Below are 140,642 nucleotides of genomic sequence, written 5' to 3'. Positions count from 1 at the left end.
ATCAAAAGTAAAATAGAAAACAAGGAACCTAACTATGAACTAAATCAGCAGGAAAAAGCACAAAGACAGCACCTATTTCAAGTAACTTTAAAACTCAGTATTTTGGTGGGGGCTGTGTGGCTCAGTCATTAAGCATCTGCCTTCGGCTCAAGTCATTATCCCAGGGTCCTGGGATCGAGCCCCACATCAGCCTCCCTGCTCAGCAGAGAGCCTGCTTCTCCCTCTCCCACTCCCCCTGCTTGTGTTCCCTCTCTCGCTGTGTCTTTCTCTGTCAAATAAATAAAAATCTTAAAAAAAAAAAAAACCATACACAATATTTTGTATACTGCATACACATCCTAAGGATAAAAAAAAATACAAATTTTAAATCGCCATCACTGGTGATCTTGGTGGTATTATTCTGAGGCTGTTGTGTGTGTATTTCAGGTTAAAGCTGATGAGTAGTTATGCTCAGGTGATGAGTTGAATTTTCCAGCACAGGAAAAGATGATAGATGTAAGATATAAAATACAAATTAAAAACTCTCCAGTCTGAAATATGAATTAAAAATATTAGCATGCACTTAGGATTTATCCTTAAAACAAATAAACAACATTTATTACTTAGTTCTAGCTTCAGGCCTAAAGACAATGAGCAAGCCAGTAGCTATGAGGACTCCTAGAAGCCAAATTCTGGTATTTATTTTTAAAGATTTGATTTTTTATTTTATTTTTTAAAATTTACTTATCTGAGAGAGAGAATCTCAAGTAGACTCCCTGCTGAGCACGGAGCCTGACGCCAGGCTAAATCTCACGACCCTGAGATCACGACCTGAGCCGAAATCAAGAGTCAGACACTTAACCAACTGAGCCACCCAGGCACCCCTAAAGATTTTTTTTTTAAAGATTTTTTACTTATTTATTTGAGAGAGAGAGAGAATGAGAGATAGAGAGCACGAGAGGGAAGAGGGTCAGAGGGAGAAGCAGACTCCCCGCTGAGCAGGGAGCCCGATGTGGGACTCGATCCCAGGACTCCAGGATCATGACCTGAGCTGAAGGCAGTTGCTTAACCGACTGAGCCACCTAGGTGCCCTAAAGATTTTATTTTTAAGTAATCTCTACACCCAACATGGCGCTTGAACTTACAACCCCAAGATCAAGAGTCACATGCTCCACCAAATCCTGGTTTAATTTAAATGACATCTTCTAAAAAGGAACCAGGGTTCCCTAAAGAAATGCTAATTTCCAGGTTTACAGCTAAAACCATACTACTACATGTATCCTAGGATGAACCTAGGATATCTTATAACACCAGAAAACAAGAGAGCCCCTGAGGTCAAGTCAAAAGAACAAGCCAGTTAAAAGGAGGCTCCTAATGGCCAATACTGGGGCAATTTGAGTCTCAGTAAGTGTAACTGTAATGGGGCGCCTGGGTGGCTCAGTTGCTTAAGCGACTGCCTTCAGCTCAGGTCATGATCCCAGGGAACTGGGATCAAGCCCCCCACATCGGGCTCCCTGCTCCTCCCTCTCCCACTCCCCCTGCTTGTGTTCCCTCTCTCGCTCTCTGTCAATTAAATAAATAAATATAATCTTAAAAAAAAAATAACTGTAATGGATTAGAACTAACCAAACATGTTAAAAACTGATATACCTATAGAAGTCTTCTACTGGTTCTTCTACAGCAAAGACTAATGCTACTTCTTCAAAACAAAAACAAAACTTAACCTTTGGAGGATCACTGGTTGAAAGAACCAATTCATTATTTTCAAACTCATAAATAAAAGAAAAAAAAAAATCAACCATTTCTCTTACTTCCCTTTCCTAAGTAAACTAAAGGAAAAGAACCGGTGAGAAAATTTTTCCTTAATGTACTTTAATAAGTGGAAATAAATGAATTACAGAATCAGCATTTTGTTATACCACTAATGAAATAATGGATCTGAGCAATAATAATTTCTAAATTCACAAAGAAAGAGACAATCAAACATCACCTGCCTTCCAATAAAGTGATCTTGCCCAAAACAACCAACCAACCTGAATCTGTTTAAGCCTTAGGTTTCATCAATAACTACCAATACCCAGGAAATACAGCAGGGACAGAAGAACATGTTAAATAACACTATGGATACTATGGGGACACACACAATCATCAAGATCCAGGACAAGAACCCTGCTTCTTCAACAAATACAATTGCAAAAAAAAAAAGAGGGAAAACTTACTGACTTCAAAAGACTCAAGAGATAGTATGAACAAATTTTAGTGTCTGGGTCATATTTGGATCCAGATTCTAATAAACCAACTCCAAAAAAATTTCATGGACAATTGGGAAAATTCAAACACTAACTAGCTTATTTGGTATTAGGGATTATTAGGACACTGAGGTTATGTTTTCAAAAATCTCTTCAAGATAAACACTTAGGTATCTATAGAAAACTTCTACAGCGAAGCTAGAAACTGCTTCAAAATAATCAGGACAGCAGGAAAAGGAACAAGAAAGGATACAGATAAAACAAGTACGGCCATGAATTGATGACTGTTGGAGCTGGGGATGGATACAGAAGGTTCATTATACTATTCTACTTCTTTACCTTTCATATATATTTCAAAATTTCCCTAATAAAAAGTTAAAAAAACACCATACCGTGGCTCAAGGATCCCATCTGGCAGTCCAAATGCTGCTGCCTGGTTTTCAAGTACTCTCTGTACATGGTCAATGTAATTAGTCACTCCTCGCTAATCTCAACCGTCCTTTCTAAGTGGTGAGTCTCTGAACATATTCACGGCTCATTCCTGTCTTGATCTTAGGTATATCATGTCCTCTACACTTCCTGTTGTCCTGTATCCATCCAGTCTGCCTTTTCATAAGAACCAACTCAAATCTTACCTTTTTCGTAAGAGCTTGCCACAAATATACCAAAAGAATTTTATAGATAACTCTTACTGTTCCCCCACCTCAGCTGAAAAATTATTTATTTTATCCCTACTTAGATGCAACACACTCTGCTAGGTGCGAAACGATGCTTCAGCTGCTTCATGGTCACAATTTCTAAAGGTAGCAATGCTGTAACTCAATTCAGTTTTTTCAATTGGAAATAAACGGACAAGGTCCAAATTTCAAAAGCAATATAAAGGAAAAAAGTGAGGCCTAAGTCTGCCTCCCACACTATCTCCAGCCGGACCTAGGCTCCACTTCCTAAAGGGGACTAGCCATGGACAGTAACCTTGCTTCTTTTCGATCTTCTAAAGTAAGGACTTTCAAACATTCTTAACTATGACACACTGTAAATAATACTTTTTACACTGCAACCAGTTCTCTCTCTCAGCCTCCTACACACACATTCATACATATTTATCTAACTAAACAAAAGTCTCATGAAATATGCTTACACTCGGATGATTTCTATCCTATGTATTATTCTCTTTTTTTAAGCTGGTCATAAAGCGCTAAAATAGTTTTGTCTTCCACTAATGGGGAGCAATTCGAGGTTTGAAAAACACTGCTCTAAAAATACTATACAAGTAAACATACAGATCTCCCAGTTGAGAGTCAAACACCACACTGACTGAAATGAACCACCATTTCTATCATATTTAAAGTCCCACTTCAGGCAGTATAAATAGAACAACTTGTTGAAAACAAAACCATACTAAAGTACACAGTTCATACACCATGAAAACAAAAGTAATGGGGAGAAAACAAAGCCTTTAGTTATAAAGTGAAATACAACTAAAAACAGCAACCAGTGGAATCAATATGTAAACTCAATAGCAATTTGGCTAAAAAAAATAAATAAAACACTCCCTAAGTTGAAGAAAAATATTCTTCTCAAAGAAAGGTCAACAGAATTTTAAAGACTGACAGGATTAGTCTAACCCTCTCATTTTACAGATAAGGAAACAAAAGTCCAGAAAAGTTTTAAGTGTTCTGCCCACTGTAGTGAAATTTTGATGGAAAAGGTGCTCCCTTCAGTTCCTAAAGAATGCTGCTAACCACAGGCCAGTTTTCTCCTGTCTCTCCCATGAATGGGAGTCAGTGGGTCGTTAGTACTCTGTCCTGGGGGATCTTCCAGGTATATCACCCTATAGCAGTGGTTCCCAAACCAGGAGCATCAGCCTTGGGCCATACCTAAGCACTGTATGTTAACAAGCTCCAGCAGACTCTGATGCATGCCAAGTTTGAGAACCACTGCCCTTCTCAGGTCACACAAAAGGCATTCCTTGAGAAAATCCCAAAGCCACTACACATCCTCTCTTGGACGATGTAAAACTCACCTCATCAAATGACTTGTGGGGACGGATAACCATCTGGGATTCATACGATCTGACCCTTACAAATTCTGGAGACTCTGGAACACTAGGGTGCTCCACAGCACTGGTAAGGAGAAAAGTTAAGGAAACTCTTAGTAATGTCTACAAATAAGAAAACAGCATGAGAACTACAGTTAAGAGGAAAATCTAAAAAGCTCGCTCTAATTTTTAAAATAAAACAGAAGAGTCACTAAAATGAATTAATACAAACTAAGTTCTAAAAACAAAGTGAGTTTCCTTGGTGATTCCTGGCTCATTAGGCTTCGTGTTGAAGAAAAGAGCACTTCTTTTTTTAATTATCAACACTAAGGAACTAAAGAAATGCTTTAATGAAAAGCGTACATAGATCCCTTCAATATTCCTAGACTGTGGTCACCAGTCACAGCCCACTCATGTTCTAGCTGGGATGGATGGGGTCCTAGCATCACTCATAACGGCGCTGAGAACATGCAAACTCCCACCACACATATATGAAGGACACAGTTAAAGGAACTCAGCAGGAGCCACAGGTAACCACACATACCGTGACACCAACACCATCACATTGTTTTCCTGATCCACGCTATACCGTCGAACATAAACATAATCCCGGGAGTACATCGGATACTAAAGAAGAGGATAGGCAGAATTAGTGTGATGCCCCACATGGGTGTGATCAAAGTAAAAACAGTAGTAAAAATACTCACAGGAAAATGGGTTACCCAGTGAAGAACCTCAGAACCACTAACCACATCCCTCTCAATCACTTCTAGCTTGATTACCAGGGCATCCCACTTTTTTCTATATTCTGTATCCAGCTGCAGAAAGAGAAAAGATATGAAGACCCAGGTAATCCAAAACAAAGTTGCAGAAGGTTTCTCCAGATGCTTGGACCTCTGACCCAAGGACCTTATTCTGAAACAGTAACCTGAGCTAAAAGCGGCAAAGTGTGAAAGACAGGGCTGTGTTTACTAGAGATAAGTCTTTTAAAATCCTTTCTTATAGACCAATAGCATTACCTTGAAAGTTAATATTAAAAAAAAAAGGGGGGGGGCACCTGGGTGGCTCAGTCATTAAATGTCTGCCTTCAGCTCAGGTCATGGTCCCAGGGTCCTGGGATCGAGCCCCCCATCAGACTCCCTGCTCAGCAGGAGGCCTGCTTCTCCCTCTCCCACTCCCCCTGCTTGTGTTCCCTCTCTCGCTGTCTCTCTCTGTCAAATAAATAAATAAAATCTTAAAATAAGACAAAGCAAAGGAAAACGTAGGAAAAAAAATACTGTAATAGACATGTCTCAGGAAAATGCAATAGGTATGATATAAATGTGTAAGGACAAAACAATTTTTTAAAGTTTCAAACAGACAAAAATACCCAAGTATGAGCAGACACCTCACACAAAGAAATGCAAATAACATATTTTTTAATTTCTAGCATGACTGGTAAGTAGGGAATTTCAGAATAAGACGTATCATATACATCCAAACCAACCAAATAAATTGGTAAAATTAAGTGCTTGGGGGGAAGTGTGCACCTGCGTATTGCTAGTGGGTGTTACAATTATCAATTAGTTCCAGAAAGCCTGACAGAACAGTGAAATATCCAGGAAGGAAAATAATTTTTTTTTATAGAACTCTGGGTGATCCCATCTCCCCTTTTCATACGTTTCCCAAGGAAGAAAGCAGTCTTCGAAGAGATACTCTTCATCTTTACTAAATAAATACCTTCACTATGGAAATGTTCCAGATTCCTAAATCCTGACTGGATCTGTACTGAAGAGGAAAATGCTACAAAGGACATCATTGGGTCAACAGATAAAAACCAGAATACAAGCAGAAGATTACTGAGAGCTGCATCCATGTTAAATTTATAGACTTTGATAATGACACCATGGTTAAGAGAATATGTCTAACTTTAGGAAATACACACTGAAGGATTTTGGAATAAAGGGCCACATATGTAACCTGCCCTTAAAATTATTTAGAAGAAAATAACTATAAAACCTTATAAAATATACTAAAAGCACTCAAATACATTCCTCTATTTAATCTTCCCAACAGCCCTGTGAGAGGACAGAATTGGTCTCATCCCCACTGGACAAAGAATGGTAAGCCCAATGTTTACCCAGATGTTATCTGACATGAGATGAAGGGTACAGAGATAGATGGATGTACTGAAACCATGTCTTCTGAGTCAAAGAAATTATTCATGTGGACAGTAGCTGAGTGGATTTCTAGGCTTAGAAGCTCCAAATCCGAGAAGAAAAATGTACTCACCTGAACATTGAAGAACTGCCGAGGTGTCACATCTGTGTAGGTTCCAAAAACTAGAATGACAAGAAAGAACAAGAGATGTCTGCCACACCCTCATCACTCACCTTATTCCTATCGCTTAACTGCATCTCAATTATAGAGTACTGACAGATCTTAAAGGCAGATTCAGAAACTAGACATCATACTGGGGCAGCAAAGTAAGACAAAGACAACCTACAGCAAAGTATAGTAATGAAGACACTGAGATGCTTGTCATCTGGGAGAAGAAAAACAAAAAACAGGAAACCATGGCAAATTTTCTGAGCAACAACCAGAACAGTTTAGAGAGTATGAAGAACAAAAGTCCTGCAAATCTGGGCAATCACAGAAAACACCTGCAAGGCAGCCAAGCTGGGCTCACCTCTGTACTGGTAAAGGTGGGTGCCTGTAATAGGGCGCCGCCAGAGCTTAAAGTGTTTCTTATCCATCACCATTTCCCATGGCTGTTCTTTGCCCCCTGAATCTTCATTTCCTTCTCTCTGTGATTTTGGTTCTGGAGGGTGGCATTCAACTCCAGAGCGCTGAAACATATGTGACATTTCCTCCAACCGTTTCATTTCATCAATGGATCTGCGAAAAGAAAAATAAAAGGAATGGTGCAGCTGGTTGTAGTCAATCCTTGTCCACACAATGACTTGTGTAAGAATGGTGTGAGTTGGGGTGCCTGTGTGGCTCAGTTAATTAAGCGTCTGCCTTCGGCTCAGGTCATGATCTCAGGGTTCTGGGATAAAGCCCTGCATCGGGCTCCCTGTTCAATGGGGAGCCTGCTTCTCCCTCTCCCTCTGCCACTCCCCCTGCTTGTGTGTGTGAGCTCTCTCTCAAATAAAGAAATAAAATCTTAAAAAAAAAAAAGAGTGGAACAGTATAAAGTGTAGTGAAAACTCAAGTTCCTGAGTTTGAATCCCAGTCCAACATTCATTAACCTAAAACACTACTTAGTCTCTATTCTTTTTTTTTTAATTTATTTTTGACAGAGAGAGAGCACAAGCAGAGGAAGCAGCCAGTAGAGGCAGAGGGAGAAGCAGGCTCCCCGCTGAGCAGGAAGCCCGATGCAGGACTTGATCCCAGGACCCCGAGATCATGACCTGAGCTGAAGGCAGACGCTTAACCGTCTGAGCCACCCAGGCGCCCCTTAGTCTCTATTCTTAACCTTTAAAATGAGGATAATAACAAGACCTACACCTCAAGGATTGATTATAAAACTTAAACAATTACATATTTTCCCTCTTTTAAAAATGTAATTCACATTCCATAAGAATCATCCTTTTATAGTTTACAAGTCAATGTTTTTTAGTATACTCACAAGGTTGTGTAACCATCACCACTAATTCCAGAACATTTTCACCATCCCCCCGCAAAAACCTATACCCATCAGCAGTCACTCCCTAGTCCTGCCTCCCCATAACCTCTGACAACCACTAATCTATTTTCTATCTCTATGAAGTTGCCTATTTTGGACAATTCATATAAAGAGAATCATACAATATATAGTCTCTAGTATCTGGCTTTTTTCACTCAGCATATTTTCAAGGCTGATTCATGGTATACCTTGTTCCCTCTTTTTTTGGCTGAATATTTCACTGAATGGATATATCACATTTTGTTTATCCATTCATCAGGTGATGGGCACTTAGGTTGTTTCTACTTTTTGGCTATTATGAATAATAATGCTATAAACATTTGCGTAGAAGTTTTCATGTAGACACAGGTTTTCATTTCTCTTGAGTAGGTTCCCAAGAGTGATTTGCTGGGTCATAGCAACTCTATGTTTAACCTTTTGAGGAAGTGCCAAATTATTTTCCAAAGCAGCTGCCCCATTTTATAGTCATAACAATATATTAGGGTTCCAACTGCTTCACATCCTTGCCAACACTTGTTATTAGACAATAACTATCTGATTCTAGCAATTCTAGTGGGTGTGAGAAGTATATCTCATTGTGGTCTTTGATTTATTTCCCCAGTGACTAATGATGCTGAGCATATTTTCAAGTGCTTATTGGCCATCTGTGTATCTTCTTTGGAGAAATAGCTATTGAAATCTTTGCCTATTCTTAAATTGGGTTGTCTTTTTATTGTTGAATCGTAAAGTGTTTTTATATACTCTGAATAATAGTCCCTTACCAGATATGATTTATAAATATTTTCTCCCATTCTGTGGGTTGTCTTTTCACTTTGATAGCGACCCTTGATGAACAAGTCTTTAATTTTGATGAAGTCCAATTCATCTACCTTTTTGATTGCTTATGTTTCTGTGTTACAGCTAAGAAACCCATCGCTTCCTAATCCAAAGTCATAAGGACTGACATCTGTTATTTTCTTCTAAGAATTTTAGTATTAGAAAAAAGAGTTTTAGTATTACACTTTGATCCATTTTGAATTAATTTTTGTGTATGGTGTGAGGTAGAGAGTCTAAACTCATTATTTTGCATGTGCATCTCCAGTTGTCCCAGTGCCATTTGAAGACTATTGTTTCCCCATTGAACTGTCTTGGCACTTTTATTGAAAATCAATTGGCCATAAGTTTAAGGGTTTATTTCTAAACTCTCAATTTTATTCCAACAATTTATAGATCTATCCTTATGCCAGTACCGTATCATCTGAACTACTATAGCTTACTATTAAGTTTTCATATCAGGAAGAGTGAGTCCTCCAACTTTGTCCTTTTTCAAGACTGATTTGACCATTCTGGGTCTTTTTCATCTCCATCTAAGTATCAGGATCAGCTTGTCAATTGGCACAAAATAGTGTGCTAAGATTCTGATAGGGACTGTGTTGAATTCACAGATCAGTTTCACTAGTATTGCTATCTTTACAATATTAAGTCTTCCAATCATGAACACAGATCTTCCATTTATGTGTTTTAAAATTTCCTGCAATGATCTTTTGTAGTTTTTAGCAAAAACGTGGAGTACAATGTTGAATAGAAGTGGTGAGAGCAGACATCTTTGTCTTATTCCTGATCTCAGGGGAAAAGCTTTTAGGTTTTCATCACTAAACTATGTTAGCTGTGTTTTTTGTAGATGCCCTTTATCAAATTGAGGAAGTTTCGTTCTATTCCCAGTTGTTGAATGCTTTTTATTTTCTTTTATCATGAAAGGAGGTTGGACTGTCAAATGCTTTTCTGCATATACTGAGATGACCGTGTGGTTTTTGTCCTCTTTTCTATTAAGGTATTGTATTAAACCGATTTTTATACGAACTAACCTTGCTCTCCTAAAATAAATCCCACTGTTCCTATTCCTTTTTATATATTACTGGATTCCACTTGTTAGTATTTTGTTCAGAACTGCCTAAAGCTTTAAAACATTCAAGATATTTATTATTATTAAACATTCCATATATTTTTGTGTTGTTTTATACCTTTTAGGGACGTATACGTATAAAGACAAAGGAATTCAATACAACTAACTGGGATAGATAATCTGGGGGACAGAGGAGATTTCAACTGGGCAAAGGTAGAGAGGAGGCTTTACCTATATTTTATTTCTTAAATATAACTATTTGGGGGTGCTTGGGTGGCTCAGTCACTTAAGCAACCAACTCTTGGTTTGACTGAGATCATTATCTCAGCATCCTGAGATGGAGCCTTACATAGGGCTCTGCACTGAGCAGGGAGTCTGCTTGGGCGTCTTTGTCCCGGCCTCTCCCTCCCCCTCTGCTGCATGTGCGCTCTCTCTCCTTTTAAAATCAATAAATAAACTCTTTAAAAAATATGTAAGTGCATTTGTAACATTCATGTTAAAGTCTTTTTATATATCTGAAACATTAAGTTGTTTTTTTTTTCTAAAGAGAGGGCACGAGGGGCGCCTGGGTGGCTCAGTTGGTTAAGCGACTGCCTTCGGCTCAGGTCATGATCCCAGGGTCCTGGGATCGAGCCCTGCATCCGGCTCCCTGCTCAGTGGGAAGCCTGCTTCTCCCTTTCCCACTTCCCCTGCTTGTTGTGTTCCCTCTCTCGCTTTCTCTCTCTGTGTCAAATAAATAAATAAAATCTTTAAAAAAAGAGAGAGAGAGAGGGCACGAGGGGGTGGGCAGAGGGAGAGGGAGAGAGAATCTTAACCTTACCCACATGGAGCCTAAAGATTCTCTCTCCCTCTGCCCACACCCTCACACTCACGAGTGCTCTCGTTCTCTCTTTCAAATAAATAAAATCTTAAAAACAAAAAAAACATGGCTTGTATTTTCCCCTTAACCTTTATTTTTTTAAGATTTTATTTATTTATTCATGAGAGACAGAGAGAGAGAGAGAGAGAGAAGCAGAGGGAGAAGCAGGCTCCCCGCTGAGCAGGGAGCCCGATGCGGGACTCGATCCCAGGACCCTGGGATCATGACCTGAGCCGAAGGCAGACGCTTAACCATCTGAGCCACCCAGGTGCCCTCCCCTTAACCTTTAAATAGCAGTTAGGAAACAAAGATTGCTGGCTATCACATACAACTCCTGCTATTCAAGACTGAAGAAGACACTAACTACTAATATACTGTGTCTGAAATGCCCACTCCTCTTCAACCTTCAAAAATACGTAAGGTTCAAGGTTAACTTCCAGGCAGAGTTGACCATATACATTTACTTTTATTCTGTACAGACACACATCACATTATAATTAATCCATCTTTGTATCTACCTCCTTTACTAAACTATGAATTCCCTAATGTCCCAGAATCAGTCTCTTTCATATCTGTATTTCCAGCTCCTAGCAAGTACCTGGTAAACATCAGGCACTCAAATGTTTACTGAATAAATTGAGTAAATATGAAAGTAGGCCCCAATAATTCAAGTCCTTATTGAAAGATTACATTAATACATTACTTTAAAAGCCAAAAATTCAAAGTCATACTGGTAACCCAAGATTAAAAGTTTAGAGCAACACAAAGTAATGGTGACTATAAAGATCTGTGTTCCAGTCCTGGCTCTGCCAATTGGCTGTGTGATCCTATCTATGTATCTATCTATCTATCTATCTATCTATCTATCTATCTATCTATCTATCTATCTATCATCTATCTGACAGAGAAAGAGAGGGAGAGAGAGAGACAGCAAGAGAGGGAACACAAGCGGGGGGAGCGGGAGAGGGAGAAGCAGGCTTCCCACGGAACAGGGAGCCCGACGTGGGGCTCAATCGCAGGACCCTGGGATCATGACCTGAGCCGAAGGCAGACGCTTAGCGACTGAGCCACCCAGGCGCCCCCTGGCTGTGTCATCTTATGCAAGTCATTCTACCTGTAAAGCCCTCACTTTTTCCACCTATAAAGTTAGGACATTATTTCTTGAAGGTTTTTATTAGCTCTAAAATTCCATTTCTCTGAATTTTAAACTTTGTGGACTTTGATGAAAATATTTATACAGGGGACATTTTGACTGCCCAAAATCTTGTCATATTCGGGAGAATCCCAAAATAGGTGGGATACAGCCCCCTCTCAAGCCCTAGCAGTTAGAGCACAGCACCTAATTTAAGTGAGGTTAATTAGACTCTTCTGGTAGAGGGTATGAATCTTGAGGAAATAATACAAGGCACAGGATCTTTTGGAGATTATTCTCAGTGATTTTGAAGGAGTTGAGTGTCCAGCAGTGCAACCAATCTAGGGAAAACAAAACCAGCAACACTGCCCTGAGGAGATTATCCCTATAGCAGGTCTTGGCTGTTCTCTTGGCCAACCTGTATTCTGGCCTTTTTGTCAATGCCCTGAGTGACCTAACACCTTTAATTAATCCCTTTGATTAATGCCTTTCGGCTTAAGTGAACCAGTATCAGCTTCATTTGCAATGAAGAACCCTAGCCAATACAATTTATACTGATGTTCTGATGAAAAAAGTTTAACCATTTTTTAAAAAATTTAATTTGAATTAAAAATTGCAAAACAGGATTCACTGCTACCACTGCAAACACATATAGAAATAGGGAAGGAACTTCATAATACACAATAGGATCTTTCATGAGAAAGCAAAAGCAAAACCACAGCGAGACTTGCTTAGAGAACAATTCAGGCATCACATGGCACCAATTTATGACACTTTTCTGGACTAGTAAGTCATTCTTCAATAAAAATTAAGCACCACCCTTGAATGTCATTCTTATCACATAATGAAGAAGGGCAGAAATGCCTTATTAAAACTACATCAGAGGGGTGCCTGGGTGGCTCAGTCGTTAAGTGCCTGCCTTCAGCTCAGGTCATGATCCCAGGACCCTTCCTGCTCAGCAGGAAGCCTGCTTCTCCCTCTCCCAGTCCCCCTGCTTGTGTTCCCTCGCTCGCTTTGTCTCTGTCAAATAAATAAATAAAATATTTAAAAAATAAATAAAATTATATCAGGGACTCATAAAATTGCATAGTAATAAGATTTTAAGAAAATTAAACTATATGACTATATGCAATATTTTTAATGGCCTTCTAAGGTGGTACAGAGCTTCAGACCCACTGCTTAATCAACCTCTCCTATATAATTAAAGGTCACTAGGTGGCCTTGATTAAAATTATGAGACTAAGTCCTCAGAGGGGGAGAAAAATGTTCTGTGAAGAATGACATTCATTCTTGAAATAACACAGTCTAAATGCTGGCCCAAGACTGCATCATGAAATACAAATGATTCTTGTCCCCAGATTCAACAACCTTTGAAGGGTCTCAACTTCTAAACGCTGACATAACAGACATAATTAGCACACAGGTGCCCAAAGTGGGCATGTATGTGGAAGAAGGAAAACTTCTCACCGTACATCTCTTTAGCCTGCTGTGCCAAATCCTGTTTGGACAGGGTGGGTGTCTAAACCTTGTTATCTGAGACTTAAATAATAAGAAAGGACAAAAGAGATTATTCCCAAATAGTAACAGCGGATTAGTAAGAGGATCAAGAAAAGACACCCAATGCTTCCCTTTCTCCAAAACTAGTCATCTCAATATGTGAGAAAGGCTGGACTTAAAGATATGGAAGCCGAAGGCATAAAACTATTAAAACAGAGTAATAAGTGTAACCAGTTTTGGCTCATGTAGGAAAGAGGTCCTGACATCAGTATAGAGAGTTTGATATAAAGGTCCAAAATGATTCAAATGAAGCCATCCCTCTAACTGGTAATTTCAGCAAGACAACTGCCTCATTTCACATAATCCCTTCCCTAAATTCCAAATTACTGTCAAAGTTAGGGACTTTCAATACTTAACTGTCATGAGACATAAGAAATACAAGACATCAGGGCGCCTGGGTGGCTCAGTCGTTAAGCGTCTGCCTTCGGCTCAGGTCATGGTCCCAGGGTCCTGGGGTCAAGCCCCGTATCGGGGTCCCTGCTTGGTGAGCCTGCTTCTCCCTCTCCCTCTGCTGCTCCCCCTGCTTGTGTGCGCTCTCGCTCTCTGTGTATCAAATAAATAAATAAAATCTTTAAAAAAAAAAAATACAAGACATCAGCTAGTTCACTGCAATTGTGGGCCAACTAGTTAATGGTAAAATAATGAAGACAATATAAAAAATTCACGTCAGGTTTTATGTAGTTCTGATGATAGAGGATATGTCAGTAAAAAAATCTTTAAGTGACAGTGGCAAAAAAGAAAAAGGATTTTTTGTTTATCATTTAATAACATACTGAAAAGTTAAAATTGTTCTAAATGCCGTGAAGAGACAAAAATGGGAAAGTTTTCTTTATGAAATTTACTGGCACTTATTTACTCAAATTTCTGGAGCAATGGACTGTAACTTTTTTAAAAAGAGGAGGGGTTAATGGAACATTTTCCCCTAGCCTTTCATATTTCTTAACTTCCTTCCTCTTTTTGTTCCTGTAACTTTTTTTTTTTTAAGATTTTATTTATTGGGGCACCTGCCTTCGGCTCAGGTCATGATCCCAGGGTCCTGGGATCAAACCCCGCATCGGGCTCCCTGCTCGGCGGGAAGCCTCCTTCTCCCTCTCCCCCTGCTTGTGTTCCCTCTTCACTGTGTCTCTCTGTCAAATTAGTAAATAAAATCTTTAAAAAATAAAAAATAAAAAAAGATTTTATTCATTTATTTGTCAGAGAGAGAACACACATACGAGCATGCACAAGCAGGGGGAGTGGAAGACAGAGGGAGAAGCAGACTCCCCTCTGAGCAAGGAGCCCCATGTGGGACTCAATTCCAGGACCGTGGGATCATGACCTGGGCCGAAGGCAGACGCTTAACCAACTGAGCCACCCAGGCGCCCCTCCTGTAATTTTTTTTTAATGTTCCAAAACAATAAAAAATTACTACTGTATTTTTCCATAAGATCTGCCTTGGGCTCACAGGACGAGTGATTCTGTACCAAAAATAGTGACTGAAAGTTACTCTATTTGACTTAAGTGAAACCAATTGGGTAAGAATCCTAGACCAACCATTAAAAGACCCGATTTCTACACCTGGCCCCCATCAATCAAAGTCACTTTGTACAAATTACTTCTTTTATCAAATTTTCTTGCTGTTGCTAGATAAATGAGATTCTATTTGTGAAGATGTTCTTAAGCACAAGAGAATTGAAAGTGATTATTCCTTTTCATTCTGAATAGTACTCAAGAAAAAACACATACCACATTAAAGCACACATTCAAAGAGAGTACCAGGACAAGACGGTACAGAAACAGCACAGAAAAACCAAATGCTGTGATTTAGTGGCCATGGTACAATCATGCTCTTCTTCTATTATACAATGGAAAAAAAAAATGCACTTGTCCTGAGGCACATTCAATTGTGCTCCATTATGGAAGCCACCCAAAATCCTTTCACTAGAACAAAATCTAAGATGTTCTAAACTAGGGGCCCCTGGGTGGCTTAGTCGGTTGAGTGTCTGCCTTTGGCTCAGGTCATGGTCCTGGGGTCTTGGGATGGAGCCCCGCGTTGGGCTCCCTGCTCAGCAGGAAGCCTGCTTCTCACTCTGCCCCTCCCCCTGCCCGCGCTCGCTCACTCTCAAATAAATAAAAATCTTAAAAAAAAAAAGATATATGACAACCTCAGCAATGGCTTTTTTTTTCTTAAAGATTTTATTTATTTATTTGACACAGAGAGAAAGACAGCGAGAGAGGGGAACACAAGGAGGGGTAGTGGGAGAGGGAGAAGAAGGCTCCTGGCTGAGCAGGGAGCCTGATATGGGGGCTCGATCATGACCTGAGCCAAAGGCAGACGCTTAATGACTGAGCTACCCAGGAGCCCCACCAATGGCTCCTTTAAACTAAACTGAATACTTAAGCAAAGAAAATTAACCTGAATCCAAAATATTTTATTCAATAAAAGACAAAATATTAGAAACATGAGAAACCCACAGAACCACTTTACAATCAAGATACAGTTAATAGCATATTTGTCGCCCTAGAAGGTAACAAGCATTTTTTTAAAATCCGCAAAATGGACACCATCCAATCTTAAGTATATGACTGAATTCAGGCTTGACCTGGAAAATGAAGTGTAAATGAAAGCCTTTGCTAAATAACTCTGGAGGATCAAAAAGGCACCTTATGTGTTGGGCCTGACCTTAATCTGTGTTTATGATATTCCCAAGTGGGTTAACAGAGCAATACCTTTTCGGGAGTTGGATTTGAATAAAAAATGTTTGAACTGCCCCTAAGTTTCAGAGACAGCCAAAAAAGGTAAGAGAGGGAAATAGAATGAACATGGGGCCTGGTGATCAACTGGTCTGTTTCTGCCACAGTGGGTAGTAACTACTGCCTCAAATGTTTACCACAATCATTTTTTATCTCGGTTTTTTTTTCTAGCTCCTGCTAATGGCAGACCTACTAAACGGAGGCTCCAGGATATACTGTCCATAAAAACACATGAAGTAAGCCAAAGAGTGTCATCTACCACCTAGGCCCCCAACACTATTCAATTCCCACCCAAAACCATCTTCCCTCTCTTTTGCACCAGGTAGAGCCCTTTTCTGGTCTTTCTCCTCTTCCTGGGAATTTTTCTCTCAAACTTGACTACTGTGGAACAAGGCTATTTCATCATCAAAAACAAAATGAAAATTCAAAGTTAATTGATAATTTAATCTAAAAGTTTTCCTCCCATAAATATTCTCACACCTAAGCCTGTTTCATTAGACCAATGGACAAGTTGCAAAATACTAACAGAAATTAGGCAAACTCCCTATCATGTTTTATTATATTAACATTTTTGTGAATAAGATTGTTATAATTTTAAATTTATATCCTCATGGTGGACATTTAGTGACTAGTAAATTTTCTATTTATTTATATACTAATAATATCTACTAATGCAAGAATCAGAAAACAAGTCTAGGACCAACCACCTATTTTTGTAAAGTTTTATTAGGAAACACAAATTTAGGAGGAGGGGAGAGCAGTTTAGGAATATCGGTTAAAAGGAAAGAGAGACACTGTAAAGTGAGAGCTAAATCAAATCAGAGCTAAATCATGAGATTACTTGAAAACTGTAAGGGCTCAGATTTAAAACCACAGATTAACAAATTCAATCAGTGGTACTGCATTTTTTCACACAAGTTTTGATGATGATGACAGCGTGATTTCAGAGGCTAATGAAACAGTATTTCCTAAGTTCTAGCTAAAGCAGCAAAAATCTGACCTAATTTTTGCAGGTTAAAATGTCTGAGGCCCCGGTTTATCTGAGGAAGACAAAAATCCCTTCCAGCCACAAGAGTCACGGTAACAAAGGAGCTCTCCCGGCATTTCTCACGAAATCCCACTAGGAATGAAGTAATTTCGTAATTGCGTAACCATACCCTTAGGTCAAATTTAAAACCTATTTTGAGTTTGCACCTTTCTGGATGAGTTAGAGATTACGTGAACAATGGGTTACCTTCAATATCTAATTTATTTTTTACAACGTTATTTCTTCAGTGTCACGCTCCCTATTCAAAGTCTTCCCTCCTACGCTAACCTATACTTCGTTATTTCTAGCCCGACAAGTGAAATTAACACAGAGAAGCAATAAAAACGTGATTTGCTAAAACAGGATCAAGTTACTGCAACGCCACTTCAAGTACCACCGGGTAAACGGGAGACACTGAGCCAAAAGGCAGGCCCCAGGGTTCGACGTGCCAACCTCCCAACCTGACCGGCCCCCACCCCAGCGAACACAAACGACATCGCCGCACGGCTCACCTCTGCAACTCCTCCTCCTGGATCCTCTCCTCGTCCCACACGAACACGCCAGCGAGCGCCGCCATCAAGGCAGAGGCATGGCCAGGGCGGCCTCGCAGCCGGCGCCAGAGGCGTCCGAGGAGGACGCGGCGCGAGCTCTCCGAGTAGAGGCGGCCGTACAGCTGCGCGATCTGCTGCGCGCGCCGCACACGCAGGCCCGTCACGAAGCGGCACTGATTGGCCAGCAGGGCGAGCAGGCCCCCGCCCTGCGCCCCACCGCGCCCCGCCGCCGCCGCCGCGCCCGCCAGCCAGGAGGCCAGGGCCGGCGGCCTCCGCAGGAACATGCCGTCTGCGCGCGCTCCGCCCAGAGCCCCCCCTTGCCACCCCCCCACCCCCGCCGCGCGCCCGGAGGCGAACTAGGCCTCCCTCCCTCACAGGGCAAAAGGAACGAGCCCGGGAAGGCGCGGCGGCCTGATGCCAAGTGCCCCTAACTGGCCGACCCCGAACTCGGCTCACGATCTAAGAGGCTTTTCATCTCTCTCTGCAGCAACCGCTGAGGAAGAGTCCCCTTTGCGGAGAGAGTCGGTCATGGCACAGCAGCGGGGGTGGCCCCGCAACCTCTGCCAAGAGGCGTTCGTAGGCTCGGCCCGCGAACCCGACGGACCGACGCCGGTCAGCCCCGTTGGCCCCCTGCCTCCTTGGCGTCCTCAAGCCGGCACCAGGGATCGTGGTGTAGAGCGCCTGGGAAGCAGCGAGGTGGGCGGCTCAGTCGCGGCAGCAGGTGAGGTCCCAAGCTTTCCGCGTCCGCCACATGCGCTGCTCGCCTACAACCTACCCTCTTCGCGGCCGCCCGGGTCCTGATTGGGCGCGGCCCGGGCTCCTCGGTGCTGATTGGCGCTGCCAAGCACTCGTCACCGCTCCTTCCAGCCCCTTCGCGCAGCGTGCCGGGCCCCTGGCTAGCAAGGTAGGTGGCGCACCAGCGAGCTAGTCAAGGGCGCCTGAGATTGACCCGCAGACCCGCCATATTCCCGCCACCCGGCCCCGCCCCGCGGAGGGGCGCGACCGAGTGCCAGTTAGGTTCCTAGGCGGTGCTCTATTGGTCTGAGAGACGGGGGAGCGTCGCCTCCTTTAGTAATTTGAGTGTAGGGTGGGATGGGGTCTCGGCATTTCCTCTGCGGGGTGCTGGGGGTGGCCAGGTTGGGGGGGAGGGTGGGGGCGGGGCGGTGTAGACGCCTTTGGTGAATGGACACCCTGCTGAGACCTAGAAGTAGCTGCCATCAACACCTTCTTCGATCTCTCCAGGTGGCTCTCCTGCAAGGTACCGAGACAGTCTCCGAGGATCGGAGTCTTAGCACTCATCTCTCCGCGAACCCCACGTCGCTAGAGTGGGCCGTTGTGGCATCCTTAGAGCTCAGGACACTTTCCAGAGAGTTACGTGGGCAGGTGGCCTGTCGTAGGCTGGAAATGCGTAAGCCTCTTGGTAAAAGGGCAGCAGAATGGAGTTACTTAGGGCAGATGCCCCTTTTCGGCTAGTAGCTGTCGGACTCCCTTGACTCAAAGGTGACAGCGTGAGAAGGTAAACAGGTCTCCTGAAACCTACTTCGCACCACCCATGAGCACCCTGGCTAAATGACCTCGAAGGACATTAAATTATTTTTCTGTAACCCAAAAATGAAACTGTTCGATGTCCAGTAGGAGAACCTTACACTAAATTGTTTCCTTAATTTTTTTAGTTATATTAATACCTTAGGGACAAGAAAAAAATATTGTAAAAGGACATCTTGATAAAAAAGGAATTGTGCTCATTCTGAGATAATGCATTTAGAAATTTTACTCTTACTGTAGCTATTTGAGCAGTTGTAGATGTTCTTAATAAAAAGTGTTTCTCCAAAAGAGAAAAAAATTAAGCTTTACTGGAAGCTGAAATTTAGATCTATCCTGTCCAGACTGTCTGATTTTACTCTGGGGATTCCTATTGATATTTATTTTCCCTTGAAAGCAAGCAAGGAGAAGGGGTATATAACAGAAAATAGTATTTGAAGCTTTGTTGAGTCAGGCTTTTCTCAATGGTGTGAGGAGGTATGGGGAAAGAGGTTGAACTTTCCTACTGTCTTCCTTCTGTTGATTAAAAGCTTAGCTCTTCTGCTGGTTTGGGGGTTTGGGTTTTTTTTTTTTCCCTGTTTTTGTTTTGTTTATCAAAATGTATTCTCAGGAACTCCAGCTGAGCCACTCTAATCCGGCCATTTTTCTCCATCTCTACTGCCTCTTTTCCTTCAGTACATAAACACAAGTCCATCTTCAAAAAAGCTTTGGAAAAAAAAAGAGACTTTTAACTCCTCCTCTTTCCAGATACCACCTTTCTCTTTCTTCCCACAGCTATGATTTTGTTTAAGAAAATGGCATAAATAAGCTTGCTGTCTCCATTTCTGTGCCCACTTATCAATTCTTCCTCTTTAGAATTTTATAAATCAGTTTGTTCTACACCATTCTCTCTTCCACTTTTTTGTTTAGGCCCTAACAGTATTCTGTAGCCTGACCTCCCTTCCAATCTATTATCAACAAACTGTTTTTGCTTGTGTATCTCCAGAACAAGTTGAAAAACTTTATTCCCTTTGTATATTTTTAAGTTGACCCAAAATTCTTCATCATGAGCGTGTCTTATGTAAGTTAGCTTCTGCCTTTCAGACCCACCAAACGTTGAGTAGGCCCAGCAATAGTTCATTAGTAAGACGGAAGTAGTACATTCAGAATTGGGTATGAACAGGATCAGAGGCACAAGTAAGCTATACCAGCAGGTGGCCTAGACATCCATATCATCTACCATTTTGGACCAAAGCCTCTCCATCAGCCCGTATGTATGACTGCATAGGAAGTGACAAAGGAGGAAAAAAAGCAAAACTTGATTTGCAGGTAGGTCAGAATGGTATGTGGGTACAAGCAGAAAATGAACTGTGGCTGTACTGTAGCCCTACCCTGAGGTGACCTTGAAAGACAGTGGCCAGGGAAATTCTCCCAATGAATAAATTCTCTCAGTGGTACACTTGGCCATTCACTTGGTGTGGAAAGAAATGTAACCATAGTTAGAATATATATGGACTGGCAGTTGGCCTGGCTGGTTGACTGGGGACCTGGCAGGAGAAAGATTAGAAAGATGAAGGATGAGAAGGTCTGGGAGAGAGGTATGTATTTAGATGGACTTTGTGAGTGGGCATGAAGTGCGCAGATACCCACCCAAGAGTATCTACCATAAAAGAGGCACTAAACAACCAAGTAGAAAGAATGACTCACCAATTGATGTCAGATGCTATCAGCCATCTTAGTACCAGCACAATGGGCATGTGAATGGAGTAGCCATGGTAGCAGGGATGGGAGTAATACATGGGCCCAAGAGCATGGGCTCCCACTCACAAAGGCTGATGCCACTGCTGAATGCCTAGCCTTGCAGCAATGAATCCAATGCTGAACCCCCCAAATGGCAGTATTCCTCAAGGAGAGCAACCAGGTGCTTGACAGCATTGGATACTTTCCACCCTGGAGATGGCATCAATTTATGTTGACTGGAATTACTACATTCTGGGTGTGGTTTGCCTCTTCTGTCTGTGGGGCTTCAGCCAGCACCAATATCTTCAGTGTTGACTGAGTGTCTGACCCATTGACATAGGATCCCACATAAAAATGCATTAAACCAAAGGATCCACTGCACAGCCTTGGAGGCTGGACAGTGGCACATGACCATGGGATCCACTGGCCTTACCACAGTCTGTACCATCCTGATACCAGCAAGAACAGAGAGAAGGAATGGCCTGTGAAGGCACAGGTGAGGTTCCAGCACAGAGATGGTACCAACTAAGGATGGGATACCACCTTCCACAACACAGTGTACATTCTGTCAATAGTCAATATGGCGCTATGTCCCAATAAGAATAGATAGGTCCAGGGAGCAAGGGGTGGAAGTAGGAGTGGCTTCACTTACCATTAAGCCCAGTGATCCTATTGGGTATTTCTGTCACTGCAAGTCTGAGCTTTGAGGGTTTTGAAGTCCTGGTTCCCGAAGTGGAAGTCTTTTCATCAGGGGCTATAGCAAAAATCCCACTGCACTTTAATTTACAAGTGCCACGAGGCACTTTGAGCTCTTCATGCCAAGGGACCAGCAGGCAAGAAGCAGGAGTCACCATCCTGGCAGCAGTAATTGACCCTGATTATCAGGAAGAGCCAAGGCTGCAGTTACACAGTGGGAGCAAAGAGGAAGATGTTTTGGGTACCCACACAGTCCAGCTGGCTGTCTCTTTGTTATACCCTTGCTCAATTTTGATAGTAAATAGAGAAGTGCAGCAGCCAAGGCCTGAAAAGGACATGGGTGACCAGGCGCTCAGAAGGGGTGCTTTCTGAGGGTGAGAAGCACCTAAAATGAATGGTAGAGGAGGAGGGTAACAGTTGGGGGCTCAAGACCAGCTGTAGTGGTGGGAAATGTGGCTCATCCCATTAACCATCAGCTTCCCCCGGAAAAATCAAGCTACTCCCAAAACATACAAAGAAGTGGATCTGAGTAGTAGGCATAAGGAACATTGGACACCATGATATGCCATCCCAGTCCACCTTCAGGACTGAAGGGCTTCTTGCCCCTTGCTACTTTGAGTATTGTTGGCGAACAGCCCTCAGTTATCAACCCTCTTCAGGAATTGCCCTCAGGTGATAGACTTCCTCACCCAAGGTAACACCTTCCTCTCTGGGGACAGCACGCATCCAGTGACTGGCTGAAGCTAGCATATAAAGGCCTGATTCCCCCACCCCAATTCAGGACAACTCGAAAGGCCATCCCAGCTTCAGAACTTCTCCCTCTAACCAAGACTACTTCCTTCCCTTCCTCCATACGTGTTGAACCTGAGAGCACCTCCAATACCACATGCTAATCTTCATCTCTCAGTCTGCTGCCCAGGGGACCCAACCTGAAAGAGCCTCTGTCATCACGCTTAGTAGAGTATGTCTGTCCAGAGAACTGGTACTGGAAGTCAGGTCATGGGCTCTCTCTGCCTGGAAAGTGCTATGGACACTGCATACTCCCCTCCAGATGATTTTCTCTTGTATCCCTTCGCAGATAACCTTGCCCTCTGATCTGCCCTTCCTCATGGCAGGTTCCTCATGCAGGCCCCAGGTCCTGCACTGGACATCATCTCTCCCGGTTTGGGGATCTGGCAGAAGTAGGAAGCACCAATTTATTGACTTAGCAGCATAGGTAAAAATCATTTCTCAGGCATTACACCTGAGGTTAGGCATTCCCCAGAGAATTAAATGGGCCTACTATAAGTTAATTAGGCTCTGATGCCATGCCTTGGTCCCTTTTCCCCAAGTACTTGGAAAGTAACTTGTCTGAGTCTGATGCAAACCCTGGACTCCCAACTGTCAAGCCAAGAGGCGGCAGTAATTGCCTTCTCTTCCCTTCAAAATGGTATGTAACCCAAAGCTCTGTTCATCTATTATTCAGAACGGAAAGCATTGACAATATTCATCCACTTACTCATCCGTATGTGCAATCTTTTCCTAACAGGCAGTTTCCCTTAATTCACAACTTAGAAACAATCCATGAAAGCATCTGTTTTTGTCATCAAGGATAGAGCTGTATATGAAACCACCAGGCTAAAGACACCTCAGGTCAGCTCTTCCAGAACCAGATCAAAATCCCCTGGATAAAAGAGATTCATCCCAGTCCTTAAACAAGAGATTAGTGTGAGCCTAGGGCTGCTGTTGGCCATCTTCACCCCCTTTGGGGAGAGACTGCCTGAGTCCATGAGCAGAACAGAGAGAGGGAGAGAGAAATAGTGTTGGGACGTCATCATTTGAACGCCTGGATCCAGCCAGGTCACCTTTTCACTTATGGGAAACAATAAATTCTATTAAGATAGTTCTGTGTTGAGTTCTGTATCCTACAGCTTTAAGTATTCTGACAATACCTTTGCATTCCAGGACCTCATGGGTTGGGTCCATCCACCTTATCACTCCCCTCTGGTGGATTATCACCAATGCTCAAAACACTCATTGTCCCCCAAAGCCTGTCCCTTTCTTTCCTGCTTTCACACCACTGATTACATTATTCTCTCATGAAAGCCTACCCATTCTTCAAGGCCCATACTAAGTCTCTCCCCCTTCATGAAGCCTTCCTGGACCATTACAGTCTCAAGGGGCATCAAGCGCCCTTGTCAGGTCTCTGCCTTAGAGATTTCCTCTTTCCTGACAGCTGGACTGGAAGGCCCCTGAGGGCAAGGACTGTATGCTGTTAATAAATTTGCATCCTTCACAAAGCACATTGTGTTCACTGTATTTGGTGAGTGAACACTGCATAAGGAAACAAGACCCCCTGGTCCTAAAGAACTTACAATGTGAAAAACAAGACCTAAAGCCTGTCAACATAATAGTGTATGTGTTCAAGTGGACATATAAATTTCTCTCACCACTCTACTAGAGCACAAAGAAGCAAACAGGTGGGAAAGAATGAAGAGGGACAGCCTTCCCCTTTTTAAAACAAAGCCCACCTAACCACCCCAAGGTTATTCCAGAGGAAACTTCCTGGCAATAGTGGTGGCACTAGAAATCTAGGTGAGAGAACCCCAAGAGGAAGGTAAAACCAAGGTGGAGGACTGAGCTACAGTGTCTAGTCAGACGACACCATGAAGGGAAGATCCTTTACAGGGCTAGCTGCCATTTTTGCTACGGAGGCAAAAAGAACAGGAAGCTTTCAAACACGGCTGCCTACAGGCCCTGTGCCTTCAGCCCCATTCTCAGAGCCATACAAACCCTTAAATAAGATGGAATCGCAGATGTCCCTTTTAAAGTTGTTTGGGTTTTTTTTAAGATTTTATTTATTTATTTGACAGCGAGAGAGGGAACACAAGCAGGGGGAGTGGGAGAGGGAGAAGCAGGCCTCCCGCCGAGCAAGGAGCCCGATGCGGGGCTCGATCCCAGGACCCTGGGACCACGACCCGAGCCGAAGGCAGACGCCCAACGACTGAGCCACCCAGGCGCCCTTTTTTAAAGTTTTTCGTTACCAAACTCTTTAGACCACATTTTCCCCAAAGTGAGGAACTGATATCTTCTCAAAGTGTGTCCCTGACAGTGCTTTCACTTTGGGCACCCCATTCAAAGAGGAGAAATTTTCTCCCCTCCATGCACCTCCCAACCCCCATTAAAAATGCCACTCCCGGGGCCCCTGGGTGGCTCAGTCAGTAAGCATCTGCCTTCAGCTCAGGTCATGATCCTGGGATCGAGCCCCGCATCGGGGTCCCTGCTCTGAGGGGAGCCTGCTTCTCCCTCTGCAGCTCCCCCTGCTTGTGCTCACTCGCACGCTCTCTCGAATAAATAAAATCTTAAAAAAATAAAATAAAATGCCACTCCCACAAAAAATGCAGGGGAGATGTTAAGCTATTTGAAACCAAGGGCCAAAAATTGTATGCGTTCCTTTGTCTCCCCGCAGAATCTTGAGACCTGTGAATTTAGTGGCTGATGGAGTGGACATCTGTGGGTGAGATGTCAGCTGAAGATTCTCTAGTTATTTTTATTTTAAGAAAACTGCTCTTCCCCAAGATGCAACCACCTCTTCCTCGGTTCCCCAAGGTTCTCTCCTTGCTGCCCTTCACATCCTGCATCTTCTCATCTGTGAGCCCCTCTAGGCCCGCCCTGCCGGCTCTGCCTCCCATGCCGTGAGACGCCAGGCCCTGGGGCCGAGACTGCTCCCTTCTTCCCCTTCTGCCAGCTCCCAGGCCCCACACCACTTCCCGTTTCCCATACCCTCAGACTCTTCCACTCAGTATGAGGCTGAGCTTCCTCCACGCTGTCACCTGGGTCCCTCCTTTCTCCTCAAAACCCGTCCAGGATTCCCCACTGCTTATGGTGCCTTACATGAGCCCCTCTCAGCTAACCACTTCTCTCACCACAGCCTGGCCTCCAGTTGTGCTTCTGCTCTTGCTCTTCCCTCAGTGGGAGTTCCCCACACCCTACCTCCAAACCCTCACTGCAAGCCTGGCTTAAGCTTCCTCCTCCACAAAGCCTTTCGTAATCGCTCAGGTCACAACCAGCCTCCCCTCTTGGTACAGCACTTTCCCCAACTGTCCATTAGACCACTTACTTCACTGCCTTTTTGTGAACAAGTCCATCTCCTGAACTAAGAATATAAAATCCTTGGAGACAGGGCCGCTGGTCATCACGTTTCTTCTCATGGGGCCTAACGGTGCCTTGTATACAACACAAGGCGCCATTTGTAAATGACTGAAATGAAATGAGAGAGAACACATTCCTAGCTCTCAAGAAAGATGTATACTCTTCCAAAAGAATAAAAAAAGAGCCCCTGAATGGGCTGCTCCTCAAAGGGAGCCTGAAACTCTTCTACCGTGATATCCACTCAGGGCCCAGTGTGTTGGCTAAAGGAAGGGAAAGTGGGTAACCATGAGAGGCACGGACACTAAAGAGCTCTTCCACAAGTTACATTCCTGGAACTGTCTCCACTCACATGCCTCTCCCTGTAAGTAATCATTCCCTGTGGTTTCAAAAGAAAATGCAGCTCCTTCTGCAAGTCCTAGCTCTGAAGAAGTCTGTTTCTTCCCACACAATGGCTGGAGTTCAGGAGCAGCTTTCTCTTCCGCAGCTAACTAGGAGCTCCAGAGAGGAGCTCAGGGTTTGAAGTCAGGGACTTGGGCTGGAGGCATCTACTGCTCCTGGAAGTAGTATAGAAGTTGTCGGGATTAGGAGGGTCTTAGAGATGAAAATGCCTTGCATGGAGTAACCACATGCAAGTCCCTCCCCTTTTTTTTTAAATTACACACTTTATCAATTTCTCCTGCTTCTCTAAGAGGAAGGGAACAAACCAAATCAGGGAGATTGTGACAGAAAAATGACAGGGAGCCATTGGCATTTACATTCTTATTTGTAATTTGTTTTTTTGTTTTGTTTTGCTTTTTTTTTTTTCTAGAAAAAAAAAAACAACCAGGGGAGTTTATATGACAAACTATCAGTGTCAGGATGGCAGGGAAAAAGAGAAAGGCCAGAGGTATGGGGAGCTAATAAAAAGTGGGTTCTGAATCACGTGGAACGTCTGGGTCCTCATGAGATGACTGGTCACTTTGGCATGCGTGTTTGGTGCCCGCTCTCTTGGTCTGTCTGCTTAGATACCCATGGTCAGAGAGAGCTGGCCACAGCCTGGAGATCTGCCAAAGGCAAACTCAGACATAAGACTTAATTTAGCTCCTTGGCTTTGTGCTCAGGTATCATACTGCAGTCTTTCTTGCCTAAGAGAAGAGTCTGGAAGAGTGTGAGAGTCACCCTGGGACACACTTTGGCATCACAGTGAACTCCAGGCAGCCGCTCACTCGTGCACAGACATGGTCTTCACCTCCCACACAGGCATCTGTCCAGACATCCCCAGGCAGACTAGCTGAAGAAGGACGAGGGACAAAACAGTCCCCTTCTAGCCACAATTCAACAGTGGTACCCATTCTCCAGTCTTGCTCTGCCTATTTTGGCCTGTGAAAGGAAACTGGGATCCAATCTGCTTTTCAGCTCAGCATTGGACACCGATTCCAAAGAAGCTTGGCCATCTGGATCCACACTGAAGGTCTCTCAAGTTTCTCCCACTTTGTGCCCCAGATCTCAGGGCTGAGTATTCAGCCAGACCCAGAGCCATGTGTGGCAAATGGGGTGGTCAGAGTGATGGCTGGGCGAAGAAGAGCCAGTAGCGCACTGCAAGACCAGAGTACACTGGAGGAGAGAAGAGGGGCATGCAGCAAGATGTTGCCCCAAGTCACAGTCTAGGGGACACACTGAGCCTGAGGGACATAGCCAGGTCTGCTGGTCTGACAGGGTGGTTCTGACATCTCACACAATGGGACCCCACTGGTTGCAGTTCCTGTGTGGAGAGTGGCGGGTTTCCTGCCCTGCTGTGGTTCCTGTTCCTGCACCGAGGCCAGGTTACATCTCAGTGCCACCGTCCTGAGGAGCACCACGCTGGCCAGCCAGCCAGGCCACCATCCTCGGCCCCTCGGGGCCGACCGACAGGGCTCTGGGTTCCACAGGAAGGGCCCAGGGAGCCGGGTCCCTGTTGGGGAGGGAGCAAGGGAAGAGGCTGCATTCTGCTGGGAGAGATTTGGGGAGGAGCTGCCTGGGGTGGGGGGAGCTATGGCCCAAAACACTGCTGAGCCAAAAGGAACGGGCTACATGTCTGAAAAAATGACAACAGTCTTGTCACTAGTTTAAAAAGAGTATTGTTGCTGTTGGTTGGTTTTGCTTTTTCCTTTTAAAACCACTCACATTTTAAGAGGTGAAGGGGCTAGGGAGACTTGCTCCCCGCCTCCATCTGATCCTTTATGGGCACCAGGGCGCCTCAGGCCCATACCAGCTGCTACTCTCCCTGCCTGGGCTCCAGCCACCCAAGCAAGGGCAGGGCGGGGAGAGCACCGCTCTGCTTCCCGACAGCAATTCCTTCTTCCCGTAAAACCAGAACACACATGATGGGAAGTCCAAAGACTAAAGTGCAGAGAATTCCATGGAGCGGGCGGCCCGGAGCTGCGGCACTCCAAGTAGGAATGGGGGGTGGGGATCAGTCCAGGGCTAGAGCAGTGGGACAACACTGACTGTTATGAAGTGAGCCTACAGGGTCCAGTCCCCTTTCCCTTTGGACCTGCTGACACTTCTACCTGGGAATGCCCATCGTCAGCAGCTCCCCAGGGAAAGTCCCAGTCTCAAAGCTATGGTCCATGAAGGGAGAAAATTTGTATGGCCATCCCTGGTTGGTAATGACTAGTGACCGCGAAGGGACAGGAAGGTGACAAGAGGGGGAAACAGTGCATTATATAAAATCAGTGAATCCCAGGTTTCGAGAGCAGGGATACATGAACAACCCTAAAGGCAGAGTCTCTCCTGGGAAGGTTTGGTGAAATGGTCAGGATCCTACCAGTGAGGCCTGCTGGGGAGAGGAGCTCCTCTGGGTGTGAGAGGCGCTGCAGAGTGGGGAGGGGCTGCTGCAGAAGAAAGCCCTGGGCTGCCATTAGGGTGTGTAGGCCGGGGGCGGCTGGAATTGGTTGATGACCTCATACTCCGCCGGGTAGGGCTCGTTCTCCTCCATCTCAGAGAGCAGCTCCAGGGCCTGCTCCTCCTCCTCCGTGGGGTAGTGGCGCAGGAGGTTGGCTGCTGTGGCCAGGATTGAGGCTCCACCAGCTCCTGCCACCAGGTAGAAACTAACAGCGAAGGTGACATAGACCTGGGAACCATGGTACTTCTTATGTTGCTGCTGCTGGGCCAGGATGAGTTCAGAAGCCCAGTAGGAAAAGCCGATGACGGTGGCACACTGCAGGACTGGGGGACAGAGAGAGAGCAGAGAAGGGGAGTTAGTAGGCACCTTGCAGCCAGGATGCTTAAAGAACCAACTGAGCCTCTCTCCCCAAACCCCATTCTCAGAGAATCTGCCTGGCCCCAGACATTGTGATGGGGAGCTCTCTTCTCCATGGGATTCTCGGGCAGGCGCAGGGGCTAGGGCCAGATGCCTGACTCCTTTTGGGCCAGAGTCTCTCTGTCTCAAGAATTTGGAATTGGGATGCCAAGCTGCTAGAAGTCCCTGGGTGCTTGAAAGGGACAGACCAGGTCATGCAGTTTGGGAGCTGGAGTTGGCACCACCACAAGTCAAATCAACACACCAGCCCAGTCATGAGTGAGAGGAGAAGCTGCATCTAAGCAGAGAAAGGTGGTGTGCAGACAAGCAGGAAGGAGAGAATCCAATGAGACCATGTATTCCAGGGGGAGGCACAGTGAGACACCGTGGTTCCTTCCCTGCTCGTTCTGGGCCCCATAAGCCCAGCTGAGCTTCAGCTGCAGTTCTTAGAGAGCACTGAGATTTCTTGTGGAATACTAACAATATTCCCCCTCTACAGCTGGGTTGAGTGGGTTTGTGGTCCTGGCAGGCATACGTGCAAATGAAAGAAGCAAGCTGCTATCACAGTCCATTGCTTTGTGAAAGGCTAGAGCTGAAATGAGCATTTGGAATGGTGTCCGCTCACAGAAGCCCCTTCGTCCCCACCTGCAACTGCAGACAGGATGCCTCCGCCCTGTGGCAGTTCCTTCCCCAAGGCGAGCAGGCCCACACTTACCGGTAAGGATGTGGGCAAAGGCATAGCGACGGGTGATCTTCAGAGCTGGATGCTTAGGCCCAAAGACATCTAGGAGGAACGCAGAGAGACTACACAGGATGCCCAGGAAGCAGAAGGCAGCGATGACCCGCAGGAGCAGTACTGTCTGGGGATTCATACAGAAATCTGTAGGGGGAGAACCAAATCTTCAGGGCCCCAAGTGACACCCTGGTGCAGGAAGTCCTCCCGCCGGGCCCACCGGGAAGAGCTGGTCCCCCTCCACCACAGTCCTGGGGAACCAGGAGAGTACTGGGGGGCGCAGTCTCAGCTCCTGCTCCCAGCTGGCCTGCAGAGGAGACAAACCGCAGACAGGTTCCCATGTGCTTTGAGTCCTTCTTCCCTTTCCAACAAAATCACCCTAAGTGCAGGGCTCCACTTCCTTATACTCTCCACCCTCTGCTAACCATATGTAAAGACCCTGACCATTAGCCTGGCATGTTAGCCCACTCTGCTAAAGCGTGCTTTAGGCTGGCAGGAAAAGCCCATGGACTTCTGATCTGAGATAGCCACAGAGGCTGATTAATGCTGATTATCTATCCAGTCACTCATTCAGTCCCTTGTTCAGAAAGAAGCTGAAGCAGTTTAGAGGAACACATAATTAAAAGTGCTGAATAAATTCTGAAAGATGGTAGACTAGACTTTCACATTTATTTCTGCTCTCCCTCCCTGCACCCTACTAAAACAAAAGGAAAAAGAAATTAAGGCATAAACCCACACAAAGAGAAAAGGGTCAAAATAAAATTCTGGAAATTAGAAATTAAAAGGAGTTGGACCTACTTAGAACGGACTCAATGGACTAGATAAGTCCAAGTATAAGCCAAAAGTGGGAAAAGCTAAGTGACTAGATTACACCACAAAAGCCTGACAGACCAGAAACTGACAGCCCCCAATACCTTCTAAAGTGAGGGTGACGCCATTGAGGGGTGCATGCTCTACCACAATGAGGGAGTGAACCAAGAAAAAGGAAGATGTTCAAACAGGTGACCCAACATTCAGTATCCCCAGAGTCAAGAAGAAGGGAGGTCCCAGGATGATAACCGTCCTCCAGACACATAGAGTGAACTTCTAAGACTTTTAACACCTTCTTCTTTTTTTTAAAGATTTTATTGATTTGACAGAGACAGACACAGCGAGAGAGGGAACACAAGCCGGGGGAGTGGGAGAGGGAGAAGCAGGCCTCCCGTTGAGCAGGGAGCCTGATGCGGGGCTCAATCCCAGGACCCCAGGATCATGACCCAAGCTGAAGGCAGATGCCCAACAACTGAGCCACCCAGGTATCCCCACCTTCTTCTTTTTTAAAAGAAAATTCACCTAGACAATACTATCGGTCCCGTTTTATATCTATGTAAACTACTAGCACTCCCAGAAACACACAGGATAAAGGCTGATTCAAAAAGAAACCATTTTAAGCTTTGATAATGAGAAATGGGACTTAACTTCCACTCTTCTCTAGTCCAGCCATGGGCAAGTTCTTCTTTCATTTAGGCCATGGGTTGTCAACTGATTTAGGAAAATTTGGAAAGGGCTGGCAATACTTAGACTATAGGCTCCTTTCCTGAGTCCTGATCTCAGGTTGAGAGGCTCTGGGATCATGGTCATCACTCTAGTGGGCATGAAAATCACAGGGGTGCTGGCTGAGAGCATGTTTCCAGGCCCCGCAGATTCTGAGCTCTTGGCCTGAAGCAGGGCCTAGGAATCTAGATTTTAGCAAGCAGTCCATGGTAATTCCCATGCAGGTGGGCCAAGCCCTGCGTTCCAAGAAACACTGATCCTGGACCTAGAAGAAAGTAGACTTGTTGAAGAAAAGTCCAAGAACCTAGAGACAGGACCTGAACCCCACAAAGCAGACTCAAACCAACGGACACTGACATCACTGGGTCTTGGACAGAGTCTGGCCTCCCATACTGAAGAACCAGACCAGGTATCAAGAGACTCTGGGGCTTTGTGACGGCATGCATTCCTGCCTCAGGCTCATAATTCACCAGGCAGATGTTGGCTGAGCCCACACAGGACTCATATGCCTTGATCTGGCTGCAGGTCATCCATGAAGCTGCCCCAGAACGATCTGTCACTCTCTTGTCAGCTAACCATCTGTTTTGGGCCCAGTCATCCAGCCTGGGAAATCGTCCGTGGCCAAGAGGCTCGCCTGCGCGTTAGCTCTGCCAGCAACCAGGGCCAGCCTTCACTTAACCCAGCCCTGCAGAGCCTAAGACAGCTGGCCTGAAGGAGTCTAGAAACCCACGTGCCTCACTGAAAGAAAAGCCCCTGGAGGCAGACATGGTTTTGTGCCTTTATCTGTATATTGTTAAAGGTCTCCGAGATAGTTCATCTTGGGCTCCACATGGCATGTAGCAGGGACGGGGCAGGACGAGTGTTGTAGCGCATCCAAGAATAACTTGGGAGCGGTGTAAGGGCTTACATCACTCTGCGTTGCAGCAGGTTGTGTTCTGATTCCAGCAGTGTTACTTAATGTGGCCAGCTACTCTGGTGCTTTAATTGTGGTTCTTAAAAATCAACTAAATTTTAACAATTACCTTTTTCCCCCCAAAGATTTATTTATTTATGAGAGAGAGAGTGCGCATGCATCGGGGGGAGGGGCAGAGGGAGAGAGTCCCAAGCAGACTCTGTACTGAGCGTGGAGCCCGATGTGGGGCCAATCTCAGGACCCTGAGATCACAACCTGAGCCAAAACCAAGAATAGGAGGCAAACCCACTGCACCTCCCAGGCACCCCAACAATTAGTTTTAATGGACAAAAGTAATACAGTAGGGCTTCAGACACTTTCTTCAGCTGCAGAGGGAGTACAGGATGTTCATTACCATCCTTAAAAATGTACATTAATTATATATACTCCTGTGTCTTATGTTTCATAATACACTTATTTCAATAAGGAAAACTTGCACATGATAAAAAGCTTCAGGGAGGATATTCCTCCCTTTCCAAATGTCCAACTGCCCCTCCCAGGAGACAAACATTGTTGGTCCTTTCTGGTGTACCCCTCCAGGAATAGCCTGTGCACACAGATAGGTCAAATGTTATTTCAGTTGGGGCGCCTGGCTGGCTTAGTCAGTACAGTGTGTGATTCTTGATTTCAGGGTCGTGAGGTCAAGCCCCACACTGGGCGTGGAGCCTACTTAAAAAAAAAAAATGTTATTTTAGTTAAGTCTCACTCCACTCTGGGGGATTCATCACACAGCTCAGATGAGGACTCAGAGGGTCCAGGAGGTTAAGTGACTTCCGCCAGGTCACAAAGCAGAGTTAAGACGCCAAACCCGCATCAGGCTCCCTTGCATCATGATGCTCGGAATCACCAAGCACCAGAGTTCGCTGTTTCATTTTTCCCTGATGGATATAATCAATCAAATCCTAAACAGCTGTATTTGAATGAAGGGTCAAAAGTTAATATGAATGCTGTCAGAGTCATCCTCAGAGCCAGCAGCTGCTGAGCTCACTAAGGGGCTGGAAGCATGAAACCTCTTCTAGGCAAGAAAGGTTTGGATCATTAAGCCATGAAAAGTGCTTACACTGGGAATTACTGGGCAAAACCTGTGTGGCATGGTCTAGGCTTCTGCAGCCATCAGAATCTGGCTCTTAGAAGCAGTGGGGACACCAGAAAGGCACCGGACTTGGCAACAAATCCTAGACGGACCACAAACTATGTTACCTTGAGCAAGTCACTTAACTGCCCTGCTCTCTCATCCAGCAAATGAAAGCTGTTAACACCTGCTCCCCGTACACAGGGGGCTGTGCTGATAGTCAACTCACACCACGCCAGGAATGAGCCCATACTGCCTGCCACTAGCCCACTCCCTTGGCACGGGGCTGGTACAGCTGGACCACAGCTGCATCATCCCTGGTGTGCCTGTCCTCCTGCCGCCGGTACTTCGTCTGCACACATCAGCCAGTGTGGGCCAGGGAAAGAGCCCATTAAAGCCAGACTAAGAGTGTGCCCCACCAGAGTGATGATGTGGTACAGAGATGGAGCTTTTGACCCAAAATTCAAATGGGTTTTGTTTCAACATGACTGCCTTTCTCCACTCCAAAGCTGTGAGTGAACCCTCAGGCTTGGTGGGGAAGCCAAATATAAACTTCCCTTGGAGTGATGCTTGTAGATACCCCAGGGGTCTGCCTCACATCCCAGGCAGCCTCTCATCAGAGGGTCTCAGAGCACACAGAGAAGCCAGGCAGAGTTATCCCAGACACGCTCAGAACCCAGCTCTGACTCTCCTAGGGTCAGGATCTCAATGTCTATTTCTCTCTTCCCCCTGCCAGACATCAGTATCGCAGGGAGAGCAACGAATATCCCCCACCTCGAGGGCTGCTAAAGGGAAACAAAATCCCCAACTGTTATGTATGTATTATTTTATTTGTGGAAAGAAATGGCACACAGGGCACGGTCCTAATTTTAAGTGCAGACAAGTGGTGCAGTGTACTACACTCTGGTAAGACAGAGCACACATCCTATTCTCCAGTTGTGCTGTTTATTTTGGTAATTATTGCTGACTATCCCCTCCAGTCACCAGGGAAGACGGCAGCTGCTGTGTAATAGGATCCCAAGGAACTGACTTTGCCCAAGGTCACTGGTGAGTCACTGGGCTGGATTTGTTTTGAAGGCCCTGGCTGGCTCTTCCTGTCTACTGGCCCACTGCTCTCACCCCCCGCTGACCCAAACAGGCTGCAGGCAGGAAGAGTAAAGTGGCTTCTGGGCAGTTCCCCTCTTCTGTCTCATCTTCCCTCCCTTTGCTCCTCACTGGAGTCCCTGTGAGTTAGAGACCCTTCCCCATGGCCCAAATCCTTCTCAGCGCTCATCCATCCCACCTGCCTAGCCCACTGTGACTTTTTGCCTTCCAGACAGGTTTCTGACACAGGACTCCAACAGGGCCCTCTAGTGCCTGGCTGGGTATCAGCCCAGATACCAGCCCCTAGGAGAGCTGCCTCTGGGGACAGGCCGGGCCGGGCAGGCGTTTGAAGCGTCAGCGGCAATAGTCACCACCCAGCAGGCACACTGGCCCTTCCTGAAAGGGCCTTGCATTTCCAGTGGCTTGTTGTCAACTGTGATTCATTGACTTCAAAACCAAAACTTCCTCATTCTCCAAAGATGCTTCCCTTTGCTGGCCACACTTGACAGAGAGGGACTGGGGCTCAGAAGGAACGATTATCTGCCCCCCCCCCCTTGCTTGGGGCCACTAGCAGTCTGAGCATATCTCTGGACCTGGGCCTGGGGTGAGGAGCTGTGTGAGAAGCAGGCACCCCCTGGAGAGCGGAAGAATTCAGGACCAAATCTTGTGAGCCAGAATTTGCTAAAGCCTCCTGGGGCTCAGCATATGACAGCAGGAGGGTGAGCGGCTTTGCCTGAGGCTCACCAACTTGAGCCAGAATATTGAGGCAATGAGGGCTAAGAAGCACAGCTTTGGCTGGGCTTGTGAGAAAAACTCCACTAGGATGGGGAAATACTAAGCCTTGGACAGCTCTGACAGAAGGAAAAAGAAACCTAGAGTGCGCTAAGGTGCGATGGTAAGAGTGGGGTCCCCACCCCGCACACCAGCTGTGCCTCCAAGCCCGTGGTACCTGACCTCCCTGAGCCTGTGACCTTTGTGAAGCAGAGGTGGGGACAGCACCTACCAAGTAAAGATATTCAGGAGAAACTAAAGCCAGACATGGAGTGTGCTTATTAGCACAATGCCTGGCACTCAATGCCTGGCCCACAATGGAAGGCACTGCTCCAAGGCCTGCCAGCCCTGCCCACCCCCTTCACCTGCAGAGACTTCATAAGGTCTGTTTTCCCTCTGGTAGCATCTATTGCCATCAGATCTGTCCCCCGAAGCTCTGCTCCCTCCCGAGATAGAGAATATCCCAGGCTTCCATGTTAGGACGTGGGTGAGGCCCTAAGGATCAACAGAGTCACACAGAACAGCCTGTGTCTAAAGGCCCACTGGGTAGCAAAAACCCAACAGGTACAGAGTAAAGGAAGAAGAGAAGCGATCGGAGACCTCCTAATTCCTTGCCTTCTTCTGTGACAGTTTGTGATAGTTTTGTGATAGTCTGTCACCTCTCTTATTAATGGACACCAGTGTGTTCCCAGCTTGCCATAGCCAAGAAGATGGCCACAGAAAAGCAGGTTGACACTACCCATGAACTGGGGCGCCTGGGTGGCTTAGTCAGTTGAGCGTCTGACTCTTGGCTTTGGATCAGGTCATGACCTCAGGCCGTGGGCCCGAGCACCGTGTCAGTGCGAAGTCTGCTTGTCCCTCTCCCTCTGCCCCTCCCCCCTTCAAATAAATAAAATCTTTAAAAAAAACACACACAAAAAAACCTATCCATGGGTTAAGATCCCTAAACACATGAGTAAATGTAATGTAAAGATTAAGGCAACATGCTTTATAAAAAACAAAATCTGGCTTAAAAAAGTTCTTAAAAAGGGCAAATATATACATAAACAAAGGAGAACCTGCATGAAGAATTTATTTTTATTTTTCAAATGCCTTTGACAAGGATGCACTCCAAAGTGGAATACTCATGAAATCATTCTCTATGACACTGAAGTAAAGCAAAGGTTAAAAGCAGATGAGACAGCATCATTTTACATTGGAGTCAACAGATGTGGGTAGCCTCAGCTATGCCCCCAGCTCTGTGGCCCTGGAGAGATCACTTCGCTTCTCCGAGCCACAGCTTCCTGGACCTCCGAAATAAGAACATGGGATCAGAGTGCCTGTCCCTCCAACACACGAATTTTGTGAGCCTCCCAGGAATGATTTGAAAGGGAGAAGCACCATAAACTCTCTCCCGGTTTGTAGGTGATACCACGTTCTTGAAACACTGTAACAGCAGGGGATCCAGGGCAAAGACCCGGATGGGGTGGTGGAAAGGCAGCAGCTATGCTCCAAACAAGGCAACGTGCTGAGGGAAAACCATCCAGACTCCACACAAGCTTGATGGCCTTTCTGCCACCAGCCACAGGCAGACAAAAGCTGCATGTCACAAGGCCTCCATCATCGCGTGTATAACTTGGATCTTAATGAGCCAAACCAGCAAAGGCCATCATCATGGTGAAATCTGGAAATAAACTAGACACTCCCATCCTGTTCTCTACAAAACTATCCTAGAGCCTTAAAAACTCAAAGAGAGATGCAAAACAGCAAGAGAACTCTTAGAGAAAGACAACATTAGGCTACAAGCTTAGGGTTTTTCAGACCAGGCATGCAGAAGTGGTATATAATCCAAAGCACAGAAAGGACTTTGACCTTTTCCCCAAATCCCAGTGCCTGAATCCTTAAAGAGGCAATGTGAAGATACCTAACGCTTCTGATACATTCGGCAGTAAACATCTGGAATGCATCACAGCCCAGAGGTGGTCCAGGGAGAAAATATAAAGACCTTCATAAATGTCTCAAAAGACCTTGGGGGTGACAAACTGTGCTGTTACTAAAGGCTCCTTGGGGTCCTCTGACCATTTTTGGGGTAGAAGCCAGGCACGTGCAGTCCTGCCCTCACACCACACAGCCTTTCCTCTCATTACTGGAGACAGGGCTGGGCAGGATGACCAATGGGGCTCCCTGGAACAGCCCCACACTCCCACTCCCACCTCCATACTGGCCCCCTCTGCCCAGTAAAGAGAACAGTCCCTTTCTCCTTTGCTCTGCCTGCCTGGCTAGGAAGCAGGATGACGAACAAAGCAACCTTACCACAGTCAAGACCACTTGTAAAGGTTCCAAGAGTCAAATTCCAATTGTTTTACTGAGTGGCAATGAAACTGGCTTCTGGTTATCGAAAATGCCATAGACTCCCTTTTTCTCTAGCAAAAACCCAATTATAGCAGAACTCCAAAATATAAAATCTAGCCACATGAAAAGTTCCTATTCCTCCCTTCAACAGGCTGCCCTAAAGAAACCTTCCTATATCCCATGGGTTCCGTGGAAGGGGGCAGCTAATTGTGATGCCTAGCAGCACCCTTATCTGTTCTCCATATACAGCGCCCTTCCTCCGGCAGAATCCGAAAATAGCAGCAGTCCAGATTACCATGGCGTGAGAAGTAGGTGCCTGGCTGAATAACATCAGAATTAATGAGAGGCCAGACCCCAAACAGAGCCACCTGGTGGGCATGAACACCAGGCAGGAATGGGGTTGTTTCCTTCAAGCCAAGGGCCTGCCCCTGGCTATCTCTGTCCAGCCCGCACCACATTCCGCTCTCAGCCAAGGAGGCTCTATCGCTCAGAAAGAGGAGGGCCGGCGCGCAGCGCCCTCACCTTTCAGCAGGTCCGGGTGCACGTAGCCCAGCACGTCGGAGACCCCCAACTCCTGGCGGGAACAGGTGCCACCGTGGATGTGCAGCCAGGCAGGCTCCGCGAGGGCAGTGCACAGCGCCGTGATGGACAGGGCACCCGGCAGAGCCGAGGCCAGGCTACGCTCTGGCTGCTTGGGCAGAGCGCTGCCTCCCGGGCTCCTCCGCCGGCGCCCGCCGGGCAGCCCTGCGCCTCCGGGGGCGTACATGCCCGGGGCCGCCCGCCGTCGCTCCGAGGTCGCTGCTGGTCGCCGCGGACCTCCGCAGGGCGCGCTGAGCCTGCCTGTCCCGGGGAGGAGAGCAAGGCGCTGGGTTCACAGAAGGGAAGGCCGACACAGCGCTGTCAGGGCCCACACCGGAGAATAGGGGGTGGGACCTGGGGCCAAGCACAGACAGGAGGGCTGCAGGGAGTCGGGGGGGGAGGGGGCGGGGACGGGGGTCCCTGGAAGGGCTCTGCGGAGGTGCGGAACAGGGACCCAGAGAGGGCTGCGAGCCGGCCAGGATCTGGGCAGACCGGAGTGGGAGCGCCAGTATCGGCTACCGATGCGAGAGACACCCGGCTCCAGAGTCTCGGCGAGAGAGTGCGGAGGGGTCCAGGACCAGACTGGGCCGCGGGGATCGGGAATTCGGGACTGGGAACAGTGTTCTGGGGTGCGATCTGTAACTAGAAAGGACCCTCCCCCACACCGACCCCTGTTCCTCACCGGTCAGCAGGCCTCAGGGCCGGTATGGCGCCGCTCCGTTCCGTCACGGGCTCCGCAGCTGCCTGGGGCAGAGCGATCCCAGGCCCTAAACCCGCAACGCCCGGACCGACCCGGGCCCTATCCACTTCCGGCTTCCTCCACCTCTGCCTCCGCCTCCTCCGGCACCCCGCCCCGTCCCCCTCGCGCGTCACAGCCTGGGCGCGCCGCCGGCTCCCTGCGCAGGGCCTCACGGGACTGGTAGTCCGAGGCCGCCCCACAGTGCTTGCTGCCAGGGAGGGTAAACTGACTACAACTCCCAGAGGGCAGCACGGCCGCAGCAGCGGGCACTTCAGTTCCCAGGGCGACCCGGGCCCTCGGGCGGAAGCGGCGGGATCCGACGGCCTTCGGAGGCCAGAGTGGGCTTCGTCGGGGTTTGCACGGTGGACTCGCGGTCGGCGCTGCCGCCTCTGTCCACCTCCTCCACAACCCTGCTCTGGGCCGCCATGAAGGACTCGCTGGTGCTGCTGGGTCGCGTCCCGGCACACCCTGACTCCCGTTGCTGGTTCTTGGCCTGGAACCCCGCGGGAACCCTGCTGGCGTCGTGCGGTGGTGACCGTAGAGTCCGCATCTGGGGCACGGAAGGTCAGGCCCAGCCGCGCTGCACGACCCTTGCTGCCGAGGGTTCAGCGTGCGCGTAGCGTGGGTGCCGGGCTCAAGGGAGTGCGCAGCCTTTGGGGCAAGCCGCCCGGGAATGAGGTTACAGGCCAGGGGGAAGGAGGGAGAAGCCACCTTCAAGTTAGACGTTATCCACTCTGGGAACGACTTTTTGGGCGAAGGATTCGGCAAGTATTGGAAGCAAAAACGTCAATAGGCTGGAGGAGACCGGAAAAGGAGAGAAGGGTGGTAGGAATGTAGCCTGCAGAGTAATTTGCGACCCAATGTGAAGTTTAAATTTTATCCTGAGGGCATTTGGGAGCCATTGACAGTTTTAAATCAGGAAGGTGACTCCTCAGATTTGTTTTAGAAGGATGTCTTTAGAGGAAGTAGAGCTTTCCGAAAGCATGTTGATAAATACACCGATTAAGCCCAGCTTGGCTCCAGCTTGGCTCCGGTACTAATCCCCATTATCCAACGGCATTGATAGTGCTTCTGCACCTTGTGCACCCAGCTCCAGAGCTTGGCCTGTCCTTTGCTTTTAGGTGACAGCTGGATCTGCAAATCTGTCCTTTCTGAAGGCCACCAGCGCACTGTGCGGAAGGTGGCCTGGTCTCCCTGTGGCAATTACCTGGCCTCTGCCAGTTTCGATGCTACCACTTGCATTTGGAAAAAGAACCAGGATGACTTTGAGGTAACCAGGCTGGATGGGAGCAGGATTGTTGCCTTTTTGCTCCCCAGGGCTGGTTCAGGAACTTGAGCCAACCTGGGCTAGGTCAGCTGTACCTATGAAAAGAACACCAGGGATCTTAGTTGCTTAATTCTTGTTCCTCTTCCCTTTTCACAGTGTGTAACTACTCTGGAGGGCCATGAAAATGAGGTCAAGTCAGTGGCCTGGGCCCCTTCTGGCAACCTCCTTGCCACCTGCAGCCGAGATAAGAGTGTGTGGGTCTGGGAAGGTGAGTCTGGATCCTTCCAGATGCAGTGGGGAGCCGGAGAACAGACATCCCCCTCTGTGTCCCTGACATAGCTCGTGGGCTCCTTTCTTTTTCCTTCCCACAGTTGATGAAGAAGATGAGTATGAATGTGTCAGTGTCCTCAACTCTCATACACAGGATGTCAAGCATGTGGTTTGGCACCCAAGCCAGGAGGTAAGAGTGAGGTGAAATTTCTTGGTGGGAAGGAATTTTGGTGTGGAGGGTTGTACCCAGTCTTCCTCTGCTCTTCAGCCTCAGCCTGACTTTTATGGGGATCTCTATCTGTGACCAAAAGACATTATTTTTTTTTTAAAGATTTTATTTATTTATTTGAGAGAGAGAATGAGATAGAGAGAGCATGAGACGGGGGAGGGTCTGAGGGAGAAGCAGACCCCCTGCTGAGCAGGGAGCCCGATGCGGGACTCAATCCTGGGACTCCAGGATCATGACCTGAGCCGAAGGCAGTTGCTTAACCAACTGAGCCACCCAGGCGCCCACCAAAAGACATTATTAATCCCTTTATAGAGACAGATCGCTGGGACTGTCCTAGCTGGGAGAGGTATTGGAACTATTGGCACATCCTGAGCCATACAGACAAGGGCTGTGTTTCGCCCCCCTCCCCCCCAGCTGTTAGCCTCTGCAAGCTATGATGACACAGTGAAGCTCTACCGGGAGGAGGAGGATGACTGGGTGTGCTGTGCCACCCTCGAAGGCCATGAATCCACTGTGTGGAGCTTAGCCTTTGACCCCAGTGGCCAGCGCTTGGCATCTTGCAGTGATGACCGTACTGTGCGTATCTGGCGACAGTATCCACCGGACAACGAGCAAGGTGAGGGGCCAATCAGCTAAAGGAGACTCCTCTCATGAGGTTTGCAGTCTACTAAGGGCCTAAGACACATAGATGAATCACAGCAGATTGGAGTAGAAAGGGAGATGTGCCATGAGAGGGCTCCCCAGCGAGTGCTGGAGAATCAGGGAAGGCTGTGTGGAAGAAGAGCCATTTCATCCGAACTTGAAAGTGTGTGTAGGGTTTTAACACAAGAAGAATTTAACAGAAGAGACTTCTGGGTGAAAAGAGAACAGCATGAGCAAAGGCACTGAAGGTGCAAAAGCCTAGATTTACGCCAGGAACCATGATTCCTTTAGATGGCGCATAGGGTGTAAAGGATTTGGGGAGTAATAAGGTGGGTCGGGTGGCTGGTTGGGTTGGTTGGTGGCCTTAAAAGGCAAGCTAACTAGTCAGACATAGTCTGCAGCAAAAAGTTTTTAAAGAACAGGACCTTTCCTTCTCAATTCTGTTGTAAAAATCCCTGTGTAGCCACAGTATGTAAGGCAGATCACTGTGGATGGGGACAGAGGAACAAAATGAGGCCTCATGATTGAAGGTGGGGGTGAGGGAGGGCAGTTGAGGAGCTCCTCCCCTGAGGTGCCCAGGACACAGACATGTCTGAGGCTCAAGAGAAGTCTGTTGTGCAGGGGTGGCATGCAGCGGCTCTGACCCCAGCTGGAAATGTATCTGCACTTTGTCAGGCTTCCACTCCAGGACCATTTACGACGTTGCTTGGTAAGACCTCCATCCCCACACCCACCCATTTGGAGAGATTTTAGAGAAGACAAAACCCCGTGATTCTCTCTACCACCTTTGGGAGTACATGGACATAGAGAGGAAGCCACCCTCATTTCTTCCGATCAGGCAGACTGTCTACCGTGCTGGCCTATGGCCAGCTGGCCTGAGGTTCACAGGAGCAGGAAACAGACTTACAGACCCAGGCCTGTACCTACTTTAAGATCACAGGCTGTGAGGGCAGCACCAGCCTTGTGTTGGGGAAGGGGGGGGGGGGGTGTCACACAGCCTCATACATCCAGAAATATTGAAATTGGATTCATGGGTGCAGTTTTTATGGTTTGGTAATATTGACTCTACCCTTATGGAGTCTGGAAAAGCCATACCATTCATATAGGAGAGTGATCAGAGGGCAGTCCTAGGAACCTGTCCGTAGGAAATAATCCTAAACAACGAAAATAGTTGATGTGCATCTAAGCTTTACTTATATTAGCAAACGTTTGGGAATGACAAAAGTGGCCTTAGGGGAAGTATGGTAAAATTCAGCGGCCTATTACTGTTTAAAGAAATAGTTGAGAATGACTTGCAATAAGGGAAGCTGCTTATGCTAAGTGAGAAAAGTGCAGTTCAGAATCTTGGGGGTTTTTGGGTTGCCTGGGGAAACCTAACCTAGATGGCAGCCCTTGAAGAATTAGGGGGTGATGTTTGTGGCTGTGTGTTAGGGAAGCTTGTCAATGATAGACTTTGAGCTGAGGCCTGCAGTTTGGGAAGAGCTGCCCAAGGACTGTAGAACTGATCTCTTTTGCCTAATTTGCCAGGTTGGGGAGGGAGGAGCCGCCTGCATACTCACTGATGCACATGTTCCTCCCAGGTGTCAGCTGACAGGGGCCCTGGCTACAGCTTGTGGGGATGATGCCATCCGTGTGTTTGAGGAGGATCCCAGCTCAGATCCACAGCAGCCCACCTTCTCTCTGACAGCCCACTTGCCTCAGGCCCATTCCCAGGATGTCAACTGTGTGGCCTGGAACCCTAAGGAGCAGGGGCTTCTGGCCTCCTGCAGTGATGACGGGGAGGTGGCCTTCTGGAAGTATCAGCGACCAGAAGGCATCTGAGCCACCTTGACTTTGGACAGAATCATGGTTTCCCAGAAAACGTCCTAAGACTTTCCCAGCCCCAAGGGAACCTGGAAGGAGCATCCTTACCTTCGTCTAACTTGGCTCTCTTCCATTCAGACTTGGGTAGAAGTGCGGAGCCACAGAACCACTCACTCTTCCCCTCCTCTGACATGGGGCCCTTGGTAAAGAGCTACAGAACATCAGTGCGTTGTGGTTATGCCACAGATTTTGCTTGCCTGCGGGCACAGTGTTCAATTTTGAGGGGTGAATATAGTACTTATAGTCACCATATATCTCTGTGTAGAAGGGGTACATCTTAGGCTTTTCAGAAATAGGAAGCTTTCTAGAAATAGGTCATCTGAGTCCCAAGTCCTATTTCATAAGGACATTCACAACTTAAAAGAATTCCATGGTGAGTCCTTTTTAGAAGTAGGTCCTGCCTTCCTGATCTCTGGGTAAATTCTTACATTTAAGACATTCAATCAGTATTGAAGGAAATTTTTTAATGTAGACTGGCTTAAAGTAAGACATGCTTCTGCACAGTGAAACACTATGAAACTTAGAAACTTGTGTATCTTCTGTGCCGTCATGCTGTGGTGGCAACTGGAAATGCTGAAAAATAAATGGGGAAGGGTGTGAAGCCTAAGAGGGAGTTATTACTGGCTATAGGCCATACATTCTCAGTGGGGCTGAAAATCAGTTCTTGGGTAGGGGCAAAAAAATCTTGAGACCGTAATTTGTGGCTCTCTAATGAACCGCCAGTATTAAATTTTCATAGTATGGGCAGATAGCAAAAAGACATCTAATACGGCTCACTAGGGGCATGATAATGAAAAAAGGTAGAGAATCACTCCTTAAGCTATCACTTTGATCTCATTCAAATTGTCTTCTGGAAGTCGCTTCCAAATGGGTTTTGACTTGGACCATCCCCAAAGCTACAGCCTTCACCTGATTTTTTATACCACACAAATCACCACCTTAGATTTTGAAAAGACAGCTGAGGCGGTGCCTAGCGCAGTGGCTCTCAGAGTGTGGTCCCAAGAGCCTCTTGGGGGACCTGCGTGGTCAGCTGTGGCAGGAGTCAAAGCAGTGGCACCCCATACTACTGGTCAGTCTCCACTGCCTTGCCCTCACCTCGCTTAGAAATGTCCTGGATAGAACCAATTACAAGCTGTTAAATCCTGACCTCTGAGAAGAGCTAACACGCAGACAGTGGGAAGCAGGAGAAAGCCCTTCCGCCCCCCGCGCAACCAAGACTGGACGAGAAGCCGTCATGCAAGTTGAACTGTCGTGGCCCCGTCTTGAAAACACTAGCAAATTAACGTTACTTAGACTCAGCTTATCTGGCAGACGTTTTCTGGGAGATGGATGGAGTGAGCCTTTCACTTCAAGGGAAACTCGTAGTGTTGCCAATGAAAAAATAAAGCTCTCAAGCAAAAATTAGAATTTTCGAAAACTTTTATTGCCACCATGAGCTTGACATCTTCCCTTTGCTTAGACTTTTCTGATGAGATTGGTGGTATCAACAGATTTGGAAGATAGGCCTAAATCAGTGAACCAACATTTTCCAAATGACTGATGCATGATATAAAATCTTTCATTCACGGTTAAGAAATTTATTAAAAGGGTAAGACCAAATAAAAATCTTTAAAGGGGGGGGGAAGATACCTGGGTGACTCAGTAGGTTAAACATCTGCCTTCTGCTCGGGTCATGATCCCAGGGTTCTGGGATCGAGCCCCACATCGGGCTCCCTGTTCAGCCGTGAGCCTGCTTCTCCCTCTGCCTGCCACTCCCCCTGCTTGTGCTCTCTTTTTCAAATAAAGTTGTAAAAAGTGTAAGACCAGTGGGTTTTTTAAGATTTTAGAGAGCATGAGTGGAAGGGACAGAGGGAGAGAATCTCAAGCAGAGCCCAATGTGGAGCTCTATCTCATGACCCTGATCACGACCTGAGCTGAAACCAAGTCAGATGCCTAAGTGACTGCACCACCCAGGCACCAGACCAGCAGTTTTAACTGAAGCTTATTTGATGGGGTTTCAGATTCCGCATTGCCTTTAAAAAAACTATCACTTGTGGAGTCTCAGTGTAATATCAAATAGCTAATCACCCGAAAAGGCTTTAAAAACCCTTTTCTGGGGGCACCTGGGTAGCTCAGTTGGTTGGGCATCTGCCTTCGGCTCAGGTCATGGTCCCAGGGTCCTGGGATCGAGCCCCGAGTTGGGCTTCCTGCCTGTGGGGAAGCCTGCTTCTCCCTCTTCTGCTCCCCCTGCTTGTGCTCTCTCAACTAAATAAAATCTTTTTTTATTTATTTATTTTTAAAGACTTTATTTATTCATGAGAGACAGAGAGGCAGAGGAAGAAGCAGGCTCCCCGCCAAGCAGGGAGCCCGACGCGGGACTCGATCCCAGGACCCTAGGATCATGACCTGAGCCGAAGGTAGACGCTTAACTGACTGAGCCACCCAGGCGTCCCTAAATAAAATCTTTAAAAAAAATTTTTAAATGCATTGTTTTTACTCCTTAGGATAGTAAACATCAATAGATATAACCAAGATGATAAAATATATTTGGGGTTCTTAATTTTTTGTCGTGTAAAAGGGGTCCTAAGATCCCATTACTTGAAAACTGCTGACCTAGAGAAATGCTTGAAAATCATCTCCCAATTTTATGCCCATTTATTCCTAAATAACAAAAGGCAAGAATTTGAAGAGGAAATTTTGTAAATCTAGATCACAGAATTGGGAAGAGTTTTCAATCAGCAATAATCGCTCCTTGGATAAACCTCACGGGCTACAATACTGCTGCCACTGAGCCAAGAACTGGTTTACCAAGACTGGGCCACACCCACCTCATGCATTTTAATCCCCTTTCCGGTACTGCCTCCTTATGGGAGGGGACACTGCAGATCCTGAGAGACTCGAGCTCAGTGTTAGTTTAACAGTGCTGATATCTGGGTAACAAGAGAGGTGGAGACAAGGGCATAAATCTGACAGCTATCTTTTTTTGTTTTTTAAAGATTTTATTTATTTATTTGACAGAGACACCCCGAGAGAGGGAACACAAGCAGGGGGGAGTGGGAGAGGGAGAAGCAGGCTCCCCGCCAAGCAGGGAGCCCGATGTGGGGCTCGATCCCAGGATCTGGGATCATGACCTGAGCCGAAGGCAGACGCTTAACAACTGAGCCACCCAGGCGCTCCTATTTGACAGCTATCTAACCTTGTTCCCTCCTCTACACTGACTGGAAAGGCTGCAGGTGACAGCCCAACTAAAGAGCAGCCTTGTTCTCTAGAAGTATTCATTGTAAGTATTCATTATAAGCAAGTTTAGTGGCTAAAAAACCAAATGTTTTTGGCCAAGGGCCTTAGGTAGAGAAAAGAAACTAATTTGGAAACACTACAAAGACAAATGGTTTTTCCAAGTTATTTTATGAGACTGTTTGACAAAAGGAACTACACAGAACATGCCTAAAAATGCTGTACATAGTTTATGCTTGACAGCTTACAGGACACCTGCAGACACTGGATCCAAAGTCTAGACAGCAAGGCAGTAAGAGGGCCTAGTAGCAGAAGGGGGCTAGGACAGCACCTGCACTGACTGGCCAGATCTCACACCAACAGACCTGGTCCCCATGTAACTGTACATGTTCCTGATTCAGGTGCAATTCTTCTCTCCTGTTTGTAAGAGTAAGTGCCTCTGGACTCAGTCTGAGTCACTGTCTGTCTCTGCTTCCTTCACGTCCACACTGAATTTGTATTCCTGGTCACATCCCATGTAAGCATCACTCATGAAATACAGGGTGTAATTGTGGGCACCAGTGGCTGGGGCCACAAAGTCAAGCTTCACCTAGAGAAAGCAGGCAGAAGTCAGGGTGAGCACGGACATAAGAGGAAGAATTCTCACCCTGACCCCATCTCAGAACAAGTCCTGGGGCCAGTGTTCACTCACCTTGGCCTTCTGCTGCAGGGTCAGCCTCTTGATGGAGATGAGGCTATTGGACTTGGCATCGCCGATCACCACCCACCAGCCCTCTTCACGTTTCTGCAGTGACCAAAAGCCAAGAATTTCAGCATGTAGAAAGTGATGGCCATGAGACCATGATAATGGTTATAAAAGTAGGAAACAAAAACCAGATAGAAAGCTTTCTAAAATTTCCTCCTGGAGGTGCCTGGGCTGCTCAGTCAGTTAAGTGGCCAACTCTTAATTGCAGCTCAGGTCATGATCTCAGGGTCCTGGGATCGAGACTCATGTCCGTTGGGCTCCTCACTCAGCAGGGAGTCTACCTGAGATTCTCTCTCCCTCTGCCCCTCCCCTGCCAGCATACGTGTTCTCTCTAAAATACATAAATAAGGGCACCTGGGTGGCTGAGTCGGTTAAGTGTCTGCCTTCAGCTCGGGTCATGATCCTGGGGTCCTGGGATCAAGTCCCGCACTGGACACCCTGCTCAGCGGGGAAGTTTGCTTCTCCCTCTCCCTTTGCGCTTCCCCATCGCTCATGTTCACGCTCTCTCAAAATAAATAAAATCTTTTTAAAAAATACATCTTTTAGAAAACGAAATAAAGGGGTGCCCAGGTGGCTTAGTCATTAAGCGTCTGCCTTAGGCTCAGGTCATGATCCCAGGGTCCTGGGATCGAGCCCCGCATTGGGCTCCCTGCTCCGTGGGAAGCCTGCTTCTCCCTCTCCCACTCCCCCTGCTTGTGTTCCCTCTCTCGCTGTGTCTCTCTCTCTGTCAAATAAATACATAAAATCTTAAAAAAAAAAAAAAAAAGAAATAAAATACAACTTCCTCCTAAAAGACAATTTGGTATAACTAAGATTTTGAAACTATCAAAAGGTATCTCAAATGAACGTTTTTAAGTAATGAACTCATTGTTGGTTCTGGCTCATTTCCTTATTTATTCCAAAATACCTTCTCCTGACATTCAGTGCATGCCCATGAAGCCAAGATTCCACTATTAGAGATCTAGTCTTTGGGGCCTGGCAGCTGAGTTCCTCAGAAACCCTTTTAAATAAAAAGCACCTATGCCAGATAAGCAACACATGCTGAACTGGACATGAGCCTGCCAGTGGACAGGATCCAAAGCAGACCACCCCTGTCAGAAAGTCCAAGTATTCCAGTTTAAAGCACTCTTTCCCCAGAGCCTATTAAACCACTAGTTTGTAAAATGAAACATTACAGTGTATCTGGTTTCTGCTTTCAGTCTTCAATTATTCTCTAACATAAGGGATCAGATTTTCTTTCTGGTGGTAAAGAACCAAGTAACCGGACAAAGAGTTAAATGGCAGTGAGAAAGGAAGAGAAATACCAACTAGAAAAGCCCAACTAACCTGGAGCCATTTAAAGAAAATTCATCTTAACAATCCTAGAGATTGACAATACTGTATTGTCACAATGACCAGTCACCGGAATTGTCTTCAAGCAAAAACAACAACAACAAAACCACCCATGGCTCCAATATTAATTCTTGGCCTTGTGTCTCGTCATTACCCTAAATTTCCCTCCCCCAGTGACAATGTACCCTTGAACTCTGAACACTAGCCAACGGATGAGGCCTCCAGAAGAAACCTCATACTGCTACTTAAAAATGGGAGTTCATTTGAGATAACCTTTGACTGTTTCAAAATCTTAGTTATATCAGACTGTCTTTCAGGAGGAAATTTCAGGAAGCTTCCTATCTGGTTTTTATTGCTGTCCTGCTACCGGACCCACCTGCGGAAAGAGAGGCGCGATCACGGGGCCCGTGACTTCCTCCTCACGCTCCAGCTGCACCAGCACCACCACCGGCCCGCCACTGTGGGGGAGAAGAGCAGGGCAGCGCGTCAGCACCGTGGCAGGGGGGCCGGAGTGCGCCGTCACGCCGGGCCCAGCAGGGACCCCGGGGCAGGGCACCTGGCCGGCCCGGGCTCACCTGCGGATGCCGTCCTTATCCACCACCTCGTAAGAAAGCTCGATGTTCGGGTAGCGGTTGCAGAAGCGGGCCACGTCTGCGATCTGGCTGTCAGACAGCTGAAGCAGCGCGTTTCGTTCTTCATCTTCCATCTCCATGATGTCAAAAACGCTCTCCACTCCCTGCAGGGGGGATTCGGAGGTCAGGGAAGGAGAACTCATACTAACAGCAAATGAAACCTGGCTCCAAACAGCTGCTAGTTTTACTTCCTCTGCTATCAGATCATCTAAAGACATGGCTTCAGAAAGAACACAGCCTGCAACTGTGCAACCATCAGGCTCTCTAGTATCTCAGTATGCAACGCCCTCAGAGACACTCAGAGAAACTCCAACTACCCCCTACCGTGACTCACCTCCAACAGCCCCTTCAACTGCCCCCACCTCCCAGGACACTTGGCTCAGCCACTCAACCGTCCAGGTCCAGGCCCAGCTCACCTTATCTGTGCACCGTTTAATATGCTCTGAGGTGAAGTGTGGCAACTGTTTCAGGTAGGAGTCCTTGGACCACATGGCTTGGGTGACCATCTGGGCCAGCTCCATCGCTGCCAGGGCAGGGCTAAGCCACCCGTTGCTGGAAAGGACATCCACACAGGCCTGGATGAGCCGGATTGCCTGAACAGGGGTAGGAGTGCAAGAGAAGGCAGGCTTGGAACTGCTACTTCATAGGCCACCCCTGGCCCCTCCACTCCACCCCCATACGGGCACCCATACCTACCTTGCTGAGGATTTCCTCCGTATCCGACTGCAGCTCAGCGCTCAGCTGCATGCGGGACAGGTGAGCCTGCAGAAGCAGGTTGGTCTTGACGTGCGGGTCATTGAACTTCGGGTTATTCAGCTTGTGGGGGACCTTCTGAGCCAACTGGAGGGGAAAGAAAAACAGCTGGTGACGAACATGTGGCCCTGCCTGAAAACAGCTCTGGGGCCCAAAGGACCACCTGCCCTACGTTCACAACCCTTCAAAACAGAGATGTGTGGGTGATGTGCTGGGGTCTTCCTGTGGTGACAAGGACACCATGTGCTCTGGGCACAGAGGCCAACTTTCAACTCCAAAGAGGTTGTCCTGAGCCCAAGATGTCCTCACCTGCCGCAGGAGGTTATCTTCATGGTGCCGGATGGGAATGTTCTCATACTCCGCCGCATTGGAGATGATCTCAATAAGCCCTCGCACCTTGGTCTTGGCATTCAGGGACATGCTGAAGAGCTCTGACAGTCAAAGAGGAGGAGGAAGGGGAGGAGTCAGAAAAGAAGGAGGGAGGAGAGTTAACTGCCTAGGCTACCCTACCCCTGCACTACCCTACGATCCATCCCTCTGACCCACACACAGGGCACTGGAAGGCCTGGGCTCGCTCATCCCAGTGGGCTGCAGGCCCCTGCAAGAGACTTCTTTAGCTTGGGCTCCCTAGACAGCATTCCCTGCCGGCCCCTCACCAATGGTGGTGTAGTTGATGTAATAGTAAGCAGCGATCATGCCCAGGTTCAGGGGTGCCACATCCATCTCGTCCTCAATGCTAATGCACTTGGACTGCTCCAAGTCACTCAGGGTCTGCTCCACGAGCTCAGACAAGTGGTCAGACAGGTGACGATGGGAGATGCCTGCGATGGTGAGAAAAGCAAGGAGTCACTAGGAGATGGCCAGCAAGGGCTAGGAGAACCACAAAAGGACACTGTGCACCCGAGTCCACTGACCCTGCAGATTGTAGTAATTGGGGTTCTGGGTCATGCGGCGGTACAGAAAGGTCCAGGTCAGGTAGTCCACAGCGTCCTGCTTGTTCTCTATGGTCTTGGTGACAATCTCAGCATTGAAGTGGTCGTGCATACAGTGGTCCAGATGGGACTCTACTGGCAATGGCTCATATAAGAACTTTTTGAAGAAATCCTATGGATTGGAAAAGGAGAGATAGTAACAAAGAATCAATGACAACATGGTCACAAAGGAGGGCCAAGGACAAGTCAACAGGGAATGGCCCTTGCGCAAGAGACACAGCTAATAAAACAGTGGAAGAAATCACTGTACCGACAAGGTGAACTGGGTCTGCACCTGGAATGCTGGGTGTCTGTGTAAGTGGAATGTTGGGTGTGTATGCCTGTTCCCATCAGCATCCCTGGTTATTCTTACAATGGGAACAGGGATATAGAAGGTCACGCAGGCCTAACAGTACCTGAAGAACCAGCCAGAAGGTAAGGACCTCAACACATGGGGTCAACAGTAGCAGCAAAAACAGAGGGCTACAAAATTCCATGTGAGGCTTATTACAAAAGCAATGTGGAAAATAAAAGAAACAGAAATTGATAAAAAGAATGTAAACAAGGAAAGACAACTATTAAAGACTCTACTCCGAGGCCCAGGATCTCAAGAGGGTGCCCGAGGCCAGGACTGACCTTTTTGGAGCCCTGGCACATGATAACACAGCGGCCCTCATCATCCTGCAAAGGGCGGTTGGCATGCCCCACCATCTGAAGCACATCGTAGATGGGGTAATCCACATACCTGGTGACAGAAGAGAGGAAAGGTGACAAAGGTGCATCGATACAGAGACCACAGTCAGGAGGCGCGGACTCCCTCGATGTCTAAGAATAAAATGCGAACATGGGAGACAGTGGCAAATTACAGCTAACCCCTGTGGTTAGGACTACTTGTGCTCAGGTACTAATGTCACTTGTTTATCTCTAGATCACTGTAGTTTTCAAGTGTAAGAGTTGGGACTTTGCTGCTCAGGGTCCCTGAACCAAAGCTACAAACCCAGCGAATGCCAAAAGCGAGTAACTCCCTAATAAAGGATCAAATATGTAAGTCAAGCTTCCCAAACAACTGCGTATTTCATGAGTTAGCAAGTCACCTGACTTAAATCTAAACCTAAAAGGAATTTCAGACATTAAAGATAGGCCATAAGTAACACTCATTTCAGGGAGAAAAAAAAAAAATCTACATTTTGAGAAAAAAATATTAGTAAGAATTAAATCCTTCAAGGGGCGCCTGGGTGGCTCAGTCGTTAAGCGTCTGCCTTCGGCTCGGGTCATGATCCCAGGGTCCCGGGATCGAGCCCCGCATCGGGCTCCCTGCTCCGCAGGGATCCTACTTCTCCCTCTGCCTGCAGCTCCCCCTGCTCGTGCTCTCTCTCTCAAAAAGATAAATAAATTCTTAAAAAAAGAAAGAAATCAGTTAGGCTTTTTCTGAGAAAACCAAACCTTTTCCTGGTTCTCCAACTTGCTGAAATATGACAGACTAATCACAGAAGCAAAAGTGAGCGTAGGTCCTAAGACTAAAAACTCTCAGACACCTGGCTATGGGGGAATCTCAGCTGGCTGTTCATCTCCCTTAACACGTTTCCTTCATTTCTGGATCTGCAGATGTTACATTCATTTTAGGAGGAAGGTTCCCATTAACGCAGAGCACAGTGAGACTCACGCATGAATCTTGCCATTGTAGTACTGGGTGTCCATGATGATCACCAGGTGAGCAGCCACATTCATGCCCCAGCAGAGACTCCGAGAAGCTACCACCACCTGGATGGCCCCTGAGCGGCAGAGGGGAGAAGACGACTGAGTGCAGGGCTCCCTGGGAGGATTTGTCTCCTGTGCAGGAGGAGGGCAGGAGGGGCTTATCTCGTGCTACATTTCAGAACTCACAGCAAAGCCTGCTGGGAAAGAGCCCTAATAATGACTAAGGACTAACACGATACCATAAGAGGTGGCTCCATGCTGCTGATGCCCTGCTCGGGACACTATGCTATAGGAAGTGGGGTAATCCTGGAACAGAATCCCAAGCCCAGGGAAAGCTAGGCTTAGCCGTCTGCCTGACAGACTGGCCTTGCTGATCGGAAAGAGCTAACGCCACCTCAGTCATGGGCTGGCTCAGTACACGGCAGCAGAACTGAGCCGTGAGGGATAGATTCGAGCATCAAAGAGTGCCAGTAACTGACTGTGGCAGAAGCAGCTCCACCGAACAGTGTCCGTGCACTGCCACAGGTCAACAAGGGACGGCAGCACACAGGCCACCCAGATGAGACTCAGTTCTAGCATTTACTACACCTCTAAGTCTAACAACCTTGGTGAGTGTGGTATCGATGGAAAACCAGGTCTACTGGTCAAAGGTCCTGGTCTAGAAAACCAGGTTCTTAAGTAATACCACATTACGTGCCTGCCTGTCTTCTCATCTAGCAAGTAGATGTGATATTCTACTCACATCACAAGGTTATTGAGAGGATCAAATAAGGTAAGAGAAAACATAATCAGGAAAGTATTCTGAAGACGATTAGAGTGCTGGAAGGAAGCATCACCCACATCCTAAAGCTGTGTACCCATCGCCTATGATACTCTTAGACAGAACTTCCCTCTGGGCCACAAGACTTTTCACCTGAGCTGAAGAGCTGTTCCACCAGGCGTCGCTCCATGGGACTGAGGCCCTCATGCAGGTAGCCTACCCCATTTAACAGTGTTTCCTTGAGCGTGCTGTCACTTAGCTTCTCCAAGTACGGGATCAGATCCTTCTCGGTGCAGTGCAAGAACCTAGGCAGCAAGGGCACGGATTCAGCTCAGAGCACTTCCAAGCCCTGGCAAGGCCCTTCCAACCGTGCCGCCAGCCGGCCCCTAGCCCGATGGGGCTAACCCCCACCCTCATAAACAGAATGCCCTTCATGGTGAGCCCACCTTAGTGACCCAACTCCCCCCCTCCCACCCCATCCCCACCCGGCTCCACCTCTGCCGCTGGATGTCCGCCGCACATGTGGTGAGAATGTCGATGGCAGTGAGGCGGGTCTGCTTTCGGGACGGAACAAAAACAATGACCGGCTTCTTGGGAGAGTGTTTGGTGATAGCGTGGTACACGGGCTTGGCCATGGAGAGCAGGCGGGTTTGTGTGTGGCTGATGTTGAAGCCCTGGAGACCGAAGGAAACAAAGAGACAGAAGTGAGAGCTGGTCCTCCAACACGAGGCCACACAGGAGCGGGGAGAGCGGGCCCTACCTGGATGTGCAGCTCCAAGGGCACAGGGCGCACGTTTGGGTGGAAGTTGAAAGTAGAGGTCGCACTGCACCCCAGCCAGTGGGCCACATCCTTAGCGTTTGAGAGCGAGGAGCTAAGTGCCACAATGCGAATGGGTCGCTCAATCTGGGAGGAGATGTAGCGCATCCGGGAGCAGATCACTTCTAAGACAGGCTGGGACATTGTGGGGGGGGGGGATGTCACTCCAGGCCCAGGCACCCCATCCCCAGCCTGCACCCTGAGTTAGCCTTTCCGTCTGGCCCAACCGCCTTGAAATGATCACCTAACTCTTCCTTCTAATTAGGAGCTCTCCTATCTTTGGTTCCGCCTCCTCCATGGCAGCCAATCTCCACTAAGCAACGCTCTTTACCAAGAGTACTACCAAAACAGTCTCACAGTGTCCCTTTGGAATAAAGTGACAGGCAGAACCCTCTTGGAAGAAGCAGCACCTTGTCTCTGGCCTCAGATCCAAACTAAGTCCCAATGCCAAGGCCACTCAGCCAATCACAGCCCCTCTCCTGTGCTTCAAAGTCAAGCCATACCCCATTCTCGCCCCCAATAAGGTGAACTTCATCCACCACGAAGAGGTTGATGTTCTGGACATTCTTGCGCTGCTTCCACCGCCGAGAAAGGATGTCCCACTTCTCAGGGGTGCTGATGATGATATTGCCCTTGCCTAGAAGTTTCAGGTCTGTGCTAGTCTCCCCCGTCAGGAGCACCACCTTCTTGTTGAGCCTGTCCTGGAACTTCTCATACCAGTCCATGTACACCTGGCATGCAGGAAGGGCAGAAAAACATCAGGCCAGGCTCGTTTCACTTTTAACGAGACAAGCCTGAGAAGACAGAGAGAGAGATTTGTTGATCTGTACATCTCCAACTACTTTACAATCCCACATTAACCTTTAAGGGATGGTAGTGTCTTCCTTCAGTACACAAACTGAGAACATCAACTAAAGAAAACTGAGTTTTGCCGCCACTGACCCTGCAAATTTCAAGGGCCTAGAGAATTCTAATCTGGGCTCAGAGGAAAAGAGCTTCTGGCCAAGTTCACACATGACACAACACCATAGCACGTACCTGCTCCGCCAGAGCCTCCATGGGGGTGATGTAGACACAGCGCCCCTCTGAGTTCTGCAGCAGCATCCGCAGGATGGCAAACTCCGCACAGATGGTCTTCCCACTGCCCGTCGGGGCCCCCACAAACACATTGTCGTCACTGTTGTAGACGGTGTTGAACACTGGAAGCCGGCAGAGCAGCGGGGGGGGGGGGACATCGAGGAGAGAAGAGACTCAGACCACTCCTCCAGCCAGTCAGCCGTCAAGTGCCAACCACGAAAGTCTACCTGCAGTCAGCCTACTACACCTCTCCCCCCATTTTCTCCCTCTCACACACAGGCAACAGGCGAAGAGCCCGGACCAAGAGTTCAGGTAGCACAGAGATTCGCAGGATGGCAGAGGGAAGGAGGCCAAGTATCCTGTGCTTCTCTGCAGGTCCTCTCAGGGACCGGGACGCAGAACAAAAAGGAACTGGCTACCTTTCTCTGCCCCTCCCACACTCTCCTCTGGTCCCTGGAAATGGTCTAATAAAGAAAAAACGTAAAGCCTCAGTCCTGACATTAAGACCGGTTAAAGTCCAAGTTCTGTTTATTAGCTGGTTCAGCTGAGGTGCCTCTCCCTGCCGAGTTTCCTCATCTGTAAAACAGGACACTAACAGTAGTACCATGAACAGTAAATCCCTCACAGGGTTGGTGGGAGGCACAAAAAAGGAACACCCAGATGTACTCAGCCAAAGGTACTTAGAAAACAGGGCACGCTCTGTAAACATGGCTGTTACTGAAAACAATGAGAGGAAGAAAGCTTCCGTCAATGCCGCACACGCTGGCTCAATACTTGAGCAACAGGGGCATGGATCCAGCCTCCTGAGCATGAGAAACAACAATGTACCATGGTAAGATCTTGTTCTACTGACCCTCCCCCCAGTGACATGTGCAGAAAAGCAAAGGAGGGGCGCCTGGGTGGCTCAGTCGGTTAAGAGGCTGCCTTCAGCTCAGGTCATGATCCCAGGGTCCTGGGCTCAAGCCCCGCATCGGGCTCTCTGTTCAGTGGGGAGCCTGCTTCTCCCTCTCCCTCTGCCTGCTGCTTCCCCTGCTTATGCTTTCTTTCTCTGTCAAATAAATAAAATCTTTTAAAAAAAGAAAAGCAAAGGAAATCGAACAGTAACCAAGGCCTGAGAAGGGAAGAAGTCCTGGGGTGCTCCCACAGTCGGCTCTGCTGAGCTCCATCTCCCTGAGCACCCTGTCCTTCTTGCCACAGAAAACATCTGTCTCTAGGGGACCTTAAAAGGCACCCAAAGGAAATGACTGCCTAGGGATGGAAACGCCTACCTTGGGTCTGGATGGGGTTGAAGAAAGGAAACTTATCCTGGTAAAGGCTCTCAAAAGCACTGTTTCTCAGGGCAGACACGGGCAAGGGCTGCAGGTCCAGAAGCTCAGTTGGAGGTGGGTACTTCTCTGGTAGGATCAGGTGCCGGAAGGAGACAGGCAGCTGGGTCTCACAAGCTGCCAGAACAGAAACGGGAGGGGTCATGAGCAGTCCTCCCTTTACCTGATGGCCCCTCAGAGTCCCTCCATGCACACTGGAAACCCCAAGGCAACAGAAAATAGTATCACTTTGACCCCAAAGTCCAGTCCAGTACAAAGGGCAAGACACTCTTATGATTCCCCGGGAGACCTGCCCGTCTGGAAGCCTGCAGAAACACACTCACAGAGCCAGCGATCAGATACCACTCGGATGAAGTACTGAGGGGGCAGTGGTTCGAAGACAGGCACGAAGAACGTAATGAGGTGCTCGTCCTGGGCATACTTGGCCTTGAGGAGAAAATACTCATGGTGGAGTATCACCTCACTGTCCACATCCTCCACCAGAATCCAGAATGCCTCTGATGACCCGTGAACCTGTCAACACAAGCACAAGTGAAAGAACGTGAGCCAGCGTGGACTCACAGCTCCGATCCAGCTCTCCTCAGGAGGGAGCGCTCTGCTAGCAAGCCCTCCACCGAGCAAGGCCTCACCTTTTCATCCCACTGGAAGTCCGGCGTGATGGTCAGCTCCACTTTCAGGGTGGAGCGCGTGATAGGCTGGAGGTGCACCGACAACTCCAACTTGGGGAAGAGGTGGACGTACTTGTGGATGGTCTTCCCCATCTTCGGCATGCGGATAAGCTCCCCTAGGAGGACAGGAGAGTACCGGGGCTGCAGCCCAGCCTGCCAAGCACGGCTGCAAACCGGGCCCTGAGGGCGAGGGGCACATTCCACTCCAGTGCGCAGACTCCTCCCCTCACGCACAGTGCAGCCCAGAGGTTTCAAAGGCCCGAGACCAAGAGCTGGCCTCGTTACTTCGGTGGGCTCTGAGAAGCGGACACAGGCCAAGAGGGCACCGGGCCTCGGAACTGCTTAGAAAGATGTCTGAGCAATCAGGACAAAGAGGAGAGTTTCCCACATACCTATCTCATTATGATTCAGGTCATACAGGCGCTCAAAGGGGAAGTTCTTCTTCTCAATCTTCTTCACTACTTCCTCGGGGAGCTTCCGGAACTGGCGCAGAGGACACATGGACTGCCACCTAGCCAGAACAAACACATCACTGTCAGTGCCTTGCGTCACAAACTGCCCTCGCCGTGGCTTCCAAAAGGTTAGCCGTGACCACACAAAACAGTCGTTAATGGAAAGCATCCAAAACTGCACCAGCGACGACACTTGAAAGCCATCACTCCCCACCCCTTTCCCCCTACCCCCGGGCTCCACCCAAAGTGCAAGTCCCATTTCATGAGTGGGCTGGAGATAAGAGCACCCCAAGGCTTCCCCAGCGTGCCCTTAGCCTGGGGACTTTAACTCATGGTGACCAGCTTCCAGCGCCCCAGTCCCTTACATGCGCTTGTCAATCATCTTGCAGAGGTTCAGTGTCTTGTCTGTAAGCTGCGCCCAACCTCGGTTCAAGACAATTTCAAAGATGGCACGCATCAATCGGCCAGCCGACTAGGGAAAGAGAAAGCATTCGCTGTTAAGTCCCCAATATCCGCAGACCTAATGAAGCCACCCAACACAAGGCTTCATTACCTGAAGGCCTGATGCAATTAGGCACACCGCTCAGAAACAAAGTCCCTCTGTAATTACTGTTCCCCTTTTATATAGTAGATGCTTGCTGAACACAAAATAGTTAGAAAAGTGCAGCTCGAGCTCACTGTACATCCTAACCTAATACTCACTGCATGATTTTAAAGCTTCGGCTCACTTAGCACTTAGGGGTCTAGCAAGAATAAAGATGCTAGTGACTTGCCCTTAGAGGTAAAAACAAAGCAGAGCGAAGAGCCTTTTGCCATTTCTGGATTTACATCTGAGCCCAGCAGCCACAGTGGGACGTCATTCTCCATAGGGAAGCAGACACCATGTCCGTGGCTCTCCCCAGCACTCTCTCTCACGGCCCTACCCCTCCATATGCTCGAGGTCAGTGAAACAGAGTGGCTATACCAAACACACATCAACCAACGAGCCTACTAGGGCAAAACTTGGCCTTCTTTCCCCCTCACTAGGGTCAGGCCTCCTTTCTCCAAGACACACACCAGCACAGGGCTATGAGCTGTTAACGTCTCTTCGGGCAGCATCACTCAGCTCTCACCTGAGTGACGTACACCATGTCCGCCATCAGCGCAAAGCCCTCCAACTTCAGCTGCGAGATGAAGGCTTGGAGCAGCACATTGATCTGGAAAAAAGCAAGGATGGTCAGAAGGTGGCCAATCGCTGAATAGTCCAGTCCAAGAAAGCAAATCACACTTCTATTCTGGAGTCCATACCAGCTAAGATCTTGCTTTAGAGGCATTAAAAAATCACTACTCCACATAAAAAGAACACACGAGAAAGATGCAAAAACTGGGAGAACCGAGCAGGTCACCAAACACAAACTCGAATTAGGAGATTACAAAACCACCGCCCCTTCTCCCCAGCAGGGGGCATGCTCACCTTCGCGCTAGGCTCCTCAATGCTCTCCTTCACGGGGATGGGCACCCGCTCTAGCAGCTTCTGCAGCTCCAGCTTCTCCTCCTGCCACCAGAAGGGAAAATGTCATGGAAAAGCCAGGGGACCAAGGAGAGAACCCATCCAGCAACTCAGCAAGGAATACCAAGCCCCTGTCCCAACATGCTATGGGGACTCACCTCCCTCACAGTGATGTTCTTGAACTCTGAGGACAAGGAGAAGACTCTGAAAAGTTCAATCTCACTCAGGGTGGGCTTCAGCAGCTGGTTGTAGGTCTGTACTGTATCATTGGTGATGTAGTAGTGGCTGGCTATGCGGCCCAACTCGGTCACCTACAGAGAAGAAACACTCAATCCAACGGTGATTAAGAACAAGTGGCCTCGGGCGCCTGGGTGGCTCAGTTGGTTAAGCGACTGCCTTCGGCTCAGGTCATGATCCTGGAGTCCTGGGATCAAGTCCCACATCGGGCTCCCTGCTCAGCGGGGAGTCTGCTTCTCCCTCTGACTCTCTTCCCTCTCGTGCTCTCTATCTCTCATTCTCTCTCTCTCAAATAAATAAATAAAATCTTAAAAAAAAAAAAAAGAACAAGTGGACAAACTCTCACTGTGGACAACGGGTGCCCACTGGACAAACTCACAGCAACGCAAGCACCCGGCCCACGCACATGAGGAAAGAGAGCACAGTACCCTGGCCAATGGTGAGCTGATACCCACACAGAAAAGACAGCTGAATTAGCCACCTCGACAAAAGTGACAGAAAAGAGGTACCGGCAGGCTCTAGTAAGCCATTTGAAAAGTTTCCAGATTCAAAAGCAATGGTCCAATTGCACCTGTTTTTCTACTGTTCCAAGCAAAGGGCAATTAGACGGGCAGTACCCAAATCAAGAACGCATTTTGAAAAATTATCTCCTGGGGCTACCACTTTTACTGAGACCTTTGCCTCAATCCCTCAGCCCACTCACCTGGAAATTGCCTGTCTTCTTGTCATACTTGACCAGATTGTTCTTATCCAGCATCAAGGCAGCAGTATGAACCAGATCCAGTCGGCGCTGGTCCAGCAGGGGATCCCCCTTGAGGTCATCGTGAGAGATGCCATAGAGGGTTGGCGATCGGAGCATTCGGATATACAAATAGGCATAGCCGAGCCAGTTCACCGCATCCTACAAGAGATAGCTCGTGGGTCTTAGCATGGAGAACTTATGTCCAAACGAAATGCTCCCATAGATCACTTAGAAATTAATCCCCAACTATAAGAATGTGGATTTTGTTGTCTTCTGAAGATTTTTAACATTTCATTTTTAAAGAGACAGAGAGTGCTTTCTGAAGTCTCAGTAACAAGGTGAACCGTCCGCCACAGACTTGACAAGCTTTTAAGAAACTACTTACATCGAAGATGTGGGGCGCAGGGTTGAAGGACCCTGGATGCCAGTGGCCCACAGCACCACACCAGAGACCATCCCACCCTGGTACCTTGACCTCTCCTGAGAAAGCAAGAAGCGCCAAAAGCAGAGCCCTTGCCTACCTTGGCATTCTGCACATTCCCCAGCACGATTTCGGCATTAAGCATGTCAGGCAACTTCGAAACCATCTGGCTCTCAATAGGAAGTTGTTGATTGAGGAGGGACAGGTAGTACTGTAGCTCCCCGTGAGATGTGATGAGTATGCCTTCGCCCTTGGTGTCATACTGGGGTCTTCCAGCACGTCCGAGCATCTAGGTAAGAGAGAGCAAACCAAGAGGGCTGTGGTCACAGAGCTTATGGATTTGTTCCCAGGCTTCTTCTTTACAGAACCCCACCTTCCATCTGCCACCTTTTTGGCCCCCTTGCATACACAGGATACTTTTCCCCACTGAAAATAACCTCAAAAGCTCTATACCTGCAGAATGTCCAATGCCCCTAGTTCTGTCCAGCGCCCCTTCTCTGGACTGTACACCTGGGTTCCTTTGATGATGACTGTATGTGCGGGGAGATTCACACCCCAAGCCAGCGTTGCTGTGGAAACTAAGACCTACAGAAGCAAGGCAAGGTAATAAGGAAAACAGATGTTACCACCAAAGGATTAGTATCGCCTAGTCCTCTAGGAAACCGATCTCAGAGCTCCTAGCAGGACTTGAGTGGGCCCCACACTTGTCAAGGTAACACTGGAATAAAGAACGAAGGAATCCTTGGATTCCTCATCTATTCAACAATTAACATTTCACAGTTCTAGAGATACTTAACAGGCAAAACCGTAGACGAACATTAATCAACTTAAGATTACTAGACAATAATACACCCTATTCTGAGAGAGAACAAACAAGGTCCTAACCTCACAAGGCCCTGCTTGGCGGTATCTGGAGTCACCAAAATGCTTCGTCATACTTCTCAATTTCCTTAAATCACTCACCTTCCCTCACACAGTACATAAAAAGCTGGGAGAGGGGGCACGTTCTATCTACTGTACTACCAAAACCCTCTGACATGGTTTACCCGAGCCAGAAACAAAGTACTGGGCACAAACGTATGGCATTTGACGTTTCAGGTCTTCTGAAGCCTACATTTTGCCCACCCTCACCTGAATGTGTTTATCAGCAAAAAGATCCTCTACAAGTGTCCGGTCAACTCTGGTCATGCCTGCATGATGAATAGCAAAGCCATACGGCAGAAGATCCTTCAGCTCCAGGTTCTGTGGGACAGAAAAAGAACAGCTGAGCAGGTGAGCCTCGCCATGGGAACTCTACAGAAACTAAGTAGATCTCTTCAATGAGACCCTGCCCCTTAACCTAGTCCACATAACCACCCACAACGCAGTCTGGACAACCCTGGATTGAGCCAGTTACCAGGTAGGAATAGAGAACTGGGACTGTCTCTCCTCACCTTACACTGCTCAGCTTCTGTCCGAAGGACTTCTGTGGAGGCTGAGCCCTCTCTCAGAAACAGACCCAGAGTGTCCTTCTCTAGGCACATGTCCCGGATGGCCCTGGCCGTCTTCCCAGTCTCCTTCCGGGAGTGGACGAACACCAGCACCTACAGAAAAACCACTGTTGGCCACAGTCAAGAGACACAGCTACCGCAGTCCCTCCTACGGCCCTGAGGCACCAGGAGCAGGAAGCAGAGGCTACACCATTATGAGGTGAGAAACCGAGGTGTAGAAGAAGAGCAATGGCAGGAACATATACTGACTCACAAGCTGGCAAGACCCTACGTGAATGGAACTACAAAGCACAGGGCGCCTGGGTGGCTCAGTTGGTTGGGCGACTCCCTTCGGCTCAGGTCATGATCCTGGAGTTCCAGGATCGAGTCCTACATCGGGCTCCCTGCTCAGCAGGGAGTCTGCTTCTCCCTCTGACCCTCCCCCCTTCTCATGCTCTATCTCATTCCCTCTCTCAAATAAATAAATAAAATGTTTTTAAAAAAAGGAAACTACAAAGTACAGTGGCAGAGTCCTGTAGCCAGAAAACTAAGCTAACTCTTAAGCACTCTATCTTTGAAACCACAGTTAAATATAATAAGGATGCAAATTCAGGAATTTCAATTACGAATTTGTGTTCAGGCACCTGACAGGATTCTAAGCCACCTGAGAAATGTGTCTGCAAAGTAACAGCTCAAATGTTGTATTGGCACTAGACTTTATAAAAGGACTAAGGAAGTAAGTCTCAGAAGGAGACTAGTACCATTTGGTAGGAAAGTCATCCAAGTATTTAGTGCCAAGAAAAGATTTGTCTCTTCATTTAAATTCATATGCTTTTTATCAGACAAAAATCTTGGACACTACCTGTTGCTTTTTTTAGTTTTTATCTTGATGTACTTGACTAAACAGTATTCAATTAAAAAATTATGTTTTCTAGTAAAATGCTCTCTTGCACTAGTTTTTAATTTTCATCTTTATTTTTACTGCGTTACATTTTTAGTGTCAGCCACCCAAATCTTTTGTGGAAGGATCCCTGATAATGCAGAGAGACAGGCTGATTATCTGCACCTGGGGATTTCTTTTTTGGGAGTTTTTAAATTACAAATTCAATTTCTTATAATGGTTATGAGACTATTCAGGTTATCTCTTCCATCTAGGCTTGAGTTTTTGGTAGTTGGTACTTTTTGAGGAATTGGCCCATTTCTTCTAGGTTCTCAAAATTTACGTGTAAAGTTGTTCATAGTATTCCTTTATTATCCTTTCAATGGCTATAGATTCTATAGTAATATCCCATTTTATTTCTAATATTGGTGATCTGTGTTGTGTCTTCTCTCTTTATTTTTGTCAATCTTGCCTGATTATAAATCAAAAATTCAAAACAACAGAGTTCAACAGGAAACCATAGACAGACCTGATTTTTTCCAGCATGTTCCATGATTTTCTCATAGACTATTTCATTCATGATCTGGAAACGCTTGATAGCTTTTTTCTCTGTGATACCCACATAAGTCTGTTCCAGAGGCACTGGGCGGAAGCTAGAAGTTCAACAGTTAGACAAATGAGGCTTCTGGCATAGGATACTGAGGAAATAGTCATTTTCACTGCCCAGGAATGATACTCCTTTCTGGATTCACAGCACATCAAAACCCAAAGACCCTTCTAATACCCAATCCAACAAAGCTCTTTCAAAAAGGGGAAGGGCAGCAGGAAGGTGACCCTGGTTAAACTTCTCCCACTTTTTCTCATACCTGTTGTCGAAGTAGAAGAGGCCTTTGGCAGGATCGACACGCAGGAAGGTAGCCACATCTTCATAGTTGGGGAGGGTGGCACTAAGACCAATGAGTCGGACATCCTCCTGGGTCATCTCAATGTTTCGGATGGCCCTGGCCACCAAAGCTTCTAAGACAGGACCTCTGTCATCGTGGAGAAGGTGGATCTCATCCTAAGGAATAAGGGGGCCGCAAATTACCTCTAGGACCAGAAAAATGTAGCCCTCTTTCCAGAGAATAGCCCCGTCTTATAGTACATACCGGATATGCCAAATAAGGAAGAAAAGGGATCCCAAGCAAGAGAAACCCAAAGGGTGAGACAACATGCACTAGGAAATACTCCAGAAATCACCATGCTGTGACCACTGAGCTACGTTGCTAGTTTAGTGAAACATGCTTTATGGCAAGAAAATCTGATACTTAAGGTAAACGAGTTCATAACTTCACTCAAAGATAAATTTCTTTACTGAAAATGGAGATTCTGAACAGACCGTATTTATATCCAATAAGGCTTCACCTCTGCGCAGTCATCCTTACTACTTTGTACTTGCAAAAGATATCATGAATCAAAGGATGAGTTCACATGGCCTAAGGCAGTGCTACTTGAATTACAGCATGCAGCAGGGGATCTTACTGAAAAGCAGACCATGGGGCACCTGGGTAGCTTAGTTAAGCGCCCAACTCTTGATTTCGGCTCAGGTCATGAGCTCAGGGTCAGAAGATCGAGCCCCGCATCGGGCTCCGTGCTCAGCACAGAGTCTGTTTGAGATTCTCTCTCTCTCCCTGTCTGCCCCTCCCCCAGCTCACGCTCACTCTCAATAAATAAAAATCTTTAAAAAAAAAATTATATTTCAGTAGGTGCGGGATGGGGCCAGGGACTCTGCACTTATAACAAGACTCTGACTAGCAAGGCTCTAAAGCAGGGGTTGGCAAACTTAAAGGGCCAAACAATCAGTGTTTTAGGCTTGTGGGCCATACAGTCTCTGCTACAAATAGAACTGACCCTTGTACAACACAGGGGTTAGGGGTGCCCCCCACAGTCGAGAATCTACCTGTAACTTTGATTCCCCCAAAACTTAACTACAAATAGCCTACTCTTTACCAGAAGCCTTACAACAACATAAATAGTTGACTAACATGTATTTCACACATGTCTTATATACTGTATTCTTACAATAAGATATGCTGAAGAAAAGGTTACTAGAAGTGTAAGGAGAGTTGCAGTCGTGCTCTCCGAGTTCCTGTCTCCCGCCCCACGCCGCCTGGGATGGCCTCCCAGAACCGCGACCCAGCTGCCACCAGTGTCGCCGCCGCCCGGGGCCCCGCGGGCAAGAGGCTGCAGCAGGAGCTGATGACCCTCATGATGGCTGGTGACAAAGGCATCTCTGCCTTCCCTGAATCCGACAAACCTTTTCAAATGGGTGGGGACCATCCATGGGGCAGCAGGCACAGTATAGGAAGACCTGAGGTATAAGCTCTCGCTGGAGTTCCCCAGTGGCTACCCTTACAACGCACCCACAGTGAAGTTCCGCACACCCTGCTACCACCCCAACGTGGACACCCAGGGGAACATCTGCCTGGACATCCTGAAGGACAAGTGGCCTGCCCTGTATGATGTCAGGACCATCCTGCTGTCCATCCAGAGCCTGCTAGGAGAACCAAACATTGATAGTCCTTTGAACACGCATGCTGCCGAGCTCTGGAAAAATCCCACAGCCTTGAAGAAGTATCTGCAAGAAACCTACTCAAAGCAGGTCTCCAGCCAAGATCCCTGACTGTCCAGCCTCTCTCCTTGTGTTGCCTTTTTATTTTCTCCTTAGATAGTCTTTCTCTTCATTTCTGTCTAGGACTCTGTATCTTAAGCTGTGGTGTCATTTTTGTTTTGTTTCTGTTTTTTAAATTAAGTCTCTGGTTGAGCCCTTCTGATGAATATATTAAATATATACACTGGTTTTTAAAAAAAAAAAAAACTATAAGGAAAAAACACATAGTACTGTATTTATTTTTAAAAAATCAACATATAAGTGGACCCATGCAGTTCAAGCCTGTGTTGTTCAAGAGTTCATTGTACTTAATTCTGTCGCTGCAGCACAAAAGCAGCTGTAAACCATAAGTAAATGAACGGGTACGGCTGTATTCCAAAACCAGTAGCCACAGCTGGCCAAGCCCTGCTCGAGGATACTGAAAATCAGCACACGACGCCTCCTTCCTGCTCTCCCGGACAACTTAGAGAAACTACACTCTGACTCAAAGTCCTCCTTGCCTGGGTGCTTCTCTGCATATGGAACACAATATTCTAACTCCTTACTCGTTCCCTCTGAGAATGGATTATTTATTTATAAAGCCCTTTAATATCCTGGGAAGACACAATTAGTTATGTCTATTTACATTTATTTCAAAAAAGACATTATATTCAAAAAAAGACATGAATAACAACATGGCAAACACCACGCGCCTCCTCGGAAATGCTTCAATTAGGTGCAGATTCTCATTTAATGGTAACAGCAATGCTGACAACTGTCATCATACAGGCTAGAGACTGGAGGAAAGCACTGAAGAAATGGTCAGTGTTAAAACCCAGCAAACCCAGGGCGCCTGGGTGGCTCAGTCGGTTAAGCATCTGACTCTTGATTTTGGCTCAGGTCATGAGCTCAGGGTCGTGAGATCCAACCCCGTGGCGGGTCAGCTTGAGATTCTCTCTCCCACTCTGTCCCTGCCTCCCACCCCCGGCTCACTTGCTTGCTCTCTCAAATAAATAAATAAATATTAAAAAAAACAAACAAAAATCCCAGCAAACCCTCCTCAACCACGCCTGGTCTCTACGTCCCCAAGTACTCCCTGCTCACCAGAATGATGAGCCGGACGAGCTGGGTGTAGGTGCGCTCCCCACCCTTACGGGTAATGATGTCCCACTTCTCGGGGGTGCAGACGATGATCTGAGTGGCACTGATCTCCTCCTTGCACAGCTGGTGGTCACCAGTCAGTTCCGCAACAGTGATGCCATAGGTGGCCAGGCGCTAGGTGGAGGAGAGGCATATCAGGCAAAAATGCTGCAAGGCGGCCTTGCCACCACACTTTGGGAAGTCTGAGAAGAGGGTACTGGAAGGAGGTATCAACCCAACAGGGAAAGAGCAAATGAATTAGATCGATCCTACAAACACATATATATATGTAAAACAGATCAAGTTTACACTTAGGCAAATGAAGCAGACAAAGATCTGTGGGGCGTCTGCAGACCAGAGGGGAAAATGGAAACTTGTAGATAACAGGACCTAGAATAAAACACTACTAGGTCAGGGCATCTGGGTGGCTCAGTCGTTAAGCGTCTGCCTTCGGATCAGGTCACGATCCCAGGGTCCTGGGATCGAGCCCCACATCGGACTCCCTGCTCTGCTTGGCGGGAAGCCTGCTTCTCCCTCTCTCACTCCCCTTGCTTGTGTTCCTGCTCTTGCCATCTCTGTGTCAAATAAATAAAAAAAAATCTTAAAAAAAAAAAAAAACACCACTGGTCTACTATCAACCATGCTCCCCGCGAGTGTTTCTTAAGTTCCTCAATAACGTAAATGATAACTGCTATGGAGAGAATTAAAAAAAATTAGATGCTAAATCCGTGCAAAAGTCCAAGATCGATCCAGGATAGTCTTGCTTCAGAAACACTCTGAACTTGGGTCACGCTCCACCTTGAAGTAGAAGAAAAATACCACAGGAGGCATTCCAGGGATGGCCTAATACGAGCAGTAACACCCTAGGCCCATTCACAATACCTTTCTACACCCTTACCTTTCCAAAACTGCCCACCATCTCCTGTACCAGAGATCTCATGGGAGCGATGTAGATAATCTTGAAGTCATCCACGTTGATAGTGCCATCCATGTTAATGTGTTTCCCGATCTCTCGGAGCATACACATCAGGGCCACGTTGGTCTTTCCCGCACCCTAAGATGGAGGTCAAGGATGAGGTCTGTTCACCTGCCCTCACTTCCACAGGCTTATCACCAAAACAGACACGAAAGCATGTCCTGGGAATTGTATCTGACCATTTAATATCTCTTCCATCAGAGAAGAACGAACTCGGGGGGGGGGGGAGGATGGAACATGGGTGAAGATGGGACAATCCTGCCACCAAAAATAGCCAGCACTGCGCACAAGAGCAGAGCAGTCAGGGCAGTGCTTACTGTAGGGGCGCACAGCAGCAGATTCTCATCTGTCTCCAGAGCAGCACGGTACAGTTTACTCTGGATCCGGTTCAGGGTTTTGAAGCCCTCAAATCCAGCCTGGGCATACTTCGGCAGCTTCTCCACTGGAAGCAGTTGCTAGAAGAAAGAAACGCCATTCACGTCCCACTGGCAGCACCCTCGCGCAGGCCATTTCTGTGGGAGGGCCAGGACCGTACTTCCTGTCCTCCCCCCACCAGTAACTCTCCACTGAAGGAGATTCACTACTGTCCCAGGGCTCACAATCAAAACAGGGGACCTCTGAAGCTGCTCCCACATCAGGGATAAACTATCGATGAGACAAGGCCACATTTTGGCCAATGGCATGAAATCCAAGCTGAAAGAGAGGTGGAAAGACTGAAGAAACTGAAGAAAACTGAGAAAAGCAATTCACTCACTTCCTCTGAACCGAAGGGCTTGGGCTTCAGAGCAGGCACATGCACCTCTTCATAGCCCTTGCGCTGGCGACGGAAGGACCCATCAGGAAGCTGACAACGTTTATTGGCCATAAAGTGGCTCCCCTGGGTAAAAACCAGGTCCTCCAAGTCCAGAACCTGCCGTGGAGCCAGTGCCTGGGAGTATGAAAAACAAAAACCCAAAGTGAGCAAGGTGAACAAATGGGTTTCCCAGCCAGCACCGCCTTGGAAATAACCCTGAGACTTACCTCTCCACCCTGGTCCAGATCCATGGTTTCCAAGTCCGTGTCCATCCGGGACTGACGCACTCGCTCTCTCCGGGACCTTTCCTCCTATAACGGGGAAAGGCAGAAAAAATAACAATTCGTCACCATTGTAGGTTCTGGTCCCTTTCAATCCCTGCTTAGCTAAGCTTGATTCACAGATGCTGACCAGTAAGTCCCAAAACACAAAGACAGACCTTTCTGCCACGGGGACCGCCAGAGTGATGGAAGCAAGAAAACAGCTTTAAAGGGACAATGCAAGTATGTCCGGGTGGCTCAGTTGGTTAAGCATCTGACTTCAGCTCAGGTTGTGGTCAAGGGGTTCTGGGATCGAGCCCCACATCGAGCTCTGCACTCAGTGGGGAGTCTGCTTGTCCCTCTCCCCACTCATGCCCACACACATGCATTCTCATGAATAAATAAAATCTTCCAAAAAATACTTTCCTCTTAAAAAAAAAAGACAATGCACAGCACAGGAATTTCAAAATTTAACAATTCAGCATCAAGGCTAACCCTAAGGGTAGAAGTGTGGGTTCTGTGTTCAGCCAACATGTGCTCTATCCCTGCATTTTCAGTAGATGCCATGATTTACTGTGTCAACCGTGAAGGGCCCATGGTGCTGGTGAATACAGCAGCAGGCCAGCAGTCTCTTGACCACACCAATGTGAATGCATTAATTCTATCTGTACCAGTGACAAACCTCAAAGAATTCAGAGAAATACTTTACTACTTCAACCCCCTTTTTTTTTTTTAAGATTTTACTTATTTATTTGAGAGAGAGGGCGCTCACAAAAAGAGAGCGAGAGAGAGAGAGACAGAGAGAGCGTGCACAAGCAGGGGGAGGGGCAGAAGGAGAAGCAGACTGCCCATTGAGTGGAGAGCCGGACTGAGGACTCGATCCCAGGACACTGGGATCATGACCCGAGCCAAAGGCAGATGTCCAACCCACTGAGCCACGCAGGTGCCCCTCAACCCCCTCTTCTAATAGGAATTCAGCTTTACACTACAATTTTTTTAAGAGGGAGAGAGAGAGTGCGCACATGAGTGGGAGGGGCAGAGGGAGAGAGAATCCCAAGCAGGCTCCACACTCAGCTTAGAGCCCAAAGCAGGGCTCGAGCTCACACGACCATGAGGAACATGGCCTGAGCGGAAATCAAGAGTCGGACACTCAACCAACTGAGCCACCCAGGCACCCCTAAGCTACAATATTCTAATTGATGTCTCTTCTCCAAAGCAAACACTCTAGCTCGGAAATCAGACAGATAAACCAACTCAGGCCTTACCCGGATCAGATCCTCCTTTTCAGTCTCGTGGAGCTGGTAGAGGAACTTGGAGAGTTCTGGATCAGCTTCCATCTTTCCCATGATCCTTTCCTTTTCCGCTTCACTCTGTGCACTGGCCAGTAAGGTACAGTATAAAACTGCCAACAGCAAAAGGATGAAAGGGAAGGTAAGAAGGAGGGGGTTGGGATAGAAAGCAAGTTAACCAAAACAGACGCCGCAGCTGAGTCTCCATCACACATGCACACATGCATGCATACACTCCAGAAGGGACCACCATATACTCACTCATCATCCTGTGCTGTCGCAACACTTTAATAAAATCGAACGTGTTGAAACCAAGGAGCAGAACCAGCTGGTTCTCACATTCCCGATCATCACTGGCTGTCTGCAGAGAGAATGTAACGCCATGATCAAGGACACAGCCATCTGCTTCCTCTACTGTCCCATCTGCTAAGACACATACGATGAAAACAAAACGACACCCTGGCTGTACCTTCAAGATCTCCAACACTTCATCCGCCTTCTTCTGTGACACAATGGCATCATCATAGAAGCGACTGAGCTGCCTCTGTAGCCAAAACGCATCAATATCCCGAGGGTGCAAATCCTTCTTCTTGGAACTCATCAGTTCCCCCGAGGCTACAAGCTACAGAAATAACCAGGCAGTTAGCTCACGCCGTGTTTCCGTCTGGCCCAACTGCTTTCTCATCATCCTGCAACAAAGTTCTCCTTGCCACCCAGAGCCTTCCAGCCTTTGAGGACTTCCCAGAATTTAAAAAAAAACCCTCTTCTACTGAATTCAGGAGCACACCAAACTAACATTTCATCAACACATGCCTTTGGGAAGGAGAATGAGTGACTGAAATCTTAAGAAAATCAAGACGTTGAAAGTTTATTATGGCTCCTATAAAAGGTCAGCTTGGTAAGTTAAATAACAGGACCTACATACGAGAAACAAATGCTACACCCAGAAATCCCCTAGCCTTGCAGCAACAGGCAAGAACAAACTGTACTTACATTAGCCGAAAGGGTGCAACGCACTACAGCCTCGTCCCCTTCCATGTCATCATCAGATGCCTCTTCTCGAACCTCCCCATACACATCTTCATCACCTTCCTAAAGAAAACAGTCCAACCCCAATTCATGATTTGGAGGAGATCCTAACATCACCACAGATCCTCTCCCTTGAATCCTTTTTTTTTTTTTTAAGATTTTTTATTTATTTATTTGAGAGAGAGAGGAAATGAGAGATAGCACGAGAGGGAAGAGGGTCAGAGGGAGAAGCAGACTCCCTGCTGAGCAGGGAGCCTGATGCGGGACTCGATCCCAGGACTCCAGGATCATGACCTGAGCTGAAGGCAGTCGCTTAACCAACTGAGCCACCCAGGCGCCCTCCCTTGCTTGATTCCTTTAAAATTAGCTCAATGGCTGGAACAATGGCTCTAGGAAGAAACCAACAGCCTCCTGGAGCCAGGGTCAGCCTTATTCCAGAGTACATGTAATTGAATGATCTCATTACTCTAAGTCCACTTGACATGGATTCATTAGATGCTTCTACTCTCTCTTCTGCTTCTTCCCTTAGGCTGCCACAATGGCAACCAACTGGATCACGGTCTCTCTCGTATATGCACAATCAATAAATGAAAAAACAGAGCTATCAGTTAACAGGAGGGAAGAATGATACAGAAACTATGCTTGGGAAAACACGGTGATCCAGAGGTGTAGAGACCACTTGGCTTGCTCTCCGCTGTCTTTATTCACACTCTCTCACACTGTAAGTACTCAATACTTAGCACAGGATCATGTTACAAACAGGTAATTAGTAAGCATTTGATAAATGAATGAATGCAACAAGCAAAGCACTCTTCTATACTTTGTTGCCACTTTTTTTAAGATTTTATTTTTAAGAGATGCCTGGCTGGCTCAGTTGTTAAGCGTCTGCCTTCAGCTCAGGTCATGGTCCCAGGGTCCTGGGATCGAGCCCCGCGTCGGGCTCCCTGCTCAGTGGAGAGCCTGCTTCTCCCTCTCCCACTCCCCTGCTTGTGTTCCCTCTCTCGCTGTGTCTCTCTCTCTCAAATAAATATAATCTTTAAGAAAAAAAAAAAAAGATTTTAAGTAATCTGCACCCAATGTGGATCTCAAACTTACAACCCTGAAATCAAGAGTCACATACTCTACCGACTGAGCCAGCCAGGCATCCCCAGTTAATAGGATTTTATGATTTTAAATAGCAACAAACTTAAGAGCACATGGCTGGCTCAGCCGGCAGAGTATGTAACTCTTGATCTCAGGGTTGTGAATTCGAGTCCCACGTTGGGTGTAGAGATTATGTAAAAAGAAACTCAAATAAAATCCCATCAGGGCGCCTGGGTAGTGCAGTCAGCTAGCCATCCAACTCCTGGTTTCGGCTCTGGTCATGAACTTGAGGGTCCTGGGATCAAGCCCCATGTCGGGCTCTGCACTCAGCATGGAGTCGGCTTGACATTCTCTCTACCTCTCCCTCTGCCCTCCCACTTGCGCTGTCTCTCCCTCTCTAAAAAATAAATAAATCTTAAAAAAAAAAAATCCTATTAACTACACTGCAGGAAGCAGCTTAGCAGTCACCTACTTTAGGCATCTTATTCAGCAGATGGAGGAACAAGCAAAATGGCCTGCCCGAGATACAGGACCAAAATTCAGATCTCGTGGCTCCCAGTTGGGGGCTCTTTCTTTTGACACTCTTGTGCTACCCCTACTTCCTGTCTTACTTAGTGTATGAGATTTCGAGGCTGGCACTTTACCTGAGCCAAACTCGCCGACTGAGAACTCTAAGGCAACTCTGAAAATTTTTTCAAGTGTCCCATTTGTTCCCGTTTAGTTATATTCAAGAATTCGGATTAGGTGGTAAATTTCAGGGGCTGCTGCAACTGTTACTTAGACAACCATGTACATAACATGGCCATGCTCTTGGGCCAACATGCATGCTTTTGCAACTGGCAGCAGGACACAGTACTGCAAAGTGGAAAATTCTCACAAGATTAAAATGGAATAAAACATAGTGGTGTACCCGCTCATTGAAGGTATACACTGTACTTTTTGTCCTTCTTTTTACTAATCTATTTGGTTTGTTTTAAATTATCATACGTTTACATTTACAAGTGTAAATTTACTTTATAAATCCCTAAAGATAACCATAGCAAATTTTTAGCGAAATAACATTTATGCCCAAAGTTGACACCCATACAACACCATAAAATTTATCTGGCTTAAGCTAGAGAGCTTCTTTATACCAGAAGTGGTCCCCTCACCTCAACAATTTCAAAAAACAAGAGACTGGGTCCGTTTACTTTTATCACTCACCTCCTCATCAGACTCAAACTGAACATTCACACCGTATGTCTCATCAATGTTGTCATCTGCAACAATAAGGGATTAGAAAAAGACAACAGGGAATTAGGGAAATGAGGCACTATGGAGCTAATTCCTCCCCAACTACCTGACTTGCCCATCCTCAGCATACATCTATGGTCTCAGAACCCACAGACAAAGACACTTAACATAAGAGAGTCATCCATACTGCCACCGCTGAGGCCTTCTCCAACCTGCCAACCCTGGACACGGCCCTGCGCTGGCTGCTCAACCACCTGAGCACCCCCCGACCCACCCCCACACAGGCTCTGCCCAAGTTTTCCCCCAGGTTCTACACAAAAGGTCTTAAGACTAAGAAATAGCTGCTGTTATCAAGGACTCTGATTCATGGATCATAACTCCTCAGACACCAAACAGGTTACAGGAACTCATGGACACATTCAGAGGTTTTAATGACTGAGGCTTGAAAATCAAGTTTAGAGGTCAAAAGCAACCACTTAATATGATACGGACATAAAGAGCCATTACCCATATTCTGGATTTCCTTGTCTCCACCGTAGTCTGTGATCTTTTTGCCCAAGTTCACTAGCACATGGTATCTGGTATCATCTGTCTGACCCAACAGCAGGTCAATCTCCTTTCTTCTTTCCTTGTCCCGAAGCTTTTCATTCTTTAGGACAGCGAGAACTTCATCAGCTGCCCCACAAAGGATATCACGTGGCTGGTGGCCAAAAAAAAAGGGAAAAATTTTTAGAACAAAACACAGAACATCACTTGCCAGCTTTATGTAAGAATGGGATGTGAAGGGGCGCCTGGGGGGCTCAGTTGGTTAAACGACTGCCTTCGGCTCAGGTCATGGTCCCAGGGTCTGGGATCGAGCCCCGCATCGGGCTCCCTGCTCGGCAGGAAGCCCGCTTCTTCCTCTCCCACTCCCCCTGCTTGTGTTCCCTCTCTCGCTGTGTCTGTCAATTAAATAAATAAATAAAATCTTAAAAAAAAAAAAAAAACAATGGGATGTGAAGAGTCATACCTCTTTAAAACCTGAATACCATTTCTGACCATTTTCATTACTATTAATTAAAAAAAATGCCACAACTGTAGGAAAACCCACCTGTTTTTAAAAAGACTAGGTAGGTGGTCACAGGAAATAGGACCCAGCTTCCACAACAGTCTGACCATTTCTCCAGGCAACAGAGACACTGCTCTGTGCTCCTCTAGCTTACCAAACTTTTGGTAATTCTTCATCCTCACTAGACCCTCTAAGACTCATAAAGGCCCTTAATCTAATCACAAATGTATAATGGTCAAAAGCACGGATTCCAGATATAAAATACCCAGGCTCATAGAGTGGCCCTGCCAAATACTACCTCTGTGACGTGGGAAAATTACTTAACTATTCTTTGCACCACATATGTCACCGGTAAAATGGAAAATGAGTATTAACAGCACCTAGTCATAGAGCTAATGTGAGGACAGACAGAGAGAAGGCACATAAAGCATTATTCCACATAAAGTGAGTGCTCAGTAAATACTAGCCACTTCCACAAACTGCTATGGCCCACACAGGAAAATCCACAGACAAGGTTCTGCTGGTACCTCCCAGTTGTGACTCTCTCCCTCTCCAAAAACGCAGCTTCACCCTCTGGCTTCCTCACCTGGTCCCCAAGGGCAGCCTGGATGAAGCTGAGCAGCACCTCATAGGTCTCCCGGGTCTCTTTAGTCTTGGGCTTATAGATGATGCCCACCATCTCATCGATGCCCTCGGACAGCAGGGTATAACCCTTCATCTTGTTAATGTCGTGTCGGTCCTCATCACGCTTTCGTCGCCTAATGAACACATGATGTTTAAGAGGCAGAACCTACACCCCAAAAGGCAAAACTAAATCAAGCCTACCCTCCTCTCCTCAGCTTCATGGACACATGTACTATTTAAAAACATGAATCTGTACCTCAGCAAATGATTCCCACTTGGCCATCTTTATGGGAACACAGTAACAGGAAGGGAATCCTTTGTTATTCTCTCGCTAGACGCAATAAACGTTGCAATGAGACAGCCTCCTCATTCATTTGAAAAAGGACAACCCTTTTTACTTGGCATGACAACACCATATAATCAAATTTCGATTTGCCACCTCTCACACACATTTTCTTTTTCTAGCCAGAGAAACAGGCCCCAAAAGAATCTACTGCCATTGATTACCAACAAATTATAACAAACCTGTAAAGGAAGCCATACTCTGCAAAGTGGAGAACAAGTGATGTATTAACTCATTTCAGATATATCTAATCAAGAGGTGCCTGGCTGGCTCAGTCGATAAGAGCATGAGACTCTTGATCCTGGGGTTGTGGGTTCAAGCCCCATGTTGCAGAAATTACTTAAAAATAAAATTAAAAAAAAAAACAACAAATATAACTAATCAAAACTGAGCCTACCAATTTTTGAGACTTCATCGTGGGAGAGGAGAAAAAGACAGAGATATCAGGGATTTCAAAATATAAAGATAAGGTAAATTTCAATGATCTTTTAAGTTTTGAAATATATCCTCCCAAAAAGAAAAACAACAACAACAAAACAAAAACCTTTCATACAATGGATGCTTGAATATTAGTCTATACCAACATAAGTAGGAAGTGGGCAACAGCAGAGGAAAGAAGTAGGGGTGGGAAGTTTGTAATGAAAGAAAAAGAGTTAATGACACAGGGAATAGCGAGGGTCTTGAAAATACTGTGGAGAAAATTAAGATCTCTCTATGGACCAGAAATATATACATTAGAAAAAGATCTAAAAGTTGTTTTCTCAGGGCGCCTGGGTGGCTCAGTTGGTTAAAGGTCAAACTCTTGATTTTTGCTCAGGTCATGATCTCAGAGTCGTGGGATCAAGCCCTGAGTTGGCTCTCGCTCAGCACGGAGTCTGTCCCTCTCCCTCTGCTCCTACGCCTGCTCTGTCTCCCAAATAAATAAATAAATAAAATCCTTATAAAAGTTTATTTCTCACTTCAGTACATATACTGAGGCCAAAAAACCTTTTAAATCTCATGTTCTGTTTTTACCTTCACTAAGTTGTTTTAATGCCACTGATGTCTCCTTTTGCACCAAACATTTCAGCAAAAACTGCTCAAATACTCAAGGAACGGTGGATTTTGGATCCCAAGAAAAATCATTTTCTCCTTGGTACTCACTTGGCTCTTCTTTCCTCCTGCATCTGTGGTTTGGTCCGTTGAGCCTTATCTCCCATCCGGGTGCCCTCCAACTTCCCAACCAGGGACAGCACCTCTCCCGTGGGTTCATCCCGGCGGGTCCGGTCAATGAGAGAGCGGTCAGCTTGGAGCACAAGATTGGAGTTCTGAAAAGATCACAATGTTACTCAAGCTCTGACACGACTAGGGCCACTTCCTGTATCACAGGAGTGATATCATAGTAAGAAATGCAGCAACTAAGTGCTGATAAGCACATTCGGAATAAGAGATTTTCCTTAAAATGAAAGAGCGCCACACAACTGCACATGAGGAAAGAGCGATCAAATCAGTTGAACGATCCTTGCTCCTAACACTGCCCGCAATAACCCACACCTGGGAAAAGTGTCGGCACGCTGGGGGTAACACAGAAGGGGGCGGGTATGGCGCCGAGGGGGCAGGGAACAAACACTCCTAGCAGAACTCTTAGCCCATCCCGCCCGCCCTAGACCCTAGTGGGCTTATTCATGTCGTCGTGTACCCCCACCTTCGCCCGGATCTGCCTTCGTCTCCGCTTTCGTGGTTCACCTGCAGGCCTTCAGACTAAAACTCCCTCCGCCTCCCGCTCCCCAGTGGGTTCCCTAGCCTGGGTCCTTCCGCGAGCCCACACGTACCGCCTTGTACTCGTACTGCAGGCTACGGGCGGTCACATCCGCCATGGCCGCGGCTGCTCCGGGATCTCAGAGCTCCGCTCCCCTGACCACACGCTACCAAAAGCCGTTGCTGCCCGCTCCCGCCCGGCCGCAACAACGCAGGTTTGACGCACAGGAGAGAGAAAGAAACGTGCCCCCTTCCGCTTCCGGGTCACACGCCGGAAGTGTGGGTGGGGCGTGTCCCGGTGAAAGCGCGGAGCGGACCCACCGCCTTCTGGGCGGGGTGGGCGGGGCCGAGGCCCTCCCCCGCGAATCCTGTGATCCCCGACTCGGGTTCCGGCCACCTCCTGCGACTTCAGGCCCACTGTGGATAGGCTTCCATCGTCGCATTGTTTCCAGGACCCCTCACATCGCAGCGAAACGTCGGCCTGCTCAGCCCCCTCTCCTAACCCAAGCGCTTTTCTGCCCGTTTCTTTCTGACTCTGGCCACCGTCCTGTGAGCTGTGCTGGCGAGGGGTGCTAACTAGCTCCTTTTCCAATTGGGGAAATGGAAGCACCCAGCGAGCGATTTAAGAGTGTGTGTATGAGAATTACCGATAATCATCCTTTGGGTTTCAATTCTGTACTTAACAATTAAAAGAAAACTCTGTCCCCTACCTGTTCCACCTAAAACCCACGCGTGTCAGCAAGACCCTGTTCTGGGCCGGCCGGGGCCTCCTATTTGCATCCCAATGCTTGTCTCAATCCTTCGCAGAGCCCAGGCAGCTGCCCTCTTGGCAGGACCAGCTCCCTGAAGGCAGTGACTTAATTTCTTCCTCAGCAGCAAAGGCCCCAGCGCCAGGAGACACCGCTGCCTTTCCACCCCAATCAACCAACCAGTTCTCACCTATGGAATGGCAACTCAGAGCTGAACGGTTACCTCACTTAAGAGCCTGTTCGCTTTTGAAAGAGGAACGAAAGGGAAGATACTATTAAGCCAAAGGAATTCATCCTCTATAGCAGTCTCTGGGCCAAATTTGACCTGCAGGGGTATTTTGTTTGGCTGTCCATTGACTCCTTACTTAAAAATTGGGATAGTTCTTGGAAAATCTGGACTTTTAGCATCTATGAAGAAATCAGAATGCTGGCCACATGAGACCCTCATTCCTACATGGCCTTCTTGCCTAGTGCTGATCAGCAACTTGCTGTTCTTAGAGGATACACATGCTCCTCCCACTGCTCCCGTTTTCTCATACCTGGCCCCTGTAGGCATGTAGTTTGCAGCCCTAACAGTGTTTTTGTCTACCTGGGCCTTCCAAGGGACAGTAAAGTCCTTGCGGCAGCTCTGCTCCTCAGTGGCTTTGTGACTTTGAGGTAGCTAGCTACCTAGTCTCTCTGGGTGAGCATCATTTTGTCATCCTTAAAGTTGAGGCAGTAAAACTTACCCCCTATGTGTGTTGTGATTAAACGAGGTAGTGTGTTTAAAAGCACCAGTGAATTGTCTGACTCAAGGTGGGGGCTCACTGAAGGTTATTTAATCTGAATCCTCAATACTGACTTTTATTTTGTGGCCATCCTGTGGTTCACCCACCTGACACAAAAGAATCTGAAAAATATTTCAGGGATTCTGCTCTGTGTTTCTAGAGGAGTAGTATTCATGTTCACAGTCAAGCCTGGGCTGTGGGCAAATCCATGAAGCAGAGGAGGAATGGGGAGTGACTACTCATGGGAACAAGTTTTCTCATTGGGGTGATGGAAGTGTTTTAGAGTTAGATTATGGGAATAGGTGCACAACTCTGAATGCAAATTAAAAATCACTGAATCATACATCTTATTTTTTTAAGATTTTATTTACTTATTTTACAGAGAGAGCGAGAGAGCACAAGCAGGGGGAGCTGCAGGAGAAGCAGGCTTCTTGCAGAGCAGGGAACCTGATGCGGGACCTGATCCCAGGACCCTGGGACCACAACTCGAGCGGAAGGCAGATGCTCAACCATCTGAGCCACCCAGGCACCCCTTGTTGTTGTTGTTGTTGTTGTTGTTGTTAATTTTAACAGGATTATCCCCAGGAAGCTGAAGGACCCGAAGCACCCTGACAAATACAGACCCTTGGTGGGGGGCGTTCATTACCACATTGGATTCAGCTTTAATTTTCTTCCAGTCTATGTGTGCCCATTGTGCCGCCTCTCTCCAGAGATTGAGAATTCAATATTCTCTACTGCCAGGCCTGGACACAGGGTTACCCAGCCTCCTGGGCCCTGCATTCCTGTACCTCAAGACCTGTCACTTCATTTAGTAACCTCTCAAATATTATATGTGCACTGAACTTTGTGAGCACTTTTAGGAACTCAGAGAAAAACGAGATGCAGTTAGAACCTTCGAGAAGTTATAGTCTTGGAGAAATGAAATGTACCAGTAACTGCAATTAAAAAGCTAAGTGGAGGGTGTGGGGGTGTCTGGCTGGCTCAGTCAGTTAAGCGTCCAACTCTTGGTTTTGGCTCAGGTCATGATCTCAAGGTTGTGAGGTTGATCCCCACATCAGACTCCATGCGCAGCGGGGAGTCTACTCAAGATTATCTCTCTCCATCTCCCTCTGCACCCCCCACCACTCTCTCTGTCTCTCTCTCAAATAAATAAACCCTTAAAATTAAAAAAAAAAAAAAAGCTGGCGCACCTGGGTGCCTCAGTCAGTTACACATCTGTCTTCGGTTCGGGTCATGATCCTGGGGTCCTGGGATCAAGCCTGGCATAGGGCTCTCCGCTCAGCAGAGAGCAAGCAGAAAGCCCACTTCTCCCTCTTCCTCTACCTGCAGCTCCCCCTGCTTGTGCTCTATCGGTCTCTCCCTCTCTGTCTCTGTCTCTCTCTCTGTCAAATAAATAAATAAAATCTTTAAAAAAATAAATTAAATAAATTAAAAAAAAACTGTAAGTTACCAAAAAAGGAAAATTCCGTATGTTCTCATACCTCCTCACCTTCTCCCCTTAATTACAGCCCCCCAGCACTGCCTCTGTCAGAAAGTCTCTCTTTTGTGTCCCACCCGCTGCTCCATTGCAGGGTATTCAGTAAACTTCTAGCTCCTTAAAAAAACAAAAACAAAACAAAGCAAAAAAGAAAACCCAAAAAAACAAAAATAAACAAATAAACAAAAACCTGTGCAGTAAGCGCCACAAGGGGGCGCTGAGGGAGATCAGAGAAGTCGCTTGATCCAGGGGCATGAATGAGCAAGAGTTCACAGTCGTAAAGGATGGCTAGGATTTCAGAAGAGGCAAGGAGTGGGGGAGATTTCAAGGGAATACAGAAGAAGCAAAGTATGAAGGTGGGAAGACAAAAACATGTCCTAGGAACTGTTAGGAACTCAATTCAGTTGAGGGAAGGGCAAATGTAAGATATGAAACAATGCAATAAAATTTGGACAGATAAAATTTAGAATCTCTTGAAAACATAATGCCATTGTAAAGAGTTTTTACTTTATTCTAGGAGACCATAGGAAGCCATACAGATTTCTGGGGGAGGGCTGTTTGTTTTTTGCAGCTTTATAGCAGGTGTTTGATTAGAGGGAATAACATTTAGATTAAGCAAAAACTTACTGTTTATCACATGGCAAGCATTTTCAAAGTACCACTTTGGCATACATGGTCTCATTATAAGACCCTCATAAAGCCCTATTAAATATATTTCCGCCATTTTAGCAATGAAGAAATCGAGGCCCAGAGAAGATAACTGACTTGCCTGGCCTCACCTCCCTCAAAGCCAGGCTGTCTCATTCCAGACCCTCTGTATAGGGGCTTCCTCACAGAGCTGGGCAGGAGAAAGGTGACTCCCATAGTGCTAGGTAAGGTGTAGGTGAGAGAGTGGGGTGTAGGGGGTACCAGAGGCAGGGAGTACAGCTGGGAGGCTATTGAAGGAGGCAGAGCAAGAGATGAGGTGTGCTTGAAAGGGGTGACACAGGCAGGGGGAATGGAATGTTAGAAAGGTGAGCGAAATTCAAAGGGACTTGGTGATTGTCTCTAGTGTGTCCAGGAAGCCCTTAGGTCGCCTGAACTCCTGGGGTTGGATAAGAGGAGTGCTGGGGCACCAAAAAGCCCCGGGTAACTTGCGTACCAGATGGTGAAATGCCTCCTGATCTAGGACTGAACATTCACATTCTGGGGTTCGAGTGAGGCTAAATTGAATGACCCCAGTAAACACCATGTGCTACATGGAGAAGGGATTCGGTAGAGGGTAGTTTCCTCTCCATTTGCCTAGAACATCAGATCACCCACTCATGCACACTTTTGAACTACTCCATTCCTTTACTTCTTCATTTAGCAAAATTTTATTGTCTCCGTGCCAGTCATCACACTAGGTTCCAGGGCTGCACCAGCAAACAAAACATTCTATGCAAATGAATGTTTAAGATTTAACCATGTAGTGACAAGATTGATTTTCTAATTAATTCGTCCGGTGTACGTCTCTAAACAGGCTTTGCTCCCTTTCAGGTCTTTGCTGTAGGAGGCAACGCCCTTGTATTAACCAGGAGGCAGTTTGATGTAGTGGTTAAAAGCATGAACTCTTGTGTCAGGCTGCTGGCGGTCAAATCTCAGCTTCACCCCTTCCTAGCTGTGTATTCTTAAGTCAGTTCTTAGTGCCTCAGGTGCATCCCCTGTTGAACTGAGATAGTTTTACCCACTCCTTAGGAGTGCTGGGCACCTAGAACTCCACCAGGAAATAGTAAGGGTAAAGGACTATCCGACAGAGCTGCATTTCTCAAAAGCGTTTATGAAGTACTTCGTGTCTGGAGGCAGTCTGTGATCAAACACAGGAAAGCTGTCTCATTCTTTGGCATACCCTTGCTTTCTTATTATAAATGGTCTTAGCTGATGGCCCTTCCACCCAAAACTTGGTTCTGAATGGCTGTTGGCTCTTCTCCAAACTCCAGCCCTCACATGGAAGATGACAGTTTGCCAGGACTAGGCGTATCCAGTAGTACGGCTATAAGTTGGGTGGCTGTGCCAGCATGTTGTGTATTGGGGCCACAGTGTTAGGCTAAGTATGTGACCTCACCGGGTGACTGATTTGCAGGGCCTCCTGAGAACTCATTTTGGGGTGCAAGTTGCCATAGGCTTGTTGAGAAATGAAATAATGTCCTAACTATATATAAGGTAGACTCCTTGTAAAGCCAGTCACACATCAAGGTGCGGCTCATACTGGTTCTGTGATGGATCCGTTCCTAACGAGGCAGCTGGTGGCTTGCAGTTTCAAGGACTGGCTTCCGCCACAGATGGAGGACAGACGGTTGTAACAAGATGAGTCTCCTCCTTGTACCGGGCAGCTCCTCTGTTAGGCTTCCCCCTCCCTACTATCCGATTCCCTCCAGTTTCCATTGCAGAATAGAGCTTTTAAAAGAAAAAACAGGGGCACCTGGCTGCTTCAGTCAGAAGAACATGCAACTCTTGATCTCGGGGGTGTGAGTTCGAGCCCCATGTTGGGCGTAGAGATTACTTAAATAAACTTTAAAATAAAGAAACAAAGAAAAAGAGAGAAAGAGCAAACAGGTCATGTCTGCACTGCATCTCACCGCACCCCTGCCCACCTTCCTCTCTGGGCCCTGATTTTCTTTCCTCTTGACAGTTCCAAGTCTCTGCCCGTTAATCTCCCCAAGCCGCAGACTGCCAGCTGGGACAAAATCCAAATCCCAAGCCCCAGTGATTTTTTTCCTGAGGCACTGTAGCCTTCTTAACTGTGTATCCAACCAACTTTTTAAAAAGCCAACGAGCATGGAACAAGCACTTGTCATGCACTTGTGACTGGGCCCGGTGAGAGGAGGGTCACCACACGTGAGCTCTTCTCAGGGGCAGATACCAGCAGCTGGGGCAGGCTGAATGAAGGCTTGGAATGCTGATTCCTGCCAGAGACCAATGTGCCAAGGAAATAGGAAGAGAAAGCACACAGCAGCATGCCTATCACACCAGTAGCTCAGAAGCCCCTTGAGGATCCTCTGCAATTGCTCTTCTCCCCCCTCCCCACCAGAGATAACCACTTCCCTGAGTTTTTTTTTTTTTTTTTAGACAGGCCCTTGCTTTTCTTCATAGTCTTACTACTTATGTATGATCTCGAAACAACATATTGCTCAGTTTTGAAAAAATGAGTAGCAACACAATACCCTGCCATGCAAAGAGAGGGCAATATGGTCCCAATAGATAGAGGCAGCAGAAGAAGGTCAAAGCAGAATGCCTGCATCAGAGGCTGGCCTCAGTTCCCCTGAGCGTCTCTGGGGCTACTGCAGGCCTTGGGCAGGTGAGGCCACAAAGGAGGCCTGGAAGCACAAGGTTCGGGGCAGTTGGGCATCTAGCAGGGTCGTGGTATGGACAAATACAGCTTCTTGGAAAAGGGTACATGTGAGGGGTTTTCGTTGTCATTGTTTTTTTTTTAAGATTTTATTTATTAATCTGACAGAGATAAGAGAGAGCACAAGTAGGCAGAGCGGCAGGCAGAGGGAGAGGGAGAAGCAGGCCTCCTGCGGAGCGGGGAGCCCAATGCAGGGCTTGATCCCAGGACCCCTGGGATCATGACCTGAACAGAAGGCAGACGCTTAGCCGACTGAGCCACCCAGGTGCCCCTGTTGTCATTTTTTAAAACGCTGCATGTCACAAACTCTGTCTTTATTCTACTCTCACACTTGTTTAGTAGTTTGGCTAAGTATAAAATTCTAGATTTGGAAACCATTTATCTTCTTGCTTCTAGTGCAATGCTGAGAAGGCTGACACCCTGCTTCCTGATCCTGTGTGTGTGACCTGTTTCTGTCCTGAAACTTGTAGAATGCTCTGTCCTGAGTGTTCTGAAACTTTATGATAAAGTACCTTGGTGTCCGTTCATTTTTATCCATGTGCTGGACACTCAGTCTCAGTCTGAAAACTCATGTCCTCCAGCTACAGGATACAGGCTTTATTCCTTCTTCGGCATGATTTCCTCCTCTCCATTTTCTCTGTTCTTTTTGGGCCCCCTAATTGTCCTATGTGGGACCTACTTGGCAACCCTTGTAATTTCTCTCCACTCTTTTCTGGCCCTTGGCATTTTCACTCTAATTTGGGGAGATTTCTTCTGTTTTACCCTCAGTCTCTATAGTACCCGCCACGCTTGTACATTCCCCCACTCCACACCTTTGCTCTTTTGTCAGCCAAGAACACCTTTGGCCAGTCTTGACCCTTCCAAGGCAGATGGGCCACCATCTCTTCCTCAAGGCCTCCCTGGCCTCACCTTCAGAGTCAGTTGAACATTTACCAGCACCTTACTGCAAATAGGTGAACAAATATAAATAAATATTATTTCAAACAAAAATAGTAAGGAAGGATTCTAGAATCCTTAGTGATGAGACCTCCCCTGTGCCAGCTATGAAGTAAGTAATCATCCTTCAGCTCCAAACCTACCTTCTATTCTGGGCCACCCTGCAAACCACATTTCTGCTCTGCCAGCCACTCCCAGTTAGGTTATGCCAAGGGGAGGCACGTGAAGGAGACTGCAGGGCTGGAGAAAAAAGCACTTGCTCCCATTTGTCAGCTTCCCAAGCCTGTGAGCGCCCCCCTACCCCAGCGGCTCTCCTTCGTATGGGCGGGGGCAGTTCCTTCCTACAGCGGCAGTTTGCAGAGCCTCCAGCATGCGCGTGCGCAGAACCAGCTACACCCCATCCTTCATCAGACGCCAGCGCCAGCTGAGCAGCACCCCTCCTCTTGGGGGGCAGTTTCTGCACTGCAGAGACCTCTTGAAATCTTTTTGATGTTTTGCTTTTGGTTCCTTTTGTTTTCCCGCTGTGGGGTGGTTGCTTCCCGTAGATGCTACCTGATAAGTTGAGATGCCCTACACACCTAGTCAACAGTTCTTTGTTAAGTTCTTGGTTCACGTTACAGGTTTCCGTCTCCTGACTAGACTCTCACTGTTACAACTCCCACCTTTATTTTACAGAAACTCTCATCTTTATCTTTTTTAAGATTTTTTAAAAATTTATTTATTGAGAGAGAGAATCTGAGAGAGCATGGGGTGGGGGAGAGTCAGAGGGAGAAGCAGACTCCCTGCTGAGCAGGGAGCCCGACGTGGGACTCGATGTGGGACTCGATCCCGGGACTCCACGATCATGACCCGAAGGCGGTCGCTTAAATGATGGAGCCACCCAGGCGCTCCTCTCATCTTTATCTTAAAGGAGGTGATGGAGACAGAGAGGGACACTTTTAAGGCAATATCCTGAATTCAGTGCTCTTGTTTATCCGTAAGAATAGGAGATGGTGTCCCAAACGGGGCTTCCATTTTGACAAAGTAATAGTTCGCTCCTGTTTTTGCCAAGGACATCTACGGGTGAACCTGAGCATTTCAGCCCCAGTGGCTTCATTTCTTTTCCCACACTGGCCACATTTCTTCCTGGCACAGGGGGACTTTTCACCTTTAGGTCTTCAGGTGCCCACTCTCCTCCAATTACGTTTTTGTGTCCTGATCGCTCCTTCAGCAGGAAGAGGGAGGGCAGCTCTGATTCCTTAGCATTTCCTTCCAGGGAATGGCCTCCCTGTTCTCTGGTTCTGCAGTATTTTTAATTCCTAAGGAACTGTCACCAGATTTCACTTTGGAAAACCCAGTTGTAAATGAATCCCACTCAACCTTATCCAGGGAAAACAATCTCTATTGTTAGGGAAAAGATTTCTGTTATGAAAAAGTACTCTGTGCTTGGATTCAGAAGATCTGGAACAGCTTGCTCCCAGAGCTTCCTGATAAGCAGGGAAATTTGGGAAACTGTTCTATTTCCTTCCTGGGGAAATTAAAAAAAAAAAAATCTTGTTTAGCAGAGCTCCCTCCAGAAGGGAACTTTCCAGTCAGCCATCCCCAAAGGACAAAGGAAATTTATCTTCATTAGAAATTCAACCACCTCCACCACCCACTGCAGCTCCACACAGTCTGAATTATCATTGCAGAGATGGGGCAGGGACAACATAAACAAGAGAAACTTAATCCAGAATGAACAATGTTGAGATATCAACCCACCGAGGCTCTATACAGCCTATGACAGAGAAACAAATGCAATACAGTCCCATTTAATCTGACAAAGGTTTTTCTTTTCATCCCTGATTTGAGGATATGCTCATGTGGAAATCTTACAAAGGTATGCAAATGAAACCACAACCTTTTCTTTTATAAATCGTTTTTATCCAAAAGAATAAAATGTGATGAACTCAGGACTGTTGGAAGAATCCAAGGCAATTTGGTGACAGTGGAACCCAGAGAGGAGCACTCTGCTTCTCTAGTCAGATACGAACAGTGCATCTGGTATACCTGATGAGCACATGAGCAAACAGACTCTGCTTTGCTTTACTGAACAGAATCATCCCCGGGAAACAGGACGAGAGAGAAGTGTGCGGCACCAAGAGAGGGCACGGGCTTGGCTAGTTGCACTCCCAGGAGTAAGAGCAGAGCAGGCGGAAAAGCACTCACCTGGCACGGGGAAAGGTGTGGGAGGCTTCATCCCCAGCAGGACAGGTATGGATCCTCACTCAGCATCACCCCCTTTTCCATTAAAGCATGTTCACAAGTCTACCCTCTCAATATAGCAGAGCAGGTAACATTTTGGGCACAGTTTGGGAAGCACATTGTGGGATGTGTGTTTTGTTTTGTGCAGTTTTTGGCTTAGAAGCAAGTTCTTTATTATCAAGAGTTATCTCCAATTATATACTTCACTGCCTCTGATCCAAGATCTCTATTTACCTAATGAATGGTGACAGGGTGCTCTGGTAGAGACCTATGACCTGCCAAGGACAGAATTACTTGGATCAACATCTACAAGCACAGCCTATGATCTGAGCAGCATATAGCACAGTAGCTAAGAATGAAGACTTTAGAAGCACATTACTTGGTTCAAGGTCGGTCTCTGACAGCTGTCTGCCCTTAGGCAGGTTCCTTTACCTTGAAGTCCCTATTTCTCTCTGTAAAATGGGAGTGATAAAAGTATGTTCCTCTCAGTGATGCCAAGAAGGCTAGGTGAAGTAATCCAAAGAAGGTACTTAGGAGTCACTTAACAAAGGTTAGCAATTTTTACTAACATCATTCTCCAGCAGAATTCATTGGTCCAAGGGACCCAATCTGGAAATGTGACCTCCAGCCAGTGGTTCATCTCTCCTCTCCTCTGCTACAAGACAAATCCTCTCAGCCCTTAAGTGTTTCCTGCCTTTACTGACATGTGGCTATCGTCTAGCTAACAAGACTGCATCCCCTCTTAAGGGAAAGGACCAGCTCTAACTTATCCAGAATGTACTCAAATATTTTGCCATGCGTTATCATTCAGAATGATTTTATTTTAAGGATACCAATATATATACATTTGTAAGTGCACATATGATGTATTTTATGTACATGGCTTAGATAGCTGTTTAAAGACAACCAGTGCCTACTGGGAAATTATTTTCCACAAAAGTGTGGAAAACAACAAAGGTCAACTTAGGAGACAAAAACTAGACATGGATACAAAGTAGGGATATAGGTTTCCCTAATCAAGAACAGTATCCTCACCAGCTCCTCCCTGCCAGGTGGTGACCCGAGGGCAGAAAACTTTAATCACAGACAAAGCTTCAGGGTGCTGGTGCCCAGATGGTGAGGGCGAGAAGGAAAGAGCGACAGACAAAGCAGCTGGTGCTTTGGTAGTGGGCTACAGCCTTGCCACAGGCCCGCCGCACGGCAGGACCTAGACTGGAGACGTCCTGGTCACTGAAGAAGTGGTGAGCCCCCTTCTGCCAACTTTTCTCGGGCAAATTCAATCCCCTTGCCTCACCAGAATGTCGGAGAGGTCCTCGATTCCTTCCAGCTTTAGATTCTGAAGGAAGACCAAACACATGAACTTTAGCATACTGAAAATACAAGAATCATAACACAGATTCTAATCAAGGTAACAGGGGAGTGACTTTATATGAGCTTTGCCCCAGGACTGTAAGTAAAATTATGTTACAGCAAATATAATTTGCATGATAAAGCTAATTCCAAATCCTTGCCAACTGCAGGGAAAAAAAGCAAAAAGCAAGGACTTCCTTGGCCCTGGTTCCGGAAACAACCTCTCTTTGTAAAGGGCCCAAGAGTGAAGCTCTCTGCTCTGGCAGGAGCCACGAGAAGTGGATGGCCACCAGGAGACACAATACATGCCTGTTAACCGTGTCCACACATGGCCTTCCCCAGGCCCTCCCCATCACTGCCCATCACCTCAGCCCTGGGGATGGCCACGACAGCGCCCTTTCTCTCCCACCTGCGCAGGCCTTTCCCTACTTCGCAGCTCTTCTCCACCTAACACCCCCACTCCCACCCCGTGAATTCCCCACCAATCTGGGCACTTGTTTCCCTCAGGATGAACGACTGTCCGAAGACTCGCTCGCCTAAGCTCGCCACCAGCACACTCGCCCCTCACTGGGCTCCGGAGGCAGGCACAAGGCGCGAGCACTCAGCAGCTGCCCTACCCTTGCTGGTGCACCTTCCTGTACTGCTAACGATGGAAAGCTGAAATCACACACCGCCCCCCAAGTGTGACTTCTGCGGCTTGGGTTCCAAGTGGGTTCGGCCTGGCTAATCAGTTGTACCATGCAACCCTGCGTCCATCACTGCATCCCAAGCCCTATCACACCGCACTTCCCAGGGGAGTTCATTACCAGAGTGGCCGCTGAAGAGTCCAGATGGGAGTGAAAGACCGGGAGAAAGGCCACAAAAAGACTCATGTTCTGGTATTAAGTATTATGAGATTTCTCTTGGTGGCTCTAAGCTCTGAGTTACCACAGATCCCTGTTGATGATCATGGTCATTGACATGGCCAGTGTTACCAGCCAAATTTTCTCAAATAGCCCAAAGCCAAGCCCCAGTAATGGCCTCAGTGCTGAGCCCAGTGGTTCCCGGTCTGGTGCATCTCCCCATCCTTCAAACACTGAGCACTCTGGGCCCCTAAAGACACACTTGATCACAGCAAAACGAACAATCCCGGCCCCACCATTGGGGGAAGCAGAGCTGTGCTGGAGCCAGAGCATTATGTACCCCAGCGAGGCCACAAAATCATTAATGCTTTTTAGCAAGGTTTCCTTGGCCCCAGTCTATTTGGGAACCAGTGAGGACCACAGAGCTGCTCTCTCACCGGGGAGAGGCAGGTTTCTGTGGAGACACATAGCCCAGGGCAACACTGATTCTCAGACTGGTGCTATTGAGTGAAGTCAGTAACATTCTTAATCTGGACTCAAGGTAAGGGTTTCTGAGCTCCGGAGACACCCAGGCTTTCGGAGCCTGTGTGTGCTAGGAGAACACACCCAGTGGGAGAGTTCACCAGCACCTACACCCATAAAGATGGTGTGAGATTCCAGGCCATCAGGCAGTCACACTTCGGAATATCAGACAGATGGATGGCTTGTGTGCCCTCCTCCTCCGATGGGGAATCCTCCTCAGAGCCACTTGTGGATTTCTTGTCAGGATGATAACAATATTACCTTTTTATTCGTTTTTTTCTCCTAGTTATTCTTCCTTCATTTGGTTTGCTTCTGACATCAGGTAACTTAGGCTGCGTCAGGAATGACACGGAGGCGTTCTCACTACCATCTCCCACCACCACGGGTGGGGCTGCATGGCCCCCAGCCTTGCCTTCACGACTTCTGACCGTGTGACCTGGACACACGGTCTCTCCAGTCAGCCGTTGGTGCTTCCTGCCTCCCACCCAGCATCCATGTGAGTTCAGTGCTCCTGGGTCACAGTCACCCAGAGTGGCTCTGATGCACAAGGGTTCCCTGACAGGAGCGGAGTTGGGCTGTTCTGCTCACGCCTCAGCTGAGAATGCCCAGGCCCAGCGGCCGGCCCCGTAGCCAGACACGTGCAGCACTTGTCCTGGCTCACTGGCTCTTCCGTGTCGCTTCCCTACCCAAAATCAAAACTAGCTTCTGCCAAATGGACACTGTCTTCTTCCTCAGTGAGGTCACGAGCTTAGAAGAAGGGGTCCCTGACCTCGCAGTGGCAGGTCTGCTTGGAGAGGCCGACAGCTCAGCTACACAGGCCATCCTACACGGGCCCCTCTCGCCTCTGGGCCTGGCAGTCAGTCCAAGCAAAGCCAGACCTGGGACACCGTCACCGCATCACTTTCACCATGAGGCCAGAGGTCAGACACGGGCACACGGGAAATCCCGGGCACTTCTACAGCACCCCGTTTGTGCTAGCATTCCAGTACAATCTGATCGACCCTCTCAAAGCACACTTCGGTGTTCAGACAGGTGCCACACTCTAAGAGGCCCCTCTCAGCTCGGGCAGGGGGAGGTCAGAATCTACACCAGTGGTGCACGAGAGCGGTGAGGCCTAGTGACACTCTACTTCAGTGCCAACGTCTGCGTTAGGGCACACAGAGGACACCCCACGTCCGGGCTTGTGGCTGGCTGCTGCGCTGGGCTTCCTCCTGGGTAGCACCAGCAGACTCTCGACAAGATGGGTCCCTGCCTGTCGCACTGATCGCTGCCACAGCTGCTCAGCTCTGCTGCTGGCGTGGCACACCGTGGAGCCTGAGACGCTGTCACGGTTGGCACTTCTCCTGCCTCCTGATGTGACAGGCACTCTGGTCCCAAGCCCTTCTTCACAGCTCTTGCTGGTCCAGCTTGGCTGGCCACTGCCTCCATGTCTTACGACTCCCTCCGCCTGCACCTGTCTTCCTCTCGCCCTCCTCTGTCCCCTCTGTTCTTCACCACGTTTCCATGTGTCTTGACTTCAGCACTGGCAGGATTTGGCCTTTAAAGCCTTTGACACCCAGTGATATCAAAACGCTTTGTGTTTTGAAATTGGGAACTGACAGATCACTATCAGTTTTTAAAGCATTTAAAATTTCCCATTTGGGTCCTCCTCATTATTTTCATTGCTAATCATACCCAATGACCTTTTTCTTTATTATTATTATTTTTTTCTTTTTATTTATTTGACAGAGAGACACAGCGAGAGAGGGAACACAAGCAGGGGGAGTGGGAGAGGGAGAAGCAGGCTTTCCGCTGAGCAGGGAGCCCGATGCGGGGTTCGATCCCAGGACCCTGGGATCGTGACCTGAGCCGAAGGCAGATGCCTAACGACTAAGCCACCCAGGAGCCCCCCTCAGTGGCCTTTTTCTAAGATACTTCTAAGTGCCTGGTTATCCTCTGGGGTTGAAAGTACTGCTTAAGTCACTGTATTTAAGAAGTCCTATGAGGTTGCCCATGAAAGATCTAATAAAAAAACTCAAACAGGTTGCTACGAATAAAGAATTACTCCCATGCTTACCAAATTTACCTACCTTTTCATTGGCTAAATGTAGGAGACAGGCAAAGGCCAGAGGTATAGAGAGGTTCTGAGCCATGAGAGGAGGCAGGCTGAAAAACAAACAGGCAAGTATTTGGCTAGGTCACTGTGGTTCTAGGAACAAAGGCTCTTTCAACAACTATGAATACACATGTCCAGTGAACAAACTAATGAGAAACAAAGAAATATTTCAGGTGCATTTTATAAGCAGGTTTTTCCAGTTTCTTATTTGGAAATAAAATATCACTTGTTCCATTCCAGCCAATGGTGCAGAAAAATGCCTTTTTTTTTTTTTTAAGATTTTATTTATTTATTTGAGAGGGAGAGAATGAGAGATAGGAGCACGAGAGGGAAGAGGGTCAGAGGGAGAAGCAGACTCCCCGCTGAGCAGGGAGCCCGATGAGGGACTCGATCCCGGGACTCCAGGATCATGACCTGAGCCGAAGGCAGTCGCCCAACCAACTGAGCCACCCAGGTGCCCCAAAATGCTTTTTTTTTAATGCCTTTTTAAAAATTGGTCTATATGAACTCATTTATCAATGCAAGGAAGAAACAGAAAAACTGCCCCAAATATTAGAACAGCAGACTGTGAAGGGTCTGTCATACTAGCAGCTCAGACTAGAGCACTCTCAGCCGGGGCTCAGAGGAAGGGGTGGCGAGCCCCCTGCATTCACTGGCACGTACCTCTTCTGCAGGTCCTTTGTGAGCCCGCTGAGCATCTTCTCATCAGCCACCTTCACCGGGTCCTCTTCTTTGCCAGTTTCACTGTGGTTTGTCTAACAGAAGAAGGATATTGACAATTCAGACATTGAGAGTCAGTTCACTTTTGAGAAAGCAACATAAATTTCCAAGTTCTATCTCTGAAAAGTTTACATCTGAATGAAACCAAAACATTTTCTAAGTTACATCTTGAAGGGGACCCATGCCTCAGCCTTGGACCATGATACTGAACTCCATGCCTCAGCCCTGGACCATGATACTGACTACCAAGTTATGGTAAATGTGGATGTCAATGGCTAGTATAATCCCAGTAAAGGAAAAATTGCAAAGAGGCTTCTAGATTCCTCTGAAGAAAAAAAAATACAAAATAACAAAAGCCATGATCATTTATAGCTTCAACTGGACTACACAACCAAGGGCAGCACAGAATCCATCACCTATCAGGCAAGCAGTTATCAAAGGATGGCGTGTTTAATAATGCAACATATGTTAAGAAAAAAGGAAAAGAAGAAGAAGATAGCAGGAGGGGAAGAATGAAGGGGCGAAATCGGAGGGGGAGACGAACCATGAGAGACTCTGGAAAACAAACTGAGGGTTCTAGAGGGGAGGGGGGTGGGGGGATGGGTTAGCCTGGTGATGGGTATTAAAGAGGGCACGTTCTGCGTGGAGCGCTGGGTGTTATGCACAAACAATGAATCATGGAACACTACATCAAGAACTAACGATGTAATGTATGGTGATTAACATAACAATAAAAAATCTGCTCTGAAAAAAAAAAAAAAAAAATTGTTTCAGGGTAAAGCTCAAAAAAAAAAAAAAAAAAAAAGGATATCATGTTTGGTATTTGCAATAAAATAACCCAGACCGTGTACATGATGAGAGGGGTGGGGGACAGGACGGGATGCGTGACAGTTGAGGTAAAACAGTGGTACTTACTGGAAGTAGGTGTTCACTATGCTATTCCCTCTCTACTTGGAATATGTTTGAATACTTTCTTTTTTTTTTAAATGTTTTTTTTAAGATTTTATTTATTTATTTGAGAGAGAATGAGATATAGAGAGCACGAGAGGGAGGAGGGTCAGAGGGAGAAGCAGACTCCCGCCGAGCAGGGAGCCCGATGTGGGACTCGATCCCGGGACTCCAGGATCATGACCTGAGCCGAAGGCAGTCGCTTAACCAACTGAGCCAGCCAGGCGCCCCTCTTTTTTTTTTTTAAAGATTTATTTACTTGAGAGAGAGAGAGCATGCGTGAGTGGGAAGAGGGGCAGAGAGAGACAGAAAGAGAGAGACTCCTCAAGCAGACTCCCCACTGAGGGTAGAGCCTGACACGGGGCTCGATCCCAGGACCCTGAGACCATGGCCTGACCCCAAATTAAAAGTTAGATGCTTAACCAACTGAGCCACCCGGGCGCCCTGTATGAATATTTTCATGATAAAAGACTTTTTTTAAAAAAAGAATAAATCCTTCATTAACCAGAATCCCTGGAGAACACGGTATTATAAGTCATTTAAATTCAAAGTTTAAGTAGAACCCTTTTCCTACCTCTTAAAAAGCACATTTCTCTTACATTTGTATACTATTCACTTTCACTTTTAGTTGATAAAACCTTATGAATATGACTGAAGCTTTATCTGATATCCATGACTATACAACTCAGGGTCCTCAATCAAATCATGATTTTAACTTCTCAGCCAGCAGGAGGAGATTTAAAAGAACAGGTTGAGTTTGGAAAGCTCAGAACACTGCCTGAGCAGAAGAGGTCCAGAGGAGAGGATGGAAGGATTCTGGTTAACTGAGAGTTCCATTTAGTTGGAAAGAGTTAGTCAACGTTTCACCTTGTTCTGAAGGAGAAAGAGACAATTTGACAACAAAATAATTTTCTTTTTTACTACTTTCCTACTTAGAAGACATTTCCCTATTAGATCAGAGGGCTTAGACATTTTACGGCATGTGAGATGTTAGAATTTGCTTTCCAAAAGAGTCATTCATCAACCTAAGTTGCACCAGCTGTGAATGTGTACTCCAAATTTTTCCTCAACTCCATTTAATTAATTGCTAAAGTGGCTATTTTAAAGCAGCATAAAATGCTTTGATTTCTATTTTGTGATTACCAGAAAGGCTGAATAATGTCCCATGCACTAGTTTACCATCTATATCACCTTTTGTTCATATACTTGGTTCATTTCGCTTTCAGAAGGGTGAGATCTTCCTTGTATTTCTGAATGAATGCTTTCTGTATTTGCCCTATTGATCTTGGAGCCTTAACCATGAGCCGTTCCCCTCCCACATGCTGGGCACCTAGAGAGTGAGCAGAGCATGTTACCTCTGTGTCTGCTTGCTTGGAGGACTTTGTCAGCAAACTCCACATGCTCTGCTTCAACTTCTTCATGTCCATCCTTTTGGCAGTCTTGGCATAATGCATTTCAATTTTATTTACCTGAAATAGATATGTGACAAAGTAAAATAAAGCAAAATAAAGAAACATTTACCACCAACCCATTGTAAAATCAAAAGTCTGGAGTTCAAATAAAGAATCTGGTTTAGTTTGATCAACAGAGTTACAGAGCTTCCTCTGGATATACCAAAATAGAGTCCCTCATTTCAATCTAATTTCTTGTTGATCAACTGCAATCTACATTAAGACTAACCTGGAATTCCAGTGTAAAAGAGATAGGTCAAATATATTTGAAATCACCAAGCCGGACAGACAGATGCTTAATGCATCACCATTTCATATGAACTGAATCTGGCCAAGATTGATTTATTTATTTCCTTCCTTCCTTCCCTTCCTTTCCTTTCCTTCCTTCCTTCCTTCCTTCCTCCCTCCCCCCCTTCTTTCTTTCCTTTTTTTTTTAATATTTTATTTTTAAGTAATCTCTAAACCCCACATGGGGCTTGAACACACAACCCCGACATCAAGAGTCGCATGCTTCATGGACTGAGCCAGCCAGGCGCCCCTGGCCAAATTTTCCAGAGCCAAATAGCTAGCCTCACCGAAACAGCACAGAAACTGATTTTCCCTGCCTGCAGCCTTCATACACATACCTTACCACTAGTCATATGGTTTATCACCATCTCTAAAGAGATGGCTAGTTCCATACAAACTTAATTAGCCATCAGCTCATTCTCAACATGGCCCTATTTAAAAGTCAGCCACTTGGAGAGCAACAGGTTAAAATCGAGAAAGAAAAAAAAAATCAAGTCCAGACCAATGTGATTTTCATACAGGAGGAAAATTAAATAGTTCTCAGGCAAACAATCTAACATAATTCTTGGCTTTCACCTTTTTTTTTTCTAGATTTATTGATTTGAGAGAGAGAAAGGGAGGGAGAGAGTACAAGCAGGGGGAGTGGCAGGCAGAGGGAGAAGCAGATTCCCTGCTGAGCAAGGAGCCCGATGTGGGACTCAATCCCAGGACCCTGGGATCATGACCTGAGCCGAAGGCAGCCGCTTAACCGACTGAGCCACCCAGGCGTCCCTTGGCTTTCACCTTTACCTTCTGAGGCTCAGCTACCAGATTTGACTCCCCATAAGTGGTGATGTCCAATCCTTGGACTTCAGGCACGTCACCATTCTCTTGTACTGTCTTAGGTGGATGGCAGGATGTGAGGTCAAAGGTGCCACCTGGTCCCACAAATAAGTCATCCGACTCTTCATAATCACTGTCAGCAGCCTGGGCAAGGAAACAGTTCTTCAAGTTCGACAGAAGCTGCCCGAGAGGCTTTGAAGTATCCTTGAAAAAGACTCCATATTTACACATTAAGAGCAGAGCATCCGAGAGTTCATTACATGAATCAAGCCTAGGATAGACTCCTAGGTGCCTCCAGTGATCTTCCTGTTATACATAAACTCTATGAAGAAGGCATCTGTTAACTAAGACCGCCAGAGCAAGTTAGAAGGAATAATCACAACTGCCAGTGTCCCCTTTGGCTTCTAGCCAATTTACGATTTCATTTTATGGGAAGCATTTCCAAAACACCAGAGATCTGACCCACATGCCTCACCCAGTGTGAGCACAAGAGGTGCCAGGGGACCCCAGCCGGCGGCGGGGGTGGGAGCCATGCCTGGGAGCCGTGAAAAAGTCATTCTTGGACCAAGTCCAGCAGGAATGGTCAGATCTCTGGGCTGGGACCCAGGACTTTGGTTTTTGAGCAGGCTCTCTGGGTGATTCTTATACCCCCTGAAAATGTGAGAAGCACTCTTCAAGAGGTCTGGATTTTCACTAAAAGTTCACAACCCAACTCTCCTCCAAGGAAGATGATAAGGTGAACAAACTATTCTTCAGTTCTTGTCCCTCTCCCCACAGGGACACAGAGGAGACCTAGTATTTTTCCCCTGTTATTTACATTTGCCATCTCATTAGTATACTCACCAAAAGGATAGTGAGATTATTTAGTCTAAACCAAGATCTAAAGATGGGGAGTGGCTTGTACAAATTCACAACGTAAGAACCAAAATCAGAGCTACAAGCCCGGTCTCCTGAATCTACCCCATCGGCTTTTCCCTTTCAGATCACACCATCTTCACGTCTACATGTCCTGTCTCCCTAGGCAAAAATATTAGCTCCTAAAAGCAAGAGGAGTATTTTCCTCTGAAATCCCAAAATAGCCAAAATAAGTGCTTTGTACAGGCTAAAGACATTGATTGGTTTGTTGGAGTATGAACATTCGCTTTCCACATACAGGGCTCGAGGTAAAGCAGGCCTAGGTTTTGGCTGTTTCCTCAGCTTTGCTCCATTTCCTGATGCCTGGGGGACGAGGCAGGCAGCCGCAACCCCCACCCCCACCCCCGATTCAGAATTTCCTACAGCCTTCCTCCATATAGAGAGAGCAGATGGGGAACAGGAAAGGCTCTTCCACTTACGAAAAAGGACAGAGCTCTTCTCTCCTTTTACCTGTAATCCAGGACAAAAGTTGGAGGTGTCGTTAGGATTGTTATAGTCATAGTCTCCAATTTCTTCATAATGTTCAGTTCCTGCTCTCTGGCCTTGGGCCATCTTAAGTAACTAGAATGAAGGAAAGAACAACTGCAGAAAGCAATTTCTAGAAAAGCAGCTCTAACCTAGGTTGGATAATAACCTTAGTTCTTATGATCAAGCTCCTAGAATTATAGAATTTTAGAGTTCTAAGGGCTTTGAGAAATCATCTAATCCTGACAACTTCAGATGCACAGCTCCATTCTAGAGCAAGCCTCAGGGTAGAAGGGCTTGGAGACTCCATCCATCCCAAATAAACCAGAGCAGCTGGTTTGCAAGTAGGTCTGCACACAACTTCATTTGACAAAGGGTTCATTAAAAAATAATAAAATTATATTAAAAAAAAGAAAAAGGGTTCATTAAAAATAAAACTGCCTATAGCTATCTGAAAAGAAGTCAACTTGTTGCTGCTCAAACAATTCTGAGAGAAAGCCCACTCATGATTTTAATTCACAGACAGCTGGTGTCCCATTTCTGGGGCAATCACTGCTCCCTACATAGCTAAAGGGAGAAACATCCAGCTCTTCTCCCTGTCATTACACCCCCAGGTCCTCGTTCTGCCTTCCAGAGCCTCACAGAACAAGTCTGCCTCCTCTTTTGGGAATGCCTGTGACCACACTCCTTCAGATATTTGCTGGCCATTCTACCAGTGATTTTTACCTGGGGTGTGTGTCTCTGGGGTGAAGGAAGTGAGGCTGAAGGTATGTACAGTTTACGAGGCATATTGAATATTTTAACACAACGATATACTCCAAAAGCAGCCAAAAAAAACGCCCTCACAATGTTTTTGTAATAAAAGTCCAAAAATAATATTCAACAATAGGTATTTATTGACTTAAGAAAAGTCCTCTTTCTTCCACAGTTCCTCATATGACACCATTTCTAAATCTCTCCCCACTTAGGATACTCTCCTTTAGGCATACTCTAAATTGTCTATAGTCTACAAGAAGTGTTTCAGGAAGGGGACGCGACCCCCTCGTGTATCAGCTGGTTGCTACAAGAATCCCCCATCAGAATATTAAACTAGATGGTTGATCTGTACGGTCTCTGGCCAAACAGTGCTTATTAACCCAGCATTTAATTTCCAGGGTTTCCAGAGTTTAATAGTCATTTTCCCTGTGTAGCTCTGCTGGCAGGACAGGGATCCCCAGCCCCTGCTGCCTGGCTGCCCTACCACACACGGTGACTTTGACCCTATGGACAATCAAAGCAGAAGTTCTTGCTTCTATAAGAGATAACTCTAAAAACAAAAAACAAAAAAAAAACCAACCACCCCTGGAATGTAATGACCTAATGAATATGCAAATTCCCACCTAAGGCCACAATTTTCAAATTCTCATTGTAAGGTCTGGGGTGGGGGAGTGGTGGCTTGCGGCCACAGAAAGCAGCTCCAGGCTGGGCAGGTTTGGTAGAAGTGTCCTGCTGTCCTGCTCTTCTGCCGCAGGGCCCCATTTTCCCATTAAAACACGAAGGGGCTAGCACCTAACCAACACCGACCGCAGCCATCGTTTCTACTACTTCTGCAACGTTGCATCTCTTTCTGCATTTTTTAAAAAGATTTCATTTATTTATTTATTTATTTTTATTTGTCAGAGAAAGAAAGAGAGAGAACACAAGCAGGGGGAGGGGCAAAGGCAGAGGGAGAAGCAGGCTTCCCGCTGAGCAAGGAGCCCGATGAGGGACTCGATTCCAGGACCCTGGGATCATGACCTGAGCTGACGGCAGACCCTTAACCAAATGAGCCATCCAGGCGCCCCTCTTTCTGCATTTTTAGTATATGTGCTGCCGAAGCAAGCACTCTTTCTGCATTTTTAAGAGTATTTCTGTTAAGTAAACAGTATTAATTAAAAAGAAAAATATATTAGTGTTGGTTTATAAAAACAATGGGAGATAGTGAATATGGTATAATTACCATTAAGGCCTCGTAGAGAAACAGGCAACATAAGGAGGAGGAAACTGAAGTTTGTGTCTATGACACCACAAGACCAGAACACCCAGGAATGCAAATGAGCAGAAGGTCCAGATAAAACAGAACTTAGCAGGAACCACTGCCTGGTAACCCTGGCAACAGTGACACCCGCTTGCTGCCAGCATCCCCAGAAGAGGCACAGGCAGAAGAAGTGAACCGTGACTGGGGTCCAGCACCTGGTGGTCTAGATGCTCATCGGAGCAGAGGAGCCTCGTAGGAGCCCGGGAAGATGGCACAGCATTAGGGAACTCCCTGAGGACTGCATGGTCAGGTGCTTGGTACTCACATTACCCCACAAGTCACAGTGGGGCTCGTGTCTACACCCTGATCATGAGGAAGGCCGTGTGGCCTGGGGAAAGCATCTGGCTAGTGAATCCACAACTTCAATGAGAAAGTGAGAGAATCAAGAAATAACTATCACCATGTTAAAACCTCAACGAAAGACTGTTTGTCCCCCTAGCGTTTCAGCACGGAGCCTGAGCGGCCACCCAGCAGTCTCACTAGCCAAAGTATTTCCAAATCTTTACCGTGCCTCAACCCCATAAGCTTTCCCTTTAGCTTTGCTACACCGGCTACATCTCCCCGGTGACTGCCCCTGGCTAACACATGCGCCTCCCCACGTGCTCCCCTTTCCTCGAAGGCACGGGCTGGCAGTCACACTGCCAGCCATCTGATGCCTCCCTTGCTACCAGCATGTTCGACAGCAGCAGCCTGGAGAAACGAAGGAGCAGTCTTACCCTGGTGCCTGGTTTGAGATGCAGCTGGACAAGATGATCAGTCTCATAGAGGAAATCCGTGGGAAGAGTGGTGGCTCTCCAATTCTGGTTCTCCAAAGTGGACTTGGCCAGAATAGTAGAAGCCTATTAATTAAAAACAAGTTTTTAGGCTTTTTTTTTTTTTTTTGAGAGAGAGAGAGAAACCGAGAGAGCACACGTGAGGGGGGAGTGGGAGGGTGGCAAAGGGAGAGAAAGAGAGAAAGAATCCAGGCTGAGCACAGAGCCTGTTGCAGGGCTCAATCTCACAACCCTGAGATCATGACCTGAGCCAAAATCAAGAGTCAGATGCCTAACCGACTGAACCACCTGGGCGCCCATAGGCATCTTTAATAAGAATGGTCAAAACATATATATTTTTTTAAGTAGCTCGGGAAGGATTTGGGCAGCACTAGTCTACTGTCAGAGTTCCCAGTTCTATGTAAAAGAGTGATTTTGCTAGACATTATTCATATTCTAAACCTGATTCTATCTGCCACTGAGTTTAGGACTATTTCTCAATTCCTCTTGAGTTTGAGGGAGAATGAAACCATCCACTTACTCTAAAACTTAAATTTGTAATGAATTTTAAAAAAATCACATCTGAAAAGAGTGAAAAGAACAATTTAAGAAAGCATAAATGCTAATAAATCTAGCACAAACCTTTGTTTTTTTAAAATACACATCAAAGTCAATATCATCATCAAAGTCTAATTCAAAATCTTTCTTTATACTCTTCTTTTTGTTCTCTGATTTGGAAGAAGCATCATCTGCAGAAATGAAGACAAATGTCAACACTGTTCACCTCTGTGGATAATATTGTGTACCCATTTTGCAAGATCTTAACCGCAAAAATGTCGGCATTTTTGTCTGAGCGTAACAGTATTAGGAAAAGCAAACCATACACCTAGTTTCATCCTTAACTTATAATTTGTGGTCTTGCTAACAAAACACAATTAAAAATATGCTAATTAATCCCTTCTTTTTAAAGAGAGAATGCAAAACACATAATGCTGGCATGGCCCTTCAGAGTTCTAGAGTTCTGCCTTATAAGCCTGTGGTCATTCCCACAGATGGCCACTGTTCAAAGTCACGTGGATACTGGATGATCATCGACACTATCTCTTAAAGTTCATGCGTGGAAGTACATACATTCAAACTTAGAAGTACATACGTTTGAGTCGGGGTCTAAAGCGCCAGTGATCCGGGCCAGCCCACATCGACATGGTACGAGGACTAAAATAGGAATATTCTCCAGGTTTCATGGACAGAAGGGGGCACATGGTCCTAATGTCTCCATCCCCAAGGGGAATCATTTCTTCCCTGTAACACACATGAAATGTTTTTACATGTCCAACTGTGTACATGTCAATATACATAACACAATCATGGCATTTACATGCAAAGCAGCATGTGACGAAATTGGACTCTACCTACCCACTTCTCCACAGATGAGCAGCATTTCTAAGAGTAAGTTCAATATAAATATTTCATCTTAGTAATTCCTTAGTTTTTACTTCATCAAAGTGCTTCTCTCTTAATTCTATAACATTATGATCATAGCTATACAAGGTTTTAAAGTGCTTCATGAAATGCAAGTTTACTCATTTGAGAGACAAGAAAGAGTGGCAGAGAGAAAGTAAGTTGTTTTGTTTTGTTTTTAAATTTTATTTATTTATTTGAGAGAAAGAGAGAGCACAGGAGAGGGGGTAGCAGCAGAGGAAGAAGCAGGCTCCCCGCTGAGGAGGGAGGCGCATGCAGGGCTCAATCCCAGGACTCCGGGATCATGACCTGAGCTGCAGGCAGACACTCGAACCTACTGAGCCACCCAGGGGCCCTGGAGATGAAGTAAGTTTTTATGTACGACTGCAGTCGGTAAAATGCCAGAGCTGGGAGTAGGACACAATTTTCTGAATCAGCCTCAAGATCTTTCTTTACACAAGGCTTCCTGCCATACAAGATGATAATCTCTCAGTCCTTCTTTACCACCCTTCCGTAAGCGAGGGCTCCAATAACACCTGTAGTGCCTACTAAAAGTGAACAGATGTTATTCTGATTTGTCCCCTAACTGATTTGGGGGTGGCACTTATAATCTGTTAAGCCACCTAGCTTTATTCTGTGCTGTGTGTGAAGAGTCTAACTGGCCAGTCCAGCATGGTAGTTGGGTTTGGTTTTTCAAGCTTTCTGCAACGTCCTAGTATGTGCGGGTAGCTTTCTCCTAACGGCCTGACGCATCACAAAGTACATTAGTGCTGCTATACCGCCCTCTAAAGGTAAAGGTAACAAGGAAACCTCAGATACCAAGCAGCTTTTCATCTACACTGAGCCATATATATACATCCTCTTTACACCAAGCTTTGTGGAATAAGGTTAAAAAGCTTTAAAAGAGGACTTTGCTTTTATCTACAGAATCTTTACTTTAAAACCAGGAAACTGTATTTGTCTATTGATTGTATAATTAAAACTTAATTTTATTATTTTTATTTATTTTTTTTAAAGATTTATTTATTTATTTATTTGAGAGAGAGAATGAGATAGAGAGCACATGAGAGGGGGGAGGGTCAGAGGGAGCAGCAGACTCCCTGCTGAACAGGGAGCCCGACGCGGGACTCGACCCCGGGACTCCAGGATCATGACCTGAGCCGAAGGCAGTCGCTCAACCAACTGAGCCACCCAGGCGCCCAATTTTATTATTTTTTTTAAAGGTTTTTAAGTAATCCCTCCACCCAACGCGGGACTCGAACTTACAAACCCAAGATCAAGAGTCACATGCTCAGGCGCCTGGGTCAGTTGGTTAAGCGACTGCCTTCGGCTCAGGTCATGATCCCGGAGTCCTGGGATCGAGTCCCACATCGGGCTCCTGGCTCAGCAGGGAGCCTTCTTCTCCCTCTGACCCTCTCCCCTCTCATGCTGTTTCTCTCTCTCTCAAAGAAATAAATAAAATCTTAAAAAAAAAAAAAAATTCACATGCTCTACCAACTGAGCCGGCCAGGCGCCCCTAAAATCTAATTTTAAAAATTAGAAGATATGAAAAAAATTCACATTTCTAGTATGTAGAATGCCCATATGTTACTAAGTAACAATTGTACTGCACTGTGAGCTCCAGAGGGAGAAAGAAGATGGCTTCAGTGGAATCTCTGCTCAATTCTCACAGATACTCTTCTGTTTTGGCAGTCAGGCTGTGAATTTATTGGGAACTTATAGGCAAAGCTATAAAGAGCTTGGCTCCCATTCCCTGAGAATCTGTGGGCCAGGGCGGCACTAAGGCCCTTGAGGCTTGAACTCCAGCTGTTTTATCTTGCAATACACAATGCTACATGGCAGCAGGCACCCTCTTGGTCCCAACTCCCCAACTCAACAACTAACCTACTTCCCAGTCTCCTCAGTTTTCCATCAAATTGCCCCTCCATCAAACTTCTCTAATCCCCTCTGGGGGAACTATTTCTTCTACCTGCCCCCCAACCACAGGGCCCTTCCAAGGTAGCACCAGTTAGCACCACATTAATACCTGCAGGTTAGAGGTCTCCTCCCAGCTGGCTCCGTGAACATAACAGAATGCCTCATTCCTGCATGCATGGAGCAGGCTGTGGTGTGGGCCTGGACCACAGACGAGGTCTTTAACCATAACAAACACCTGTCCCGCAGAGACTGGCTAGAGCACACATGGGCCACTGCTGCAGGAAGAAGCAATGCGCCCAAGCTGCCATGGGACATACAGCACTGTTAGGCCTGGCCTTGTTAACATACGGTGCACACAGTGGTCCAAGGGTTGGCATCCAGGGACCGATAACATAGGGCACCCTACAGAACACTGGCATTTATGACTCAGCACTGCCCTACCCCACCTCGACCTAGAGAAGCCCTTGAAGACCTTTCAGTCCAGGGGCACCTGGGTGGCTCAGTCAGTTCAGCGTCTGCCTTCAGCTCAGGTCATGATCCCAGGGTCCTGGGATCGAGTCACGCATCGGGCTCCCCGCTCAGCGGGGAGCCTGCTTCTCCCTCTGCCTGCCACTCCCCCTGCTTGTACACGCTCTCTCTCTCTGTCAGATAAATAAATAAAATTTAAAAAAGAAAAAAAAGAAAATGCATTAAAAGAGCTCATCCTCCCAACCTGCCTACCACTTCTCACTCTGTAGAAGACAGAATGGGCACAGGGACAAAACTGCAGGTATATCAGTAGTACCGACCAGGAGAGGCAAGGAGGGTGCCAAAGGGCCTTGACGGTAGCTTTGCCTAGAGGTGCCAAATGTTTAGCTGCCAACTTCTACTCAGGTGTGAAGAGTAGAAGTAGAAGGAGAGTAGAATTATCAATCTAATCATTTCCCACACAAGCAGACAAGTTATCCTGGACAACTTCTAAGGTTTTACCCCATACTAAACCAGCCTGGCTATCCCCGATCCCAGGAATATGAAATTGTTACAGGCACAGGAGTTAACAGAGGGGCTGTCCATCGCAGTCTTATGGCGTCTCCTACACCCAAGCCTATTTACCACCTTTAGAGGCCCGTGGTGCCACAGGATTATGGGATCCCGCTTCCAAATCGTATTCAAAATTAAAATAGTACTAATCTCTTAAGTATGTATAGTAAAGGCCAACAAAGTTCTGATTTTCTTCTAGGTCTACCAGAGTAATAAAAATTTTAAAGTGCTAAAGACCCATTCTACCACCTTTCCTCCTGCCCAACATGCTTGGTTTTATCTGCTTATTTAGTTTCCTCTGCTTTGCTTGTCCCTGGTCTGCCTATCTGGTTAGCCCGACACTGCCCAGCCCCTCCTCTTTGCATGACCTTTCAGGCAGGGGCCACTTTGTTTCTGTAATCAACACATGAGCCTGTTGCTGTCTACAACTGATCTGGAGTGATGTGGCCAAAAGCCAGACTATACATCGTGTGGAAAAAGCACGCTCCATGCTACCAAAATGCAAGTGGTAACAACAGCCACCACCGAAGTAGCTCCTATATTCCAGGTATTTTTCTCCAGCACTTTACATATTTTAATTTTATCCTTATAAACTCCTGCAATGTCACCAATAGGTGGCTGAGCCACCATTCACAGGTGAGTATGATTTCACCGTGAGTCGGAATGGCTCAGCCTGCAAGGAGGCCAGCAACGTGGCCAGCACACCAAGCTAGCCAATCTCGGAGATGAAATGAGACTCTCCCAGCAGGAAATCTGTTAAGAACCAATAGAAAGTTCCTCTGGGAACCTCTTCCGTGGCCCTGAGAACCTTACGGGCAGCTTTGAGCATGGCAGGGCTCCTTCCAGCTCCTGAACTCAGTGCGATCCCCGGCGGCGCTGTGCTCAGGTTCATCGTTCGCATCAAAGTCGTCTTCCACGGGCCCATCAGGGAAGTCCTCGCAGTCACTCTCCTCTACCTCGGCGTTGATGTCAAACACCTGCTCGTTTTTCTTGAACTTGTCTACGAGGGCAGAGACAGACTGGAGAGGACAAAGAGAGGGTTCTCTAGTTCTACCCAGCCCAGCCCAGGCACTGCTGGAGTGACAGCCTGCCTGGATGTGCCTTCTCAGCCCTAAGTCCCAGGTTCCAGCTTCTCCTCCCCCCTCCCCAGAGTCAAGGTTCTCACAAGAGTAAAGCACTGAGGAAGTTTATATTGTGCAGCACAGGATGAAGCTGTATTGTCATTAGGCACATTTCGTAAAACATAAAACAGGAATCTGCATCCATTAACTACATGTTTAGAGAAAACAGTTTTCCATGGAGACCATTTATTCTGGAAGTGATAGTAGTAAGTAGGCTAAAGGGGGCCATGCTAAAAATATACAGAGAAAAGCTTTACACATGACAGTTTCTCAGGAAACTCTGTGCCAAGGGACTCAACCCCGAAGAGCAGGAAATTCCTTGAGCCTGACAGCAGCCTGAGACCAAAGGCCTGGAATTAACCATGTTCAAGGGGATAGCCGATTAAAAAAAAATGTGCACCCAGGAAAGACAGGGCTGCCTCACCCTCCATTCCTACGCCCCAGGTTTTAGTCCCTACAGAAGTGCCAAGGGAAATATTTTCCGTACTCCTGGCTAAATAAAAATGATGCCACGGTTTTGGTTCTCACTGGGCAGAACTTGTCTTGGGCCGTGTCACTGAAACCACGAGCAGCTGGACAAATGCCGAGCCCTCAGAAGTCTAAAAGTTGAACTCACCTCATTATGTGTCTCACTGTCCCATTTCGTGAACTGGAACCCGGCCAGGGAGGGACAGATCTGGCCGTCCTCCACACACTGCTGCATGGGTGCTGGAGAAGAGAGGAGATGGCAGAAGAGTACGGAGGGAGCAGCCACCCCGCGCTCAGAGCGACCAGGGCAGCACGGTAGAGAGGCTCAGTCATCCCCTGTTCTGTGGCAGAGGCTGGCTCGTGGCCAAGCTCCAGATCATAGACTTCTGTCCGGGGAGACAACATACCCACTCTAGAGGTAGGCTCCACATTGGCACTCCAAGAATTAGTAAAACATTAGGGCAGAAGCCTGATGCACAGGCATTTGACTCTGAAATGGACTCCGTGCCCTATGCTGGAGTTGGGAAATCAAAAACCCTTAAAGTGTACTAACTGCACAACCAATCACGCAGTGTTACTTATTTTAGTCCTAAACTAAACTGGCTACCTCACAGAATTAAGGTCCCAGTTGAGAGCATAAACTTCGAAAAGAGACTGTTAGCACAAATACTTGTACTAAGAATTTAGACAAGAATGGAAAGGAGGAAAGTAGGCCCTGTAACATCTGCGTAGTCCCGGAGGCAGAGGATCAATTTCATGCGACACACGAAAATGACGGAAAATGACGCACACAAGTGTAGCTTCGCCTTCCCGCCACCCACGGGGGTCACAACATTCTCAGACGATCCCCGCAGAGGGGTGTGGAGGGTAGGATGGGAGGGGGAATAAAACCCTTGCCAGGCCAGTAAAAGGGGCTGACAAAAGGACAGGTCCAGGGACGCCTGGAGGGCTCAGTCAGTCAGGCGCTGCCTTCAGCTCAGGTCATGATCTCAGGGTCCTGGGATGGAGTCCCGCAAATCTGCTTACCCCTCTGCCTGCCGCTCCCCCTGCTTGTACTCACACTCTCTCTCTCTCTGACAAATAAATAAAATCTTTTTTTTTTAAAGATTTTATTTATTTATTTGAGAGAGAGAGAATGAGAGATAGAGAGCACGAGAGGGAAGAGGGTCAGAGGGAGAAGCAGACTCCCTGCTGAGCAGGGAGCCCGATGTGGGACGCGATCTCCGGACTCCAGGATCATGACCTGAGTCGAAGGCAGTCGCTTAACCAACTGAGCCACCCAGGTGCCCTAAATAAATAAAATCTTAAAAAAAAAAAAAAAAAAAAAAAAAAAAAAGACAGGTCCAGTCTCAGACCACCAAGGTAGAGTCTGAAAATAACTCACAATGCCCTCTCCTCCTCCGGATGCCCCGGAATGGTTAACAAATAAGAACAAGGCCTCTCTGGCTCAACAAAAGCCCATGAAAGCCCCTTGCCCAAGTCCAGACTCTGACATTCCCAGCGGGCTCTGGGCCCAAAAACGTCACTGTGAGAGCTGGCTGCTAACAGGGGCACGTGAGGGATGTGGCACATATGGACCAAGAGCAGCGGCGAGCATTAGCTACTGCTGTTAGCCTCCATGCCGCTGACAGGGACAGAAGGCCGTTTCTCCCAAGGGGACACCCAGTGTGGCATTCCAGAGGAAACTTCTGGGTAATTTAAACAAGCAACATCACGATGGGTGTATTATGGAACCCATGGTTGTACGGAAACTTCTCTGATGACTGAAATGCTCTGGTGAAGCGCATTATGTGTACTCACCTTTTAAATCTGTCATTTCCACCCAGCCTAAATCTGGCAGCTCCAGGGGTTCTTCGGTGGACAGAGTCTGCACGTCAGAAGGAAAGAGCAACTCACTTCTATAGTCGTGGCAGTGGAGGGTCGAGAGAAACACCCCTGCTGTGCTGCACTCGTCAAAGGAGGCTGCTGTCTTCTGAAACATGGGATCGACCTGACCATATAGACAGAACCGACAAATTACGGGATGCAGCCAAAGCAAACAAAATCTCATTCACTGGACCCTGCTCATTCACAGCTCTATCTGCTGAACTGAAATATCTCTGCATGTGATCGAAATAGGGGGAGGGCTTTCTAACTGATCAATAAAATCCCATCCTAGCAGATACCAATTGAAAAGGAAGCCTGTGCGTGGTCAGCTGAATAAATGTACAGCGTTCAAGTACACAGTAAGTGGGAACGAGCTGCTACTGTGTCATTCATTCTGTTTATATTCCACATGGACGGTACCCTTCTGCTGGTCTCTTTCCACAAGTCACTGTTTTCCAATGGCTATCCCAGTTGAATGCCATCACCACAAATTCTGTGGACTTAAAAAGCCTGTGTGATGGATCTGTTCACAAGATGCCATTATGACTCTGGGCAGAAATATTTGTACAGATTTGGAGAACACAACCAAGAGATTCAGGGGAAAGACAGGCAGAGTCAGCAGGACTAGATGGATGGGTACAAGATGGGACAGGTTGTAAGAGGAGCAGGAGTGGCACAGCCAGGTGACGGCAATCCCAAAAGCAGACCGGGGCACAGTGCATTAGAACAAGGACAGAGCAAGACACAGGCACGAGTCAGAAGCCACCTGACGCTACCAGTGGCCCTGGGATGGGAAACACATTAGGTATTGGGTTCACAGGTCTCCTTCATTTCTCAGGACATAGCTACTGTGGAGAGAAGGGGCCTCAAGGAGGAAGACAGATGTGGCTTCTGGCTCTTTCCTGGCCCCCTTAGCTCTGAACCTGACCTCTCCAGAACTGAGATTCTCTTCTCGCCTTCACAATAAGCCCGTCTCAGAATCCTTCCAGCCCCAGAGTATCACATACGTCACCTCCACGTTCTCCCTGTCTCCTGACCCTCAGGCAGTCAGTTACACAGCCTGGTGGGTCTCCCTCCCAGCACATCTCTACCATCCACCCCTTCCTTCTTCACCCCTGTTGCCACCAATACAACCCACGCCTGATTTAACCCTTGTCTCTGGTCGCTCCCATTTCCTATCCTAAAAATACTAGTGTTGTTACTCCCATTCCCTTCCTCAAATGCCAACCACAGCACTGGCTTCCCACCTGAAGCCCCACACCCTGAGAGGTCCTGTGTGGGTAGTTAGTGAAAACTCAGCATTTCAAAGAGTCAACACAGAAACTGTAACACTAAAATAAAGCTGAAAACACTAAGATAACTGTCCTTGCTTTTGTCTAGAATTACATCATGCAATGTGAAAACAATGGTTCTTTCATATAAATTAGATCTCACTGACATTTTTGAGTTATTTGATAGGAAAATGAACTATTGGTGACTGCATAGTTTAGGTAGATGAACCTTTTGTCTTTTTTTTTTTTTTTTTTTAAGTAATCTCTACACCCAGCGCGGGGCTTGAGCTCATGACCCCAAGATCAAGCACTGCATGCTCTACACACTGAGCCAGCCAGGCACCTGGGTAGGTGAACCTTTTGAAACAAGGGTCCACAGCAAGAAGAGAAACATTAAAAGGAGACCCTATATTCCCCACTTCTTTCTTGAAGGTTCTCTCTACCTACCAGCTCTAACTCATTCATTTTATATTATTTTTCTTTATTTTAAAGATTTTATTTATTTGTCGGAGACAGAGTGTGTGCACAACAAACTGCATGTTTCAGCCTTGTGAGTAAATCCTGGCTTCTAGCCAAACTTGTACACTGTCCAGCTCCTTAAAGAACCAGAACTTTCCTATTTCATGGCCTTTGCTTGTGCCTCTGCCCAGAATCACCTTCCTGGCAAGGTCCATCTGACAAATACCTACCTTGCCTTTAAGGCCCAGTTCAAATTTCACCTCTTTCATAAACTCTGACCTCCACCCACTCTGATTTCCTATAGTATGTGCCTTGAACTTCCTTGCATTGTGCTCTCGTGGTATAAAGAACTGGAGAATAATCAGCTTGGAATCTCCTATGACAGCAAACATTTTGCACACACAGAGCTGTGTCCAAAACAGATCAGCTCATACACAAATAAAAGAATTCTCAACTGGTCTAGACACACCCACAGAACATTTGCTTTCTCATCTCCATGCCATCTCCAAGAGAATACAGGTTCAAGAAACAGTTGAAACTTCAAATTCTAGGTTTCTGACAATCCTTTGTTCTTGTTTATCTTCCGAATTGGGCTTTGGGCTATTACAAGTTTATGGCAGCTTACAGAGCAAAAAAAAAGCTTTCTAGGATTGGGGTACTCAGTGTTTCTTCAAGACTAGTGGTTTCATTTGGCATAACCGTGGCTGACCGCCACAGGATGAGAGGGAGCAGCGCTGCCTGCCCTCTCGTTTTCTCTTTAGAACAATGGGAAAGGCTAGTTAGTACAAGCCTCCTCAGGCTCCCCAGAATTGGGTCTATCTGGTTGGAAAAAAGATGACTGGAAACAGAATTTCCAACCATATTGTTGAACTGACATTTCACTTCAGAACCAGAAGCAGAGGCAAGAATGACAGTGAAATTAATACCCAGATTATCTAAGAAGGAGGAAAAACATGGAGAATTGGGGAGGGGAAAGGAAGGTGGGAGAGAATTAAATGGCTCCCCTTCAGATGTATACAACATATTGCCATAGATAAATAGGAATAGATTCACCACCACAAAACCCGTATGTGGATGGAACTAGTGTTAACCTGTTTCTACAGTTTAACAAAGTGAAATTCAGAGCATTTTCCCGGGGCCACACAGCTAAGATAGCAGAACCAGGATCTGAAATTTACATCTGCTGCCTTCAAATCTGGTACTGTCCAAGGTCAAGGCTGACATACGGATAAATACAACTCCCTCCCCACAAAGTACCTGCCACCCTTGTTTCCCCCCTCCCTCTCCAGCCTTGGCCTCAGTGTTCCCACCTCCATGCCCATCCACACACAGTCCTCACACCAGCACAGGCTGGAGCCATTAGCAAGCCCAGAGCAGAACTACCCCATTACTCAGAGTGAACCCGGCAAGTCTCCTCACTCCTAGCCCCCTGCGTGCTCTATCTCTACCAACTACCATCTGCCATGAGGCCACCAGGACTAATCTCATCATTGTCCTTTATTTAGTTTATTTATTAGTCACACATAAAAGACCCAGGGGCCGCCTGGGTGGCTCAGTCGTTAAGCGTCTGCCTTCGGCTCAGGTCATGATCTCAGGGTCCTGGGATGGAGCCCCGCATTGGGCTCCCTGCTCCGCGGGAAGCCTGCTTCTCCCTCTCCCACTCCCCCCTGCTTGTGTTCCTTCTCTTGCTGTGTCTCTCTCTGTCAAACAAATAAATAAAATCTTTAAAAAATAAAAAATAAAAGACCCAGGACCCCCCAGAATTCTACATTTCCCAAGCTCTAAACCTCTTTGGCCCCCATCTCCCTCTCCTAACAATGGATATTCCCCCCCCAGGACCCTCTAGAAATTCCCTATATTCCCCACTTCTTTCTTGAAGTTTCTCTCCACCTACAAGCTCTAACTCATTTTATTTTTTGTTTATTTTAAAGCTTTTATTTATTTGTTAGAGAGAAACAGAGCATGCACACAAGCAGGGGGAGTGGCAGGCAGAGAGAAAAGCAGGCTCCCCACTGAGCAAGAAGCCCAATGCAGGGCTCGATCCCAGGACCCTGGGATCATGACCTGAGCTGAAGGCACACACTTAACCGACTGAGCCACCCAGGCACCCCTAACTCATTCATTTTAAATTGGGGACAATATCATTCTCAAGGAGGTGAAAACTGGTTCTTGGGGGGAGGGTGAAAAAAAATCTCAGAAATTACAATGACTTGTGGTTCTCCAAGCCTCAACCCTACCTGATAAAATCTTATTCCACAACCATTCATTTCAAGGGCAGGGGGTAGGAAGAAAAGATCTAAAAAGGCCCTGAAGGGAGAAGAAAATGACAAGAGGCTGAGGAGCACTGCTCTAATGGAACCCTGCCCGTCCGAGGACACGGCTTCCACACAGGCCAGCGCTACAGCGCTCCGGCCGCTGGCCTAGATGTGGGAGAGGGGACTTCCTTGTTCCTCATCACGACTTCCAGACTAGTCTCCCTCCTAAGTTCTACAACCCTCCGCTTTGAACACGGTAAGGTCAGACCTCACCAGCTTCTGCCCATCTGTGTTTCGCTCACCTTCCAATCCCCAGGTCTTCCCCCTTCTTGGAAGATTTTAATATTAGCTCTTGGCTCACTATTATTCTCCAACTTTATTGCTGTCCAATTTTCAGTGGTTTCATTATCCATATAGCGATCCACCCGACACTCTGGCCTCTCAGTCCCTTGATATCCTCACCTTCAATAGTCTTGAGCTTCATCCTGAAAACCCAGGACTTCAAGAGATCCCAGCATGAATGCCACCCCAGGACTTCAAGAGATCCCTTGGCTGTTCTCTGAACTGAATCAGAACCATGACTACAGCCTCTCCATATGCTCAAACTCCAAGCGCCCCTGGCAACCACCTCCTATCTTTCCAGCCAACACCTTGTCTCAAAAGGTCTTTGACCCACCATGCCCTACAACGCACTGCTCATATGGCTTTTATGCTGTCTCTCACTCCCCTCTTTTCCTGGCCCAAGTTCCATAGGCAATGATGGTAACCACTCCCTTGCACGTGCTCTTCACTCCGGTGCTCCTTTCTAGCTGTGTATACTGACTCAGCAAAACACAATCCTGCGTTCAATCCCACTTTCTGCTCGCTTCCTGCTCACACCCAACACAGCTAACTAACCATGGCTGCAGAAACACACAAAGTTACGCTGACTGACCTTACTTTAAATCCATCTGCCACGGCCCTCAGGTCAACCCTGAGTGCTGTCTGGCAAGCAAACTATACTTCCCCAGTCCATTCGCTCACCCACCCTCCCACTTTTTTTTCTCTTCAAACCTTTACCTTCCCTCCTCCACACTCAGTCAGTAGATGCTCTGGCTTCCTATTTCAAGGCGGGGCACAACCAGAAGGAAATACGTGGAAGCTCCCACATGTGCACACTCTCGTCCCATCCCTCACCAGCCATGGGTGTCCCTTAGCCAAGCTCTGCTGGTGCTGCCCCTTCCCTTCCCTTCTCACATGCTCAAGGACTCCACTCGAGCAACTCTCCTCTCTTTTCCACTAGACTGTTGCTATCAACAAGTAAACATGCTGTAATCCTCCCATTAAAAAAGCAAAAAACAAGAAAACCCTCTGGACTTTACATTCCCCTCCATTTGCCACCCATTACTCTGTTCCAATTTACAGCAAAACTCTTCAAAAGACCAGCCCATACTGCCTTCATTCCTCTCTTGCCATGTGATTGCCCCCATTATGAAAAATTTCAAGCTTACAAAAGTGCTGAAATAGTAATAAGAACCTCTGTGTAACTTTTACCTAGATTCCCCACTGCATATTAGCTTTCCCTCTCCACCCCCCCACCCCAAACCTTTTTGAAAGTAGATATGCTGACATTTTACCTCTCTGCCAGTTATTAAGCTATTGCCTCTCAGCCCCCAACCTACCTTCCTATCAGCCTCTCTGTGATGCTGGCTCTGGGACCACATCTGGGCTTTGCCAGCAGCTCTCTGGTAGGCTCCACCAATAGGGGGCACTAGAGGGAGACTGCAAGGCTAGAAGGGACTTGCTTCTTTCTGTAGCCTTCCTGATCCTGTCACCCAACAGGGCTTCTTCAGCCCAGATGCAGCAGGTCCTACCCTACCTGTAGCACTAACTGAGTTCAAATTGCACTTTTTCTCACACTCACAGAACCAGCCTTATCATATGCTCCTCACAGACACCAGCACCAACCAGCATGTCCTCCTCGGAGATCTGGGTCCTGGGCACACGAGCCCCTCTAAACTCAGGGACACTAGCGCCAGCCAAGCAGCACCCCTTCCCTGAAGGTCTGAGTTTCAGCTCCATAGGCTCTTCTCCAAGCTGACCAGTGGCCCCAGGCTGCCACTTTGGCATGGCTGATCACTCTCTCCTCCCTGACACTTTCTCATTTGGGTGCCACACTCTCTTGGTTTTCCTACCTACTGGATGTTTGTTCTTTGGCTCTCTGAACTCTTAAGATTGGGGTATCCCAGGGCTCAGTCCTTTTTCCACATATGCTCATTCCCTTGGTGATCAATTCCAGTCTCTTGACCTTAACTGCCATTTACAAATGTTGTGGAGGTAGGAGAAAGGAGTAATCTAGTCCACTGTTGGTGGGACAGTAGGCTGGTACAACCTGTTTTTGAGGGCAATGGAAATTCCATGACTCAATGTTCTTATGGATATAGTCTCAGAAGAGCACAAAGATAATATGTACAAGAACATTCACTGAGATACTGTTTTTAACAGCAACATTTTTTTTTTAAGATTTTATTTATTTATTTGACAGAGAGATAGAGAGAGAGCACAAGGAGGCAGAGTGGCAGGCAGAGGGAGAGGGAGAAGCAGGCTCTCCGCCGAGCAGGGAGCCGGACGTGGGGCTCAATCCCAGGAACCCAGGATCATGACCTGAGCTGAAGGCAGCCACTTAACCGACTGAGCCACCCAGGTGCCCCATAACAGCAACATTCTTAAAAAGCTTATACCAACACTGTTGCTTTAAATTAACTATGCTAAAGATAAATGAGGCCTCTGGCTTCCTTTAAGTAGAAATTCCTTAGGACTTGCCAGATCATAAAGCTGTTTAGAGCAAGGACTCTAGAGCCAGGCCACTTAGCTTCAAATCCTAGCTTACTTAACAAGCTGCATCATTTGGGGCAAGTTACTTAACAGCCTTGTACTTCGATAACCTCCTCAGAAAATATAACAAGGATGTTGTGAGGATTAATTGAGGTCACATGGCTCACAGACTTAGGGCAGCACAGGGCGCCCAGTAAATGCACAAAAAATGTTAGCTCTCATCATCTCTGCTGCATGTTCCTGGAAAGAAAATTAATGGTTTAATTGATCAGAGTCCTCGGTAACGTGCCATCTCTTTCTACTCAATCATCCTGAAATATTGTGGGAAAAGCAGGAACTTACACCCTAGGGTCTTAATGTGAAGCTAAGGGAAGATAATGCAGATGCCACTTATGTATTTGACTCCCATGAGGCCCAAGCAAGCACATACCAGTAAGGCAGGTGTGGCCCTGCCAAGTTTCAGCCGCTGAGGCTCTGAATTAGTCAGAGACCACACTGCACACAGTTCCTCACCTCACACTTCCGATCGGCTTCAGAGACATTGAGGTTGTTTACATTCTGCTCGATGGTTTTGTAGGAGTGTTTCTTCTTTGGCTTTTGAGCCTTTTGGGTTGTTCCTGTTTCAGTAGCCCTTCCATCTGAAAGAAGAAATAAGACTCAGTACTGCAAGGACTGCTTTGGGGCATGTAACTGAACTTACATTAACTCAAAAACTCTAAAGAGCGATCACAACTGAAATGGGCCATTCTTTCAAAGTAACAGGCACATCTCATCTGCAGCTTCAGGAGAAACCTGAAGTATTTGGCTTCTAATACAAGTCAATTGCTAAAGCACCCCCAAACGAGAAATTCTCCACTTGATGCTTACTCAATCTTGCCTAAATAAGATCTAAAAGGTCCTTCTCTTTTCCGAAGAAAAACAATTCTAGGGTCTAAGGATCTTCTCATAAACTATTCTGAAAACATTCATGTCTTCAATCGAATGAGACTATTTCTTACGACTTCCATTCATTCCAGTATACTACCCAAATAACTACCTGCTATGCCCTTAAGAAAGCCCCTTGAATCCAGATCCCAACCCATGTACCTGCATCATGGCTCTCTACTTCTTCTGGAGAGGATGCGTCTTTGCCCAGCCCCCCAAGGACTCTGTAGACATCAGCATGGACCGCATCCACGCGCACTGCATAGATCTTCGTGCTGGCGTCCAGAGTGCCAGCAGCCACCTAGTCCAACAAACAGAGCTCTGCTCACTGGACGCATAAAGAGGAAACGCTGGACAGGCAAAACACAGCAAGCTTCATAAAATATTGACTTGCTCTTAAGAAAAAAATGACAAAGATTCCTCTACAACTGATATGGAATAAACAAAATATAGCAGAAAGCTATCTTCTCCGTATTTCATCAGTTTAGGAAAGAAAGGAAAGAAGCTAATAAAATGTCTCATACAAGGAAGGTTCTCATGTATTTGCAGAATTCAGTGATGGTGCTGTGCTCAATGTTAGAAATAACCATCATTAAATTCAGATGCAAGAGAAGGTGAACAGCCTTCTTACTTTAAAGTTGGTCGGTTCGGTGTCTTTCTGTTTAAGAATCTCTGACATGAAATCAATCAAGTGCAAGCCAAAAGCATTCTTGGTCGTGATTTTCTGCAAACAGAAAAGTGCAGGAAGGTTTGTTATTGACAGCCTAGGCTCATGTAAATAATGCTACTCTAATAGAGGAAGCTACGTTTTTACATAGTAATGGCCCACATCTCACCACATGTATCAATTCCCATAAATACTTGGTGACACGGCCTAATCCATACACGTAGCTCCTTATTCTCAAGAACTAGAGAGTGTCAGCACACTCCTTGAGTTTTCACCGTGTGTAGACCCTGTTATAAGCACTGCACACAAAGGGACTCAGTCACCCTCAGAACAACTCTATAAGACAGGGACTATTCACATTCCCATTTTACGGAAGAGGACCTTGCAGCAGAGTGGTCAGGTGACTTGCCAAGGCTAGCGAGCTTGTGAACGGCAGAGACTGGATTCCAACACAGGCTGGCTCCAGAACTCACATTATTAACATTATTAACCCCTAAGCAACACTCCCTCTGCAGATACACTGCAGGTGGCAGGCAATCTGCCAGAAAGAGCACCAAAGACCCATAAAACGCAGTAAAAGCATACTGACAAACATCAGCATTGAGAAGAGTTGCTGGAGAGGAAAAGCACACAATTACCATCAATTGCGTGTTCTCCACAGAATCAAGAAGGCTAGACTTCCCTCGTGATCAAGTAGCAAAATCTTCACTGATAATCAGCAGATACTCACATTTTCAGTGGACAGCTTGATACAGGTGGAGTAATGTTCTGTAATCTGTGTGTTTGTAAACTTAGGAACCGTGGCTGAAGTGTCAATATTCCTAAATGAAAACCAAAACCAAAACCTTCTGTCAAGGATCCACTCTAACTTTTCAAAATCCAGACCCAGAACCCACGAGGTATTGTGGAGATGCTGGGCGCCCGTTAGGGCGGCCACCCCGCGGAGGCAGCCCAGGGCACACGCACCTACTGGACGGGGAGGCCAGCAGGTGAGGCGAGTCTGCGCTGAACTGCAGGTCCAGGACTCGCGAGCGCCGCCGCTGCAGCCGCTCCTTTTCGTCATCATTCTGGGGAAAGTCTTCAAGGACGGGGGTGCCAGGAGTATTGAGAGGGGCCTTCCGGGGCAGGGACATGGAGAACACCCGTTCTGAAGGTGAGGAGGCGCTGTGGGGGTGCCCACGGATTTCTGAAGAAAAGCAATTGATTATGGCTGACAGCGAGGGAAGAGAACCCTTGCTCAGGACACCTGCCACGGAATATTTCCTATGTCTAAAGTGGGGCTTGGGGGCTGTCATAGGGTGGAAGTTCACTGCACGTTTTCCACCAAGATCTTTTCCAACTCTAATATTCCTCTATAGTTTAAGTTTCTTTGTCGGGGGATGGGTTTCTGATGCTTCCTTGCCAAATTAATGAGGGGTGCAATGAAGTCAAATTAGGGAAGGACTGAGAATCAATCATTGGATTTAACAACCTAGAGGTTATTGGTGACCTTGACAACAACAGTTTTCCTAGAGTAGCAGAGGCAGGAGAAAGTCAAATGGGCATAGATTCCAGAGAAGAGAACGAACAGAAAGAAGAGAAACTGGAGACAGCAAATGGAGAAAAGGTTTTCAAGGACTTACAGAAAAGGAAGGACAAAATTGGGAGGGAAGCAGTTGAAAGCGAAGTGAGGTTGAGGAATTAATTTTAAGATGGGAAAAACCCCAGCTTGGTAGAAAAATAAAGCAGAGATTTTATTAGTTTCCTATTGCTGCTATAACAAATTACCACAAATGTAGTGGTTTAAACCAATACAAATGTATTCTCTTGCAGTCCTAGAGTCAGTTTAAAATCGAGCTGTCAGCAGGGCTGTGTTCTTTTTGGAGGCTTTAGGAAAGAATCTCTTTCCCTGCCCTTTTCAGCTTCTAGAGGCTGCCTGCTTTCTTCCCATCACTCCAACCTCTTGCTTCTTCTTTTTTTTAAAGATTTTATTTATTTATTTGAGAGAGAGAGAGACAGACAGCAGGAACAGGGGCAGAGGGAGAGGGAGACGCAGACTCCCCACTGAGCAGGGAGCCCGATGTGGGGCTCAATCCCCGGGATCATGACCTGAGCCAAAGGCAGACACTTAACGGACTGAGCCACCCAGTCGCCCCTCAACCTCTTGTTTCTGTCATTACATCACCTTCTCTGACTCTGAACCTCTTGCATCCCTCTTATGAGGGCCGCTGTGATTGCACTGGGCCCATCCAGATAATCCAAGATAGTCTCCCCATCTCAAGGTCCTTAACTTAATCATAGCTATAAAGTCCTTTTTACCATCTTAAATACCATATTCACAGGTGCCAGGCATCTCTGGCAAGGAGAGGGCATTATTCAGAGATCATACAGAAGGGGAAACGTTGCTGAACAATACACTCAAGCAGGAAAAGGGGCTGCCTTTCCTGAGATCACTGAAAGCCCACCCACAGCAATAGGAAGGAAGCGAGACAACAGAGGTACAGATGCAGGTCAGGGAGCAGATACAATGGTGCGCTTGTGGATGTTCCTTTCGGACTGCTTTTCTTAGTAAAATAAGAAGCCCATCAAAACCAAAAACTGAGTAGCTAAGGGTGAGGGCCAGGGAAGGAGGTACTGGAGATTTGGGGAGAGAAAGGAAGGTATGGAATAGTCATCTAGGAGAAGGTGAGTGGATGAACGAGGGAATAAGCATGACTGCTGGGCAGCTTTAGGGTTCTCTTGAGATCACTGAGTGAGCAGGGGCCAGGGCAGAGTAGGCAGAATTGGAATTAATCAGGGTTGTGATTTTGTCAAGTATAAACAGGCTAGAAGAGGGCAAGGGGTTATGAGTGTATGAAAGGGAGTGATTGTAGTAATGGACCATGGAATGTCAGCTAAGGAAGGAAGGAACAAGGACACAAGAGACATTAGGGCCAGGGAAAAGCAAAGAATATACATCTGCTGGGTCAAAAGATGGAGTTACTGGAGTCAGGGAACAAGAAGGAGTGAGTTGGAAAGATAGGAGTGGTACTGAGAAGTGGGGTTTTTAAAATTGAGATGACAGAGTGGTATAGCTACTGATAATGACAAGGTCTAGGGTGTGACTATGGTAATGAGTGGCTATTGCCTATTTTGGTAGGGCAAGAAATAAGATCACTGGGAGAGAGATGAAGGAACTGAGAGACTTTGGGGGAACATTTCCAGATTTAAGAATCAAAAGGCTTGGCTTTAAACCCCAGGTCCATTGCTTACTAACTGGAGAATTTTTTTTTTTTTTTTTTTTACAGTAAACTCTACACCCAGTGTGGGGCTTGAACTCATGATTCTGAGTTCAAGAGTCGCATGCTCTACAGACTGAGCAGCCAGCCAGGCACCCCAGTAGCTGGAGAAATTTTAAGCAAGTAAATGCTCTAAACATTTGCTCATTCTCCTCCAAATGGAAATAAGAAAGCGTGTCTCAGCTGGTTCTGAATTGGTGATAAGAAAAAAAAAAAAACACAATGTAACACATATTTTATAGGAACACATTAAAAATAAAGGGAACTAAGGGCACCTGGATGGCTCAGTTAGTTAAGTGTCTGACTGTGGCTCAGGTCATGATCTTGGGGGTCCTGGGATCAAGCCGGAGTTGGGCTCCGCACTCAGCAGGGAGTCTGCTTGTCACTCTCCCTCTCCCCGTACCCCTCCCCCCATGCTCTATCTCTCTCATAAATAAAATCTTAAAAAAATAATAAAGTGATCACAATAAACACTAAACGGTTGCCCGTGTAAGGGGTAGGGAACAAAAGTGGTGTCTAGGGATAAAAGGAAATAAAAAAAAATACAAGGAAGAACTTCACGTGTTCACCTGATAGCTCCCCATAAGCTCAAGAGTATGGCTAACATACCTCTCAGCTGAGGTCAAAATAAAAGAAAAAGAAAGAATGGAAAGGAAGGAGGCAAGAGACATTTTTAGAGACTGAATCAAGAGGACTTGTTACTATCTGGGTGAAGGCACTTCAAGAGGAGGGGAGCTGGACCTTGAGAGGAGACTTTAACAGAAATAGGAAGCACTGAAAGAGGAACTTGTCTAAGAGGAAAACTCAAGAGGGGATCAGAGGCCATGCTTCAATTCTTGGAATATTCTTTCTCTCACTTCTCTCATTCAGATGGTTACTGAGCTCAAAGACACTTTCTACATCTACTTCCTTCTCTCCCATTCATTTTTCAACCCCCTATGGTCTATCATCCCCACCACTTTATGAAAACTATCTTGACACAATCACCTACAACCTCCATGTTGCCAAGCCCACTGGCTACTTTTCAGGCCTCATTTCTCTTGAGATTCAGCAGCATCTGAAACAGATGACAACCCCTTCAAGTGCTTCTTGAAACACCCCTGGCTTCTATGACACCACTCTCTTCTGAGAGAGTTTTCAGGCTCTCCCTTCTCTGTCTAGCTCCTAAATGTTGGTCCTGAGTGTCTTCTCTACAGGTTCTTCCTAGGGATCTCACCTGTTCCCATGGTTTTATGATCTATATGATGACGATGTCCAAATTTATTTTGAGTCTGTGGACCACTTCCCTGAGTGGCCCGTATCACTCTCTGAGTGTCAAACTCTTATCCAAGTGTTTACTGACCCCTTCACCTGTCTCTTGCCTAAGTCATTTACCATGTCCAAAACAGAACTCTAAATTTTCAAACTTTTTACCAAGACCAAGGCCCTGCCTACCTCAGCAGCCTCACTCACTGTTCAGTCATGATGTCCTAGTTCTAGCCCAAGCCAGGCTCTTTCCTGCTTGCCCCTCCCTTTTTTTAAGATTTTATTTATTTGACAGAGAGAGACACAGTGAGAGAGGAAACACAAGCAGGGGGAGTGGGAGACGGAGAAGCAGGCTTCCCGCCGAGCAGAGAGCCGGGATATGGGGCTCGATCCCAGGACCCTGGGACCATGACCTGAGGCGAAGGCAGTCTTAACGACTGAGCCACCCAGGCGCCCCCTGCTTACCCTTTTTTTGCACTTGCTCCTTCTGCCTAGAACACGTTCCCCAGTCTGCTCTAAGATCTTCCTTGAATCCTCAACCTGAAGGGGCCCCTCCCCTCACTCTGCTGTTCTCAATTAGGGCATTCAGCCTCATCTGTAATTATTTCATTTGTTTACGGTTTCTCCAACTAGAATACAAGCTCCAAGTGATGCCTGGGTGGCTCAGTCGGTTAAGCGTCTGTCTTCGGCTCAGGACGTGATCCCAGGGTCCTGGGATCAAGTCCCACATCGGGCTCCTTGCTCAGTGGGGAGTCTGCTTCTCCCTCTCCTTCCCGCTCATGCTCTCTAATAAATAAATAAAATCTTAAAAAAAATAAAATACAAGCTCCAAAAGGCTGGATCTTATCTGTTTTGTTCTTTACAGTATCTCTGCACCTGACAGTGGGTTTGACCCAAAGGGAGCGCTCAATGCTTGTTGAATGAATGTACAAAGAAGCGCACGCGTGTTAAGCATTCAGCAGTAAGCACAACGCTTTCTTGGCCCTGAACTAACATGCATCCCAGGAAAACCACCTTTCAAGGGAGAGACATCCCGCACGGTGTAGGAGCCCACGAGAAAGGGACTGAAGAGGGGGGATCGCCCCACGCGCACTCCGGACGCCGACCCAAGCCGCGTCCTGATTGGCGGGGCACACCACCCCCTCCCCGCCTCCCGCCTCTTCCTCCCTGCGCCTGCCTCCCCCTTGGCCAGCGGAGCGCAAGGCCAAAAACTAGGCCGAAAATATCCGTACCCCCGCTCAGGTCCGCCCGCCGACCCTGCCCGCCCGGAGCACCGCTTCACGCCGACGCCTTCCCGCGGCGCCACCCACCCACCCAGCCTCACCTGGGCAGGGAGGTCCCATTTTGCCCTCCTTCTCCGGAGCTGGTTTTTAAATTGCGCGCCGAGAAGCCTTAGCGCCTTAACGGCCGCGGTGACGTCAGTCGTGGGCGGGGCCAGAGGCGCGCCTGCGCAGCTGCCCCAGTCCTCCGCTTGTAAAGGGACGTCCGGAGCTGTGCCGGTGTGTGCTGTGTGGAATCGCTGGCTTCCCGCTCTGCTCCTGTGGGTAGACTGTAGAGGTCTATGGACCACTGACCCCCGCCTCCTTTCGAGCGTTAGACGTGGAACTGGGCGCTAAGGACTCCGCATGGAGCAGGACGGGAGTCGGCTCTGCTTTCACGCAATTTACTTTCTAATGGGAGGGAGGGCAGGTTTCTAGGAAACAAGGTTAATTTCCCATAGCGACCTGTTCTGTAAGGGCAGAGGTAGAAGTGGAGGTAGAAAGTGAGGGATGGGGTGTGGGACGGAGGTGAGAAGGAGCCAACAGCACAATGAACATTCCAGGCAGGCGAAGGACAGGTGCAAAATGTTTTATGTACATTTTTAAATAAAGGCCATCGTTTTTATTCAGATTCTTGTGAAGAGCTTCCTGGATATCTGCTCCCCCCCCCCACACACACACACACACACCTCACCCCCACATATCCCACCACACCAAAGAAAAGCTTAGGGTGAGAAATGAGATGGACATAATTTGCCACCTCTCCATTCTGCTTCATCTGATCCCAAGAATTGTTTTTTATTTTATTTTAATTTTATTTTATTATTTGAGAGAGAGGGAAGGGAGAGCACAGAGGGAGAGTGAGAGGAAGAAGCAGACCCCGCTGAGCAAGGAGCCCAACGCAAGCCTCATTCCCAGGACCCCGGGATCATACGCCATGCCGAAGGGAGACGCTCAATCGACTGAGCCACCCAGGCGCCCCCTGCCCAACCAAGAGTTGTATTGTGGGAGGAAACGCCAGGGCAATTCCCCCAAATATCCCTAGAACGTCCTATCATTTCTTATAACACACATGAGGTATTTTATGCAGTGTTTCCCCTGAAGGGTGCTATTGGCATTCAGGGTGAAACAATTCTTGACATGTGGGGCTCTTTGTAGGACACCATTTGTCCACTAAATGCCATCAATGCCTCTCAGTCATTTTGGCAACCTAAAAGTGCTACCCTTTGTTGAAAACCATTTTTTTTAAGCCTATTTGCTTTTGCACAAACTTGTTCTCCCAGTGACCACCATCAAATCTTTAGCATAAGGCAGCGTGGAATCGAGAAAAGAAAGCAGGTTTACCCCATTTTTCATCTTAGTGAATTCTACCAGCCACCCAGGAACCCAAATCAGCACCCAGGAGCCATCCTGGATGCCTCATTCTCCACACACAATCTATTGTTGAGCTCTTTTCACTTCCTAAGAATCTCAACCCTGCATCTCTTTTTCACCCATATTACCTTCTTGCAGCCCCACACCTGCTCTGACCCCCTTCTCATTGGGCCCTTGTATGGTAGTTGATAAGTACCAATCTGACTTGTTCCTTCCGAAATCTCAAACCATTCCAAAGTTCCATTGCTCTGGGAACTTCTAAAGTGATCTGGGAGGCCCTGCAGGGTCTGGGCCCTGCAGCCTCTCTGACCTCATCTTGCACCTTGCCTCCCTTGCTCCCTGCCCTCCGGTCACTTGGGCCTTCTTTCAGACTCGCTCTCATCCTGCCCACTCCCGCCACAGGCCTCTGCACATCCTCTCCTCATCCCCATCTTCGCCCAGTTCGCTTCCGTCACATTTCAGCTCACATCACTTCCTCAGGGAGGCCTTCCCTGATACACTCAAGTGTCCTTACTGGAGGTTTTAGTGGGACTTGGCACCGTTGAAATTTTACATCCACTGGGATGACTATTTCACGTCTAGCTCCTCCATAGATTGTCAACTGCATGAGGATGAAGCCGTGTTTTGCTCGCCATTGATTTCCCAGGGCCCGGTGCTAGCCCCGTACACAGCAAGTACTAAATATGTATTGCATGAGTGAAGTCGGAAGACAAGCTTAAATCCCAGGTTGGGCATCTGAACCTCTCTGGGCTGCCTTTTCTTCTCCGTTTATAAAACAGTCACGATAATACCCCTTCACTGGGCTCTATGAGGAATTAGGTAACAGATTAAACTCTTGTGGGGCCATTGGCTCGGTGTACACTGGGGTCCCTGTTATCTCACTTGCCTTCTCTGCGCTGAGTGCATTTGAGGAGAGTGGTTGTGATCCTCTGCACCGACGAGGAGCAGTGTGGGTTGGGAGGGTGGGAGGTGGCACTGAATCAGAAACCCCTGAAGAACTGGCTTGGAAGTCCCTGCAGAGGAAGACTGCTGGGTGACCCATCTGGTGAGGCATGAGGCTGTTTGGTGGTTACAATGGCGCCTCGTAAGCTGACTGCTTAGGGCTCCCTGTGCTGACTGCTTAGGGCTCCCTGTGCTGGGACAAAACCAGCTCCACCCCCTGCAGGCGGCTCATTCACCACGCGCTCTGAATGCTGTCTTTGTTTTTTGGGGGGTTAGTTCTGTGGGGGGTGCCAAAAAATTGAATGATTTATCAGTGGTATTAGTGGTATGCAGCACTCAACTCCTCTGTACAAAAACTAAAGTAGGGAGCCACTCCCCCACTCCTTGTCGTCCAGAAAAGCCGGAGCCGTTCCCTTTCCCCATTTCACTCCTCACCAAGATTCTGCTTCCCCCAAATGAATGGCAAACAGCTTTAGTTTAGGTGAGGAGCAGTACTGTTATCAGTTGGCTACCTGAACAAACTTCTGGATTCAAATTTTCCCAGATCTTCCAGCCTGCAGGTGGCTTCTATCATAATGTAGTTCATGATATAAACCATTGAGCCACTGGGGGCCAACAGGCATGTAGTTCAAATGGCTTTACATTCATTTTGGCCTCTGAGCAAATGCCTTTAATTTTTGTATGTGATACGAAATTCCTGACCTAAAGACTGGGCTACAGACCAACAATTTCTGTCTTCTAGAATTTCTTTTTTTTTCTTTTTTTAGATTTTATTTATTTGACAGAGAGAGATAGCCAGAGAAGGAGCACAAGCAGGGGGAGAAGAGAGGGAGAAGCAGGCTTCCCGCCGAGCAGGGAGCCCAATGCAGGGCTCGATCCCAGGACCCTGGGATCACAACCTCGGCCAAAGGCAGACGCTTAACGACTGAGCCACCCAGGCGCCCGTCTTCTAGAATTTCTAAACGACATACCGCCTTTATCTTAAAATTAATATAGTGCTTTTCGCTTTTCAAAGCATGTTAACCCCTACGTCTTGATATTCCCAAGACCATGCTGGAAGGTTGTGAGGACAGGTACTTTCTTCCAGGCTCTGCCTTTTACTAGCTATGTGACCTTGGAGGAAGTGGTGTACCGTTTCTGTGCCTCGGCTTCCTCATAGGAAAAAGGGAAGGGATAAAGTACCCACTTCATGGAGTTATGGTGTGAGGATTAAATGAGTTACCAGATGTGAAGCATTTAGGACCATTGGCAATGCTCGATGAACGCGAAGTATTCCCATTACAATAACTGCTGTTATATCCTGGGTGCCAGCCAGGAATTGTTTTAGAATAAAGCTCAGCTTCCTAAATTATCTGGAGAAGTTTCCCCTTTCATTGTAAGAGTACTCCCAGAGCACAACAGCTCTGTTCTTTCCATTACTACTTGTTTTTTCTATACTCTTTCTTACACCCTCGGCCGCACCCAAGCTTCGCTGACTATTCCCTTTGTAGTCTTCTGCCCACTCCTGTTTTCTTACCTCTTACTAGACTAGAAACCTCAGAGTGCTAGAACATGATACTGCCTTTCTACTTGACAGATTTATGCCTTCTACAGTTATGCATGGTTTTTTTTGTAGCCACTAAGATCTTTTAAATTGGCTGATATTTTGGTTTGGGCACCATGAGAATGAATAACTTAGACGTTCCTTGACATTCTGAATTATTCTTTCCTGGCTCCTGGCCATGCCACTGGGAAACCTCCGGGCAGACTGGTTCAAGGTGCATTGAGAAATACCAGGATGTACTGGATGAAGCTATCAGGGTAACAGGAACATCTGGGGACAGGCACGTGAGAATGCTGATCTTCTGTGGGTGTTATTACATCGATTCCAACTGACACACAAAATAGCGTCCTTTATTGATTTGGAACTAAAACATCAGCAAATTATTTTCTAAACAAAAAGAATATAGATGTTTATAAAACATCAAAATCCCACTGGCATGGAACCAACCATCACTGCATCTTAACTTGAAAGCAGTACCTGGCAGGTATCAGCAGACAACATGGGAACACAACCATTACTGTGCAGTAGGAGTCTCAAATATTGACTGGCATCAACTCCTGGGACATAAATTTGTAATTTATTTTTGCTGTGGGGAGGGTGTGGATACAACCAAAGCCCACAAGGCCACCATCTAAACCCCCCTGCGACGGAGTTAAATGTGGGGCCAGGTTCTCGTCCCCAGATCTTCCTGGCATGCAGGGCAGGAACAGCATTGTTTTTCCAAAACAACCACACCCACAGCTATAGTCACTTTTCTTAAGCCTCCTCATCAGGATGCCCAGGATTTTGAAAGAAGGGAAAAATCCACCAATCCTATCTCCAGAATCACAACTCTTTTAGAGCTGAACTGCTCCACAGTCTCTTCCTGTCTGACCCTGGCAACAGGCCTGGATTGTGATGGCCCCACTTTGCAAAACCACAAACATAGTTCAAAAAATCCCTTTGTCATCTTTGAAAAGAATACAAAGGCAATAACAGACTGAGAAAAAGCACAGCCACGCATGGTGGCTAAACCTTCTTTTCATTTGACAAACAAGTGGCTCCCTTTAGAAACAGTAATTGTTCATCTCAGAAACCACCCCCCCGCAACGTTGCTTCCAGGCACAAGAAGCTCGTTAGACACTATTTCATTAATTTTAGTAAATACATTATCTCGATTATGAAACATCACCATTGACTTCATATTTGTGAATCAATGCTAATGAACTGCTTGGGTAGTATTGGAGTTTTCTTTCAGATGCATAAAAAGAGCTATATTATGTTCTATTTCATATACTATAGGAAAATAGGGCTAAATTGAGAAAATGGAACATAAACATCTTGGATATATCTTCAAACAGAGAAGGTCTGAAAAATTAGATCCTAAAGTACGAGACGTTACCTTCACAGTATTTAGGATAAAATGCTTGGTGCTATCAGCTTGGATGTGAATTCAGCTAACAATTCACCAAGGAAACCAGTTTACAAGGAATGTGCTGAGAGTCATTCACAAAAAGGAATAAGCTGGAATGGAGGTATTCTCTGGTTCTCTTTCACTTCCAGTGTTGATACAGAACACAAATACCTCACAGCCCCCATCTGGTCTCAACTCTAGCTGTGAGATCGCCCCCTAACATCCGTTTCCCTGGGCCCTCTTTGGGTCATGCAAAAAGTCAGGAGAAGAAAACCTCAGAAGGCACACCCTAGATTAGGCCCTATAGGTTGGACCCCATCCTGATGAGCACTTCAGGTGCTCCTTATCACAGCCCCCCCGCACTGGCAAGGTGAGGGTCACACATACCACTGATGTGTCTGAAAAAGTAAACTGTCCGGCAGCCTGAGGAATCAGAAATACCTTCTCCCCCTTTTTAATGGCCTTTACATTAATGTGCCCCAGCCAACGGGGCACAGGGTAGCGTTTTCACTTGGGTCAGAAGGTGGTGGAATTCTTCCACTGCCTGCGAGTGCGCCGTGGGGTTTAGCACCAGGTGTTGGAAGAGATTGACAGGCTCAGCATTCCGAAATGTCTTGGGGATCGGGATGGTCAGGGGCAGGAAGGTGTTACCAATGAGGAAATGGTGGAGGGACCTCTGCTGGAGGCCGCGGCCCAAGAACCAAAGGACGTCCTGGAGCCGCTGGGAGAGCATGCTGTGCTGCCAGTCCGTTAGAGGCAGCCGCAGCAACAGGTGCATGAGGGCTGTTTTGAAGTGGTAAGAGGTGAGGACAGGACGGGATGCTCCCTGGGGTAAGCTCTGAAGGTCCCGGAGACTTAAGATGATCTGGAGGCACTTGAGGTGACAGGTGTTCTCTGGAGCAAAACGCCCTACCAGCTTCAGGAACAAGTGTTCACAGGCTGCAAAGGACTCAGGCCAGTCCACGCTGGTGAGCTGTTCCTGGTCAGGAGCCTGACTCACCAGATAGACCAAGGTGTCTTCCCGTTGCACCCCCAGGACCAAGCGGATCGAGAGAAAGCGGCCTGAGCGGTAGTCCAGCCTGAGCTTGCAGGAGGTGGTAGACGGTGGGAGGCTGAGCTGAAAGTCATACTTGTGGGCCACAAGGGCCCAGGCATTGCCCACCATGTTCCGAAACCACTGTACCGTCTTGCACACGTCCAGGTGGGAGCCGGTGCAGAGAGCCACCTTGATGGAGCTGCTACACTTGCTCAAGACGGCCGAGTGATCCCTGTGGTGGTGCACCAGGCACAGCACGTCCCCCAGAAGCTTCTCACGCTTGCACACGCATTCCGACTCCACCAGCACACAGCCACAGCGGCGGCCTAGGGCTGGATCCCTCATCTCCAGCACAAACATAGTGCCCTGCGGGGGAACAATGGGCACCAGAATATCAAATTTCTGGGTCTCGTGGAGGGTTCCCCATTTCTCAAAGGCAGCCCCAATGCCCAGGCAGTCCTCCAGCTGTGGGTGAGCCTCCCGGCGGCTGAGCACCCGACAGGCCTCAATGAGGTCGTCCACAAAGCTCTCCACGAACTCGCAGGTGCAGGGCAGATCACGGGTGACATTCTGGACAGAGTGTTTGTAAAAGGATTCCAGGGCCTCCCTCGAGGGGAAGTCAGTAAGCCAGTTGTAGGAGGTGACAGGCACAACACGGACTTCCTCCTCCTCCTCATCGCTGCTGGAATCAAAGGCCGGCTCATGCTGCATGTTCTGTCGCAGGAGCTCAAAGATGAGAAAAAGGCAAAAGAGGCCAGCATTCCACAGGTTTCCCAGCATCCAGCTCAGTGGCCCCTCCTGGCCACCAGCCTGGAACGGCCAGCCCATGTCTTTCTTCCCTAGCACTAACTGATCACTGGATGTGTCTCCTCTCCAGAAGTTCTCTGCCTTCTGCTTCTGCTCAGCTGCTCGCTTTCTCTCTTCAAACTCTATCTCTAACTGGCGCATCTCCTCGCTCATCCGCTTCTCCAGCTGCCTACTTCTGGCTAGTGTGTCCAGGTCCATGCGGTCACTGACCATCAGGGGGTGGTGAACAACATACATCACTGCCAGGAACACAAGGCTTATCACAGCCATGGAGGCCTCTGCATCTGGAGAAGTAGGAGGGTGGGAGTCAGTGGTGATCTTCAGGATTCATTTTTTCTCCAGTGCATATCCCCCAGAGCCCTGGAACCCCAAATCCTGGAAGTTAACTACTCAGGAGAAACAGGAAGCTCACAGAGCTGGGGTTGTACAGAGCAAGGGTCTGCCCAGGAGGTGGTTTGGGAGAAAGGGGGTCAGCAGGATGTGCCACTCAGTCTTTCTGCTTTCCTTCCACATGGTGTAGGTGGTATTTAGGCTTCCAGAGTATGGACATAGCACTGTTTTCATTCCTGTGTAGGAGGGGGAGGGGGACCCTTGTGGTAGGGTGGCCTCACCCGACTCATCAGTCCACCATGGGCACCAGGTGTGCCCTGCTGATCCCAGAGGCTCCCTTCCAGCGGCAGAAAGCACTGATCTGCCTGGGGGACACCTTTCCTCTGGCCAGGCAGCCAGCCCCAAACCCCAGCTATGGCATCCCACTTCCCCTGTGACTTCACAATCCTCATTCCGCTCACCCTGTGTCATCAGACCACTCAGTCTCTCCTCCCTCGTGCCAGTGGGGCAACTCCCAGTGGGTGCCAGGGAGGCACAGCGCCACCAGCCTGCTCGCGCTGCTTCCCGCTATGCTCTCTTAGGTCCTAAGGCTGGAAGCCCCATCGACGGGCCAGGCACATAGGCAGGCACGCCTCCACCTCTCAGCCCAGGAGAGTTCCCGAAGAACCAAGGGCCCAAAGCCACCTGACGGCCGTAGTAGTCGGATCCTCTGCCTCCCCACCCACCACGAGGCCGGAAGCTTCTCGCAGTCACCCCACAAGTTACCGGGCTTACCGAGATTATGAAGGACTATGCCGTGTGGACGCTGAAGCCAGGTGGGGGACTCTCCTCCCTTTAAAATTTGGCCTTGCTTAGTCTCACCGCCTGCTCCAGGAGCCCTGTTAAAATTTACAAGGTACCTAGCGGCTGTGGCTCAAAGCAGGGTGCCCCCCTCCCGCTCCCGCCATTCAAAACTTGCCCAAATTCCACGCCCAGAGATCTGAACTCTCATCCGCCTTCCCTCTCGGGGGTTTCTCCCGGGACCTGGGGCCAGGTTACTCACCGTCGGTGTTAGCTGGAACACGGTCTTAAAGAGACAGCGCGGCCTGACTGCCCCCGCCTTTTCGCTGGCGGGGTGGGGGCTCCGGGTGCCTCGCCGGGGCCGCCTGGGGGAGTGGCCCCGCTCCCCACTCCCGAGGAACGCACCATCTCGTCGGAGGGTCCGAGGGTCCCAGGATCCGTGCGCGGCCCGCCCGGGACACCCCCACCGCGCCGCGCGCCGCTCCGAGGGCGCCAGCCCCGCACGGCGGCTCCCGCCGTCCAGGCTCCGCCCCGCCCAAGCTCCTCCCAGCCCAACCCCGCGGCCGAGCGCGCCGCGGGAGCGCCGCCCTGGGGCCCCGGTGGCCCGGGTCGCGTAGACGCGCCTTCGGTGCGCCGCCCAGGCTCCCGCGGGGTCGTGTGCAGAACGGAGGGGCTGCAGACCCGGACTCGCAGCGGAGGGAGGCTCGCATGCCGCAGCTGTTCGGCCTCCCGGGGGTGGCGCCAAGGGCAACTGCAGTGCTGGCAGCCGGCTTCACGCAGCTCGGTGCACCGAGGCGGGGAATGCACCGTACTTACACAGTGACGAGGATGATGGCATAACTACGAATTGACGGGGGCAGGGGGGCGTCATTCCCGGTCCGGGCGGGTCCTGCGCAAAATGTCACAGGAGCTGAGGTGTGTGTCGACAGCGTCCGTATTGGGCCTCATCCCCAGCCCCCGCCCAGACTCAGGTGTCTTTCCCCACCTCCTTATATCAAGTGGCTGTCGTGAAAGGCCAGACGGCACGCGAAGACCTGGCTTGAGGCCTTACTTCTCACTCACTAGCTGTACGGAGTAAGAATCCTAAACCTCCCGGCTAGCTCTGCTGATGAGATGGGCGTATAAAGGAAAACTTTATGAAGTGTGGAGACTGGACAAGCCTTATGATCCACTAAGATATCCCCCACAGAAGGGGCTTCCCGGAAAGGATCTTCAGAGCATCAGAAAGAACCCCCAGCCCTCCTGTCCTGTGTCAGCTAACAGAGGAGAAAAGGAAGTGCAATCTTTTCATACTTACTAGCTAAAGTCCTTCTCCTGAAAGACAAGTTTCAGCCCTCCTTATCCGGTGGCAATGTAGAGGGGTCCCAAACAACGTGGACAGTGCTTCCAAAAATGCTGACTTATTTCACTGTGGAGGGGGAAAGACTGTCTTCTGACTGTCCATGACTGAAGTTCCAAAGTTTTTTTTATAAACTTTGGAGCTACTACCACTAAGCATTAGCAAAATCACACGGTGACAATGAAATTCACTTTATTTCCTAGCTTATGACAATGTTGGGATAAAAAAATACATTTCAGAGTGTGCAAACAATGGTGTTGAAAGCCATGTGTTTAGGGGCACCTGTGTGCTCAGCTGGTTAAGCGTCCACCTTCAGCTTAGGTCATGATCTCCAGGTCCTGGGATCAGCCTGCGATGGGCTCCCAGCTCAGTGGGGAGTCTGCTTCTCCCTCTCCCTCTGCCTCTCCCCCGTTCATGCTCTCTCTCTCTTTTTGTTTCAAATGAATAAATAAAATCTTAAAAAAAATAAAACCATGTGTTTAAAGGTGTGTGTTTAAATAAGGGTTTGTATTAAAAGTGATTGTCGTGTTAGAAGACATTTGCTAGCTCGTGCTCATGAAGTTGGTTGCTATAGCAAATAGACTCCAAGCTAGAGAACTATAATCCATGTAAATATCACACTTAAATCAACAAGAAGCCCTCTGGCAATGAACATTTCTTGGCCTGTTTTTGGTGATTTATCTGCTTTGGCGTGATGGCAAGTGATTGTTGACTTAGTGGGATTAAAAGAAAACCGAGTCATTTGGATACCCTGGCCTTCATGCTGATGGGTGATTGTACAAAAATGACATGAGCAAACTGTAGCAGTGGCCACTCATTTAACAACTGAATTCCACTGTGGTGGGATTTACCCTTGTCAAGCAAGGAAACATGGTAGTCCCCCCCCAAATAATTTTATTTTTATCACTAAAAAATAAGTACAGAGAAAGCAAGTACCTTCACAATCTATGTACAATTCTGCCTCTTGGCCCACAAAACCTAAAATGTGTTTAAGACTACTAGTGTTTATTGGGACACCTGGCTGGCTCAGTCAGAGGAGCAAGTGACTCTTGATCTCAGGATTGTGAGTTTGAGCCCCACATTGCATGTAGGTAGAGATTACTTAAAGAAAAAAAAAAGACAATTAGTGTTTCAGTGAGAACAGTTGCTCAAAGACTTGAAAACACTGGGAGAAATATCAGTAATCAATCTAAAAACAAGTCACATGATTCTAAGTGATTTTCCTTGGTTTGATAAATCAGTAAATGTTACTAATACTGCTCAGTTGTTGCTGTTTATTCAGGAAGCCAATGTAGAGTTTGCAATTACTGAAGAATTAGACTTTATGAATAGTCTGCATGGGACAACTAGAGGCAAGAATATTTAAAAAGAAGCTGAGAAAACATTAGTTCAGTACAACCTGACATGGAATCGGCTAATACATGTTACCACCGATGGTAATAAAAATATATGTGGAGCAGAAAAAGGCTTAGATAGGCAAATTTACAAAGCTTGTGAAAGTTTCAGGTGTTTAAAGCCTATAGTTATTCATCTTATTATTCACAGGCAGATACTTTGTGGAAAATATTTGAATCTGTTATGTATTCGTGAACCAGTAATGTCAATGGTGATGAACTTTGTTCATTCTCACAGCCTTAAAAATAGTCAGTTCTGGGAATTTTCATCAGAAATAGACACTGAATATTTTGACTTGCCCTACCATCATTATCAGTTTGCAATCTTTTTGAGCTTGGGGCTGAGATTAAAATTTTTCTAAACAAGGACTGCCCTCAACTACTCTTATCAAACACTGAATGACTTTGGAAATTAGCTTTTGGTTGCAGACTTGATAACTGGGGTTTTTTTTGGTGGTGTTGTTTTGTTTTGTTTTTTTAAGTAGGCTCCATACCCAGAATGGAGCCCAATGGGGGGCTTGAACTTATGACCCAGAGATCAACACCTGAGCTGAGACCAAGAGTCAGACGCTTAACTGACTGAGCCACCCAGGTGCCCCTTGATACTGTTTCTTAATGAATGTAAAATTATAAGACAAAATGGTGTTTATATGTGAAATTTATTCTCTGATGAAATCATTTTAACAAACTTTGAATCACAAGTAATATCAAGCTGCTTTTTACACTTCCTGTGCTGTCAAAAATAAAACAAGAAGCAAGATGTCCATTGCTACATAAATTTGTAGCAGATATATTTTCTGAGCTCAAACTACATACAATTCCAATTCCAGCAGAGTTTGTCAGACATCAGTGCAAGTGGAAAGAACACCTCCATATTTCAAAATCCATTTAACTGTGCAACTGAGAATCTTCCACATAATCTTCAATTAGAAGTGATAAATCTGCAGTGTAATGACATACTAAAAAGGCAAATAAGAGAAGAATGTAATTACATGAGAATGAACATGCTCAATTAAAATCATATGCTTGTGGATTAATACATCAATATTTGTTAGTAACTATTGAAAAACATTTTCAAAGGGGCAATATGTAATAACTCATTACAGATCAGCATTAACAGTTGAACATTTGCAATCAATTTGGATGATAGGAAACATTATCCTTGGCCCTAATTAAGTGACGTTATTTCCCAAAAATAAAAGAATTCCGTTCTTTTCATTAGCAGCCCCATATTACCAAAAAAAAAAAAAAAAAAGCACTCGGTTATTATTACTACACTGTGAATTTTGTCAATAAAATTTTGTGGAAATTTATTTTCTCTCATTATGTAAATGCCTACATAATTCTCAATTCTGCCTCTTGGCTGGCAAACACTAAAACATTTACTCTCTGGCCAATTACAGAAAGAGTTAACGGTCCTTTGTTTCTAAGCAGCAAAATGTGCACATTTCCCCAGAAATTCATTTTTAAAGTTTTATCTTTTTGTAAAAATGACACATGCTCATTGTAAAAATGCATATTATCTAGGAGGAATAGGAAAAGAAGCTACCCTCATATTCCACTACACAGAGATAAATATTACAGATTTTGGGAGTACCTTCTGACATGATATGTGCCAGTATTTCCAAAAATGTGCCCCTTGGAGCACTAGTTGCTCAAGTTGACCCTCCACTGACAGATTTGTATAATGTTTCTTGATAACATTTAAAAAACTCGTAAACACAGGGCGCCTGGGTGGCTCAGTTGGTTAAGTGTCTGCCTTTGGCTCAGGTCATGATCCCAGGGTCCTGCTCAGTGGGGAGCCTGCTTCTCCCTCTCCCTCTGCCACTCCCCCTGCTTGTGCTCTCTCTGTCTCAAATAAATAAATAAAATCTTAAAAACAAAACAAAACAAAACCCTCGGAACACCTGGGTGGCTAAGTGGTTAAGCCTCTGCCTTTGGCTCAGGTCATGATCCTGGGGTGTTTGGATCGAGCCCCACATCGGGCTCCCTGCGTGGTGGGGAGCCTGCTTCTCCCTCTCCCACTCCCCCTGCTTGTGCTCCTGTTCTCGCTCTCTCTCTCTCTCTGTCAAATAAATAAATAAAATCTTTTTTTAAGATTTTTTCTTATTTATTTGACAGAGACACAGCGAGAGAGGGAACACAAGCGGGTGGGTGGGGGGGAGAGGGAGAAGCAGACTCCCTGCTGAGCAGGGAGCCCAATGCTCGGCTCGATCCCAGGACCCTGGGATCATGACCTGAGCTGAAGGCAGATGTCCAACAACCGAGCCACCCAGGTGCCCCTAAATAAATAAAATCTAAAAAAAAAAACCCCTCAAAAACACAAAATAAAAATGATCATTGTGAGAAGTTTGGAAAATACAGAAAAGTTTAAAAAATCAGTTTTTTAAAAATCACCCTTAATCCTGTGGTATCAGTTAGGATCCCCAGGAGGATGTGATGGCATACGCATGTTGGGTAATTCGGGAGAGTTTAATCAAGGAACAAAAGAGTTCAGGGTTTGGGGAAAGCTGCAAGGGACAGTTACTATTCCTGGACCTAGGCCAACAGGGAGCCTTCCTCTGGGTAAGGGTGAGGAGAAGGGAGTGATTTGTTACCAAAACTTGAAGAGAATAGCTATGTAGAGAGGATGTCTGATAAGAAAATGTGGTCTTCAGTTGAGAGGATGAAGTCAACCCTGTGGGACACCATGGGAAGAGAGCTGAGTTCTCTAGAAACTCATTTCCTGCTGAAGCCTCCCATTGGCCAAAACCAACTGGAAGCCAGAGAACAAGGGAGCCCCTTGATTCAGTCCTTCTGGGTCAGTGTCTGGCCCTAGGGCACAGAGCAGGAAGGAGAAAGAGGGCTGCAGGGGCAGAGAGAGGCACACGTCACTGTGCACCCGTGCCAAAGGTCCCCAAACTCGTCTCCAATGAGCACAGTCCATGAGCTCATGCTCAGAGATGAACTGCCTCAGCTCCGTACAAACACATTTGAATCCCCGCTCTTCAGACCACTGCGCTCTTCTCCTCTGAAAAGAGTCAGAACTTGGACGGTGACAGCACAACAGGTCAGGACATCCAAAAAGTCAGGTGAGCCTATGACCCCTCACTGATGTTAGAAAGTAAGAAAGCCATTACTAGACCCGTCTCAGGTGATGGTTGAAAGTGTGAGGAGGCCACAGAGAGAATGCCCACTGCCAGCATGAATGGCAGATGACGCAGAAAAAAATCATTATAATCACTGGGAGAAGGGGAGCCATGGATCTGTGAAAATATTTTTTGAATGATATGAAGTTTTTGTAAACGAGTCCTGGGCTGCACTCATGTGTTTTCAATTCTTTTTTTTTTTTACCAAAATTAATCAAATCACTACACAAATCTTACTCATGTTTTGGTCATTACACAATAAACCTATAAAAATATAGAAATGTACTGTACGCATAAAAAATAGAATATGTAAGTCTACATTAAAGTGGGAAATGGACCATAGCATAAGTGAAAAAAAAAAAAGCAGATTAGGAGACTATGCTAGGGTTGAATCCCCTTGCACGCGTGTATTATATGCCTAAGAAAAAAGTTTCAAATGTTTACAGTGATCCTCTGAGGATGGAGAGATTGATTACAGGTGACTTTTACCTCTCTCTGTGCCTTTTTCGAACTAGTTAATAATGATCTGGTAGTATTTTCACATTATTAAAAATACCATTCAGACAGTGCCCAGCTCGTGAATGAATGGGCTGTGTGTGCTCAAAGCTCTAGTGCGTCTTGGTTGAAGAGAGCTGACATTGCGTTTTTTAAAAAAAAGGAGGTGCGACCACGCTGGCGTGTGTAACCCAGGACCGGCTTTGCGCCTCGGCGGTCGCGTTCTTAGCCGCCCCGGAGACCGGGGCAAGGGGCTTTCTCCTCCGGGTGAGTTCCCCGCGCCCTACGAGCGCCCTCCCCAGGCCGGCACCGCCCGGCAGTCTCCCTTCGCCCCTCAGCCCCGCACGGACACGCCGTGCCGCCACCCTGCCCGGAGCTTTTCCTCCCAGTCCAGGCCCTCAGCCGCTGCACCAGTTCCCCGCGACACATCGGTTACCACCCGCGAGTTTGGGCGTCTCAAGGACGCCGGCGCACGGTTGCCAGAGCTGGAGACTCTCGGGAAAGTGGAGAGCCTGTGAAAGAGGCTCTGGGCCAGCACTTCACTCCTTGCCACATGCAGATGGGTGAGGGGCAGGTGGATGCCATCGATGAAGAGACGGTATATTAGTTTGCCGGGCCTGCCATATAATTTTGGTGGCTTAATACAACAGATCTGGAGAACAGAAGTCCAAAATGAAGGTACTGGCAGGGCTATGCTTTCTCTGAAGGGTCTAGAGAAGAAGCCTTCCTTGCCTCGGTGTTCTTTGGCTTGTATCTGTAGCATTCCAACCTGTAATTCCATCTCTGCATCACCTTCTCCGTGTGCCCTTCTCTACCTCCTACAAGGAGGCTGTGGTTGGATTGAGGGACCAACCTGATGCACATGGTCTCATTTTGATCCTTATCTTAATTACATCTGCAAAGACCCTATTTTCTTCCTTTTCTTTCTTTCTTTCTTTCTTTCTTTCTTTCTTTCTTTCTTTCTTTCTTTCTTTCTTTCTTTCTTCTCTCTCTCTCTCTTTCAAGATTTTATTTATTTGACAGAGAGAAAGCACAAGTAGGCAGAGGGAGATGGAGAAGCAGGCTCCCCGCTGAGCAGGGAGCCCAACACCTGTGGATCCCAGGACCCTGGGATCATGACCTGAGCTGAAGGCAGATGCTTAACTGAGCCACCCAGGTGCCCCCAAACACCTTTTTTTCAAAAAAGGTCTCATTCCTAGGTTCTGGGTGGACATGAATCTTTTGGGGGGGGTGGGGACACTATTTAACTCCATACAGACAGACATACAGATAGATGCATTAAAAGGTAGACACTGCATGGGAGTATCAGAGGCTGAATTGTGTCTCCCTAAAACTCTATGCTGAAGACCAAACCCTCAGTATCTCAGAATGCCACTCTATTTGGAAATAGAATCTTTGCAGATAGATGATCATGTCAGGATGAGGTCATTAGGATGGGTCCTAATCCAATATGACTGGTGTCCTTATAAAGAGGAAACCACCTCACACCCTAGACCCATCAGAGGAAGCATGGCCCTGCCAGTACCTTCATTTTGGACTTCTGTTCTCCAGACCTGTTGTATTAAGCCACCAAAATTATATGGCAGCCCCGGCAAACTAAGAGAGGGAGAGCAAGAATTACAAGTGTTGGGGAGAATGTGGAGAAACTGGAACCCCTGTATACTGTTGGCAAGCATGTAAAATGGTGCAAACACTATGGAAACCAATGGAAGTTCCTCAAAAAATTAAAAATAGAACTACCAGATGATCCAGCAATTCCACTTCTGGATACGTACCCCCAAAGAACTGAAAGCAAGGTCTTGAGATATTTGTATATCCATGTTCATTACAGCATTGTGCACAATAGCCAAAGGGCAGAAACAGCCTATGTGTCCCTCTGGGACAGCCTTGACCCAGAGTAGGGGGCTGAGGTCCATGGCAAGTCCTGGCTCTGCCACCAGCTTGTTCTATGATGTGGGCAAGTCACTTCCTGTCACTCTGGCCCTCAGCTCCTGATGTGCAAACATTGGGATTGAATGGAACTCTTCCAGCTGGCATGGTTTTCATCTACTGAAAACAATGGCCCCAGTGTACCAAGCCAGGCAAAAGCATGCCTTTTGTGCCTCAGACTCATTCAGCCTCAAGAACTGCGGGGGCCACTTCCCCCAGAGTGGCCCAGGGACACTGATATCAGACTTGAGATGTCAACACCCACACACTGGCTCGAAGGACCCAAGCCCCCAGTCTCTCTCAAGTTGTCACTAAATGATTACCTGAAAAGACACAAGAGGCTGAGATGAGGGTCCCATCCTGCTTTCTTACCTATGATGCAATCAACTTTGTGTCTGGCATCGACCAAGCAGGCCCTGCCCTTACCCCATCAGCCTCCTAGGGCATATGTATTCCTCCCCATTCAGCTGACCGAGACTAATCCTCTTGCCAGACACTGAGAGTCCACAGGGCTCCCAGCTAGGCTGGCACTGGCCTCAACTTGGCCTCCCAGAGTCTGGCCATCTCCTGCTTTGTCTTCTCCTTGTGTTCTCAAGGATGACCCCACTTGTCAGAGCTGTGTTCTCCCCAGTTTCCAATCTGCCACTCTGCTCTGGACTGTCGATTGCTGCCTGACTTGCTCCTGAATGTTAACACATGGCACTTGAAAGGACGGTCCCATAGACTTAGTCACTAGATGGATTCTAATTTCTTTTTCCAAAAGGTATCAGCAAAAAGAACTTTTTCCCATCTTGGGTTATTTCCTTGAGTATATTTCTGGTTGGTGACATTTTCTCAGACTCTAAAATTGTAACACACATGTTATAGCAATTATATGAATCTTTGTGGGACCACAGGAAGTGAATACTAAGGTTGGGCTGCCCTGGCAAATCCAGGTGAACAGTCAACGGGACTATGTCTCAATAGTGGAATTCCTTGTTCATCCCTAAGCCCTGGATTTTGCCCTATCCCCTATTCACTTACTTCCCTAAATCTCCATCTCCTGTCTTCTGAGCCTAAGTATGCCCCCCCACCCCGCCATGAGTCCCAGCACCCAGCCCTTGGAACAAGCAGGCATCAGATTTTAGGAAATGAATTGATGGGCTTGAGCCTATCATCCACCCCAATCCAGTCACTGTCCCTTTCTTGTTTTTTTTACCCCAATCAGACACTCTGCCCAGACTAGGCCTTTGGCTCTTGTCCTCAAAGTGCATTGTTATAGCAGAATGCAAAGAGAAATAAAAGAAGCTTATTCTTGCCATGAAGGAGACACAAATCATCTGAGTTGGGAAAGAAGGAGGAGGCGCCTAATGCCAGGCACCTGGGTGGCTCAGTCGGTTGAGTGTCCAGCTCTTGATTTCGGCTCAGGTCAGGAGCTCAGAGTCCCAGGATAGACACCTAAGTTGGGCTCTGTGCTCTGTGGAGAGTCTGGTTGAAATTCATTCTCTTTCTCTCAGATAAATAAATCTTAAAAAAAAAATATCCTAGGGGCGCCTGGGTGGCTCAGTCAATGGGTGTCTGCCTTCGGCTCGGGTTATGATCCCAGGGTCCTGGGATCAAGCCCCACATCAGGCTCCCTGCTCAGCGGGAAACCTGCTCTCCCTCTCCCACTCCCCCTTCTTGTGCTCCTGCTCTCGCTGTCTCTCTCTCTGTCAAATAAATAAATAAAATCTTAAAAAAATATATCCTAATGCCAAAGAAGCATATTTTGGGGGTGGTACTTTCTGGTCTCATACCGTGTGAAGGGGACCCTGATAGTTTGAGGATTAGACATCTGCAGAGGGAACTGCACAGAATCTCTGAGGTGGGTAGAGAGGCATGGAGAGCCCTCCAGCAAGCTTCCCTGAGCCCTCAGGAGAGTGTAAGTGGCATCAAGCATGCAAGAGGGTAGACCTCTGGAGCCCAGGGCCATACTCAGGGCCTGCATGAGCCAGTGAATGGGGACAGAGGGCCAAGGGGTGAACTCCTTCTGAGAACCTAGGGGCACCTTGGTGAAGGGGGGGGTGTGTGTGGGAATTATAATAAACAAAATCTTCTTCCAACCCAGAAAATCTCTCCACAAAGGTAGTAGAAAAAGAAAAACAGTTTTATTACTGAATAAGTATTAAATCATTGAAGGAAATCAGAATGTCACCCCAAAATATGCCTTTTGACATAAAAATTACGTTGAGCTAAAGGCAATTAAGAAGCAACGAATGCAGGAAAATCTATCTCTACCCTTCCCCCTTTATGCCTAAAGGCGGGACATAAATTCTCCCTTTACTGGGGACAGACTCTTTATCAGCCCAGAGACAGCACCAGAAGAATCTGCAAGCACATCTCACTCCATTAGCTTCCCCCTGTACATTTACCTTCCCACAGTTTGCTGCCCTTGGAAGCTTAAAACTGCTTTTCCTTTGTCCTGTTATTTCTCC

The 140,642-nt window shown here is 47.2% G+C and overlaps 6 protein-coding genes, 1 non-coding gene and 1 pseudogene across 13 annotated transcripts in view; 2 read left to right on the top strand and 6 right to left on the bottom strand.

The window, feature by feature from the left end:
- The window catches only part of STARD7 (StAR related lipid transfer domain containing 7), a 25,104-nt gene extending 6,680 nt beyond the window's left edge, over positions 1-18,424 (bottom strand). The window contains exons 1-6 of the mRNA XM_025868149.2: positions 17,636-18,424; positions 6,935-7,143; positions 6,538-6,587; positions 4,974-5,084; positions 4,811-4,893; positions 4,252-4,351 (exon numbers count right to left, since the gene is read on the bottom strand). Of these exons, the coding sequence (XP_025723934.1) occupies positions 4,252-4,351; positions 4,811-4,893; positions 4,974-5,084; positions 6,538-6,587; positions 6,935-7,143; positions 17,636-17,958 (876 nt within the window). The 5' untranslated portion in view covers positions 17,959-18,424. The remainder of the gene's footprint in view (positions 1-4,251; positions 4,352-4,810; positions 4,894-4,973; positions 5,085-6,537; positions 6,588-6,934; positions 7,144-17,635) is intronic.
- An 8,082-nt stretch (positions 18,425-26,506) lies between these two features.
- Positions 26,507-38,914, bottom strand: TMEM127 (transmembrane protein 127). 3 transcript variants are annotated; one of them, XM_025868147.2, is made up of 4 exons: positions 38,758-38,914; positions 38,019-38,336; positions 29,737-29,901; positions 26,507-28,948 (listed from the first exon to the last, which is right to left on the bottom strand). In XM_025868147.2, exons 2-4 carry the CDS (start codon positions 38,260-38,262, stop codon positions 28,641-28,643), a joined length of 717 nt encoding a protein of 238 aa, XP_025723932.1. In that variant the 5' UTR covers positions 38,263-38,336; positions 38,758-38,914; the 3' UTR covers positions 26,507-28,640. The 3 variants fall into 3 exon arrangements, with proteins under 3 accessions (XP_025723932.1, XP_025723933.1, XP_073753447.1); XM_025868148.2 differs by having other exon boundaries at positions 38,019-38,361; positions 38,758-38,907; XM_073897346.1 differs by lacking the exon at positions 38,019-38,336 and having other exon boundaries at positions 38,758-38,906.
- A 171-nt stretch (positions 38,915-39,085) lies between these two features.
- CIAO1 (cytosolic iron-sulfur assembly component 1) lies at positions 39,086-44,486 on the top strand. Its single transcript, XM_025868146.2, has 7 exons — positions 39,086-39,378; positions 39,936-40,084; positions 40,238-40,349; positions 40,453-40,541; positions 40,995-41,196; positions 41,844-41,931; positions 42,803-44,486. Exons 1-7 carry the CDS (start codon positions 39,240-39,242, stop codon positions 43,041-43,043), a joined length of 1,020 nt encoding a protein of 339 aa, XP_025723931.1. The 5' UTR covers positions 39,086-39,239; the 3' UTR covers positions 43,044-44,486.
- Positions 44,487-77,192, bottom strand: SNRNP200 (small nuclear ribonucleoprotein U5 subunit 200). Its single transcript, XM_025868145.2, has 45 exons — positions 77,025-77,192; positions 76,357-76,520; positions 74,833-75,004; positions 73,706-73,898; positions 73,169-73,224; positions 70,847-70,945; positions 70,323-70,475; positions 70,115-70,214; positions 69,830-69,966; positions 68,532-68,615; positions 68,266-68,439; positions 67,829-67,966; positions 67,434-67,589; positions 66,500-66,670; positions 63,633-63,826; positions 63,296-63,419; positions 61,851-62,000; positions 61,549-61,659; positions 60,871-61,002; positions 60,518-60,706; positions 59,958-60,155; positions 59,176-59,328; positions 58,982-59,062; positions 58,641-58,724; positions 57,894-58,000; positions 57,469-57,587; positions 57,038-57,192; positions 56,732-56,921; positions 56,352-56,525; positions 55,045-55,205; positions 54,510-54,737; positions 53,950-54,141; positions 53,685-53,863; positions 53,343-53,494; positions 52,395-52,503; positions 51,368-51,476; positions 50,675-50,864; positions 50,417-50,581; positions 50,070-50,191; positions 49,704-49,847; positions 49,424-49,600; positions 48,951-49,111; positions 48,752-48,833; positions 46,990-47,082; positions 44,487-46,887 (listed from the first exon to the last, which is right to left on the bottom strand). The coding sequence occupies exons 1-45, from the start codon at positions 77,067-77,069 to the stop codon at positions 46,744-46,746; spliced, it is 6,411 nt and encodes a 2,136-aa protein (XP_025723930.1). The 5' UTR covers positions 77,070-77,192; the 3' UTR covers positions 44,487-46,743.
- LOC112821359 (U4 spliceosomal RNA) lies at positions 45,720-45,863 on the bottom strand. The gene has a single exon (XR_003207414.2). It is a non-coding gene; the product is annotated as a U4 spliceosomal RNA (small nuclear RNA).
- On the top strand, positions 64,812-65,558 carry LOC112820998 (ubiquitin-conjugating enzyme E2 C pseudogene; annotated as a pseudogene).
- A 10,088-nt stretch (positions 77,193-87,280) lies between the features above and the next one.
- On the bottom strand, positions 87,281-122,490 carry NCAPH (non-SMC condensin I complex subunit H). Its single transcript, XM_025868144.2, has 18 exons — positions 121,765-122,490; positions 116,905-117,124; positions 116,669-116,759; positions 115,903-115,995; positions 115,434-115,572; positions 114,861-114,985; positions 107,483-107,672; positions 105,831-105,922; positions 104,907-105,112; positions 100,849-100,997; positions 100,338-100,444; positions 99,660-99,782; positions 96,873-96,983; positions 95,475-95,651; positions 94,302-94,415; positions 91,942-92,033; positions 91,253-91,328; positions 87,281-87,805 (listed from the first exon to the last, which is right to left on the bottom strand). The coding sequence occupies exons 1-18, from the start codon at positions 121,781-121,783 to the stop codon at positions 87,746-87,748; spliced, it is 2,184 nt and encodes a 727-aa protein (XP_025723929.1). The 5' UTR covers positions 121,784-122,490; the 3' UTR covers positions 87,281-87,745.
- A 3,397-nt stretch (positions 122,491-125,887) lies between these two features.
- ITPRIPL1 (ITPRIP like 1) lies at positions 125,888-131,098 on the bottom strand. Of its 5 annotated transcripts, none has more exons than XM_025868142.2 (3): positions 130,167-131,097; positions 129,899-130,002; positions 125,888-129,360 (listed from the first exon to the last, which is right to left on the bottom strand). In XM_025868142.2, the coding sequence occupies exon 3, from the start codon at positions 129,062-129,064 to the stop codon at positions 127,421-127,423; it is 1,644 nt and encodes a 547-aa protein (XP_025723927.1). In that variant the 5' UTR covers positions 129,065-129,360; positions 129,899-130,002; positions 130,167-131,097; the 3' UTR covers positions 125,888-127,420. The 5 variants fall into 5 exon arrangements, with proteins under 5 accessions (XP_025723927.1, XP_025723926.1, XP_073753446.1 ...); XM_025868141.2 differs by having other exon boundaries at positions 125,888-129,078; XM_073897345.1 differs by having other exon boundaries at positions 125,888-129,078; positions 130,721-130,739.
- Between the last annotated feature and the right edge of the window lie 9,544 nt (positions 131,099-140,642).

Source organism: Callorhinus ursinus, unplaced genomic scaffold (assembly GCF_003265705.2).
Source record: "Callorhinus ursinus isolate GAN/ISIS: 27379988/994484 unplaced genomic scaffold, GSC_fseal_2.0 scaffold10, whole genome shotgun sequence".
NCBI lineage: Eukaryota > Metazoa > Chordata > Mammalia > Carnivora > Otariidae > Callorhinus > Callorhinus ursinus.
The sequence above is the reverse complement of the archived record's forward strand: the minus strand, read 5'-3'. Positions and strand labels throughout refer to the sequence as shown.

Excerpts from the sequence above, each read along its gene's own strand:
- CIAO1 (XM_025868146.2), top strand. The coding sequence starts at position 39,240 with ATGAAGGACTCGCTGGTGCTGCTGGGTCGCGTCCCGGCACACCCTGAC. Across the intron at positions 40,085-40,237 it reads AGAACCAGGATGACTTTGAG|TGTGTAACTACTCTGGAGGG; the intron begins GTAACCAGGCTG and ends CCCTTTTCACAG. Across the intron at positions 41,197-41,843 it reads TCCACCGGACAACGAGCAAG|GGGTGGCATGCAGCGGCTCT; the intron begins GTGAGGGGCCAA and ends TCTGTTGTGCAG.
- NCAPH (XM_025868144.2), bottom strand. Across the intron at positions 107,673-114,860 it reads AAGCCGATCGGAAGTGTGAG|GTCGATCCCATGTTTCAGAA; the intron begins GTGAGGAACTGT and ends CTATATGGTCAG. Across the intron at positions 96,984-99,659 it reads ATCTCAAACCAGGCACCAGG|TTACTTAAGATGGCCCAAGG; the intron begins GTAAGACTGCTC and ends CCTTCATTCTAG.
- TMEM127 (XM_025868147.2), bottom strand. The coding sequence starts at position 38,262 with ATGTACGCCCCCGGAGGCGCAGGGCTGCCCGGCGGGCGCCGGCGGAGG. Across the intron at positions 29,902-38,018 it reads GCACCCGGACCTGCTGAAAG|ATTTCTGTATGAATCCCCAG; the intron begins GTGAGGGCGCTG and ends CTCCCCCTACAG. Across the intron at positions 28,949-29,736 it reads CTTTGCCCACATCCTTACCG|TCCTGCAGTGTGCCACCGTC; the intron begins GTAAGTGTGGGC and ends TCTGTCCCCCAG.
- ITPRIPL1 (XM_025868143.2), bottom strand. The coding sequence starts at position 129,595 with ATGACACAGGGTGAGCGGAATGAGGATTGTGAAGTCACAGGGGAAGTG. Across the intron at positions 129,079-129,405 it reads ATGGTGGACTGATGAGTCGG|ATGCAGAGGCCTCCATGGCT; the intron begins GTGAGGCCACCC and ends CTACTTCTCCAG.
- SNRNP200 (XM_025868145.2), bottom strand. The coding sequence starts at position 77,069 with ATGGCGGATGTGACCGCCCGTAGCCTGCAGTACGAGTACAAGGCG. Across the intron at positions 70,946-73,168 it reads AGTTTGAGTCTGATGAGGAG|GAAGGTGATGAAGATGTGTA; the intron begins GTGAGTGATAAA and ends TGTTTTCTTTAG. Across the intron at positions 46,888-46,989 it reads CCCTGCAGCAGAAGGCCAAG|GTGAAGCTTGACTTTGTGGC; the intron begins GTGAGTGAACAC and ends TGCTTTCTCTAG.